The 143,683-nt window shown below is 43.5% G+C and overlaps 5 protein-coding genes across 12 annotated transcripts; 2 read left to right on the top strand and 3 right to left on the bottom strand.

Annotated features, from left to right (window-relative positions):
- Positions 1-77,626: 77,626 nt before the first annotated feature.
- LOC137591128 (lysine-specific demethylase 6A-like) lies at positions 77,627-101,713 on the bottom strand. 2 transcript variants are annotated; one of them, XM_068308904.1, is made up of 30 exons: positions 101,304-101,713; positions 101,104-101,167; positions 93,003-93,111; positions 92,884-92,933; positions 92,555-92,613; positions 91,755-91,875; positions 91,565-91,619; positions 90,420-90,454; positions 89,637-89,730; positions 89,362-89,488; positions 88,652-88,750; positions 88,339-88,558; positions 86,913-87,050; positions 84,928-85,059; positions 84,762-84,833; positions 84,552-84,659; positions 83,933-84,319; positions 82,738-83,666; positions 82,228-82,357; positions 81,992-82,097; positions 81,697-81,902; positions 80,987-81,048; positions 80,823-80,897; positions 80,579-80,727; positions 80,359-80,473; positions 80,086-80,273; positions 79,594-79,735; positions 79,378-79,504; positions 78,997-79,167; positions 77,627-78,351 (listed from the first exon to the last, which is right to left on the bottom strand). In XM_068308904.1, the coding sequence occupies exons 1-30, from the start codon at positions 101,480-101,482 to the stop codon at positions 78,322-78,324; spliced, it is 4,479 nt and encodes a 1,492-aa protein (XP_068165005.1). In that variant the 5' UTR covers positions 101,483-101,713; the 3' UTR covers positions 77,627-78,321. The 2 variants fall into 2 exon arrangements, with proteins under 2 accessions (XP_068165005.1, XP_068165006.1); XM_068308905.1 differs by lacking the exon at positions 86,913-87,050.
- A 526-nt stretch (positions 101,714-102,239) lies between these two features.
- Positions 102,240-105,155, top strand: LOC137591130 (FUN14 domain-containing protein 1). 3 transcript variants are annotated; one of them, XM_068308908.1, is made up of 5 exons: positions 102,240-102,392; positions 103,240-103,405; positions 103,541-103,616; positions 103,984-104,118; positions 104,498-105,155. In XM_068308908.1, exons 1-5 carry the CDS (start codon positions 102,368-102,370, stop codon positions 104,573-104,575), a joined length of 480 nt encoding a protein of 159 aa, XP_068165009.1. In that variant the 5' UTR covers positions 102,240-102,367; the 3' UTR covers positions 104,576-105,155. The 3 variants fall into 3 exon arrangements, with proteins under 3 accessions (XP_068165009.1, XP_068165008.1, XP_068165010.1); XM_068308907.1 differs by having other exon boundaries at positions 102,288-102,392; positions 103,237-103,405; XM_068308909.1 differs by having other exon boundaries at positions 102,289-102,392; positions 103,237-103,405; positions 103,984-104,112.
- Positions 105,156-105,806: 651 nt separating this feature from the next.
- Positions 105,807-108,466, bottom strand: cenpl (centromere protein L). Its single transcript, XM_068308906.1, has 5 exons — positions 108,428-108,466; positions 107,612-107,786; positions 107,262-107,516; positions 106,246-106,806; positions 105,807-106,166 (listed from the first exon to the last, which is right to left on the bottom strand). Exons 1-5 carry the CDS (start codon positions 108,445-108,447, stop codon positions 106,092-106,094), a joined length of 1,086 nt encoding a protein of 361 aa, XP_068165007.1. The 5' UTR covers positions 108,448-108,466; the 3' UTR covers positions 105,807-106,091.
- Positions 108,467-113,683: 5,217 nt separating this feature from the next.
- Positions 113,684-142,845, top strand: LOC137591134 (peripheral plasma membrane protein CASK). Of its 5 annotated transcripts, none has more exons than XM_068308914.1 (27): positions 113,684-114,137; positions 114,412-114,549; positions 122,355-122,467; positions 126,073-126,178; positions 126,649-126,726; positions 126,843-126,915; positions 129,753-129,855; positions 130,005-130,180; positions 130,547-130,669; positions 131,006-131,089; positions 131,178-131,277; positions 134,269-134,390; positions 134,511-134,783; positions 136,097-136,285; positions 136,387-136,465; positions 136,537-136,622; positions 136,735-136,803; positions 137,117-137,185; positions 137,277-137,312; positions 137,719-137,757; positions 138,267-138,463; positions 138,549-138,664; positions 139,598-139,678; positions 139,848-139,928; positions 140,015-140,217; positions 140,320-140,403; positions 140,990-142,845. In XM_068308914.1, the coding sequence occupies exons 2-27, from the start codon at positions 114,485-114,487 to the stop codon at positions 141,164-141,166; spliced, it is 2,922 nt and encodes a 973-aa protein (XP_068165015.1). In that variant the 5' UTR covers positions 113,684-114,137; positions 114,412-114,484; the 3' UTR covers positions 141,167-142,845. The 5 variants fall into 5 exon arrangements, with proteins under 5 accessions (XP_068165015.1, XP_068165014.1, XP_068165016.1 ...); XM_068308913.1 differs by having other exon boundaries at positions 113,684-114,253; XM_068308915.1 differs by having other exon boundaries at positions 113,684-114,549; positions 134,511-134,588; positions 134,703-134,783; positions 140,990-142,844.
- On the bottom strand, positions 127,186-129,279 carry LOC137591135 (probable G-protein coupled receptor 34). The gene is made up of 2 exons (XM_068308918.1): positions 129,155-129,279; positions 127,186-128,975 (listed from the first exon to the last, which is right to left on the bottom strand). The coding sequence occupies exons 1-2, from the start codon at positions 129,172-129,174 to the stop codon at positions 127,745-127,747; spliced, it is 1,251 nt and encodes a 416-aa protein (XP_068165019.1). The 5' UTR covers positions 129,175-129,279; the 3' UTR covers positions 127,186-127,744.
- Positions 142,846-143,683: the final 838 nt, after the last annotated feature.

The raw sequence follows: 143,683 nt of genomic DNA, 5'->3' as shown, positions 1-143,683 counted from the left end.
AGTGTGTTTTGGACTGGATGGCTGAAGCTGCAGCCAAGATCGAGCCAAGATAAACACGGATGGGAACGGCCGCATTTCAAGAAAAGGGAGACGAAGAACTAGAAGCCCCTGACCTCATTTCTGTTGCTGTTTGGGTTTGGATATAGGCCAGACTTTAAAAACCACTGCTTTTCACTATCACTCTTCAGGACAAGAACAAACTCTGAGATTTCATCTTGACCTAAAATCCCAACAACTGCATATTCCAGTTTTTGAATCTACTCTATCTGCTGTGTCTAAAGTTGTTGCCAAAGCAAGAGATAATGTGAACTTCATGCAAAGTTAAAAGCATGGGTGAAGATGTGATGCATTCACGATGTAAAATTTTTTTTAGCTTTCTTTGGTTTGTAGTTGCTTTGCAGAAGCTTGAGTTGCTCCTGAATATCAGGAAAATAACAGTTTTTCCCAGTAATTTTAATTTAATTTTTACTTACTCACCTTCTACCAAGTGGAAAACTGGCAAACTTTTCATTTTCAAGAGTTTATTGTGACAGCAAACCACATTTCAGCATTCTGCCAATAAACAAGGGGCAGAAAAGTCTCCTGAACTTCCTGCGCACATCTCATACGGGACATTCCTGATTTTTTTAGAGGAAAAACTGGAAAAAAAACTTTGCATTTGAGTTGAAATCCTCTAACTCAGCTGCATGTTCTACTAGCTATCAATGAAAACCTGCAACTGGCTGCACAAAAATGGTTGAAATTCTAGAGTGTGTATTCCAGGCCAGTAGTTGGTGATTTAACCTTTCAAAATAAGATTACAGTTGCACTGCAGTAAATGTACCTTGAACAGTAAAGCATGCATGATGTGGGGGCTTCATCGTCATCATTTGTATGTCCAAAAAAAAAAACAACCTGTGGAACATTGTTGTCTCTGAAAACAAATGCAACAAAGACGAAAAGCTTATGTGCAACATCTCTGAGGGAAACCTAACAACATATTTATTTCCACCATTACCCTTGTGGACTTTTAAATAAATGAATCATCACAGGGAATATCCAGGACCCACAATGCAACTTTAGATAAAAGCTAACGATCATCTGCTGTGCATTTGTACATCTTCTCTTTGATGAATGAGTGACCATCTACTTTTAAACACATGGACACAATGTCATGCCTCCAGAGCACCAGCCTCCAGATTGGGGGGGGGATTTGTTTGCCACGGGGGTAAACAAGGAGTTCCTGGGTGGCTCCTGGACTCAATCTGCCCTTTTCCTCTAGGTCTTCACATTTTTTTTCAGGAAGTGGTGAAGCCACAGACTTCATAGCCTTTATTTCTCTCTGTAGGCAAAAAAAAAAAAAAAAAAACCTGATCACAACACACACAATTTGCAACAACAGCCTGGAGTAACTGGAAAGAAATTTCAACAAGCATTCACGCTCAGATGGTCCCAGCTGGTGGAGGCATTCACAAAGCCTGGCTCTTCTCCTCCAGGGAACCATTTCTCCTTGTGTGATTTATTCCATAACATAAAACAGCATGTTATTAAATACATCAATTCCATTTATTACATCAATTCTTTTTCACTTGTTTACAGTGATCTGCACTCGTGATCTGCTGGGCCTTCGCGTGGAATCAGGAGGGTGTTTAAATGGGACTGGAGCAAAACAGTTTATGTTGGCTGGACTTTTCTTCATCTACTTACTTCCTCCGCGTGCAGTCTTATTTTTGTTCCTGTCAGCTCTCGTATTCATACATCCACCTCACATTTCCTGGGTCATTGCCCCAACATTTTGTCCCCATCAGACCCCCCATTTTTTTCTTTTTCTTTTTTTCTCCTTCCGCTCATCCGTTCCTTAACATCTTAAGCTTTTCCTGCACTATGTAAACGTGACAGAAATGGTTTGTCACCTTTGCCCACTGAGCCATGTCTCTTTTTTTTGACCACCCAAGTCTGAGCAAGTCAGCGTCCCCATCAACAAAACGCAGCTGGGAGGAAGTCCTCGCCGACGTGACTCCTCTTCCTCACTGTTAACATTGTCTGAGTATTAAAACACACTTTGAAGAGTCAGATGTAGAACTAGAAAAGCCTGTGACGTGAAGAATCTTGTTATTAACCTTCAGCGATAGAAGATCCACTGGATGCAAATAATTGTCAAGACAGAATGAGGAACCAAGAATTTAAAAAGACTAAGGATAGAGAGTTCATGTGTGTGTGTGTGTGTGTGTGTGTGTGTGCATTACCTTCTAAGCATAGGTTCCCTCACGGGCAAGCACTCGCTCATTGTGCGCTGGACTATGTGCTGAGTGTGTTCTTTCGCCCCTCTTCCGCTCCCCCGTGTCCATTATAGTGATAAGACCTACACTGATGTGCTGCCAGCGCACAGATAAAGAGCCTCAGAGAAACTTTCTGTGAACATGCCGCTCCTGTAGACCCCCACCACCATGTCGGTGCCAGGATCCCATCATCATCTCTACAGTAAACCTCGCCTCCGGCCTGTCCTGTATCCTCAGTTCTCGTCTACTCTTATCTCCGTTTTTCCTTTATTCTTCTACTGTCCATGAAAGCTAAAAGGGACTTTTCAAGGCTGGGCATTTCTGAGGAACTCAAAAATCTCATCAAGTATCAGCAACTTTTTTTTTTAATCATCAAAGTACAAAATGAGTGAAATTTCCACCCAGATTGTGTTTAGGTACCTCAGGTATAATGTCTGCCGGTAGCTAGAAGGGGAGTTGGAGCACAGAGCAAGGTCAGCAAAGGAAGAGAAGTCGGAAACTGAAGTTGTAAATACACAATATGGGTTGGTTGAAGAGATTTGTCCTCATATTCTTTTTCTAGCTTGATTCACCCATGTCCTTCCCCTCCATCAAAGGTATTTCTATAGTTTTTGCATTTTTGGATGAAATATTCAAACAAATTCTCTGAATGTTTCTGACTGTTAAGTTCTTGTGTATCAACACTGAGTGGGTTCCTTTATTCGACGAAGTTTGATCGGAAACGTGAAGACTTTCTGCCCACCGACCAGTTCCATAGTTTTTGCACGACTAAACTATCACTACCATGTTAACATGAGCAGTTCTGCTGTCTTGTGCACACACATGTTCACGCGCACCCATGGTGATGCTACATCTATCACACAGACACACACAAAAGCATCCACACACCCCACACCTTCTGTCTCTTGAACTATCTGGGTCTGATGCATGTGTGTAAGTGACTGGAAGTTTCTTTCAAGTCTTGCCAGGTGGGTTGGAGAACACATTTTGTGCACACGGCACAGTCTCCGGTGTGCCAGGCTGGCCCTCCTCCATGCCTGTTTCCCAACAGGACCCTTGAGACTCAGTGTGGCCTCTGGTGCTGTTTATCAAGGCCTGCAAACAATAAGGCATTAAAACATTTAAGCAGGCAAAGATGCTCACATATACATCAGGAGAACATGATGTACCAGCCAAGACTGAAACAATACATACCAAAATGTGTTTGGAAACCACAAACTCCAGGGATTCTATAAAGAGGAATTAGAAACACTTCCTGATAGACATGCATTGCAGATACCATTAGCCTAAATTTCAGTGAAAATATTTTTATAGATTATTTTTTACGCTTCTACAAAATGTGCCGGTCTACTTCATGGATGCTCTGATTCCTATCATTCTTGATTCTTTGTTTTTACTCCTTAATAAACCCCCTGAACTCAACTGTAATCTCCATATTTCTTTTGCAAACATTAATCAATTTGTAAATTTATAACTTTAAATCTGGCTTCTGCTTTCTTAATTCTGCGACTGTCTTTGCTACGAAAAGTCTAATTTATGAGTGAATGACAGCCATTCCTAGAAAGGATTTTCTTCTTAATGTTTATTGATTACACTAAAGCTGCAGAGACACAACGTGTTGCAGGACAATATCTCACCTCGTTGGGTAAAATAATGGTTAATATATATATATATATATATATATATATATATATATATATATATATATATATATATATATATATATATATATATATATATATACTGTTTATATATATAAAATTATATATAATATAGAATAAAAATATAATATAATATAAAACATATAATACAAAATAAAATTTTATATATGTATATATATATATATATATATATATATATATATATATATATGTGTGTATATATATATATATATATATGTATATATATATATAAGCAAAAATCCTAGTTGAAGTTGAATCATCCAAGAAATTATTTGGCTATCCTGACAGATTTATAGCATTGTGACATTATATGCATCATCCCCATCTTGGCCTAAAGAGAGAACTCAGTGGAGAGGGGGCGGGGGGGGGGTAGTGTCTGAGAGGCAAGAAGGAGTAGATGTTGTGGCTCTGTCAAAACAGAGAATTTATGGTTTACTTCAGTTTTATTTGTGTGGGATCCTCCCAACCGATGGAGACAAGGAGCAGACAGAGAGGAAGATTCATTCGGGGGGGGGGGGGCTGGAAGAAATGAGGATCACCATGCTCTGTTTGTCAATAAAGTTTCCCTTCCAGCTGTGTATCCAGCGTCCTACTCTGGTTGGATTTTTCCACCGTGGTGGACTGCAGCGGTAGAAAAACCCAGCATGTGAATTGCAGCTTGTTTCTCGCTGTGCATCTATTACACCTGAGCGTCAAAGCGGTGCTTTTTCTCTAAATAGTGTAGAAAAACATCAGATATTTATCTCATAAACATAAAATTAACACCCATATTGATTCAGCACCAAGTTGCACGTAGTCAGATTTATATCCAGGGAGATCAGGGTGGTCGGCAGCCATGTAATAAATTCATTATTATCTTTTAAACCACATTTTAGCTTCCAAAGTCCAACCTCACAAAGATCATATTTTATTTCTCACTCTAACCTTTAACCAGATTTTTGGCGTTGAGAGTTTTAAACGCAAGTAATGAGCATAATCCAGGGTTTTGCAGAATCCTGATGATCTTGTCTGGTTTTAGAGATGAATAAGTTATTTTTTTACGGCTTATTATTATTTACACATCCATTTCAATCAAGCTTCTTCTTTTGGGCTTGACTTGAAGTTCGTCATCTTGCTCTGGTGGAACAGCGCTAAAGTCTGAACCATCATTCCCTTGTTACTGTGGACATCTACACACAATTGGGAAGATTTGGTCTGGAGAACACGTTTTTCTCATGACGATTGGGAAAAAAGTGGGTCCACCACAAAAAACCCACCACTTCAATATAAAATCCTGGAATGTGTTGGAAATAATGGATTGATGTGTTTGTGGGTGTGTTTTTTTCCGTGTTAAAATTATCTTGGTTGAAAAATACTGGAAGGGTAACATGAAGAATTTACACTTCAAAATGCGGTTTGTCTTTTTTGTGGTGTGATGCACTCAGTGTTATTTCTTTTCTTCTTAGAGGTCTTCCTGGAAACCATAAATCTCAGCCATGTCCAAGACTAGAAAGCACAGCATCTATTTTATGCCTTGAAGCTGGTGACAGGCTACTGATGAAACTAAAATCAATCATTATCTTTCAAAAATGACATTTATTGATGTCCTTTTTAGGGGCTACCAAGCTTAAAATACACTTCTCCTCCGTGTGCCAGCAGTGGAATGGATTGGATGGAAAAATCCTCAAAATTCTTCCATTTAATCAAATTAGACAAATACAAATAACCTCCTCTTTTATTTAGATTAACTAAGTACAGTAAAGCCACAGTGATTGCAGGAAATTGCTTTTTTTTTCTTTTGAAAGTAGCCATATTTTCCATGATCGCTGTGTGTCTTCTCTCCAAAAGGTGGACGGCATTGAGACCTGAGCTCAGCAGCTCCAAAAGCTGAAATCTCCATGTAAATTACCTCTGATACTTGTGCGTTCTGCAACCGTGAAAGGAGCTGAGCGTGGCTGCCTGTCTTAATATGTCCTTGGAAAAGATCAGCGTCAGATAATTTTAGTCTTGGAATTTTTTTTTAACCTGCATGGAGCTCGGGAATGACGGAATTTGCTGTGTTCAAATGAATCAAAGAGTGTCCAGTGGCCAGAAAAACTTATTTTTATTTTCTTAACATGGCTGTCAAGCCCTCCTCGACCTTAATAAAAATCATTTGGCTGCTTAGTGTGCACCCCCAAATGTGTGTGTGTGTGTGTACGTGTGAGCGTAGAGAGAGGTTTCTAATGGACTCTCCTTGACTCCACAAATACACAATTAATAAAAACTACAAAACATATTATAAATACACTAGTTAATATAATCTTATGATTTTGAATCAAAACAAAATATGATTTTGTGTCCAAATAGTGCGCAATAAACACATTAGCATGCACTAGCTAGCCACAGACAGACTTTCATTGAGTATCAAACCAACAATAATTTGAATTAATCCAAAATGATGCTGCCAATGTCTTTCAGTATTCAGTATCAGATTAACATTATCATTATCAACTTTCAATGATGCATATGCAAAGGCGGAGTGCACGCAAGTGTGCTGCAGCAGAGCCAATCAAAACCATTTAATGACCTCTAGAGAGCTTTGTTGAGTTGTAGTTTCAGGCTATGTACATATCTTTCTGAATCAAAGCGTAATTAACATCGACAAAACTCAAACGCTAAAGTTTAAACACGAAAAATATTTAGTCATGGATGGATGGATGGATGGATACTTTTAGGGTTTGCAGCCCCAGTTTTTGTGCCCCACTCTCTTAGGATTAAAAGGCCCTTATTGGCCCTCGCTGGCAGCTTTCCAACCAATTGACCGCAGAGTTTGTTGGTGAGAGTCCAATTGGTTGTTTAGCTAAAAGAAGTACCAGGAGAAGAAAAATGGATGTCAGAAAAGCATGCAAAAGACAGCCCAGAGGGCACACACAGAAGGCTCTACTCTTGTTTCATCGATCATTCCAATACACAAATATTTTTACAACCACAATGCCATCTGGAGAAATGCAACTAAAGATGAACTGAAAATGTCTAAATGATGAGAAAGAGTAGGCAAACACATTTTTAAAAAAAATCATAACAGCAGTTTGTGTATCTGTAGTAAGTGAGCGTCATATAAAGACTACTGCCCCCTGCTGGTATGGAGTTATTTCCTGTCACACAAGAACACAACTTTTGCATTAATTAGCTGTTGGATGCAAGTCACGGCATGTTGACACGACAACATGTTGCCGGTACTTCTCCTAAATGAGGCTGTTTGAAAAAGCTTGGCAACGTTTTGCTCAAATCTCCTGAGAACCTCCACTCCAACCCTCCTGAGACTTCCTGTCTGAGCTGAGCTAAATTAGGAGCGGGTGCGTTCTCACAGAGATGAAGTTTACATTCTGCATCACATGGTGGAACGTAGATGTGAGCATGTACCTCCCTGACCTGGTACCCTGTCTTTCCTTGAGTGTTTTGGGTGAGTATACACGCTGAATATAAAAAAAAAATACATCTGACACTGTTCAACCTAGTTTCTAGTTTGTTGCATATGGCAGCTATCTCGTTTAATTGCAAGGGATTTCCATTGCTTCTTAGCAGTTTAATCATCTCTCACCCATTCTTGTGGACCATCTGGAAATGATATGCTCTCAATTAGCTCACTTCTTCCCAGTTCAAGGTTTTAAGACTTCGTCCCACTTTGAAGTTTGCTTCCAGACCCACATCGGGATGAGCTTCACCTGGGCTGTGACTCTGGATCTCGCAGCCACAATTGAAAATCACTTATCTGTTGGCCGAATTTTTCTTTCCCCGTTTCTCTCGATCACACTTTGTCTTGTGAAACTCATCCTTAGTATCCTTGGAAGTGGAATGATTGAATAATTTGAAGGTTGCTAGGAGAGGCTGTTTATCGCACACAAGCATACAGGTGGAGGCTTCATGGCCTGTTTCTGTTTGGGGCTCCTATTATTCTGGAAAATTTCTTCTGTTTTTGTTTGTGTGTTGACTTCAACAGCTTGCAACACATTTTGGGATAACCTTTATATCATTATTGTTGCAGCGTGTACAATTCTGCCTGTTATTTCAGTTTCACACTTTTTAAATTGTAGCATTTGGATGAAGCTAATACACTTCATGTGTAAACATAGATGAAAAATGAGCGTACTCCGATCCACCACGCTTGAATTAAAAAATGAATGCAAACAGAAAAACTCATAAAAATTAATTAACTTCTTGAGGATGGAAAAAGTGATGGATGCTTCACTTACTTGGGTTAAAGTCTGCAGATCTTCGCCAGACTATAATTTGCATCCTTGCAGCGATGTTTATTTAGGAGCAGATGTTTTCTTCAAATTCGAAGTAATACAAATCTTTAATCCGTGCAACGTTCTTAACACTTCAAATCTATCTTCTATTTCCCTTTTAAATATTAAGAGGCTGCATATGATGACTTTGTTTTTCTCCGTGCGCCCATGTGTGCACATTTGAAACACATGTGTGAATGGTGGGAGTGGGGAAAATAAGACTTTTGGGTATGAAGTCACATGGCAAGTAGCGTTTAATGGCAGAGGGCCACCTTATGATGAGAACCATGTATCTGGTGCAACACGTGCGGAGGAATGTCTAGAATACCAGTGGTGCTGCATCATCCTGAACACCTCAGCTGTCCCTAACCTCCTTTTTTCCATTATCTCTGACTCCTTCACTTCACCTTTTTCCTCCTTCCTTCTCCTCTGCACTTGCTATGCATCTTCTTGTGGCCTCCTTTGCATGTGCATCGACTTGTGTAGCCGAAATCAGGTCACCAGGATTCTGGGTAGGCTTTGTTTTCACATAGAGGTGAGCATGTCACAACAGGATTGAATACTTCCGTGGTCCTTGACACTCTGGAGGGCCCCGTTTCCCCTCAGCTTTCTGTTTAGATAAGGGGCCTCGCGCCCTCCTTTCCAAAGGGCCCCCAAGCACTTACAGCTGAGGCGCAGGCTGGAGTAATTATTTAGACGGGGGAGACAAGCACGTGTGCAGCCCTCCCCTCCGATCCCACCCCAAAGTTCTAGGCCCGCAAACTCACCAGCTCAGCATCGTGAGTCTCAGGTCCTCTTACTACAACCTCAGGGCCCTTTTCCACTTACTGTTTATTTACCACAGAGTTAATTACAATGTAGAGTACTAATGAATATGTCTGTCAACTTGTTAATGTCTGGTGGGATTGCCTGAATGAGTTATAAATGTAAAATAAAAGGAGTGGGCTGAAGATCTAGAAGCCCAATTCTCCGCCTTTTTTTGTGTGATATTAGCAGATAAGATAAGGTAACCGTCAGAAATCACTCAAAAAAATCATTTATTGGTAACATACAATAACTGTTTGGCCTTGACTCAAAGATTCTACATGCAACGTATTTTACTGATCTAAAGCGTTTTGGGCACAGCTGGATTTAGCACACGCTGGGTCCATAAATAAAACCATTGCAAATGTTTGTGCTTAAATCTGTGAACTCTGTTGTGAGTTATCAGTTAGTATAGTACGAAGTAGCAGAGCATGGCAAATTATAAGTATATTAAAATAAGTATTAAATGCACACTAGTGTCTGGAATGTTATCACGTAGTGTGTTGTTTTGCTACAAATGATGTAGCCCTTAATATACAGTAGCTCTCAGAAACTCCTGAGATCAATTTGAACTATTATGGGAAGCACTAGAGGATTTTATCCAGAGTTTCAATACCAAGGGGAAATCTTTCACATACAAAAACCGTCTCAAACCTGTCTGGAACTTCAGTGAGAATATAAGGCTGGTCTGATCCAAGGTAAACCTGCATAAACCACCCAGATTTGGAGGCTGTGAATTGGGAAGATGTGCGAGAAAGCCCACAGGTCTCGCTGATAACTCATCCACATCAAATCCTTGAAAATGCATGTACTGCTAGAATTTAAGGGGAGTTGGATGACAAAGTTGATGCCGTGCTAATGTCTGTAAACCAAATACGGAGCTGAAGAAGAAGACAGTAAGCTTGGCTTAGCACACTAGACTAGAAGGAGGTAACAGCTATTCTAACTCTGTCGATATAAATATCGAAGCTCATGAAAACAGTTTAATTAGTGCCTTTTAGAGGTGTTGATATGTGCATTCATTATTTTCAGAGAGAACCCAACTTCCTCCTTTGTCCCGTTTTATGCTAAGCTAAACTCTCCTGACTAGAGCTCTGTCCAAGACAACTTTGGATTTAGATTAGTCTCTCAGTCTGAAGAGCAGCTGCTCTCAGCTTTCCCTGTTTCTTTTCGGAAAATAGTATTTACATAATAAAGATGCGGGGGGGGGGTTTCTTTGTTCATTTTGTTATTTCAGATTTATGTGCGTAGACATATTCTCACCAAACTTGAGCTTTTGTTGTGGGGAAGCACAAGATTCGATCCCACGCCACAAATAGTAAACATTGGCTTAAAAAGTCCTACCACAGCAGTATCACACATCCTGGACTGATCCAGGACTTTCAATCAAACGGAGGAGCCTGATACACACTTAAATGAGGAATGGCTCCATAACCAGCCTGATATGGACTTAAATGACTAATGGCTCCATTACTACCCACATTCACCTGTTTTTTCCCCAATCGAAACCAGTTCCAAAACTCTGATTCCACCTCACAATGAACATCTACAGATTCCAACACTAACTGCCTGTTTACTGCTGGTATGCCAATGACAGTGATCCCACAACTTCATACAAATATTTGCTATATTTTGTATACAGCTTGCATATTTTTAGTACATTTTTCCTTGAAGTAAGCATGTGGCCTGTTTTGATCCCAACCTTCAATGAACTGGGGTTCAAGACTTATGAGTTGGACCTAAAAAGGCTAATTGGAGTATGAATCATAATTGTTAAAATATAAATGATGGGTGTCAGTGATTCTGAATACAACTGGGTTAAACAGACAAATATTAATTTGTCCATAATGGTTAACACATTTTCAAAACTGCGCCATGTCAGACTAGACAAAAACATTCTTTCTGTCTCATCATTACGTCTCTGTCAAACATTATGTGGGGGAAGAAATGCTCCATTACAAGCTGTAGAAAAAGTTTTTTCAGCTCACCATCTGGCTTCAATGAAGCAGTTGTGTTGTGAGGGGCTAATAGTCCAACTTGCAAAGCTTACAGCCTGTTTACTGACTGCAGAGAAGTCAGCCAGTCAGCAGAAATGTCTAGATCACATCGTCATGTCTCATTTGTGCACAATTCCTCAGGGATACTCACGGTTAAATAACCATAAAACACTGGCCCAACAATGGATGACTTTATTTACCGGTCGGCAGCGATGCGGATCATTCTTGCAATTTCAAACACATAAAAATCAAGCCGAAAATAGATGAAAAATCTGGTGGTACTCATTGATATTTTATTGTTAGATCAAACAAAGTTTAGCTCAATCACAGACATCACATTCATAAAGTCACGGAAAGTACAACATCATTTATTCTGACATTAAAAAATATTATTCAAGGCCTTCAACATTTATCTGGGATTGACCTCAATATTTCCAAGACTAACTGCTGTACAAAATCCCATTCTCATCTTTGTTGCGTCATTGTATGTCTGCATGGCGTCTGTGGCAGACGTGCAATGCCTTCATGTCCTCAGCTTGAAACAACTCTGAATAGTTTAGGCACTGTGTGGTTAGGACCATGAAAAAAATATCGGTGATGTGTGTTTGCTTTCACACGAGATTCAAACTACAATCTCCTGGGTGAGTCACTTATTGACCTACCAGTCAACCCAAGCATCCACCCTTATTGGGACTGTTTTGCTTTGTAAATGATGTCACGTTGTGTAGTTGGTCCGATCGTTTCGTATTTGACGTGGCTGTGGTTCTGTTGGAGGTCCATAAAATCCTGCTGCATCTAATCCAAACAGATGGTTTTGCCAAAAGAGCAGATTTGTTGCCCTGGGAAAGAAATCAGACTTCATTTTCTGATATTGAGAAATCTCGTATCTCTGGCTTGGTGGTAAGAAGCAAAAATAAATCCATGTCCAATCAGTGCATGGGTGTCCAAGCGCTAACATGATCCCACTTGGGGGATCCCAAGGTATTCCAAGCAAATTCTACTCAAGAAGTCTTCTCCAGGTTGAACAAAACACCTTTGCATCCGAAAAAGATGTCGACTTCTATGGTTGAGTATGTAATAGGGTGCATTTATCCTAATTCTAAAATTAAACACAAACAACTAATCTTAGGCTTAAGTATGTGCGCCTCCTGTCCATGCATGACTTAGTGCACTTAAATTCAGGTCCTCATACATGTACATTTGGAAATATAGACAGAGATGTCAACAATGAATGTGAAAATAGACATGACAAGCACAAAAAAACAGTATCTGGGCGTTGTTGAAGTTTTAAGCTTTTCAGTGTTGCGGGTGACACACACAGAAAGAGGACTTGACAAAAACAACTGCGCCTCCTTAGTCCTGGATGCAGCTTTTTGGGTACTTAGAGTCGAAAGCCTCCACAGAGCTACGAGAGAGAAGCTTTAATCAAAACACTTCAGTCGGTCTCTGGTGCTGATTAGCAGTTAGGGGTCCCTCGACTCTACCGTTTGACAGCACAATGCAAACAGAGACACTTTTTGTTGTGTCCCTTGATTGATTGGTGCTTATTGTCTGTCAGTTGGGATGTGGAGTGTCTTATGTGATAAAGCTCTTTTTAGAGCTTCAAACTGCATTAATGCATTCTGTCTTTCACTCAGAGAAACAATTGTGGGGTAAAAATCTTTGGCATGTTGTTGTGTCTAGGGCTTCTGACCAGAACCCAACATTGAACCACTGTTTAAAGGCAGTTACCTGCCTGTGACCCGTTGACCTTTTCTCAAAAACAGCTGTTAAGTTCAGTCAATTCCTGTCAAGCCACTTAATCTACACCAGGCTACAACCTTGACTCTAAAGTAGATGGAGTAGTGAGAAAATACAGGGCTGCTTTCTCACTTTATCCCATTTACAAGGAGCCAGGAAAGGTATCTGCCTGTCAGTCTTGTTTAACCCCCACCCATCGGGGCTTCTATTTTGCCCATGTCCTTAACGCTGTATCCGGACTGTCTTCTTTCATCTCGCCCATCTCTTTCTGTCTTTCTCCATCCTCTTAACGGTGGAGGATGAGTTTTTGTTTGCCTGTCACATCCGTCATCCCTGTCTGAATCTCCGGATGGAGCTTGTCAAGTTTCTGTCACTCCTCTTGTTTTTTTTTTTCCATCCCTTGTTTCCCTGAGGGAAATCTTTTTGTGTTATTTTCCTCACAAACATATTATTCCAGGGAGTTGTTAAAAGTTTAGTAAATATTTTCTGCTCTATAAAAAGAAATTTTGCCAGGATCTGCAGTTTAAGTAGTTTGAGGCAAGGGAAGGAAACACAGGAAAATTGGTACAAATGGCCAGACACATAGAGGCCAAGATAATACTTTACTAGTGAGTGCCTCCTTCTCATTTGATGTTTGGCTGGAGACAGAGGTACCTGCCATGAATGAATGGGCTACACAGAGCTGTCCTTGTTCCTGTAAGTCTGTGCATCAGCCCCCACCTTTAAACTCATATTCCTGTCAGGGGCCTCCCATATGAGCTGTGCAATGTGTGCTTTGTCAAGGAGGAAAGAGACTGAAAGAAGGACGTATCTTTGGGGAAGGTGCAAACTCCGTCTTTTCACTGTCCTGCCTCTCTGGATGCTGAGTCTGCATATTCTCCCTGCTTTGGATTGTAATGGAAAGTTCTGGAGAGAATAATGGAAGAATAAATCCAGCCACTAATTGGGGGAATGCAGTCAAAGCTGTGGAGCTGCATTGTTTTTGACACTGAGAGTGGCTACTGTTACATTTGCAATTAAGACGCTATAAAACTTGCCAGTAAGAGTCAGTAATGTGATTAATCCAAACTACTAGATGTTCCTCACCGTTCAAAGGTCTTGCAGTGTATTACTGTCTTCTGCATCATACCTGCTGGCTTCGTGTTAAATGGTCTGCTGGAGTATGGGAGATATTTTTCTGCCAACCGTCTTTCTCAGTCCAGAAGTTCTGCATTCCACTGACTCTGCAACCCTGCTGATCATCCAGGTTCCTCCGCTCAGGGCAAAAGAAGCCATTTCTATTGGTTTGGAAAATTATTTCCTTTCCCAGCATCCCCCTCGTGTCAAGACATGGGCTCTCAGGTGACCGTCCAACAGTACAAGTCAATTTGTCTGCTAGTCAAGATAATAATAACTGCAAGGTTAATATTGCTATGTATATGGAATGATTCAAGGCTGTGTTATACATCCTCCCCGTTTTCTGGAAATGAGACATTTGCAGTGATTTCAGGAAGCTCTCGACTTACTAACTATGTGACAATAAGTTGTTGAGGTTTCAAATGAGGCCTCATTTTGGATTGAAAATACTCTCAAGTGGTGGTTTATAAGTTTTACAGTAGCACTATCAATGCATAGTGTTGAGGGGAGCAGTCTAAGAACTGGAAGGCTTCCAGTTCCAACAACACCTCCTGATTGTGGATCATTGTCTAACCTCTTACCTCGGCTTTACGTGAAATTAAAGGCTCCGGTCGCCTCTTGATACAAGTGGTGAAGTGTCCAAAGGATTAGATATAATATCAGCATCAAGGTTCACAGACCTGGGGGGAGAGTAGCCACTTAAAACGGAACCATCACATATTATCGGTTGGAAGATTTTAAGATTTATCACCGTGACTCATTTTCTTAATTTTATTGTAATAAGGCTTACACTTTAATATATATACTTATATTAAGGAAAATGAGATATAATGGATATCTGCAGCTAACCAAACAAGTGGCAAGAAACAGGCACAACCATATGACTCCAGTTTTCTCTGATTCTTGGTTCTTGAAAGGAAAACTTTAGTCTCACATTCTTGAACATGATCAGTTTATTTCAACCGGCACTCAAAGAAAATACACAAAGGGAAGTGTGTTTCGGACTAAATACCGTCCTCTATTGCAAAGCACATGTTGGTCAAGCTCCTGGTTTGAAGGCATGTACGTACATGTAGGCTGGTACACGTGTGTGTGTGTGTGTGTGTGTGTGTGTGTGTGTGTGTGTGTGTGTGTGTGTGTGTGTGTGTGTGTGTGTGTGTGTGTGTGTGTGTGTGTGTGTGTGTGTGTGTGTGTGAGCTTGCACGTCATTTCAGTGTAACTTGTGCAAGATTGAATATTGAAATAAATCAGGACCACAAAAAAAAGAAGATTGCTTTTACGCTCCATTTAAGTTCACCAATCATTGACTAGCTTCTAATTACAGAACACCAGTGTTTCTCTTGTGCAAACAGTTCCTCACAATGATTCTTTGATACGCCCTGACAAATAAGCACCCCTATACCAACGTGCATTTACGTTTTTTTCAATGATTACAATGAGTGCAGAGTAAGGGGAGGCATGGAATTTCTGTTCCACAGCAACCTGGCAAAGAGAGGAACCCCGGCCATGGCCACAGACTCAACATGTGGCAATAAGTTGATTTTATTGTCACCAAAGGGTCAAAGATGCCCCCAAGGGAAATGTCCCCTCCCGCTCAGTCGTATCTTGCAAGTTTTATCAGTTACATAGATATTTGTCTCCCAAACTTTCACGTTATCATGATGAAAAGGTTTGTCTGCATTTGGAATCCTGGGAGCTGTGTAGTTCCTGAAAAGGTATCCCAAACTGAAGAAAACACTTCTGCTTAACTGGACATAACGTGGTCACCAAGGATGTTCTTAGCACATTCACTCCCGAGGGTGTGAAGCGATGATGACACTACTTTCAATACTTTACCAGAAAGTTGAATCACCATGTGGCTTGACATTAGTCATCCCACTCATTGTTTCTCTTTTTGTTTCCTGATGAACCTCAGTGTCACTAACACTGCCATCAGAAACCCCCTTTCCTCTTCCCCAATGTATTTTCCATCCTCCACCAAATCTCCACCGTGGAAACTGAGTTTGTTGTGCAAGTGTGATGCCCTTCAGACGTCAGTAATGATATCAGAGGGAAGTTGTGGTTGGGTGGTCATGGCATTTTGGGCAGAGGGCTTCCTTAATTTTGTTGGTGCCAAGTTTGGAGATGATTCTGACCTTTACAAAAACCAATGCCAAAGAGGAACTTGCGCGACGTGTCATTATGAACAGGATTCCCCTCTTGTCTCTTTATGTGGATACTGGATTTGGCTTGACCATGTGAATGTGACATAAGAAAAGATAAAAATAGAATCAAAATCACTTATTTAATTTAACTCTGAATCTGACAGTAGTCGTGCTTCTGAATAGCTTCGATAAATCTTTGAACATCTGCTGTAAGTCTTTCACACTCTTTGTCTCTAATGGGTACAGTGGTTAGGTGGCTCCACAACTATTCTGACTTTCTCTGGGAAATGGTCTCATAAACAGCTGAGAGGCCCAGCAGGCACCAGGCAAATGATGCACAATGTGCGTATGGAGCTGTGACCTCATACTGGTCCATTACGCACCAGTCTCCAAAGGTGAGCACCACATATATCCCAACTCATCCATATTAATGCGGGAAGTGGTCGCGCATGAATGCTCGAGTTAACGTTGTTAGTCTTTTAACTATGACACACCCAAGGGTGCACAACAGTGCAATTTGCACCACCTAGCACAATGGATAACATCGTCAGGGCGCAATGCATGCAAGACTAGGCTTGAGTCACCAACAAAGAAGGTAATAAAAGCAAAAGGGACATTTGTTTGGCTAAATTCTCGTCATTAAAGTAATGATCTACGAGAACAACCGTTGGGTGCCTCCATAACCACATACGTTTTTCAGTGACTGGGCGAGGGCATTGCGCAAAACCCTAACGAACAAAGGATGTGATTTGTTTAACCTATTAAAGACAGTTGTTTCGATGGATGTTTCATTCTAGTTGATGAATTAGTGATGACCTTCAGTGGTGACATCAGTTGCTCAACACCGTGACTCAACTCCAGATTTACATCCTTTGTCGATTTCCGGTCCAAATGAATGACACATGTTCAAAAGGGGAAGTGAAGGATGTCGAGAGCTTTTATCACAAATCTACCATTGTTTTGTTTTTTGGGTTTTGTTTTTTTTTGGGGGGGGGGGTGTTGTTTTTTTGTTTAACTTTAACAAAAATCAAATGTTGAAAGGAATATTCCACAAAATTGGTGTATACTAACCCAGGTCTGACACTGCAGACAACCTTTGCCTCCATGTCTACTGGTCAGACTCATTGTTGTCCAGTATTCAAGGTATCTACAGCCAAGGTTCTTCTCTTTGCTGCAATTATGATGTCAGATCATGCTTGAAATATCCTTCAAAGTGGTTTATTTGCAACAATCAGCTGTCTTTTCAGATAAAACTCCTTTGGACACTTGGTCGTAATTTAATCAAGGATTTACGAACAACTGTGAATCACAATCAGGGTTCGAAAACAACAAACCCAACTCAAAAATCCTCATTGAGGACACAAGGAGAAAACTGCTGGAACAACTAACGGGACATCAACAATGAACTGGCCTAAAAGACAAAGACACACAGATTTACATACGTTAACAAGACAATGAGATACAGATGGAGAGTGAAGAAACACAAACAAAATTTACAATCGGACTAGAGTCATGACACAAGGAATTGTTACGTTCAACATTCTGGTTCTTTGTGTATTTAAGGGAGAACATTGAGATTTAAAGAGGAAAGAAGCTCTGATTCATCTGAGTGAACTGAGAATTTAAACATTTATAAACATTTTGACCATCATAATTTACAACTTGCTAATTATAAAGGCCTAAATTTGAAAACTCTCTAGACAGGTCAGCATGAGGAAGACTACATCTGGGATTAAATTGACATTTAAGATTTATTTAAGCATTCAATCAAAAACAGATAAAGTGGGTCCGGGTGGTGATGGCTTCCCCTTTGACCTGGCATCATAATGATGGATGTTTTTTATGTTTTTTAGGGGTCAAAGGAAAACTGTTCTGGGTCATTTGAGACATTCTTATATAACGAGTGTCTTTCAGGAAGTTATTTATAATTGGCCACATGTCTTGAAGACAAATGATCCTCCAAACAATTTAAACTTAAAAAAATTCCCCATAAAATATAATTTCATGTATAAGATAAATGTTGCGTAGTGGGAGGTTGGTTCCTTGGAGTCCGCTGACATCAAATAGACAGGAAAAGGTGGCAAGAAACGTAGATTTCACTGTCCACAGAAAGTTGATATTATGTTAGTTGCTTGGTTTATCTTCCGAAATATGAAGTTCCAGCGTGCTTTTCCTAACTGTCTGACGGTTTCGTTTGCATGCTTCGCATTCCTCTCCCCACCCTCGGTTCCCAAATGGCCATTGCCTTAAGCCTGAGCCACAAACGTGCTTACATAACCAGTGCTAAATCTGTATATCTCTGCAGCATATTTACCTGAAAGAGCTTGACCCCTACCTGAGCCTGGGGAGCAATAGCCACGACCAACGCCTGGTTTTTATGACAAAATACGACCAGTCCCTCAAACAAACATGAACCTACAGTTCCTGGTGCAGCTCCGCACTAAAATATATTTCATTTCATTAATAAAACCATTATGTTTGCATCCATGCACTATGCAGAGGGGTTGTTTATTCAGCTTTTCAGCCCTTGAGGAGACCCAAGCCTGCAGAGGTTTTTAACCCAACACCAGTTTAGTTCATCAGGGGCCAGTGGCCTCCACTGACAGTTACACTCAATTTGGGTTTATTACCTTCACACATACCATGACGAGAGAAGTGATTTCTCATAGTCTGGTGGCAACCATAACAATGAATTTCTGCCTCATTGTTCACACATTAGCCTTAAATTTAACAACAGGCTGAGTCTATTCTCCTTTAAAAGGTGTGTTAGTTGCTAGAAGTGGCAGGAAGCTCCTTTAATGTAGTAAAAATGAAGCCTGTTTATGTTTTTTAGTTGTATTTTTTTAAAAAGAAGGATGATTGTAACCTTGATTTGGTTACTCGGTGTGATAAATTTATTTTCACAGCCCGTTATAGCACTGGGCAGAACTCCCTGCTCTCCCTCGTACCTTAAATTATGTGAGGTATTTGGAAAAAGCAAGTAAAATGGATCCCCAGTGGATCCAGAGTGTGCAATAGTAGAAACTCTCGCTTAGGAAAAACACTGAGGATATGTCATTAAAAACTGGTGAGGAAGAGCAACACATGAGAGCGACAGCCTCACAAGTTATTGCCATGAGGCAGAGACGGAGCTGACTAACTCAAACGACTTCTGACGTTTCGACGGTCGTCTCCTTCTGAGTGGCGTCAATGATCCTCCCCTTCGACGTGGGCCCACACGTTAGCCATCAAAGCACAGCAAGTCCCAGGGAGCTCCTGCTTAGATAATTGCTGTGTAAATCATGCCAATCAATTATCCAAGTAAGGGAGGTAAGGAAAATAGTCGAAGAATGTCTGACGAGGCCCTTGGTGGAAAACAAGCCTGATGGTAAGCACACGTACCCATGAATTTCACATTCACAAAAATACATCCCCTATTATCTGGGCACATGCGTAGCTCACGTCGAAGTCCACGTGCAGACACGAGCCATCATCAGTCCTCCCCCAGGGTGTCAAAACAGGCCTACCTGCTCATCAAGAGGTCTCGTCTTGATGGGGTTATGAATTGGGGTCGACCTCAAAGACTGAAGGTTAAGTGAGTCACCCGGTTCAAACAAAGTGCAGCAAACTTTGTGTACTTGTCAGTGTCTTCAAGAGCACGTGTGATGTTTACGGATGTGCAAGCACCTTTGGGTGTATAGTATGTGTGTATTTCAGTGTAGGACTATGCGTGTAGGTACTCAAGCAACCATGGATGCGGAATCTGTACACATGCATTCATCGGATTCGTTGGGTTTCTTCGATTAGCTGCTTGTCAACGGTACCGGCGTTGGAACGCTCCACCTTCACATTGTGTACACAGCGTTATGTAATTGTCCTGCTTCAGATAATAAACAGGCAGAAGTAGGGATGGGAATCTCACGGCCGCCTACGTCAGTGCAAAGTGAGAAACCCCAGCAGCAGACCTCTCCGTCTAAATCATTTTGAGTGTGTGACAGCCACAAAGTGAGGAATGAAAACAGGAATGAGAGACGGAGCAGCTGTTTGAGGCCAAGGAGGACAACAAGACATAACCAGACTTTTAGATAAGGGCAGAATGAACGGGACAGCGAGTCCAAAGTCTGACGTGTGCTTCACTGTGAAAGTTCGAAAGCAATCGACGTCAGCGAAGGAGCAATCGTGTTAGGCGAAGACTTTTCCACATTTCCCATCTTTTTGACTCGCTCCATCACTCCTCCTCCCAGTTCTTTGCGGAGTACCTTTTTTTTTTTTGTCTGTACGTTTTGCAAGCGTCACACAATCTTAGTTTCTCAGAGAAGTAACAGATAGTTGGCTCACGATCAGGGACATATTCTGCACATCTCCTCCCTTCTGTCGAAGCCACATATTTTATCCTTGGCTAAGCGAAGTATTTCCAAGAAGGTGAATGATGACCTGAGTTATTGCTCCTTCAGGATTCAGAGAGCGACCTTTATAGCTCTGCTTTTCAGCAATCGATAAATTAAAAATACCAAGAAAAGGTAGTGAGGATTTCATGCTGTACCTTAGATGTCTGAATCTGCAGACGACAGATGAAATGAGAGTCTTCTGTATCTTATTAAGATCTTACTTTCACATGCAATGCATATACAGGCATGTATGAAAGGTCTTTGTAAAATGCAAATGACTTCTATAGGCATGCAAGTTGGAACAAATCTGCAGATGATGCTGCAGATGATGATGCTGTCTTACACAAGAGTAATGGATTTAAAGGCGTTACTCTTGAATTTGAGACAATTCGTCAACATCCCCTATATTAGAACTTTGGCTGCCAACAGTACTTTCATAACAGATTCAAAAAAGAACATCCTTCCTCTCTGAATAACACTCCAACAGATTCCGTCGACAGTCACTCCTGAGGGTGAGATCGCCATCTTGGAAGTGACACCCAGCCCAAGAATGCAAGGTGCAGGAGCAGCAGTTTCCCTCTTAGCTGGCTGTCTTAACAAGCCACACATGGAGGCCATCATTATGAAAGCAGGCCTTGGTCCAGGTAGAGCTACAGAATTCAGGAATAGAGATGGAATGAAGTCAAGAACATGATGGATTTTATGCTGATTTGGAACAAAATTGTCCTTCTCTCCAATGGAAGACTGTGTGGCTGGAGAGAATATGGACAGATTTACAAGCAATAAAAGCACACTATAATGTATATCCTATGGTAATATTGTTGTGTTAGGTGCTGCAGTCATCTACGGGGCTTTAGGGGGCGTTGAAGGGGTTTATGGGGGGTCTGATTTCTATGATAACACCAAAACACAATTAGCCTCCTGTGACACTTGAGAAGCTCTTCCTGAGATTCAGCCCTACCAGCAGTTTCCCCTGCCAGCCGGCACTCATGAGGGGTTCTATTGTAAAAAGGTGTGTTTACTTTGGCCTGTGTTCACCTTTTTGCTATTACCTAACCCCCTCCCCCACTGCACACACACATACACACTCACAGACGCACACGACACACACATATTTTGAAGACATTTAGATTGACGTTGTAATCCAACTCAAAAATTACCTTTGTCACTGCAATAACTCTCTCCCTTGACCCTCCCGTTTCCTCAAAGAGGCAAAATGTGTTTTTGCTGAATTGCGATGGCAATTTTTTTTTTTTTTTCTTGATGCGTGCCACCCGCACATTCCTGGCAAAGTGATCTAAAATAAACACCGAGCCACCACGCTTCAACATCCTGATATGGACCGGGCAATAGAGAAAACAAGCACACGCCAATGTGCAAATGGGCAACCGGTAGAACACCAGGGCTCTGCTATTTGTTGTTACAGATGGCGACGGTCTTTGTGGGCCTCAGTTGATTTTTATTGTGAATTAAAGAATCAATTCTGAAACACGGAAGGTAGAATGAGGGATTTGTGCTGAAAAGACTGCAAGTTTTATTTCATTAGAAGCTCTACATGCCATCTGATTCGTGCCAAAAAGCGGTTATATATTGATATTCTTGAGATTCAATATGAGATTCTCTCTCAACTCTGCATTTTAGCTCCTTAGAGCTAATTGTTTTGGTTTCCCAGCTTGATATGTCAGTGTCTTTCTCTATTAGTGAGGCCTTGATGCATAAGTCATGAGGGAATGTTGAGTAATTACAGATCCCATAAACTATTCTCTAGCTGTGAAATGCCAAATGGCAGATAGTCAAGGTTCAAAGGAGATGAAAACAAAACAAAAAAGAAAAAAGAAAAAAGTATCACATCTATCTGACGTTCAAACGTGGAGGGATAATGTTTCTTCAATTCTACATAGTGTGCCAATGAGCAAGCTTTTTGCTGCCATGAAATCTTTATCAACCAGGTTGTGTTCACAACTGTCCCTAGATCCAGAGAGAAAGATCCACTGGAAGAAGAAGAAGAAATAAATGAATAAAACAATAATTTTTACTACAGTTACAAACTAAATCATTATGAAGCATCACACTTTATTTACCCATAAGCCCATAAACTTTCCTGAGCAGTGAGGGATTATTACTAATATTTCTTTTTGCTCAGTGTCCAAATAAAGCAGTTTGGATAATCAGGCTAAACTATTTGGTTTGTCTCATTGTCTCAGCAATCACACTTTGCCCTGTCAGCGTTTGTGACCATTTTCCCATATTCCATCAGATCCAAGCTGTACTCTGGTAGGACTTTTATCTGGTGAACTAGATCATTTTTCTTCCTCAGGCCCCTCAGAAGTAATCAAGTAAGTCACATTTCTTAAAAACCACAGCTATGAATCAGGCAAGTCTTTATCCCAAAGCTGCATCACACACTGACAAACTGTTTCAAGCTCTTTCTTTTTGAACCTCAGTGTTTTATGACCGGTACACTTCAAGGAATCAGTGTTGAAAGCAGGGAACTACGGGTTTACAGTGAAGAAAGTGATGATCCATACCAGCTTTGGACCATTATTATATACGTTTGAACCTCATCGTTTACTCAGGACTGCAATTTAAACACCATATTCTGCAGTCCATCCTACACACAAGGGCCTCTATTTGTTGCCGTCTCCGCTGTGTAATCTGTAATCAAAGATTTGTCCTGCGGAAGTCTTAAAATTGCACAAACACATGTGCATATGTATCAATCAGAGCGCATAGCTGGATGTTAGCATGCACATGTGCATTTTTTATTTTTTTTTGGAAAAATGCTCATGGGGGTACAGGGGGGTAAGAGGGAAACAGCTGGTCATGGCTTCACAATCTCCAACATCTTAAGTTCTTTGGATTCAACGCTGCCACATCTCGACAGATACAGCTGGAGCTGGAGATGTCACCACTCAGATTGGCCACCTTCAGCTAGCAGCCACCTGGCGGGAAGCGAGTGGGAGACGAGTGCGACTGAGCCAAGTTAAATGAGTGGAATTGAATTTATGTCAAGAAATGAAATGAAAAAAAAAAAAAAAGCTGAAGCGAGGTGAAAAGTTGATAAGCTTAACCTCCCGGAGGACAAAGAGTAAGAAACACAGTCGGAGCTGTAGGAAAAGACACTTCGGATGATTCTTTATGTTGATACAGCAATGAGCTCCGATGGGATGGAGATGGAGCGAAACAGAGAAAGGCTTCCAGAAGTTCACGCTCCTCACCCTTTAGCTCTGTGGTTGCAATTTCCCCTTCTGTACTGTAACTCTAAACCAGGCAGTTCATATGAAAACACAATCTGTGGGCTTGGAACGCGCGTTGACGTCAAAAGGCTTTTCCCAAGAGGCCGCGGGGACCCTTCTCGACAGCGCCTGCCCACGTCAGCAAAGGTGAGAGCGCCAAATCTCTCTAGTTATATTGCCAAATTACTCTCACACTCCGGATGTCCTCTGAGTGTATTGTGATGCATTCGGATGATGTATTGAGGCACCAATTCACCAATGCAGGCCTATGCGACTGCTTGAAATCCAACTCTACCTTTGATGAGCTGTAAGTTCTTGTTGAGATAAGATTCATTTACAGTGAAGTCATTTTAATGGTAGAAGTTAATGACCTCATGTTAGATGTTGAAAACTCCAACAGAAATTCATCAAATAGAGGAGCTTTGGTGCGAAAAAAATGTATACATATAATGTTGATTCAAACTAAAGATATGTGGAATTTGAAGACGGGTGCGTTTGGTCATACACCTGTTGCTAAGACTTGTGGGTAATTGTGAAGCAGCTCCTGAGGAAAATAACATTGGATTTGCTTGAAGTGGACAGTGACAAACAAATAAAGAGAAATAAAAGTAGGAAGATGTCAAATGGAAAGCAAAATACTTCCATAGCAACGACAAACACCGGACTTCTAGTGTCTGCTAGACGGCAAAAGTCTCACTTCTCTCTTTCCTAGATACCAACAACAACCTCGGTGTCTCAGTTATCTCCATTAAGTTGAAAACACCCAAAAACTGAATAAAACTTTAAAAACACGCACACAAAAAAAAAGCAAACTGAAGAAACCAATTATGAGATACACATCCTTAGGATCGTCCAATGAGAACTGCATTTTTATGATCATAGTTTTGACACTCGTGTGTCAAAAACTGACTTTGAAAGACTCAAGAGAACCCAGAGGGAGACGATGAAACATGGACACACAAACCTCCATAAAGGTCGCTCAAGCCTCTCAGGTAACATCTGTTTAAACGCTGGCAAGCTCCTGTATAAAACCCAACAGATTCAGCAAAACAACAAACACAACAACTGCGACCTGTCCGACCCGGCCCTCTCATCTTGTGGTCGTCTTGAAAAGCGTGTTGGTCCATGCTAGCGAGTTGAGAGGACCTGCTCCGCTCTGTAATCATATATTCTTCGTCCCAGCAGACAGCTGTGGAACCAGGTGAGTCGCGGAGCTTTCATCCTAATGACAACCCCTGGCTGCTCTCAGCGGAGCTAAAGGGGCTTAAAGGCTAACTCCAGGGAGGATAAGGAACAGGACTTGGAACAGCAATTGGTTTTCCATGCAGCCCTTGTCTTTGTTACGTAATGAACCTTGCCTTTTGGACAGCAGGCGGCCACTGGCGGGATAATACGCCACTTCTGCTTCTGTTGGCGGCATGTTTAATCAAACGTACAGAGCGTATCGCGATACAATCGGCGGCGTAGGGTTGTTTTCCAACCAGATGGACACTGAACCAGGTGCACATTATGAAAACACAGCGGCGGAGGTGACTGACATCGAAAAACACACACTCTCGAATGTCAATACACAACTAAACCCAGCCACATGTGCCGTGATCGCTGCCTGACATGTCCGCGCACTTCCAGAATTCGCATGTGGATCCCTCGCGGAGAAAAGATTAATAAACACATGTGAGTGGGTGCACAAGCGTGAAAATGTTCACATTGACAGAGCTGACAGCTGTAGTGCAACCAGTTCTGGCAGCCAATAAAGTAATGAATCCCCTCAGGAGGACTAAATGTTCTCCAATTGATTTAAGCAGCACCACACAACATAATGACTCTCAATAGATTAAATTACACCCCTACATGTATCGTGCATTGTGCAGCAGATTGTTGATTTTTTAACAAGAATTCAGTTTAGTTTCAGACATATGATTACAGACCTTACAGTCTATGTGATTTAAGTCTGACTATTAGATCGTCTCAGTCAGATAAGCCAGATGTAAGATCTGGATCTTCTTAAGATAAAACATATTTGAGTATATTCAGAGAAAAAAAAGACTTTTTCCACCTTATTTGTTCCACACAAAAAAAAGGTAATGTTATATCACATGGAGAAATGTGAGAACAGCCTTCAGAATCAGAACAGTATTGACTTGCTGTCAAAGAAGAACAAAGACATATATCATTCTTTTCTTGCGCTGGATCTTTGTTGCACGCGCTGTCAGGGGTTTACAGATTGTATATCTTGATATTGTCCATGTGTCGGCTTAATCCGCCTCCTCCACACACACACACGTGCACAAACGCACACACACACACACACACACACACACACACACACACAAACACACACACACAGGAACACATCTTTCTTATCTGTTTCTCAGAAGAGGCACCAGGGCACTGTGGACAGAGCACAGGCCGGTTTTTCTCCATTGACCCCCACCCTAACACCCCATCACATACACACCACCCTACAACCAACCTCCCACCACCCCAGTACCCCACCACCAACACACCACCACCATCTCCACCTGCTCTACACAACCTTTCTCTCTCTCTACTTACTTATGAAGCTATTCTGATGCAACGAAATAGTCACTTCTTCAAGACGTCCACTAATTCTGTTTTTGTGATTCCCTTTATTACCCAGGTTGCATTTCACCAACCCTAAGAGAGAGAATGTTGTGTCTCAAACCAAATACCCATCTACATTTGAAAGCATGTAAAAACAAATGTATTATATAAAGCTGGATGAAGTAAATGTGGAATGCCAGATGCTTACCACTCCCGATGGTCGCCATCGTGGCCAGAAGGGGAGGGGCTTATAAGACATGGCATTTATTGACACATGTTGGGGGTCACCATCCAAAGCAGTTCAAACAATCTGCTGGACTTTAAGAAAGTTTCTTGAATACGTTTTTCCTCTCATCCAAGAGGCTTCTTCAGTTCCAGCGGTGGTTGGTCTTGTAGTAGAATGTAGATTAAACTTTATTTTTCTGATGTGCACGCAAGGTCTTTGCCACCAAAACATAACTGCCAAATGAGTTGTGATGGGGAAAAACATGGGAAATTTATTCTTCGCTAACAAATATGAGATGAAGAACATCCAAATGTGACCAAGATGGTCACAGTTCCACGTCAAACACATCAAATAAACAGTGTCAGTGTCTGTGTTAGCCAGCCACTCCATTAAACCTGTTTAGTTTAACTGAGGAAAAATCTTTATGGATATTTCAAAATATACGAGCAGCAGTTGCTTGTATATTGCAGTTGCAGTTAGTTGCTCAAATATGTTATATTGGCATAAAGAGCAGGGTCTTGATCCATCTGCTTCAAGGTCAAAAGCTTGGTGTTGAAGTCTAAGAGTAGCTACAGGCCTCTGAAGATACCTGTCGACTTCAACAGCAGGGATGCAACCACACTGCCCCCTAGAGGCAGAGTAAAGAACTCTTGAACCGAGAACAGTGAAGCATTTTTAGGAAGTTTTATTACATCTAGGATTTTTTTTTATTTGTCTTGAGTCGCACACATGAAGACATAAAGTTCACCTATCGATGCTTAGCACTTATTTTACATGAAAGGAGAGACATTTTGAGACAATTCATTTGCACTTTTTTAATGATACTTCCATTGGACTTCAAAGGTAATTTATTCTGCCACATATTTTATTTTACTCAATGTAGAATTTCTTTAAGTGCGCCTCAGCTGATGTTTGAAGGTATAGCATCTGTCATTGCTGAACTGCATATAAGTGAAGGATGTGGCGGTTTCCACAACATAGCATCCCCCAGACTGAGGTGTAAAATTACACACAGCCAGTCCCCTTGTTTCCAATTCTAATGCTAAGCTAACCTGTTGCTTGCTATATGGTGTCATATTTCTTGCAGAAATATGAGTTTGGTATCAATCTTCTCATCCAATTCCCCATGAACTATAAACTGCATTCATATAAGTCAATCTTTTTAACTAAAAGAATTCATAAATATACAACATCGTAACTGCAGCACAAGCTGTTTACCAGTCAACATACCACTATACCCACTATCAACAGGCCTGTGTACTCAAAACATGTTTTATACGTCCCATAAATGGTTCTAAATGACATCTACAAAAGATGTGAGTCCCTGCAAAAGTCTATTGTTTAATTTCATTTTCATTTAAATGCCGACAGGCAGTATAAAGCATGCATAAAATGTTTTATAGCTGGCCATTAGCTGGAAATGTGCTGCATGGGATGTTTCATTTTATTGCAAATTGATGGAATGCTCCATTGCCATTTTAGGCGCATTTGATTTTGGACTGAAATGAACTGCAAGCATTTGTTTAAAAGCTGTTGCTGATGGGAGGACGTAAAGCGAGTGGCGGCATCACTAAGCCCAGGATGACAGCGAAACCGCAGAGGCTCTCATTGCAGAAAGATGCAATTGAGCGAAGCAGTGACCTCTCAGCGCAGTCGCATTCATTTGTCAGGGAGAGGAAAATCGGACTTCATGATCATTTTTCTGCAAAGTCAGAAATCTAAATGATGTGGATCAGTTTTGGGTTGGGACATCACCCAAAAATTGCAAAGATAAAATGAGCTCAGAGTTTGAAAATGACACGTCAGGGACAGAAGTCAGTCACAATCACGCCAGACCTCTTTTTTATCACCATCTCATATTTTTATTCATTCCCCTTTCTTAGTATCTACATCTCTCTTTCTGCTTTTTTTCTCCCCCTGTACTTGCTTTGTCCTTCCCATGGGGTGAGTGGGTAGGATGTGACTGTTAGAGTCATAACTAGCCGGTGGAAATAAGTCAGACATGGGAGCCAGCAGAGGAGTCCTGCTGCCTCGCCCACCTTCTAATGACTTTACAGTGTGACAAAAACCACTCATCCTTGTTTTACAGGAGAGGATGTGTGTGCCAACATGCAGACGTCAAGAGAAAATGAAAAAAAAAAACCCCAAAACATTTAATTTGGCAGGAAGTTGAAAAAGACAATTGAGTAGTGGAGATTGTGCGTCCAAATTTTGTCCATAGATGTGATGTTCCCAAACCAGCCCACTGATGAGCTCAGCAGGACCCTCATATACACAGACACAGTAGATATATAAAAAATAGAGAAATAATGTTGAAAAATGACCAAGTGCAGTCCCAAAGAAGTGTGGTAATTTTTGTCAAACTTTTGGTTGCCTGTAGCAACCAGTAAAGAGTCACCAACTTTCCAAATTTCACCACAAGTACAAGTAAATTGAACTTTCTTTTTTTACTCATGAATACATTTATCTGCTTCAGTCCCACCCATACAATGTTGGCAAAGAAAGGAAGAGGTAACCCGTCCAGTTTTATATTTTATTCTGTATTTGTTGATGTGTGGGTGCACAAAGGTGTGTGGCCAAAAAAAACCAAAAAAAAGGAAGATCCTGTCTTCACTGCTGGAAATTAAACAAGAAGAAAAAACAGTTTTCCACCTCAGCAAACATGATTACATGCTGGCAATTTAACTTCCCTGCAAGATATTCAAAATAGGCACGAGCACGGCTAGGTGAAAATGTACTCAAAGTAATGCTATTAAACTCCTAAATAAATACAGTGAAACCGGAGCCCCTCCAATGAGAGGCGGCTCACACACAGCCCACTGTAGGGGTCCCGCTGTGGTCAAGCCAACAGCAAGAATGCAGACTGATATCCCAAGGGCAGTGGGTTAAGAATCTCTCTGTCTGCGTCTCTTTTTTTTTTTTTCTGTTCTACCCAAAACAGTCCAAGGTCTTGGAACGCGTTAAAACAACAGAGCTCTCTTAAATTAGTCCAGCGCAAAAGCTCAATTCAGCGTTTCCTTCACAGTTCAACATCGGCCTTCCTCCTTTCTTACCGAGCCAGCCAGGTGATGGAGGTGTAGGCTTGGATTATCTTGAATTACCCACTTTCAATCGACCTGCTTGTTTCTTCTTGAGCTCGGTCGACAAAGCGGCAAACATAATGCAAGAAGTATGTGTTAATGAAATAAATTTTTCAAGCTGTTGCCACATCAGCAGCTTTCCCTTCAGTTAGGAAGTCTGTTGTTGGTTGTATTTATCATTTTGTGAACTCGATGCCCCATCCCCGCAGCAACAATAAGCATATTGTCAACTCATTATCTCTTCTTGCAAATCTCCTGCTGTCTTGTACAACCAAACATCAGTTTATCACGACTTAAACAGGACACTGATTCATCTGATTTACTTTACATCCAAAGGTGCATCTGTGCATGTTTTCCCTGCTGTTTTTTCTGTGTTTCTCACACAGCTGGACTTGGACTTCACCTTTTTTCCCTTTGGGTTTCTTCAGGTGTCTATCCTGCTGACCATCAGAATCTCTCTTTCATTCATTCCAAGGACAGTTTAATGTTGTGACCTTGACATCTAGTTCCATACTTGAGCATTTCCCTTGATTCCTTCAAGGTTCCTTTTCTATTCCCAAAGTCTTTACGCTTCCAGACTGAATTTTGTTGAGACTCAAGATTCCTGACGCACACAAGAAGATAGCGTGAGTGAGATCATGAATTGTTCTCCGTAACACAACCTCATCTCACATCCTGAAACAGAAGTCTTATATTTCCAAGGCTCATTATGGGCTAAAGTAGACACAGTAGATCAAGGGAGCTCTCCAGCAGGTTAATTTCCTCAACTAACCAAATCTCCTACATCAAATGGATCATCTTTCATTCCACCTAAGCTCAGGAGCTCTGAAGTCTGAGATCGAAACTCGGAAGACCTCCAACTTTTACTTTGAAGTCACTGAAATCAAAGTAGATGTCATTCGAGTTACAATACCTAAAAAAAAGGGCATTTATAAGAAAGATAAGCTTATCAAATGGACTGCAGTTTCCTTATGAAAAATAGACACCACTTTAATCCTGAAAGGGTACGAATTTAAAATGACCCCCACTATCCCATTCAAAATTACTTTCTCAAACACTGGAGAGCAAATTTTCCTGAGTCATAAAGCAGTGTCCATATTTCCTGCAAGCCATTCTAGTTCGCTATTGTGATGGACTTCCTGACGTCCCGCCCAAAACTCCATGAAGTTTTACCTCCCGTTTGCTGGCACACACACACGTACGCCCTAACAGAAACTGGTCACACCAGTGCCGGGAATAATCAAGGTCGGGTCGGCCTCCACCTGATGGCTCACATCTGCAAAGCTTTTCACGGCCCTCGCCGTCCCGCCTGGGTGTCTCCGAACAACAACCTTCCTGCATAGCAAGCGGAGGCAGAGGTAGGTCATTCACATCCGGGATATCAGAGGAAGTCAGGGTGTGTTTAAGGGGAAGTATAACGTACAAGTTGGGAAACATGTTCCCGATATGACAATCTCAGGTTTTCCTGCCTCATTCTCAGCAAACAAATGATAAGACTTGTTCATTCATCATAGGGCAGAAATAGAAAAGACAGGAGTAAGATTAGAACCATAATGAATAGAATTAATCTCTTGATCCTGTAACCTTTAGAAAAGCATGAAATATGACCAAACCACAGACAAGCTCAGAGAGCCATCACCAGATGCAAACCGCTAGGGCCTTCATCCGTAACTTTTCTAATACTAATGCCGCTAATTGGTAGCATAGTTTGGCATTTAAGTCCAGACTCAAGGACTGCCAAAGTTGTGGGATACTTTTATATCCTCCTCAGACATTTAATGAAGATGTTCTGCAAGGTTTTCATTATTGGTAATTATCATTAAGGGTAAAACAGTGATCACAAAATGATGTCAGCATGGAGACAGTTTTATAAAAATGCATTAAAACCCATAGGTTTCCTGAAAAACATCGACCATGTGCTTACTAGGGGTGTTTTTATTGACAGGCTACGTACTTAATAGCAGATGTTTCACAGAACATGCATTTCTCCGACAATGTTTGGACTCTTGCACAGTAATGAAAGTGAACAACAACCCGCTGTGCAATCTAGATACAGGAACAAAGCTTATACAAGGAGATGGCCTGAAAACGCTTCCATGTGTGGCTTATCTACAAACCCAACAACATAGCCAATGAAAACTCCTCGAGATTAGAATCTTGGTGACAATAACAAAAGCGCAGTGGGTAACTCGGCTAATAACGCCAGCCTAACTTCCAACTGCTGTGATTGGGCAAAATTATCGATGCTTGAAGAGATAAATCACCAATCACCTAATCACCCCTTGAGTGGCACCTTAAGATAACCTTCCCAGAAAACATTTGGGTTCTCTGACTGCACGTCTGCTGTGCACAGGCTCCTGAGAGAGCTCAAAGCAGGCAAGGTGTTGACAGTCCTCCACCTCTCTGGTGTGCACTTCTTGGCAGGAGCCAATAAAAGGCCTCTGTGCCCAGCTCTTAACATTGGCCTACTGGAACCATAAAGTCCAGTAAATGATGTCAGAGAAAGTGGCACCACCGGAAAACAACGACTCCGTAACAACCGGGAAACTGACTAAAAGTAACCTGTCACCTAATGTCACTGAACTGATTAATATTCAAGGCTGAGACCAGGAGTGACGGTAGTGTAGTATTGTTGAGTCTGCAGCCTCAGCATCTCCTGGGATTGAAGTCAAATCCCAAGTGTTTCTGCTCTGGGAGAAATTTTTATTTTATGAGAATTCATTATAAAGTGCCAGGGAGTGAAGGAAAAGGAATCATACATTCACTAATTGAGCTTAGATTTACCCAAAGAGTGTTACTGAGTGTCACACAATGCAAAGCAGGTGAATTTCAGTGCTTTAAAGGATCATCAGGTCTCCAGGAAATGAACGGTGCCAGAATTACCCATGATGCAGCTCTGGGAGTCTCATCGTCAGGGGAAGTGCTTACATCAGATACAAATGATGCACCAGCACAAATACACTTCCTGAAAATACGCCCACTACACACACACACACAAACACACGCATGCCGGACATCCTTTTTGTGACTGAATGGCAGGTCAAGGATCTCAGGTTTGATCCGCTGTGACGATACGGCGACCGACGAAATGAGAAAATAAAGACGGGGAGAGAAACACAGAGAAAGGAAAGCGGGAAGTTGCTTCCCCTTGTCAAATCGAGGCGATGAGAGGAACAGCTGTTGGGAGCTTCCGTTTTGGCTCTGGAAATTCACACACCCCACACACACACACATCTTTATTCAATTGTTCAGTCAAAAGACCTGAGTCCTCCTGGGTGGAGCGATGATGGAGGTTGATTACGGTGACACCTCGCTGGTACCCCGCTGCTCGCCTTCCAATCTGGATCTGCCCTAGTGTTCCTGCTTTGTCCATCTACCCATAACCACCCAGCTCTCCAGCGTAGCTACTGCGGGGTAGCCCGACCGCCCAATGGCTTCCTGACCCATCTGACTGTAGTTGAGGGTGGGGGCGCTGCATGAGGAGGATGCACTGGGTGTGTGGACAGTGGAGGCATGGGGAGAGAGGGAGGGGAGTGGTTGTACTTTGGCATCGGGCCCTTTTGGTTTTCCCCCTCCTTCCTGTGGTTTTATGGCCTACTTACCGGTAGCAGACTTTCATCTGGCTATGAGAGGGGATTGCTGGCAGATCTGTTGCAGATATTTTGACAGAGGCTCCAGGAGAACTCGGATCTCCAGCAGGGCTCCTGTGCTGGACCGGATGACCCAAGGGGCTTTGCAAGTTTTGGAATGGTTTAACTATCATGGATAGCCCATTAATATATGGGTGTTGTGCACAAGAAAGTCCTGGACAAACTAGTTTGAGAGCCAAGATGAGTCTGAAAATATTTAACTGTTGGTATATTTTCCTAATTTTTGATTATTTCTTTCAGCTCTGGGTCTGACAAATGCTAAATGTGCTTGACTCTTGATTCTAGATCTCAAATACTGTTTGGTTCTTGGTCATACATTTCTTGGCCTGCAAAGATCTCCAATTTGCTGCCGGAGCCTGGTCCTGCTTAGCTTTACCCTCAAGGCTAAAACTAAAAACAGGGAAAAACCACAACGCCAACTCTGTCCAAATCGGAATCCACCAATCAGCAACTCTAAAACTAACTAATTACCATTTTTTGAAGTGTGCATGTCCTGGCTCCAGCTTCATATTGACCAAACCCAAAAAGATGTTGAGGACACAAAAACAAGGAGTGCATCTTGAAAGCTTTATGACTCACATACCTATTGATGTAACCCTGTTGAGGTCCAATCTGTAGCATATATCATAAAGTTAGTTTGAAAGCTCTGACAATACCAATTTAGAAGCCAAAGAGATTGATATTGAGATAATTTTAATTTCGTTTTCATCCTTTTTTCTTCAACTTTGCTCTGAGACTCAACAAAGTCCGAGAGCAGAATATTACAATCCACATCTAGTCTCCTGTAATCTTTTGTTTGAGTATTTATAAAGTTTGAGAAAGACCTTGCACAAAGTAAGGGCACCAGTGACACCATTGAATGCACTCATGTTAAACTATGGAACAGTTTGTGATAAACCAATTACTTAGTGAAAAAATACAGACACTGATTGATGAGATCCACCCACGAGGGGAGGAAAATACTGGACTCCGCAAGCGAGACCCGTTTTGTGCAGATGGAACACGTTAGAGCCACGCCGAATTAGATGTGACATGGAAAATTCAAATACGTTTAAGTGTTCTGCAAATTTAATTCTCGCTAATGGTGTCTATTACGGAGCTGTTTGTATAAACCAGCTGCAAAAATGATTCCTATTGTTGTTAGTCATCAGTAAAGGATGGGTTTCATTACTGAGGCATTGAAGCTCCACACTGGACTGTACACGCTAACTATAGGCTGACTGATCTGGTATTTTCCTAAACCAACTAACAAAGGGGAAGGATAAGGGTGTTTTGCGTAGTTAAGTGAGTCGGGTGCTGGTCAAAAGAGCAGAAGGGGATGTTCGAGCTTATGTTTTTAATTTTGTCAAGCAAAAAAGTAAAAGGTCAAAAGGTTGTGTGGGTAAAACCTGCAGCCCTCTCTGTAGTCTCGAAGCCTCAGGCGAAAGTCAAGCGAGACACATTAAGCACTGTGATCCGGATCACCTGAGACAGAGAGCAAAAACAACAAGAGCTGGGACAGAAAGTGAGAAAGGAAGAGGCCAAAGGTCAGATCCATGCTGAACGTTCACTTCACATCTGTCTGTCTGTACGGGGAAGAGAGTGAATACTGTTGGCATACATGTGCTTGTAGGTCAGTGTGTGGGTGGGCACAGATCTCCCAGACAACCCCAATGTTGTGTTTTCTTTGTGTCATCTTCCTTTCAGTAAATGTGCCGTTCTGCTGGAACTGTTCTCCTTATAGGCTTTGATTTAGCCGCAGCATCTGGGCTGAATAAGGTCACATGCATTGATCCACCTTGACTTTTTTCATACTACATACGAAGACAAAAATGATATATGGCTGCAGGGAAAGGGATTCACAAGTCAAGTCACAAGTATTTTTTTAACTGTTCAAGTCTTCGTTCCCTCATTACGCCACCTCCAATCAAATCGTCCCATCAGAAGCTCCTTTCATGAAGTCATCCGAACATCAAGCTTCTCATCCTCACCGCCACCATCATCTGAGCTCCAGGGGGAAGTATCCTTCACACCAGGATTACCTAATTCTTTGGACAGCGTCCCTTGGTGAGCTACTTCCTGCCGATGTCTAAACCCCAAGAACCACACTTCTGTTCACTAGAAATGTCAAATTTCTAATTCTCTCAATCTGTTGGGTGTCTCTGTAGTCTCTCCAGACTGAAATGAGAATCAGTCTTGAATACTAGGACTATTTTGCTCAATTTTCTTTCTTGCTGCTTCTTCACAGCCAGTCCACTGAAGGTTCTTGACTTAAACCTCTTTAGGTCTCGGATGTCTTTTCAAAGTCGCTGCCATGCTCACCTCTATTCATCCTTCTGCAGGGTGGTGTGAATGGTTGTCTTGTCTACGATAGACTGGTGATCCAGGTGAACCAATTATCAGATAAAAAGCATTGCTGTGGTTGCAGTGGTGTGAGAAAATGAAAATCAAAGCAATATTACCCAGAAAGTATCTCTGGCATCTCAACGCCTCAATCTTCCAGAGTCTTGTCTTAGCTATACAAGGAGCTCAAGAAAAGACTATTTTTTTGAAAATAGATGATGGGGGTTTTTTTTGTTTCGGCAGGTGTTTGTCTGGGACATCGTCTGCAGCCATGCGGGTTTTGGTGAGCCTCTCTACCAAGCACTTCAGCATTTCCCCTCATGGTGCATAAATATTTAGTTTTCATTGGGTAATTTTCCTGTCAGAGAGAGATTATAAGCGTCTGCTGCTCGGTTCCCTCTGGTCTGCTTAGAGAAGTGTGTCACCAAAAAACGGGATTCAAACAGAGATCAAATCGCTTTTGTTTTTTTCAGCAGTGCAAATATTTTGGGAGCGGGTAGATTAAGTTTCACTTTATTTTTTTACTTTTATGTTTTGTTTTTTAAACTGCCAATCGCTCCAAATTCTCGTATTGGAAAAAATGCTCCACATGGAGTCTGAGCCAGGAAAGTTTTCCTAGCCCTGTCTGTTTTTATGGTGCGCTGAGAGGCTAATTGGCTTTGCAGACGGCCTTTCCTTACAATGACCCACGGTGCTAACGGCCTCAGTGCTCATCCAGGCAGTGACAGCTTCACTTTCGCTAACTGACTGGACCGGGAAAATGAGCGGGGTCAAACTAACTTAGCTTAAAGTCTCTACTGTGTGATTTCATGTGTGTGTGTTTGAGTGGGCAGTCAGGTAATGACTCACCGCGGGACACTTTATCCAGAAATCTGCCTCAGCAGCTTCTGGAAAACATCGGCTCACGTTTCAACCCGATGCGCCCTCAAATAAAAGACGGAGTGGGATGAGAGTGATGTGTTGTTAAACCCACTTGTCTTCCGCTTGTCATTTTTGCTTGTCTTTGCTTCGCTGCACTGATAGAAATGGATTAGCCTGTTTCATATCCCTGACAGATTTCAAGGAAAATTTCCAAGCCTCCTACGTGCAACTGAATCACTCCTCAAGAGAGACCTTTGCAGCCTTTATTATTTTATTTGTTATAACTTCCAGACTCCCACATAGATGGCAGTGTACTGACACAGTGGCATTCTCCTTTAATCCTGTGTGGGAAGCGAACCTTGGACAAATAATGTTCATCAGCAATTCTTAGCTTTGATGCATTGGAATTCAATTTATTAATGGTAACTACAAGGGATGCATCCAAATCCAGATTTTATTCAAGAAAGCACAAAGAATTAGAAGGAAAGGGATGTTCCTTTATTATCTGGAGAACCACATTCATTTTATTGCACTACTCATGCGAGCCCACTAAACACACCTGTAATGTTGCATGGTCAAAGTGCATCAAGGGTCTTCTAATGCTAAATCCGGAAAAAATCACAGCGGATTACTCCAGCATTAATATTTACAGTCTTCATTAAGGTGTGCGAGGACTCCAGGCCAAACTGGTCATATTGGGACAAGAACAAAGAGGCAAATTGAAGTTTAATCAAGAGCAGATTGCACGACTTCAGACAGGTAAGTAGATACTGGGCAGAACTAGATACCCTATTAATCCCACAGGGGGAAATTGTTTCTCTGAGTTTGACCCATCCGAGAGGAGTAGCGGGATGCTATTACAGGGAGAATACTGGGTTCCGAATCTTGCTCAATGTTGGTTATGATTGGTTCAAAAAAAAAACAGTTGCAGAAAAGAACTCGGAAGTGTTGGTCACTAATATCATAATAAAAAAAAAGTCATATGATATTAAAGTATGCAGAAAAGCAGGCAGTAAGATGGATGAACTTATATTGGGCACGGGGAATCAAAGGAACTCGGAGAATTTGAAAATACTCCAAGTTACGAGACATTGACAGACAAATGATGAAGAGAGGAGCGAAGGAACACTCAACGGGGAAACGGAAATGATGTAAACACAGGAAATGGAGACCAAAAGAAGTGACACAAAGACTATTCTACAAAATAAAACTGGAAATAATCAAACAAATCCCAGCACTGTGACAAGGATGGGTGAAAATCAGACTTCTGATTATAGAATTTAGCATCACGACAATTGATCTATTTACAGAACACAGAATGGTGAATCAGAGGAAGACAGAGATGTTGCGGCAGCTCACGATGCAACAAAAACTTTCGCATGAGTGAAGCATCTTATCATCGATCAAGAACAGAAAGAAAACACCCATGAAAACACCCATGAATGTCCAGAGCGTCAGAGATAGTCCGCCGAAGGAGATCAATTGTGAGAAAGTGCTATCAGCCAATGGGTTAACCAACTTTTAATGGGTTCCTTCCCAAATTATTCCCCATTCTTCTGCCAAGTTTCGTAGAAATTTGTCCATTAGTTTTTATGCAATCCAGTAAACAGTCAGACAGATGAGAACCTAACTTCTTAGTTAAGGTAAGAGTGAAGTCCATTTCATGTACCTCTATGACTAATTTACAAGCCCCAACATGAATTATCATATACAGTGTGAGTGTAATGTTGTGTGTGTGTGTGTGTATGTGTGTGTGGGGGGTGACTGGGCCAGCTCCAAAAAAAAAACAAAGCAAGGGTAGAAAGTGGGAAACACAGATGGCCTCTGCAAATGAGCTGAGACCTGAGGCCGTGGAGAGGTGGGAGTCCCGTGGGGCCGTGCGGGATGTGAGCCAAACAAGGGCAGGGGAAGAGAATTCGAGACGTGAAAGTTTGAGGATGCATCATCCTGTAGACGACAAGGTTTGGATGGCGAACCGGCTCAGGGGAAGAAAAGAGAAAAACGTATGTTTTTTTGTGTTGATCCTCAAAGACACCCCGTCTGGGCTTGGGCCCTCTTGTTTCTGGCTGCCATCGTGTAAAAGTAGGTCACGTTTTTATTGCATTTAATTGTGTTTTGTCAAAGCTGGAGGGTTTAGGTTACTGAGGAGGCTTATGGGCTGGATGATGAGGAGTCCCTGAGCACAGGACTGCAAAGTGTACATAAACAGAACAAATGGTGCACGTTAGGTCAAGCTGAACACAGAAAGGCTGCCTCTACTTGAACAGATGTACTTAAACGCACAGTTTCCATGGGAATTGTTCAAGGTTCGTGATATTTTGCTGAATGTGTTGAATTTATTACAAATTCAACACATCATCTGCTGAACACAACCACAAATTCGGCCTCATTACTTCCACTAAAGAGGTCAAGTGATTGTTCAGTTTGTTTGCCTGCCTGTTAACAGGATTGTACAAATAACCACTTGACAGATTTTCATAGCACTTGCTGGAAGCGTTGAGTGGCCCCTAAACTACTTAGCATAAATCAGGGTAGAAGAGTTGGCATTTTTCCAAGGCAGAAATCATTGACTCTTTGGATAGAACTCTGAGGGTGGCCCTCTATCTGTCCATATGTCCCTTTTCTTCCACTTAGCCGGGGTCGATTCATAGTGGTAACGGATGAAAAGGGTATTCCAAACATCCTGATCAGTGGCAATGTTTTCCAGTCGTCAATGGAGTGTCCTAAGGCATGGAACTGTGGATCTCCTACCTCCAGAAAACCTAGAGGTCTCCTAAACAGATGCGTTTCAGCTGACTCTTTTTGATTCAGAGGAATGGCAACAGGCAAACAATATTTTCTCTTCATCGTATGTAATAGATGAATCCAAGGTCTAGTTGGGAACGACTGTAAATAGAGTTGTTGCATATAAAAAGGGATTAGGAGTGGAATTCGGTGGAGAAGTCACCCTTTGGCTCACTGTAGAGGTTTGTAATCTCAGTCCGCTCTTGTTTCATAGAGACTTAAAGTCAACTGACTTTAAGTCTCTATGAAACAGTCATAAAGGTACGACAACAGACTATTATTGCCAGATCAAGTACAGATTTTGAAAATATCGTGATTTTTATGTTCTCACTCTCATTAAGAACCTGAACATTAACTTCTCAAGTGAACAAAACGTTGTAGGAAAGAATGTAAGCTTGCTCTGCACTTGGAAACCACATCAGGCGAAGCAACACCCCTGACAGTCTGTTGGTTTGAAATTACACGGAACATTTTCATTTAATCAACGCGACCCGAGTGTTTACATGAGTATTAAATAAAATAATCAGATAAGTTGTTCTGGTTGCACCCTACACCACATCCAAATATTTGAAATAGAACTTGAGACATTGCTTGCAAAGTTGTAGGACAGGTTGCCGGAGGACGACGCACCACTTGAGGAAAAATGAAGAAGTGAAATACTTGGATTTCCTCAACGACATTTCAGTACAGATGTAGTCCACATCTTTCATGACACACAACCATTTCCTCTCCATTCCAAAATACAGAATATATGAACCTTGGTACCAAAAATGATTAGGTAAAGAATGACTTTACCTCCATCTGGAGCAATCCAGAGGGAACCCACACAGACAGGGAGAACAGAAATGTCCGAGGTCCATCTTTCAACCCACTACATGTCCATTTTACTATTAAGGTGTTATTACTTTTGGACATGCTGTTCACCTGCAACCACACACGTACTCCCAAAACCAAGCCTAACCTTACCAGAACCCTCCAACAAACCGCCAACTGTAAAACATCCTCTTGTCAAAGTGACCACAGCCACTTCAAAATCCACAAAATATCACTGGTTTGTCCACTTTGGATGATCCACGCCACTTGGACTGATCCAGTTCGCCGATCCAGATGTCATCTCTTCTAAATGATTCATTCTGAATAAACTTGTCAATAAATGAGCTCCATTTCGTGTCATTATGATCCTCTAGATCTTTCCCATGTGTTACAATCTGAAGACGTGTTTTTTCCAAACATCTCACTTGTTTATTTTATCCTCAGATGTGTTTCATAACCTTGCATCCTTTCTCTAATGAATACGTCAAGACTTATAACTCAGTGTTTACCTGATTGCAAGAGGAGAAATTGGTTCCTTTTGTGGTCCGTACGGAGCAGTCGGTCGGCATCACGTTACAACTAACGTCAAACCCCCGTCAAACGGAGAGAGCTGGAATTTCAGTAACACGGTGCACCATTTTGAGGCTAAATTGAATTAACTGTCAACAGTAGATTTCTGCACCGTACTGCACGTTGTGTTCAGAAACAAATCAGCCTCAGCTGTCTTCCCATGTGTGTGATGATATGTAAAAGTGGTCTGCTGTGGCTGATTTGGCACATGTGTGTTTGCAGTAGTCAAGGCCCTCGGATATAAGGTGTTTATGAGCTGAACTCATCACCTGTGACTGCACAAACACACACATCTGCATGAAAATACTATGATTAATGTCACTCTATCAAGAACTGGGGTCACCAATTAATGGACCACAGCAAGGAAGGAGGATTGTCTTACCGGGCCTCTTGCAATTTTAATTGAATACCCCTGCTCCCACGTATCCGATAACCAGAAGCTGGCTGCAGACCAGTGCTGACTCGGCACACTTGTTCATCACAGCGTTACTGAACTGGTCTGGCAGCTGAAATGACTAACTCTGGTGTGAATTATCATATAGCATAAATAACTTAAAGCAGGTGTGGCATATGGATGCCTTGATGAAGCTGAAAATGCAGAAATTGACGTGTTTGAATTCATGATGGCACAAAAGAGAAAGATGGGGCATAAATATATCCATAGCATTCATACAATTGTGTTTTTGGTTCCATTATTTTCTAAAAATGACATTTTCTATTGTTTTCTAAAGAAATCTATGGAGTATCTGTGGTTTTTGTGAAGTTTTTATGGACTATTTGATTCACTTTTGCTGACATTCGAGGTCTCTGCTGGAACAGCCTGCGACTGCTTCGAGAATGAGCTGACTAAAGCTGCAGGCTTTTGAGCTACAAACGTTTCAGAGCCATGTTTCAGCCTCCAGATGGTGAGGTACTCAAAAAGTGAAGTATTTCTTCAAGAGGACATGTGTGGCATTAGCGACATCACAACCAGTGGATGTCAGCATCTGGACAACTTCCTGAGGCCTTTTTCCCTTTTTTTCACAGATTATATTTTGCCTGTAATGGTTTTTTAGATATCAATGATGAGTCATACCAAACCACAAGTGATTCATTCTGGAAAAACATGCTCTGCTGTAACAGCTATGGTTTTATTATTCATACGAAACAGATCGGTTTGTGTTGCCTGTTCTGATGCTATCCGAATGTCTCACATTTGACGACCGTGGACCCGATTCACACTAAATCAATCAGCGTCAAATGTCATTACCAGAGACGGAGCGTCCTAACCCCTGCAGTTTGTTCAAGTAGCAATGAGTTGGTGTAAAAAAAAACAACCAAAAAAAAACATTATTCAAAGCAGGAATTTGTGAAAAAGTCTGTAAACACTCAACAATCAGAATTTTTGCTTCCGTTGCTGTTATTGTTGCTGTTTCTGGAAAGGATCCATGATTTCCATTCATTTCGTTTCGCTGCTGATTCGTACCGGCCACATGGCTGAAAGATGATGAGGTGCAAATGTATTTACACATTCCTCGCAATATTTGCGGCAAGGCGACTTGTTTCACCGCAAAATAGTAAGTCCTGCAGCAGCCAGAGCTAAAGTTAAGATTCCTGCGACCATCGTCTGTATTTACAGGTTATTAAATAGCTAATAGGATAAGTTGTAGTTGGAAAAGAGGAGATTTTTACTAGCGTTAGCCAACACTTAGCTGCTACTGGTGGTATGGAGGTCATCAGGATTGGACTCAACGCCATCGTCTAATACTTCACCCGTCCAATCAAACCAAGCACCTAATCGGATGTCGAACATTGTTCGCTGTTTGACCAGATAAACTCAAACAATGCTTGTTATTACAACCCCCTCCATTTGATATTTCTTTTTATTGCAGCTGATTCTGTAGAGCTCAATAATTGGGGCATGTTCATTTATCAGATTATCATTTTTTTCTCAAATCTGTTGACATTTTTAGGCCGAAACCCCAACTGGCTGCCAATTTGTTCTGTAATATGAGCGGTTTTAACGTGCCGAATCAAACACACTCTAAACACAATGAAAGTATAGCCTTTTGAATGTGTTCTTTTTGCCTTATATATGTGTAGCTCATGTCCGATCACATCCGTTTAAGCAGGCTTGAGAATATGAAGCGGTTTTTGTTTGTGCAGACGTGGCCCTGACCACCTCTGAAGCCCCAGACACTGTCCAGCTGCTTCGCACCGATTCACATCTGGGACGAGTCTGGTTGTGGTTAGCATGTGAGCACGTGCACACACAGATTCCCACAGACACACAGTAAATCCCCTTACACATCCACGCATACAGGAGGTATTTTCAGCTCGCTAAAATACCTCAGCGATGTACAATTGTTTTTGTACCGCAGCCTTGTTGTGGCCCGTGACCCCCTTTTCAATTCTGTAAAAGAAATGGGGGGGGGGAGGCATTCCCAGTAGGATGGAGGGGAAGGGGGGTGAATAAATACATCCATCAGTCTTTCCTTTCCTCTCTTCTTCTCTTTTTTTTTTTTCCTTCTACCTATATAACTCCATCAATGTTTGTCTGCTTCGCTGAGACTGACCCACTTGGCAGAGCATCAGCAGTGTGGTCGGAGGAGGATTAACACACACACACACACACACACACACACACACACACACACACACACACACACACACACACACACACACACACACACACACACACAGTACATACATATACACACATGCAGACCCTTCACACACTGCCTTTAGGTATGTAGGATAGCTGTGGCGTTGCAGATTCTTAATTTTTTCAGGATTTATTTCATCGCATTTCTTCTGAAGCGACACTTACCCTGAAGTACTAAACACAGATTTCAAAGTCTTACAAATTTCATTGCTTTTGCAAGCAATTACATCAACATTGGGCTCATTTTTAGAATTCTGTATAGTAAGTCTCAGTAAGTCTACCCAAGATTCCAGACTTTATTCAAGTGTGGTGATCACAGAGACCTGAACCCAAGCATACACACTCTCTCTCTCACACACCTTTTAACCTCATCTAGTCGCACAAACGTGGATGCACTTGTGGCGTTAACAGACGCACAACTAAACCCAAAATCTTACGTTCTCGCCCCCCCCCCCCCCCCCGTCTGAAGCACAGGGTCGCCTGTCAGCCTGAGGAATTAGCTGGAAAAGAGCAAAAAAATCAGGAAGAGAAGAAGTGCTAAAGCGTCATTTATCAAACTGTCAAGTCACAAAATCGCTGCTAAATCAATCCAAGACATTTTTCATCAGTCTTACCTTGCAGGATAAAGATGCACCTGAAAATGATCAACGCAGATACGTGAGGGAGAACTTGTCCTCTTGGTGACTGATTCACTGTTTTTCCCTCAGGCGGTGCACGAGGGCTCTGAGTGGGATGTTGGCCTGATCGCAGTGACTCGCCATATGCTTTTAGAAAGGAGAATGATGCATCATTATTGGGCATATGAACACAAACGCCCATATCTGAAAGGCAGTGCCAAACAGTGACGAATCTACATCTGAGAGATGAGACACGTATAGAAGGAGACGGGTTTCTCGCCTGTCACCTCAAATCCATCTTGGGAGATCTGGTCTGGGGTTTTTATCCGGTCTGTGCGTCTGGGGGCGAGGGGGGGTGTTACAGGTTTGCTTTTATTCCACTCATCTGCCAGATAAATGAACTTTCGCTCCCTGCGTAACAAATGGTGCGCCAGAGAAAGAAGCGACAATGAGAAAAGATATTTGCAAGTCACTTCAGGAAGCGTTTCTGCAAAGGGAACGCCACAAATCTGGTGGAAACAGGTCAAAGCGGCGTTAAGGCTTGAGTGGGAGTGAATGAATGAAGCCATTATACTTCTGCTGCTCTATTCTGAGCGTTGTGTGGTCAAACAGGAGCTGCAGTGGTCCGCCGCCCGGCCCCCTCGTTCCTCCTTTAGTTACACTCGAGCCGTGGACCTTGTTGACTTTGGTTGGACTGGTGTCGTAGCGCGGCGGGGGCACGAACGCTCATTTCGGGGGTGGAAAGTCACCCTCTCCGGAGGGAAGCCAAACCAAAATAGGTGACCCCTGCTGCCAGGGACCCAGACCAGGGTTTTTCTTTCACTGAGGACACTCCTGCAAGTCAGTGAGTGTATTCCAATTATGGTAATTGTCTAATATTGTGCAGGAGAGATTATGTAGAGAATGGAGAAGGGATGCTGGCATGAACATCGTAATCTGCTTCCAATTAGCGACACATATCTGTAGCAAACAATGAAGAGATAAAGCATAGATTTGTAAAGAAAATGTGGACATAGATGTGAAACATGTGTAAAGAATTGGTCTTTAGTCGTAGCATTTGTGTCTCTATCAAAACTGAGCTGCCCATACAACCTGTCATAGGATATTAAATTACTATAATCTAGAGTAGTGTGTCCTTTATGAGGAGGCTAAATGTGGAAAGGCGCATATTTCCATCTGTTACAGTAGGTCAAAGTCTTAGTATACGTAAATTTCACACACATTTGTAGGTCAGATATGTGGGCACGACTGCGAAAAAGAGCAAAAAATGAAACCACATGAGGCGGCAGCACGCCAAGCTTGTAGTCGAGCAACTCGGCCCCCAACTGGAAACTCCCAACGTGAACTTTCCATGAAGGGGTGTACGGTGAGGCAAACGGGGTCAGGGCTGCCAGCAACACTGGACCCCCAATTCAAGTTAAAAGTGCAACATAGCATTTTTAAACAGCAATATATCATTGTCAAATTAACTGTAATACCTTGGTGAAATTTCCACTAACATGTGTGCAGCCTGTCAGCGGTATTGATAGTGCTAGAGTTTCTCGAAAACACGACCGAATTTCCCATAATCCATCCATTCTGGTCATGCTGCGTGTTTTTTCTGAACTTTAAGAGGATTTGCACCTGTTTTGTGCCATAAAGCAGCTTCTCTTCGCAATCATTCCTCACAGTTTTCACATTTTAACTTTTGTCTCTGCAGCTTTTCAGTCTCAAATAAAAGCCAAGGCCGTGAAGTCCAAATAGAACGCCTGGCTCAATGAAAGGAACCGTAAACCTAAGTGATCCCAAACTTTTGTCTTAATGAAGCGGATGAATGGGAGGTGAGGTCATAGCAGCGTGGTACAAGGCTGAGTTTTTATAGCAAAGCTGATTAAATTCAAAAGATCCAAGGAATTATTGATATAAAAGTTTAAAGGACATGCATCCTTTGTTTTACTGCCTCTAGCCAATTGACGATTTAATTGTTTTATTCCTGCGATAAAACAAACCAGATATTTGTTTTAAATTGGAAAGAGTTAGGCGTTGAACTTTAAGCAAAATGTTAAGGTTTGTCTAGCGCAACGGCTAACAAATAGTTAGGTTGGAATGTTAGTATGCTAATATACTGCAGACTGTAATACTATGGGATAGAAATTAGACAAAATATCACTCCTTAAAGTAATTTAAAGTAGCCAAATTCAACCAACAAAAAGTGGTACGTCCGCCTTGGAAAAACTGAAATGTCAGATGTTGTGAAGGAGTCAACCTCATGGTGGCGCTAAAGTTTAAAAGATTAATACAACCTGTTTTTCCTTTTGGGGGGGCATCAGTTTCTACACTTAACTGTAGTTCAGAAGCAACTCTCAGACAGACTGATATTTTTGGGAAGCCATGCCGGTGCTTGGTTTCCCATTCTGTTCGTCAAACTAAATGCTGTAACCGCAAATTTGTATTTTTTGAATTTTCTCAGAATCCGTGGAACTCAATTACATCTAATTTCACGGCTGTTTTACTTTCAAATTGTAGGTCCGACTAACAAAGAACCAGTGGGAACAAAAAGGAAATCATTGGTCCCGATCAGGTTGATCTGTTTCTGTATCAGGAGTAGAAAATGAAAGCGGGACACAAAGATCCGACTGTGTTCTGTGAGGAACAGAACATCAGCTCCTCTCTGTTTCTGACCTCGAGCAAACACCTGGTGGTCTCCTCATCCGAAAAAAACCTGACCCTTACTTTTGTTTCAAACCGGTTGGAGCATCTTAAAAATATGTTTGTTTTTTCTTTTTCTTGTGACACATGTAACAAAACCCAGAGATACAATCAGATTTATGTCTGCTAAATCTTCACAGCGCGTCCCCACCCCGTCTGGCTGAGCTATATCTGCTCCTATAAAAGATTAGAAACTAGCTGCATGAGATTAACCATACCCCAGCAATTAGACACAGCCCACGACGGTCACAAAAACAACGATGCACCGATGTGTTGGATGAACGCTACGAGGATGCAGCTATTGTTTTTATCGTTGAATGTAGGCCGAGATGCTGGGTTTACAAGACCCCCACTAACACACACACACACACGCACACACACACACACACACACACACACACACACACGCACACGCACACGCACACGCACCGCCCCTTGTCTGACCCATTCTCTCCTCCCTGTTATAAACCAAGCCTGAGTCTTAACAGTCTACAGCTGTTTGAGACCGTGAGCTCGCCTGACCACCTGACAGTGCACACACACACACACACACACACACACACACACACACACACACACACACAGACATGCACGTGCATGCATGCACACATAGCTGTGCAGAAATATTCTCAAATGGTTACAGTGTCAGGTTGAATTATAAATCTGACTGCATGTTGTGGGTCAGGAGGGAGCAACCAGCTGACGGATGACACGTGAGTCAGCTGGTGCCAACGTGAACACACACAACTTTTACTCCACCATGTTTCAATCAAAGTTCCAATTCCTTTTTTATTCTGAGGTCAAATTTTTAATCCAAATGAATTTTCTCTGTTGTTTTTGTCTTTGTCAAATCGATGGACGCGAAAGATCTCTCCCTGGGCGCATCCCATATTTCTCATGCTGGATCTGCTGATGCTGGATTCAATGTTCTGAAATTCAAACTGCACCCACTTCTGGTTTAACTCAACAGTAGTGGAGTTTAGTTCTTCTCAACTTCTGTTTCTTCTGCAATTAAAGACAAAACACTCCGTCTCCGGAGCCACAAAAACTTGTTTTGTGTTGTTCTCATTCACATTTGGACCATCACGTCCCTCGAAGAAGCTCGACTTTTACGATTGTGGGTTTGTTTCCCTCTACGGCGCTCAAGTTGAGGTCGGCGGCGCTGCGGCACTCGTCTTAAACGTCCTGTTTTATAGGAAGTTCAAAAAGATTGTTCTGAGACTCCAACTGGCCACAAACTCACATCATGGCTGAGCCGTGTGGCCGGAATGAAACCTTAAATGCACAGAATGCTTTGTGTGTTAGATTTAGTCTTCTTCAAGTAGCAGACGGGTGGGGTGTGACACGTTTTGTCTTGTTATATGAGGCAAAAACATCATACGGGGATGTTTTTTCATTGCGTTTTAGTTGTGCAAACTAATTTCCAGGTTTTGACACCTAAATCCATCAAACCGCAAAAGTCTCCAAAGACTCCTATTAATAGCTTTGAAAGCTCCTCCTTGCAAAGTTGGGTCAAAGCTTTCCTGTTGAGTCTCTACCCTCGTGAAAAGATTACAGGCTGTTTTAAAAGTTAAAGATGTTTCCGAAGGTTGGGTCACGTTTTTGAGAGTATTTCCTCTCACGTGCGAAAAAAAAAGAACTCCTGCAGTAACTCCTTATCACCAGAAGTTGGACACAACTCTTTCTAAATTCACATCCATCGGTCGTCTGTGACTCGATAATCGCGAGTCAGGTTGCCACCAAGCCAGATAACTAGAGCGCTATCTAGGATTTAGCTGCTAGCCTTGGCTTCCACCAATCCGGCATGGGCTAATGATGGTTCTGTTATTCATGGTTTTGCACCCCTAGTGGCTGAGTTTGGTATTAGTTAACTATCCAGAATAATTTCTAAAATGGAATTAAAAGTGAAAATAAAGAGAATTTGTCAATTGTATTATATTTTTGGACCAATGCTAGTTTCAATCCTACAAGTTGGAAAAATAGTGAAACTTTGTGTGGTCCTTTAGTGGTATATTGTGTGACACTGAGTGGGTTTTCACTCTGGAGGGATTCAGAGAGGAGGTTGTGTGTTGGGGGAGCAGCAGTAGCCTTGTGGTCACAAAGGTGGACTTCCTCAAACACTCGGGTGAGGAGCGAAAATAAAAGAATCCCCAATGGGACCTACGGCAACCCCTTCAGTGGAGCTGTTCACTCAGTGTGTGTGTGTGTGTGTGTGTGTGACTCTCCCCTTCTCTGGCTGTTCTTGTGAATAATGTTCTCTCTGGGAACCTATCCAGATTAATAAAACATAACCACACACACACACACACACACAGCTAAATAAATATCTTAAATATTCAATCGCTGCTCGCAGGCATCGACAGCTCGACGGCGACAAACTTTAACCCGTGAAACCGAAGCGTGGCACAAGTCGACAAGAATCTTGCGGACCAGAACACCCCGTCTCGGCAACACGAGTAAATTCAATGTACTGTACCGAAACCAGGATTAGCTTTGGGCTTTGGGTCTTTGGTTGTGCACGCAGCGATAAAATCTGATGCTAACGTGCCAGTTGCGCAAGCCTCGACAGTCGCTACTCATAAACATGCCACTCTGACATTTGAGAAAGGCAATTAAAGGGAAGACGAGGAGCTTAACATCCCAGCACCATCAGTCCGCATTAGCATCAACGTTGGAGAGCGAAGCATTGGCAGATCCTCCTGGGTCGGTTCTCTGCACGCCTGGTGTGAATTAAAAAGACTGAGGTGCATCTTATGGCTTGTAAAAAAAAAAAAAAGAAAGAGAGAGAACACAAAGTTAACAGTAACAAAACATGAAGTTTTAACCTTGTTCACAATAAAAAGCTGGACTTACATCATCGGTGTGAATGAAGAGGCCCAATATGCTAAGTAAGGCCCAAGTGTGTGTGTGTGTGTGTGTGTGTGTGTGTGTGTGTGTGTGTGTGTGTGTGTGTGTGTGTGTGTGTGTGTGTGTGTGTGTGTGTGTGTGTGTGTAAGGGTATGACAGAAGAGTGAGAAGGAGGAGAGGAAGGATGGGGTTGGAAAGATGTACAGTGCCCCCCAGTGGTGGCAAAATATAAATTCAACACACAGACACACACAAACACACACACAGACAGACAGACAGACACACACACACACACCGTTAGAATAGAGATGGACTTATTAAAGCGATATCTAGAGGCACCATTTGAAGGGCTCTGTAACTGCAGTTGCTTTCAAACAGGAAATAGTTTTTTTTTTAAATCATGATTAAAAAGTAACATAATCCCTTATTAATCCTACAGGATTACAACAGCAAATAAGAAAACTGTCGATAATAAATGAGAATAATCAGACAAAAGACAGCAGAAGTTCCCATAATTGCACATAGGGAGGACTGATCTTACATTATATTGTATAGAAGTAGTGTTTACTCGTGTTAAATAATAAATGCATTAAATCCAAACTATCAGTATATCTAAATCACATCCAAAGGCTTTTTATCAAACGATGGATGACTAAGTGTCCAGACTCGCCAGGAGGCTTTTAAAGAACAACATCCCTGTGAGAATCACACACATCTCTTCATGTCTACTAAGTGTAGATTTTTCTGACTTGCTTGACTTAAAATGACCAATTTGTTTGTTTGTTTTTTTTTTAAAAAAAGCAGCTTCCTCTGCTTGTTCTTTTGACACTAGAGGGTGGTGTTAAATTCAATTCACAGTTTCAGAAATGACTTCATCCACATTCATCAGGTCTGCATCAGGATTTTTTTTTTAACTTATTTTACCTAATAAAATACACTGAATAGCTGATATGTACTGCTTCTTATCTTCAGGTAAATAAAGACAACTGTAACAGTGTCACAGGCCGGCTTTGCTCTGATTCCCTTAATTCTCCGGCTCAGATTCAGTTTTGCTCCGTCTGTCAAACTCCTCCCAACTGGTGGCACCAGCTCAGAAGAACAAACACTCCTAATTATTTGCACACAGTGTTTGCTCTGCGTCTGAGTGCTGCGGGTTTCAAACTGCACAGAAACAACCTTGGGAAAGGCACAAAAAAAAAAAAAAAAAAAAAAAAAAAAAAGCGGATGTAATTACCTAACAACTCCACTAGGGGGCAGAAGAGAACAGAGGGAAGTGAGGGCCTGTTGATCACATTTGTGTTTAATGTGTGTGTCTATTAATCGCATTTATCTCGGAGTGTGTGTATGTGTGTTTGTGTGTTCAAAATCTTTCTGGTAACTTTCCACCGCAAGTTCTAAACACAAACAACATTAACATATTGCAAAAGAGTCCAGACTGGGCGACAGATGTATAAGTTGCATTACTTTAAGAGTGTGTGTGGAAGAGTTTTGTACTTGGCATGGAGTGTAGATCTGTGTTTTCATGCACACACACACACACACACACACTCATGTCATGTCTGAATTCCCTACATGTACCAACTCCCTGCCAATCGGGTCATCCTATGTCGTCACATGCAACATGTGGGAACTAGGAAGTGACTGAAGCTCCTTCCAGCAGGGTACTTTACTCCTAGATGCCAGTTTAGGTTGCTTTGCATGGAATTGTGGGCAATTTTAATGTTTAGTTGGCACAATAATCCCAATTTAATGAGTTAAAAATCAAAATGAAACCTTTCCACCAAATATCGGATGACAAATCCAATAAATGTATTGATCGATGTTTCGTCCAGGTTAAAAGTCTTGTGGGTATAACCCTGCTTTAAAGCAGTAATCTTTCAGTTCATCTTTTTTTTTCTTCTTCTTCTTCCTTGCCGTGTTTGTTCCGTCTGGCACTCATAGCTTGTCCATTTCTAGATGTTTGCATTGCACTTCCCACTGATCACCTGTCAATCAAACACCGTGGGCAGCGATGTGTTTCTCCTTGGATTTTGTGCTGTTGAAGTTTCATCTGGTCGGACTGGGCAGCCACGTTCCTGGTCGATGTGTTGACACTAGTGGGGGGGGGTTGTTGGTGGGGTTGTGGTGACGTCATTCCCCTCTGACCAAAGGAGCCGATGCGGTGCAGGGTGAGTATCCGTGACATCAAACCTGAGACGTGGGTGACATGGTGACATGTGACCGGGTGGCTGTTTGCATGTTGCCGTCCTCCACCTGTGTGTGCATGTCACCACAGGTCATAACTGGCTTTGCTTAAATAGGAAACTTACAACTATGAATAATCATTTCTTGGCTGCACTACTCTGTATTATGTAATCACTTGGACACGTTTGGATAAAAGTATCCACGTTTATGCAGAAATATTTGAATTTTCTTCTGTAAAAATCTGCCAAATATTGTAACAATCAAAAATTAAAGGCTGTTCGGTTCAGCATTTGGCCCATTAGTGTTTTGTGGAATCCAGTTTCGTGGTTTCTTTACTTTTAACAACCTTAAAGAAAGCTGCAGGTGTGTTTTTTTGTGATCATCATTTCTTGGGTCACGTCTACTATAAATTTTTTGAAAATCCGGAAGGTGTATTTTTTTTCTCACACACGAAACGGCCTGTGGACCATTGTATTTCTTTTCCCTCAAAAACCGGTCGAGGCAGATGGCCACCCTCCAGAGTCTGGGTCCTGTCTGGAGTTTCTCCCTCAATGAGGGAGTTTTTTCCCCTGCCGCTGCCTCTGTTGGATTTCTCTATCTGTTAAAGCGCTTTAAAATGTCTTTTAAACATTTGTGTAGTGATTAAGCACTACACAAATAAAGGTTGATTGATTTGATTGATTTATTAAGCCATTATTTTGTTTTGAAAAAGCTTTTGACAGGAATAGTGGAAAAGTCCAAACTTGAATCAATGCTGACTTAAAACGATTTTAAAAATACATTTTTTTAATGTTAAAGAAAATGCGTGGAAGCAAAAAAAAAAGTCTTGGAGCCGCCCTTTTATCCACATGTGTGCCAAAATCTACTGGTTTTATTGTGGCCTTAAATCTCACCACCACATTCCACAGAAATCCAGCTGGTAGTTTTTATTCCCCTCGACAAACCGACCAATCAACAAACAAACAAACAAACGCTGGGTGAAATTTAACCTTCTTGGCAGAGGTAATAAAAGCTGGAAAGAATTTGGAAACTTTTACCAGCTGGAACCGACTCGTCGCCCGTTTGGCTGGTGGAGGGGTTTTTTGTTTTTTTGTTTTGCACCGAGCGTCTGTGACTATTTCATTTTCAACTTTTTTTTTTTTTTTTTTTTTTGAAGCTTTCTGACCACCCACACGTCAACTGATTTTCCGTGGTCACTCACCTCTACCAGACAGGAATGGGACTCCTGATGATTTTTTATGACGTTGCCTGCGGTGAGCTTGCTGGGGTCACGGTTAGAAGTGATTGAGTTATGGTGAGGCGTTTCGCTCTGGGACGGTTTGAAGTTGCGCTCATCATCGGAACAAATCAATAGTGTCTCCTGCCGACTGAACCATCCGTCCATATGTGACAGTGGAACTATTTCCAGAACTCTTGTCTAACCCCACAGCTTCCCTATCAATTAAACTGCCGTTCACATGATAATAGAACGCTTGCTGTTTATAACCCTCTTAAGGAAAATCCCCTCCTCAACTGCTGTGAGTGAATTAAAGGGAATCGACCCCAGCCCAGCGTGGTACCACCCTTATCTTATGATAAGCCCTGATACCGAGGCTGTGTTTCCCTTCCCCGGCCTGTGAGGAGGTGTGAGAGGGGGGCCGTTAAACCCCTCTCTATTTGCTTTCCCCTCAAAGGGACTATGCCAGGAATGCCGGGAATTTAACTGATCCCAGAGTGTCCCGGTATGGCTCCCAGCGATCCTGCCCGCTCACGTTCTGGGAACAGCCAAAGCTACCTGAAACAGGACACCAGTCGACCACCCCGCCGTGGGAAACCAGGCAGAACGAAAATACATTGAGGCAAATGTCTCCCAGCCCTTTTTTTTCCCGTGCGGCGCTTGAGATCAGCGAGCGCTTATAGGGGAGCACAAATATCACTCGGCTCATCCAGGAATTCACCCGAGATATTCAATAAAGCATAACTCGGATTTTATTTCCTGGTGTATTCACCTGAGAAACACAACATGTAGGCTCTAGAATAAGCACAATAAGCTAAAGCATGTCTCTCAGCCATACACTTTGCCTGTGGCATGAAATAACATCCATCCACAGACCTACAGCAAAATTACTTTGGGGAAGGTGGACTCAGTTGCACTCCTGGATACAGAAACAGAAAAAGAGCTGGGGGGAAAAAAATAAAAAAAATCTCAAGCCTGCACACTGGTTGGAAAGATATGATGAATTTTCCTTGATTAGCCTACGAAGCAGCCTGCAAAAAATAGTTTGAAGATGTGGCAGCAATCACCATAAATTACAGCGGTAACAGCTGAGCTAAAGCCGCGTCATGAGATTCTATGGGATGGTTTCTCTTTATAATCACCTGCTTTTATATTTCTACTGAGAGGAGGAATAACGGTATTGAATCTCAGGCATTGTGTGATTGTGTACAGCTTTTGAAAATACATTATATATATATATATATATATATATATATATATATATATATATATATATATATATATATATATATATATATATATATATATATATATAGGCTACAAGGACTGGGTGATGAGACTCCCACCCCCGACCACCAGAAGCATCTCAGCGCTAACTCCTTAAAAGGCTGTCAGAACATCTCGTCAGTCTTCGAGTCGCATGGTGTCAGCACTTAGTACCGATCTGGCGCTGAAGACAGACACCGGAGACCGCCCTCCGGAGCCCGAGACATCCGAGCAAACTCCATCTGATAAGAAACGGCGAGAGACGACTCTTGTCAATGCAGGGTTTCGCAAAGTAAAACTGTGTTTTAGGTTCAGGTTCCACTTCCACGTTCCACGACATGTTTCGATGTAGGCGGCGTTGACTTCACCTTGGGAAACTTTTCTTGGTCTCGAGAAGTTTCGCCATCTATTAGCAGACATATGCTAAGCTAAAGACTAGAGGCCAAAGCAGCTTGACCAATCAGAGGTCTGCAGGTTCTATGTCGGCTCTACCCGATGACCAGCAAAACAGGATTCATCGTCTGGGGACCCTGATTGTAATGTTTTGGGTCAAACCATGTTGATGGGAGAAATCATTGGGTTCCAACTTGTGTAAGGGAATCTCATAATGTGGTATGAATTAAAAAGATTTCTACCGCCCTTTTTGAGTTTTTGTTTGATTTTTTAGCAAAAACAACAAATATAAGTCCATTGCTTTTCTTCTTATTCTTCCTCTTCAATTTACGCCACTTTACTGCAGAATTAAAAGTCAGTAAAACAACCAGGAAATATGTCTTAAACCCAGAACTGACAAATCGGCATTCATAATCTATTATCAATGCTATGCTTGTACAGATTAGCGAGGCGGATGGATGGATGGATGGATGGATGGATGGATGGATGGATGGATGGATGGAGAAAAAATGACAGTATATAGGCTACTTACACACAACACAGTACATTATATATTAAACAATATATATCTTACTACATGTACTACTGTAACCACATAAAGATCTGGGTTTTAAAGTACGTTTCTCCAGCACATAGAAATCAAACCCTACCATGATCATGTGTTTGACGACCAGATCACGCCATAACACGCATGAGTTCCGATGCCTGAAATTCTTTTTCTCTGGAAACACAATTCTTTTGGTTTGACTCACGTTGTTAAAATTTGCTTCTGTCCGCCTGCCTCACATGCCTCCATAATTATCCCAACAGCAGGTCTATTTTCTGAACGCTGTCTTTCTCTTCCAGTCCAAAAGATCGATTATTTCTTCATGCAAATTTAGATTATGACATATTCCTGCATATAAATTTAATAATAAAAAAAACCCCAACACATTAATTTCATATTCTTCACACACACACACACACACACACACGGCCCCCACCTTCTTTTTGACCTTACCAACCTCCACATTGGGTCACATTCAGAGAGGGATCGATGCTGGAGCAGCACTGCAGCAAAGCATTATGGGAAATCATGGAGGGTCCAATGAGAGCCCTCCAGACGGACTGCTGCCGGGCATCGCCACCCACCTATGACTGCTCTCCAGCCGTTGCTGTGGCAACAGCAGCGCTTGATGGGAGAAGATCCTACTTTCTAAAAGAGAAGTGTGTTCTTGAGAGTGTGTATTTATGTGTGTTTATTTAAATCTTCTAAAACAGTTGACCTTGATACTCAACAAAGAGGAAGAAGCGCACAACATGGCCCTTAATTTAGAAAAAAGAATTCAATTTCAGCCTGAACTCCACTGACTTCTGTCTTCGCTTCTATTTTACCATAACCTTCTAGACAGGAATGAAATTGTTTTCATGGGTGTGACGACAGAGAAGATGCAGCCGGAGAGGACAGATCGGCGTGAACTGATCCACACGTGTGTCCACAGCGGTCCTGATCTTTACACGTTTGTTTTCATCCTCCCTTCCATCCCTCGCCGTCTATTTCTATGTCTCTTTTTTATGATCATCACATCCTTTTTATTTCTTTCTCTTGCTAATTCAAAACCGACTCTTTTCACTCTCTCACATTCGCACACATACAGGTGTGGGTAGTTCAATAGGAGGGAGAGTTTTACAGAGCCTACACACATGTAAATCGAAGTCGTGACTAGTGTCGAGTTGACTTTGCGAGGCGGCTGAAAGTGCTCATAAATAATCAGCGTTTTTGTAAAAAAAAAAAGATTTCTACGGCAAAAATTTAGGAACGATTAAAGATGATTCAATAAAACAAAATTCAATAAGTACTGACTCGAAGAAGACTGACAGCCAGGATGACATTCATGTCTTCTTTTCTAGGTCAGATTCAGAGTTTTTCTTCAGTTTTTCCTCTCTTTTAAAAAAACACCAAAAAAAACCCCCCAAACTAACACAACCTTGTTTCCAGCTCAAAGGATAAAGACGATATTTTATTTTTGGCCAAAATTTAACTAATTCTGTCCAGTATTCCAGTTCCATCTTTAGATAAGCAAATGTTTTAATCCCTGTCAAAAAATAAATAAATAAATAAATAAAAGAGTCGGGAGAGGTCATGTGACCACCCTTGTGTGCTTAAAAGGAAAACATCTCAAAAACAAAAAAAAAATTCCGGATCACTTTTTAATTTGTTATTTCTAACTGATTAAGAAAGAGAATCGAGTTCATCGATATAATGGGTTGCGATTAATCGCGATCTAATCGTGAGGTCAGGATGGAAGCCCGACTGGGGCTGGAATGAAACCTCTGATAGAGATCAGAGTGACTTTAAAGCCATTGAAGATGATTTTTTTTTTTTAACAAAAATTTGCACTAAAGCCCCCACATTTTTACCCCATTTACACAATAAATTCGACCTTTCGTTGTTCGATGCTGCAGCCGCTCTCTGGCTGTCAGGTAATGCGCCACAGCTAAACTCTCCAGCCTTCACATTGCTCCGAAACAGCCGAGCAGCCGTTCGTCTTCATCACCTGCCTCCTTCTCCTCATCCTTTTTCGCCCTCTTCATCACTTCCACCCACGCGCAGCTTTTGTTGACTCTTGAACTGAGTGTGCACTGCGTGTGTTTGTGTGCCTTTTTATTCTACACCCCCCCCTGCCCCATCCCCACCCCCGCCCACCCACCCACCCACTCCCCCATCCTGTATGTCGTCTTTTAACTTTTTTTTTTTCCAGGAAGGTGCTGCCATGTGAGGATCCAGGTTTTTTTTTCCCCTCCTGAGGCTATGGGAGCTGCCATCTTACGTTTCAGCAGCAGGAAATAATCCGAATATGTTTGTTATCAAAGTTAAAGTTAAAGCTGCTTCGATTTGGTTTTAAATAGGTACGAATTCAATGCTAACACACAATCGAAGTGGGAGTATCGTTTCTGGCCTCATCTGAGGTCACCAGAGGTTACTGTCGGGTTTTGAAACTTTAAACTAATCCTTTACGTTTTTCCCGATTGTCATATCAACACGGAGGACACAAACGATCGTATTTGTTCATATTTGTCCTCAAAAATCCCCAGATTTTTTTTCTCTTTGTGAATTTGATGTACGCCAACAATGGAATCGCTATTTTATTGGAATTTAATTTCTTTATCTGCAGTGCGTTGGCAGCTTTTTTTTTTTTTTTTCTCAGCGATCGTAGCCGAGCCCTTTCAGGAATTAAACAACCAATTTCTGTGAAGCATAAACACATTCTTCTCATCAGTTGGATTCACACTTGACTGTTGCCATGGCTCTACGAATCTGCCGATGTCTATCCGTCAAGGCCGGTGTTTGACAAAGATATTGTCTGGAACGATGATTCACTTTGCACTCAATAGCCAGGGTGTGTGTGAGTGTATGTGTGTGTATCTGAGTGTTGACTGTTTGAATTTGTCCATAGTCTCAAGAGACACAAGCATATGAAAGTTCAACACAATGTCGCAAAGCTTGAGCTCCAATAAAAGAGGATTAGCCGAGCTCGAAAAGTTGCGACTATTCAACTGGTTACCACTCAGAAGAGTAATCAGAGGTAACGGACTCGATAACTTCACGCCGCAATGTAATCGAGTACTTCTACGAGGCGTTTAGAGTCTCCGCAAGCAAACGCTTTTCAGATTCTGTTGTTCTGAAGAACCCCCCCACCACCACCACCACCATAAGGGAAGGTGCCGCTCGTTATTTTTTTCGCCAACAGTTCCACCTGATGACTTAGTGACTCCTGATTCCTGACTCTCTGGGCTTTATGTGCTGAATATTACTGGCAGATATGAAATGCAGTTCTTCTTCTCTTTGTTGTAAAGAAGGCAATGTGGCTAGTCTTTGCCAGAAGACGCCCACACACCCCATGTGTTCTCCTTCGCTTCGCTCGTACACAAGATGCACGCCGAACACACACACACACACACACACACACACACACATGCACACACGCACATACACACACTTGCACAGACAGAGAGAGAAATGTTTTGAAATAAAATTTATATTCTGCATAGAGATTCATCTGTCTCTGCGGTATTTATCTATCTATCTATCTATCTATCTATCTATCTATCTATCTATCTATCTATCTATCTATCTATCTATCTATCTATCTATCTATCTATCTATCTATCTATCTATCTATCTATCTATCTATCTATCTATCTATCTATCTATCTATCTATATGTCTGTCAGTCCATCCATCTGTCCATCCTCGTGAAATCTGGAATTCCTTCAAAAAAAAAAAAACGTAAAATTTTGGTCCAGGAAAGCGAGGAATTCTTTCATTTTCGCTTTTTAAAAAAAACAAAAACAAACAATTTCTGTAATTAGGCAAAAAAAACAACTGCTGAAGTTATTTCCGTGAAACTTTGCAAAGGGGCGGGTCACGGGGTCAGGTTAAACAGTCGGGTAAGATTGTTCCGCCTCGGCAAAAGTCTGAGATCTCTCGGGGGTCACTTTTGTTTTCGCTGTAATCACAATTCCTCCCAACTTTAAACTCACCTGACTTTTGTGGATTTTATATAATCTTTCATTTTTTAATAAGTAAAACTAAAACACCCCCTGATAACGCTTAGCGACGCTAGCAGCCCCAGCTAGCTTTAACTTCCCTGCACCAGAGCCGTTCTATCAGATCAGACTGATCACTAAATGTCTCATCACCTCAGATTTAAATCAATTAACTACTTTATGCCCTCCAGCATTTTTATTCTTATCTCAGATGCTTTAATTTAAATAAATGTGGGATCTATCTGAGCTCAGTTTATTCTGAGAAGCTTATTTCCCTAACGTGGATGGAAAATTCCAATAAATCTGTGCACAGACTGAATATGTTCTATTCTAATTTTATTAAACAATCCACCTTTGCAACTGCAAAAGATGAAATATTTAGTTCAGGTTCATGAATGCTTTTGCTTCTTTTATTTCATCTCTCGCTCGGCTCGTCTTTCTCTCTTCACCAAGGTTCGGTTTTTATGTACAGAAGCTCCTCATTCTGGGTTGACGACCCGCAGGGCAGGAAAATGAAAAACACCACATCCTGTGCTTTGGGAATTTTTTTGCTTTGTCTTTATCTATGAATACCTCTTGTGAAGGTTACGTGATTCATACAAACATTATCGTGATGCTGCTACATGAGTTTGTATATTATAAAGAGCATGCAGTGTGCAGACATAAAACACATTTACTTAAAAGCATATGAAAGCTTTTTTTTTTTTAAAAAGAGCATATAAAGGATTGTTTTATGAAAATACGCGTAGAAATCTTTTGTAAAACTGTGCGTGCATTTATTTGCATGAACAACAGCTCTAAATATGAGACATCACTTCTTATGGTAACGCACAGATCCGACCCATCATGAGGGTTTGCACCAGATTTCACACGATGTAGCACAGCTAGGGAGGCGGAGCTTCCAGTGTGAGCCACGCCTCTTCCGATCAAGCGAAGAAAAAAAAAATCCCAAATGGGCGGAGCAATCTGTGTCCATCCTCTGGGAACCACGATGAAGGTATTCAGGTGGACGTGAGAATCGTACGGCACCTCCTGGATACCGACGATGCTCACGTGAATTTTCTCTTCTCGAACATTTTTCTGGCGAGATCTTCATCTTCCATTCCCGGCGCCGCCTCTCTGTGTGCATCTACGCTCCAGCTGTCCTCTTCCTCGGGCCTTCGCTTTTCTAAATCCGCCCCATTCACACGCCCGGCGTGAAACATAACAGCTTCACCTGCTTCGTCTTTGCGTGACAAACCCCATGTAAAAATCCGTCATTCCAACGAATCAAGGAAAACACAGGTAACGGTGGAAAAGTTGGAGGTGGATGGAAAGATCTCAGATCCTCAAAGTCCTTATTTTTCTGCACAGAACAAACATTTAATGGATTGATTGTATTTATTTACCCCAGAGCACATGTTTGAATCTGCTTCCTCCGAGGTCACCAGTCATTTATTCGGCATGACTCATTTGCCTAAAGCACAAATTCCTTGAAAAGTATGAACTCATGTCAGAATGAATGTTACTGCTCGCACCCCCACAATCCTGCTGCCGGTTAGCCCACACACACATAGACACGCCAGGCATGCATGCACGTGCAAATGCATACACTCCCTGAACAAGCAAGCTCACACACCTACACAAACACACACATGCGAACTGTGTGTGGAAGTTGTTCATGCATGTCTAGTAGCGTTGAGCTATGTGAAGAGGATCTTTGATCTCAGCCAGGCAGCCAACCGGCTTCTCCTCTATTTGCATGTAGTCTCCTGGGTCTGTTGGCTTCTTGGCCCCTCACCAGCTTCAGATGCAGGTTACAGAGGTAGCCAGAGGGAGATTCCCACACATTCCTGTTTGTGAGAGTGTGTTAAAAGTTATGTTTGTGTAGGCTTTTGTGCATGCACAAGCCTGTGTTGTTGCAGGTTATGCGTTGTGTGTGAACGTAGGAGAGAAAAGAGGAGGAAGAAAGAGGCCAAAGCAGGAGTACCTGGGCCAGCGCCGCACCACAAAACGGCAGCTTGACGGAAGGAAAGAGCGAGGAGTTAAAAACAAGCTCGAATACAGAGAGAGAGAGAAGATGGAGAATAAGAGAGGAACAGAAGGAGAGAGTGGACAAATGGTGTGAGAGGAGAGGATAGGGGAGAGAAAGAAAGAGAGTGAGGCCTCTCCAGGAGGTCACTGAGTTTCTGGATCTCCGCTCCTTTTGTCCCACAGCACATTCCATAGCAACAATCTGGCCAGTCAGCCAGGGAGCCGCAAAAATGAAAAGAAATATAGTGGGGGGGTTGGATGGGTGGATGTATGTGTGTGTGTGTGGGGGGGGGGGGCTCACAACCCACCTCGCACTGGTATAGAGGAGTTATTTTGCAGGACGGGTTTGGGGTTTGTTTGGGGGTTTTTTTTACACAAAACAAATCAAAAATTCCGCTTCAGTTTCCGGTTTATTTGAGCTCTTTGTGTCTTAAATATATGAAAAATTGCTGTCCAGACAAATTCTAAATCAAAAGCATTTAGAATTTACAAGTGTCTGGCATATAAAAGGTTAAATCAGCCTTCATCTGACCGGCTCTGATTAGTCGGATTTAGTGGTTAAGAGCTTAACCGAACACTTTGATTCGCCGCCGATGAGCTTTTACTTTTAAATGAATTGAACAACAGCTCATCTTCGTCTGATTAACACGATCGATCAGTCGTTCAATACATCCATCGACACCACTAAAGCTCATGATTTTTCCTGGCTCCCATTGTGCCGACGCCTTCAAGGCTAACGGAACTGCGGTAACGGAAACCTCTAATGAGTCCACAAACGTTCACGTTCCCTTCAGGTTCAACGGGTTAAGCTCACCGGCGCCACCGTCAGGTCAAAATTTCTGCACGTTGGTGCAGCTGATGCCTGCGAAACTGCAAGCAGGTTAAAATAACACATGTGATCACAATAACGTTAGCACGTCAGCGCCGTGATCACGAGCACAATCTCTTAGCTGATAGTAAAAGATTGTAAAAGTGAACATCTAGCATGATGATGCTCTCCTTTTTGCAAGCCCCTCCCCCTCATTAGGTTGCAAAGATATTTAATGTATAATATAATATATTTATATGCTCAAACTGGCATGTATGTAAGGTATGTGAGGAAGTATGTGCGCTTGTCTGTACACATTTCGATGTGGAAAGAACTGCAGATTACAGGGTTTATAAAGGTCACCTGAATACACCACGAAGTTCCTGTCTTTCCCCACATTTGGACTTTGGCGGGTTTATTCTGAACCTGGAAATTGAAAGCTGTGAGTCTTCCTCCAGTCCAGATCACGTGACTCCAGACCACTACCGGTATGCTGTATCACATCCTTTGCGAGACCATTGATTGGCTTCAGCATGCTTGACAATCGGTTTTACACGTTTCTGCAGGAAGACAATCAATCGCTCAAATCAAAGCTGCGCCGGAAAACCTCCAACCAGATCAGGACGGAAACCAATTCTTTGTATTTCAATGAGAAATACTGCTGCGTCTTCATTTAAAAAAAAAAAAAAATCATTTTGCATTTCAGATACTTTGGAATTAATCTCCGTCCTGTGGGTTTTATCACCAGAGGACCAGCCCACAAAATCCTGAAAATAACTCAGAGGGTCCAAATGAAAATTGTGTAACGCGGGTTAGGAAAAAGTCTGAATTGAGATGCAAAATAAATCTAATTTGTTGTTCAGTGAAGTGGCCCTTTAAACTGGTATTTTCAGCTATGCAAATCAGGACTGCCCAAACACAGCAATTCTAGAAATTACCTATTGCTCGCTGATTTCAGTGCTCTTAATGCATTTCCCTGTGCACCAAAGTCAGGGAGTTCGCTCTTGTTCCCATCGGTAATTTGAAATGTAATTACCCATCATTTTAGAGTGCTTCAGGAGCCTGACACCTACGTCTCCCTCTCTGCCTTTCTTTCTTTCTTCCCTCGCTCTCCCTCTCTCTCTCTCTCGCTGTTTTTGTATGCTAGTGGAGGATTGTATATTTTCCACCCCCACACATTTTTGAGCACTACCCCTGCCATTACCTATGTAAATGACTCGGGCTCAGACAGGCGGTTTACAGAGCCACCTCTGCAAACGCCATGACTAAATGAGTGCTTTTACATGCACGGATCAGATCAGAGCTCTGCTCAGGTTATGCTTAGGAAAACATGTCCGTGTGCATCATCGCACCATCTACATGGATGCACGAGCGAGCGTGTGGCAGATATATTTAATTTAGCTCAAAATAAATTGGCAACGCAAGTGCTCGTGTGTTAACACATTAGCATTTAGCAAGCGTCATTTTGGAGCCATTAATAATGTGTGTACGAGCATTTTTTACTATAAATACTGCAGTGGATGCGATGCTTTCACTCTTGAGTAAAAACATTAAAGTGATTTCTGATGCAAAATCCTTCAGATACAGTTAGTCACGCTGATAAGCCTGACGTGCTACAGTTAGATTTTGTCGACTCTGCACAGGAAGTTGTGTTGGATTTGTGTTGTTTTACAGAAAGACCGCCAAAAAGAATTCAATAAAACTAGAGATAATCACACTTTTTTTTCACTAATGACATCTTTTTAACTACAGCTGTACCTCTACTTTCGAATGTCTCTACATACGAAATTTTCCACTTTTCCTCAATGGGAAAATATTACCTTTAGTTACGAAACAAATTTCGAGTTACGAAAGGTAAAAATACAGTATGGGCTGATTCTCGCAGCTCCCACAGGTTCCTGAACGCAACATTCTTATAGATGCTCTGCCATTGGCTATTACCTAGCATCCTGGCATCCTATTGGCTAAGAGGGACCTCCATGTGTAGCTAGATAGGTGTCTATGCAGCGTCCTCGTCATTTGGCCCTCGATCCATGACGTGTTCTGATAGTTATACGTAAATATATTAACTTTTAGAGTATTGACTATGGACCCCAAGAAAGTGACGCAGAAAAGAGGAACAGAAAAGACGAAGAAAAGAGTTTTTTTGTCCTTACAAACAAAGCATGTGATCATAGATTTGGTTGATCTCGACAAAGAATATGGCCGTAATGCATCTACAATCGTCACGTTACTAAAACAAAAGGAAGTTTAAGGAGTTGAAGGCATCTTATGGGTGGTTGGAGAAGTTCAAAAGGAGGACTGGAGTTCACTCTGTTGTTCAGCATCGTGAGATAGGAGCGCATGAACCAAAGAGGGCAAAAAACAATGAGGACTGCAGTTAAATGGTAAATGACCATCATTTTTATTCTTTACTCTATTCTTTGTTTTTTACGTTATGCACAACTCTCATTTATTGTGTAATAATCTAATCGTAACATGTATTTGTTAAATCTTTTGATGCATTTTTATGCTTTATAAAACATTTATGTCTGAATTTTGGGGGGCTTGGAACAGATTAGGGCATTAGCATGGAAAACGCGTCTCTACTTACGAAATGTTCTACTTAGGAAATTTCTTCCAGAACCAATTAATTTCGTAAGTAGAGGTACCACTGCAATTATGCAAAAACTGCCCTTCTGATTTCACGGAGGGGTGGAGCAAAGGTCAGGAAAGCCAATCAAACACCATCCATGCATTGTTGGATCCGCCTCTTTATCTGGATTCCTCCTTTTTATGCTTCATCTTTTCATGGAAATCATGATCTGCTAATAAACTAACAAACATGATAAAATAATATATGATATAATATGTTCAACTCCTTGTTAACCATTAATAAAACTACTGGTTGGAGCATTTTATCAGGAGGCAGCAAATGAATCAGGCTCAGAATCAAGTCCATTCCCTCAAATTTTCAGTAAATGGGACATCGCTATGGTTACAACAACAAAAGTCTGTAATTCTGCCTCTCACTTCATGCAAACTTTCTCCAACAATCAGGAGCTGGGTAGCTCTTACATCGGAGGAGGCGTTTGGTTTTTTTTTTTTGCTCGTCCAACCTGTCCACATTTCAGCCGCACCGCATTTTACTATGCATTGGTTCCCAGCCTGCTTTGCAAAATGAAATATCAAGATGGTGCATGGATGTTTGGAAAGCTTCTGGGGAGAGTTTTGGGAGTCTGCTGGTTTATTAATGAAGTGGGTTCGAGGGGTCCGGCCCTCAGAGACAGAGCAGGTAGAGCCGAGGCCAATATTATTACAAGTGTCAGACAGCAGCCACACGACAAATGAATTCTTTCCCCATCACTTCTGCGTCAGGGCAGGAGATGTAATATTCTTTTCCTGCGGCGAAAGCTCCCACCTATCAAGGAAATTACAGTTTATTTTGTCTCGTCAGCTTTGAGTCGTATCAGAAAGGCTGAAACTCTAGAATTACAGTCTGAAATTTTTTTTTTATTTTTTTTTTTGCGGTGTGTTTAAAAGCCGTCACGTTGGTAGATGTCTGCAGATGCGGTCGAGTAATGCATCGACTATTTTAAAGCACTGTTTTCTGATCATATCTCCTCTCTTATCTCGGCGCTGACATGTGAACATCTTCTTTCGGTTTCATCCAGTTCATCCGACTGACACCTGATGACACAACGGCACAATATACAACAGCAGTGGGGTGGTTTTTTTTTTTTTCATCCTTGAGCTACAGCGATTTGAAATTGTTTTCAGGCTGAAAAGCCGCCCACGCAGCAACAGCTACCTGCGGACTATGGACTTTTCAGAATGTCCTTGCTTTTATTTACACTTGTTTACATTCAGCTGCCGTGTGCTCAAAGAGAAAATGTGGTGAAATGCACGCTTTTTCAGTCTGCTGCTTGCAAAGTCTCTCTTTGTCTGTCTCATGGTCATTTGTTCTGATTAGCATTACTGAACAAATGCGCTCTAATTGAACAAAGATGAAATCAGAGCTGAGTGTACAATTAATCACATATTCCTTTAAAATACATCAAATTATCTGCTTCTGGTTCAGGTAAATGTAGCCAACTCACTCATAACCTGCCGCCGTACCCGAGATTTGAATTTTTTGGGAGCTTCTGTTGCTATGCAGAGACCAGGATGCAGCTGTCCTGATCATCCCAACAAATAACTCTGCAATCCTCACACTAGTGGTATTTATTGGCTCCGGCGCCGTTCGGCAGCGATGGAAACATGAAACCCGGAAGCTAACTTTTTTTTTTTTTTTTTTTTGCCCCTTTCCGGCGCCAAGCATCATCCGGTTTTGATGAAGACAGAATGCTAACCTTAGCCTACAGTGTCAGAATCCTCCTCTTTATTTGATGGGGACTTTAAAAAAATGTTGCCAGGTCAATTAATCCAGGCTTTGTCTTTGCTGAAGCACATTATTCCAAACTTCTGCAGCCCTTTTTGGACGGGTTGACACTGAAATGGAAAGAAAAAAAAAAAAAAAGCAGCTCGCAGTTCATATTTAAATCATGACAAGATGACGGAGATGAAGATTGAATAGAATTAAAACCTTTTATAACTGCTGTCTCCTGTCCATCAGACCTCTTTGCCTGCCCGGCCAATCAGAGCTCACTTCTTTCGCTTTCTGCAGCTGTATGAATAACATTTCTGATTCTGCAATTGTTTGAATCGTGACCGACTTTTTGCATCTTTTAAACCATTTTAAACCTGAAACAAACATCTTATACCTTCTTGACGTTCACCCGGAGCCCGGGCCCTCAGCAGGGCCTCAAATCCACCCAATTCTTCGCCGTCGTTGGATCGAAATCTTGCGTGATGTCGACGCTGAATCGCCCTTGCACTTATTCCGATCTGATGGCTTCTCCGCCTCGCACAGCAGGAAGGCACAGGGTGAATTTAGATCACTATTTATAACCCTGTTGCAATGCAGGTTGCTCCCAGTCTCTTAATTCAAAATTAGCTTGAGCTGCTAAAGGCGTGACTACGTCGAACCCGCTTTCCGCTTCGTCATCTCTGTTGTGATTTCAGCGGATAAACTTACCGAGAAGTGGGGAGGGGAGGGGGGGGGTAGTTGTTGCAAATCTAAAGGAAAGAAACAAAAAAAAATTTGCATTACTGTCATGCTCTTTTGTCAGGATGAGCTGTAACCGGATGACCTGTGGATGCTTCCGAGCCACCAGGGGTATAAAATACAGCCATCATGTGAGAATTGAGATAAATCAGAAATGTTCAAGATCTCTGAGGATGCGTTTGCTGCTCTTCTTAAGACGTGCTATAAAAAAAAATAACTTCAAGTGACACTGAAATGTGGGCTTTTTTGCTTTTAATGGCCCTACTGTGTGTGTAGGTGTGCGCACACATGCACACAATTGATGCGTAGGGGTGTGGAGTGGTCAACTGATGAGGCACTGTGGAGGCTGAGAGCTCTGGAGAGTGGTGTGTGGGTTGGAAGCCTCATCTCCTCGCACTGAAACACACACACACAAAGCTGGGGGAGGTGGAGGCAGCGGCGTTCGCTTTCGCCCGGCTGTCCATTGATCAGTGGAGAGGTTGGTAGACTTAAAAGATCAGTGTAGATGCTGATGGAGAGCAGAGAGAGGGATGGAGAGGAGGATGGAGACAGCTCAGGAAGGGGGACGCGTAAGGAAGATGGGGAGAGAAAAAAAAGGTAGACAGACAGACACAAAGTGTTTGAAGAGCTAGAGAAGAAAGGAGGGCGAGTGGGGAGAAATAAAGAGGCAGATCACGACGCATGGGGTTGCCCTGGGGTTTTAATAGTCTGGAGGAAAACCTGCTGGTAAGCACTTGATGTTTCTGTGTCTCTTGCGTGCCCATGTATGTGCGCTGTGCGTTGCCCTATTTGTATGCCTGTCCTTGTCCTGTTCTGGCCATGCTTTCCAAAAAAAAAAAAAACCACTGCAAAGAGAGAGAGGAGGAGAAGAGAGAGAGAGACATGCCAGGCATTCGTCTCCACGGTGCAGCAGGCAGCGGCGGCAGGAGAAACACGTTTTCTCCCCACTGCAGACAAAACCATTCAGTCTGTTATCTGTTCAATTAAAATCAGCAGTGCGCGCCGCGCCGCCGCTTCTGCTGCTGCTGCTGCTGCTGCTGCTGCAGGCTCTGTCCAGCATGCGTTATTAGAGTGTGTTCCAAAAGGTGTCAAGGTGTGTGCGTATGTGTGTGTGTGTGGGGGGGTTGGGGGGTGGAGGGGGGGGTGATCGGACGCGGACCCCTGCTTGCATTTTCAAGTTGTTCACCTGTGAGGACAAAAGAGTGATGTCGCTCAGATTTCTTTATGCGTATGTGTGTGCGCGCACTTGTATGCGTGCGTGCGTGTGTGTGTGTGTGTGTGTGTGTGTGTGTGTGTGTGCGTGTGTGCGTGTGTGCATGGATTCTAAGTGTTTTCTATGAAGTGTCTGATCAGCAGGAGGGATTGTCAAGGCTGACTGGCGCTTTGCATTGTTCCATCTTGTCCACACATCCCTAATAAATCACCATACGGGACATTATACTTGTTGCTTGTGCTGCAAGGAAATGTTTTAGAAAACATCCTTCACACTGTAAAGAGAACCCCCCCCCAAAAAAAAAAAAAAAATCCTTGGTGATCTTGAAATTTAATCGCAAGACATACTTTGTGGTATTTCTTTTACCTCCTGTGGTATAAAAGAAAAAGAAAATCTGTCTGTTTTTCATGAGAGCAGCCTTGAATGTTGGATGAATCACGGCTGACGGTGATGCAGTCTGTCAGAATTAGACAAGTACTGAACCATCAGGTGAACCTCACTCAAATCCGGGTTTTTTAAATTCTAGAGAAATTAATAATAATATAAAAAAAATCTGCATATGCAACGCGTAGAAATAGGATGCCTTTTTTATGTTTGGCTGTCTAGATTTACTAAAAAAAATGCATTAAAATCTGATCTGAACCAATCAGATTAAGTTCAATTCACCGAGAGAGGTGTGATTAATGACAGAAATGTATTGATACTTCGTTTAGAATTAAATCCTCATGATGGCATGAGTTCGTTTTTTGTTTTTTTTTTTAAAAAAAGAAAAGAAATATGAACTATATTTACAGAAAGAAATAGATGATTATTTCTGATCTTTCCGATTTATTGATATATTTTAGATTTAAATACCATCACATTGAGAGGCGGGGATTAGAACCTCTCATCTGAATTAATTGACATCGATTTCATCCTCCTCCACATCACTTTAAACCACATTCACTTGTGGTTTGTTACTCCTTTTTTTTTTTTTTTTTTTTAACCATGCCGGGCCCCCCCCCCTTACATATACACCCCCCCACCCACCCCAACCCGGAGGTCCTCGGACACCAGTCTGTGCGCCACTGAGCCAGGCAGCAGCTGAAGAATCCCCGTTATGATATGAAGGCAACGCGCGTTGACGTGTCGCGCTGCGTGTCCGACCTGTAGTATCGGTATGCGTCCCCTGCGCGCACACACACGCACGACACTCCCGTGGGGACGTGCGGCCAGCAGACGCAGCCACGGTAAGTGCAGCCAGTTTTCATTTCGGCACTTTATCTCCAGATTAGAACAACTTTATCCCAGCCTTTATTAAACTCGTTGTTGTCCGTGTCGGAGGAAGAGAAGTTTAACAGTTTTGTTGTTGTTGTTGTTTTTTGGGGTTTTTTTTTTGTTTTTTTGTTTTTTTTTGGGTCGTTCTTCGGCACCGTTCCGCCGATCCGTGCGGATTGCGCAACGCGGTGTGTGATCGGGCAGGGAAACACACAAAACGTGAAAACAATTCGTTGTTGTTGCTTTTATTCAACACTTGTGTTATTACCGAACGCTTCACTTTGACCAAAGTCCACTTCATCCTCTCAGTTATGTTTTGCTTTGACCATGCGGGGCTTCTCCAGGGGGGGGGGTGAGAGGCACATTTCTGGTTCTCCTCATGGCTCAGAGGCGGATTTTCGCGAACCAAACGCTCCTTTTTGAACCAAAAACACGCTTGAACAGTGGTGTAGAACAACAAATCGTGTTTTTATTCCCCATCAACTTCATGATTTCGCTACTTTCTTGGCCAAGCTGAGCCTCTCGGTCCCGTATATGTGTGTTACAGGAGGGCAATGCGCAAAGTGTGTGGTCTCCCCAAAGCTCTCCACCCCCGCAGAGACGCACGGTTTTGCGCGCCCTCACACACATTGTAGACACGCACACAAAAGCTGCGTCTGTCACGGTCGGACTCGGATGTCTCTGGGTCTCAGGAATGCGTTTTCTCTGTATTTTTTTACATTAGGAGCAGTTTGGGAACCGCTCTCAGAGCCGCGCTGTGAACCGCGGCAAGTTAGCGGCGATGTAAAGAAGGCTTCCGGTTAGGCGTTTCAAAATAAGAGTCGACAGCCGCGTAATAGTGATGCAAACAAAGGAAATATCCCCCCTATTTGTTGCAAACACTGTAAATTTAGCTTTTTTTTTTGCAAATTAGTATTTGTTAAAGGGAATTAGTTGTTATTAATCCATTGGGGTTATTTTTATATGTAACTTGCAGATTGAGAAATGTAAAATAAAAACGTTTACGATTTCTTAAAACTCAGATATTATCGATTTAAAGTCTCATCTCACTTGAAAAGCTGTGATGAATATATGAAAATGAGCTGAAGTGTCACAGTCGATGCGCAACAGATTTCTGTCCTCCATCCAGCTTGTCGATCGCTTGAACTGTAAATTATGCAAAAAAAAACCAAAATACAGTAGAATAAATATTCTGTAGGTCATTGAAAAGATCTGCGATCTCTCAGCCATTCCCTGTAATCATTTATTTTTCTGTTTGAAGTGCAGTTGATTTGATTCTTCCACCCCTGAAAAGTGGCTTTTAGTTTTAAAGTGCTTTCCTGTCTTGTTCCTGGTGAACTTTGGGCAGCTTGATGCTGCAGAGGGAGGGGGGGGCGGTGATGGGAGGGGGTGGGGGGGGTAGTCCCTGCTTGGAGAGGAGAGAGGGGGAAATTCTTGTGTTTTTGGTATGCCATTACCCAGTGGAGAACCCATGACTGAAGGGGAGGAGGTGGAGGAGGACTAGGGGTGAGTTTAGGATACATTCCTCGCCATCCTCTTTAAGTTAACCACATTATTGGAGCTGCTGACATGTGGCCTCCTCACATGACGCCCATGTTCCCAGCTGATGCATTACAACTGGACTAGGTGGTCAGTTGACCTCAGCGCAGAAAAGTGTGGGATACAGATACCACAGGAAAACTTCAAGTCCCTGCTTTCACACGCTTTTCAAATTAGTTAGGGACTGACGGAAAATTATTTGTCCGGTGGGGGAGGTAGGGTGACTCCCATCCACAGCTAATGTTTCACAAAAGTGACAGATTGAGATAAAGCCCTGGTTACAGAGAAATGATTGTTTCCCCAAAGGTTAAGAAAAAGGTTCTTTTATTTATATAGATATAAATCTAGACTTTTGTTTCCTTTAAAACAAATTTAAAAAAATAAAAAAAATCTGTCGACTCTCCATTCAGGAAAAAAAAAAAAAAACCACGCATAACCCTCTCACTTTTTTAGGCCCCGCCTCCACTGAATCACTCCTGTACCCACACCTGCCTTTAAACCCTCAGGTGGTCTCACACACACACACACACACACACACACACACACACACACACACACACACACACACACACACTCCCCTGTGTGGTGTTAGCTTCAGAAATACAGCGACATTACATCTGACATATTAAATGGGGCTTGCCAGATTTGCATAAAGCCAGTGGAGCTGTGCCTGTTCTTCAGTGTCTCTGTCGAATCCGTAATCACCCACTCACAAATGACAATTACTGTAATGGACTGGTGGTGGGATTATACCACCAAAGTGGTTTTAGCGCACATCTGCATAATTGTTCTTAACATCTACGCGCCTGTGGGCTCCTGGCTGCCATTAGCTGTTGCAGAGAAGAGAGTGATTGAGGAGCTTGAAGAACAGCAGCAAACTGTGTGGGTGTTTGGAGTGTCTGTAATGTGTGAAAATGCACTAAGCATTGTCGAATTAAAGATTTTTGTGTTCGATTATTATTATTATTTTTTTATCCGTGAATGCAGGGGACAGCGGCAGCCGTGTGAAGGGACAAATCCACGGGTAAAGTTTGATTTCGGAGTGGCCCTTTAGCAAGGCACTGAACTTGGAATCATCAGCCCGGTGCTGGTAACCACACGGTTCCAAATGTAATGAAGATTAAATCGTTCGATAACGGTCGTCAATCGGAGATGACATGCGTCATTGCGGTTTCACCAAAATTTTACCCGTGAGTTTGCAACCTTACTGTAAGTTTAATAAGTTGATTTTTTTTTTTTTTTGCACACAAAATGTAAAAAAAACAAAACACTCCTCTCTTTTTTGAAGATATTTAGTAAAGAGAAAATTTCCCCACCTCATAGTTTTACATTGTTTTCGATAATTTGTGTAAAAACAGATTTAAAAAACAAAAAAAAAATTTTGGAATGCAGACTTTGTAGCGACATCATCAAATATCAGCTCCCCAGTGTCCGCATGTTGTCTAAATGTTTGCAAAGAATGCAAAGAAACTTTAAAGGACCAACTCATAAAAAACAAAAAAAATTCTCATCCTGATGCCGATGGGGGGGCAGGGTGAAGTTTCTTCATCTAAAAAACATTTCTGGAGTTTTACAAAAAAAATAAGACCTGAAAACTCATTTAAAATTAATTAATTAATTAATCCGTCAAGCATCTCGAGTCCAAGATTGTTTTCTACTTTTTAATAATGAGATCTTTAATGTAGCATCTGAGCTAAAAGTGTTAGCATGCCCCCCCCCCCTTCCCCAGGTGAGTATACAAGCTTGAATGTGGTATCTGGTGTTTGCACGCTGATGTGTTCAACTTATCTGCGATTTTAGCTTAAAAATTACACTAATAGCGTCTTTGTGGACTCAGAAACTTCACCAAACTGATGTTTCATGTTGGGGGGTGGGGGGGGGGTGAAGAGGCGATGATCTAATTTTCATTTTTGTGTCTAATGTTCTGTTTTAATTCTAGCTTTTGTTCGGATGCTGGAACAAAAAATGTGAAAATATCATCCATGTCCAGCTTCCGTCAAAAATCAAATCAGTGAAGCTAACGTCACGTGAACGACAGATGGATGGACACATGCGTGGTATTGGGGGGGGTGGAGTGGGTGTGGGTGGGTGGGTGAGGGGGGGGGGCTATGGCGGAGTGAGCCAGCTTAGCAGCTGAACCCAGCTTTCCAGTTACAGTCGCCGTTTAAACATGCAGCGAAGCTTCGGGCGAGGAGGGGGGCACTCGAGTTTGTTTTTTTTCCGCCATTAAATGTGCTAATTTCCTCCAAACTTTTATTCAAATCGGAGAGTGGAATCTGAGTCAGCATGGAGGGCATGGCTGCCTCTGCCTGCGCGAAGCGATACCTGGATTCTGCACAGAGGCCACTGCAGCTTCATCTCCTCCTCTTCCTCCTCTCATTGCTCATCTCTTGAAATCTGGCCAACATCCCACACACAAAATCATGTTCCCTCTCACTCTCTTTTTCTCAGAACAGCATGATGTGCTAATTACTCTCCGTTGCCATGGCGATGGGTAGCACCTCTCTTTTTGTTATCTTGGATGGCCCGTCACAAACATGCCTCGGATTGGCTGAGGCGACGGTACATTGTTGAGCGGATGGATTTTTTTTTTTTGTCTCGAAGCGATTAATATTCAACACCAAATTTCTCCAAAGAATTTTTTTCTTTTTTGTGAGTCTTAAATGGGAGAAAAACAAACATGTTTTTTGAGTATTTCCTACATTTCCCAGCATACACTCTTGACAAGAGGTGAAACGATGAATACCAGAATTCCCTTTCACCAACTCCTGCTTTTGCATTCAGATGATTCCACCTTAGGTTATTAAAATTCATACTTACACAAATTTTTACAGCGTTAAAATATCTGAAAATTTATTTATGAGCTTCTCGTGTGAGAGATTTCACGTTTTTTTTTTAGGAACAAATCACGATTTTTCCAACAGATTTTATTCCAATCTGACTTTCAGGATTTGAACCTTTTTGCTCTGCTTGTTTTTTTCCTTTTAAAGACATAAGGTGGCTTATTTATTACTCAGAATGAGTGAATGAAGGAGACCACCTTCCCAGATTTCCCCTTCTGCTCTGGATGTCACACATAAGTGAGTCACTTTGACACAGTCACATGTTTCTATATATAAATGTGTAACTCAGCAGGTCAGAAACCTAGGAGCCGTGGTAATTACAGTGGAAAGAAACGACACTGGGGTGGATGTGTTAGTGCCTCCGAGTCGATGGAGGGGCATTAATAAAGCGATAGCCTGACAAAACAAGCAAAGGGGAGATTATCACAGCCGGAGTGGCTCTCGCTTCATTACTCATTAAACACACAGGAATGTTGTGTCTGAGTGGAGCGAGATTCGCTTAAAATCCATTTAATGACACTAATTTAGCAGAAATAACAGTAGTAAACCGTTAAACCATCAGTTTCCTGGCGTAGGAGGAGTTACTGCGTTAAAAAAAAAAAAAAAGTAGTTCGTTTAAAAAAAGAAAAGGGTTTAGCCCTCCTGTTTCTTTTATATTTTATTCCCACTGACCCCCAAGTTTTATGAATGGGCAGCAGGAAGCTCTCCCATTGGCTGAGAATGACAGCCAATCAGGGAGGATCATTTGTAACAGAGGCAGGAGATGAATGGAGGAGTCAGACATTTTTAGAGGTCAGGGCCTGGTGTGTGTGTGTGCATGTGTGTGTGTGTGTGTGTGTGTGTGTGTGTGTGTGTGTGTGTGTGTGTGTGTGTGTGTGTGTGTGAGCCTCACACACTGACCTACTTACTTTATTGCAGGCATCTATACATAGCTGTGGGAAACGCAGGCGGACAATCATCCCGGTTAAAATTAGCAGTCGTGACCACCTGTCCTGCTCTCATGAAGGCGGAAACGCCGGAGCAGAGATGGAGCGAAACAGGAAGGAAGGAGAGGGGGAAAAAAGGGGATGAAGAGGAGGAGGAGGAGGAGGAGGAGGGACGGGAGGGCATTGATCACTGCTGGTTTAACTCCCGTCACTCTTTCTCCCCGTTTTTTTTTTTTTCTTCACGCTGCAACACAGGGAGACATTGTTAGGCGGTCTGGATTGGAGGAGGTGGGTTGGAGAAGTTGGGGGGTGGTAGTGGTGGTGGTGGTGGTGGGGGGGTTGGTTGGTGGTCCAGGCCAAGCAAAGTTCACATACCTCTCTGGCTGGATCACTGCCAGATTGCACAGAGGATATAGGTGGAAAGATATAGGGTGAGGAGTTAAAGGGCCATTCCAGCTTTCTGGATGTTCCACTGACGGTTCGGAGCAGAAAGGCGATCCCGTACTTCCACTGTTTTTTGGGGGTTTTTTTGGGGTTTTTTTTGCAAAAGTTGCATCCCCTACCTTGTCTTTCATTGCATGTAACGCCATTGTCACAAAGTCTTCCTGCCTTTGTTATCTCAGACAGCCAACAGGAAGTCTTCATCGTCTTAACTGATCAAGGCTTCCTGTTCTAAAACCAGCTTCATGTTTCCTCGAATCACAATTTTTTCAGCCCACTCTTGGTTTTTTTGTTTTTGTTTGTTTTGTTTTTTTCTTGCGTGCCTCCGCCGAAGTAGGAGTTAGTGGGTTGAGAGTCAAAATGTTACAGAGAGGCAGCAAAATATATATATATATATTTTCAGTTCATATCATCACTGCTGCATGACCACCAGAGAATTTGCAGTACTTTGCATTCAAATGTTGAATCTATAAAGTATGGATTGTGATTTCCCGCGGGGGGGGTAAACGGGAGCAGTCTCGTTGTTCTCGATCGCAGCTTCGCGCTCATCTCTCGTGATTAAAACGAATCTTACGGCCACATTTGTCTTTTTCCAGGACTCCTGTCAGGCTTGGGGAACAGCAGATGGACGCTCCAGGAGAGGCGGAGGAGAGTCCTCCAAGCATCCATCTGTGGCAGTCAAAATGGACGGCGCGACAGACCGCCATCTTCATCTCAGCGCAAGAAACAGAGGGACAGTTCTGCAAAAAAAACAAAAAAAAAGGGGGGAGATTAGGAGGGAAATGGCAGTTTGCCTCCTTTTCCACGTGCACCTCCAGCTTTTTTCTTATACATCTGTTTGCAAAAAAAAAAGAAAAGAAAATGTTCTGCCAATGTTCCCACATGGCTCTGGTGAGAAAATACAGGAAAAATCGTGATGATTTAAGATTTTGAAGCTTATATAAAGTAGATTTATGTAGTGTTTCCAGCTAAATGCTAACATCTGCATGCGAACATTTCCTTCATTTCGCTCTAAAAATAAAATACAGCACAAATGAATAGGAATATTGTTAGCTTTGCTCATTATAACATAATCGAATAACATAAAAGTGGATTTATGGTGGCAATAAAAAAATCAAAAGGTCACCGGATCAGGTAGCCACAAGCTAACTTGAAGAATTTTAATATACAAAATATGCAATAAGAAAGATAAAAAGTATGAATCATTTTGGGAAGCCTTTCCCCGTGAACGATTCTGCAGACGTGAAAATCATTTTGAACACGTCCTGATTTTGCATTAGCTGTTAGCGTAGCATTGAAAGATGATGGTGCACGTGAGAAAAATGGCTCCTGTCCGTTTTGGGGTTTGTTTGTTTTTTTTAAATTTTTGCGTTATATGTTGTACCACGAGTCACATCTACCGCTGACAACACATCCGATTCCTCCGGAAACCCAGCGGGAAGTCGTTTCCCTCCATCACACCTGAAACACGGCAGCCATTTTGGCTCCGATTGGGGGCTCCGGAGCCGCAGCGGCCCCCTGCGGTTGCTCAGTAGTCAGTGTAGATCCTGTGGGGCTGGCAGCAGCTACATCTGGCTACTGGGTCTCCGCCGGCGGCCATGCTATTCATCCATCGTCATGACGACACAAAGGCCAATTGTATGGTTGAATTAAGCAAAGGGGAGGGGGGTGCGGGTTTGTTAGAATATTTTCAGACATAATTGGAATTCTTCTCTAACAGGATTAGTGTATTATTTTCTGGATTTCTGTATGTAGCCTTGTGATTTTCACCGTTTCTATGAAACGCCCACCATGAGGAGAAAAGCTCTCAGCTGATCCATGTGGAGGGGGGGTGGGTTCTGGACCTGGCATATAGTGTAGGATCCTGTGTGTCGGTCTACAGCTACATTGTCTGCTGGGTTTCAGGGCTGCACCCGAACGCATCTCCAAGTCTGACTGTTAATCCTTTTATCCAATGTGAGATTACTGTGGTGTGTTTAAGGAGCCCAAAGGCCTGGGTAATTTGACAACTTTGTGTTTATTGACTCATCATAAAACATTCTTCAAACAATAAAACAATTTTAAATGTCCGTTTCTGTACAATGCTTGCTAAGCAATTTTATTTATATATAGAAAATGTAAGAGGAGTTGTGTTAAAATGACAAAACTCCTTCAAATTTTAATGGCAGGTACTCTGGAAAAAATAACAGCATTCCATCAACAAATATTTTCAAGCAATAAATATGTATTTATAAATAGTGTAAATTTACATCAAGATTAGAAACATAACGAAACAGGAGAAAAAAAAATCACAAATTAAACTTTATTCCATTAAGTCTATGTGCAACCCATTCTCTTTGTGACTTGGCTAGTAAGATTTTTTTTTTTTAATTAATTTTTTTCTTTTTTTTTTTCTTTTTCTTTTTTTACCTAAGAAACAAACAAAAACGTAGTTATGAAAAAAGAACAACACAAAGATAAAACAAAACAAAGCTGTAAGAAATAAAAGAATCACCTAAACTCTTCACATTACAAATAGTTTTTTATTTTTTTTGGTGGTGTTTTTTTTTTTTTTTTTTTTAAGATTTTGCTGTCAAAAAAAAAAAAAAAAAAGTCTTAAAATTACCATCTACTATAGAAAAAGACCAGTTAGGCTAGTGCTCCTTGGGGGAGTGTGGGGGGGCGGGGGCAGAAGATAAGTTGAGGGAAAATCTAGAAATCAACATTTCACCTTATTACTGGAAAAGAAAAAAAAAATAGGGGGGTGGGGGGGCAGAGGTTGTCAAGTCAGTAGTCTTTACGGGTGGTGTTGCCAGTTGTGACAGTTAACAAGTATCTACAAAACATTTTTATCACGCATTAAGAACCCCCCCACCCCCACCCCTCCTCGTGCCCCTGTTGCCCAAATGTTTTTGATTAAGTCCTCCATTAAAACAGGGCGGGACCACTGTCACCAAAGGGGAAAAGGGTGGGTGGGTGGGGGGGCGGAGAGAGGAAAAAGAAGTCCTGTTAGCGAGCTCGGTGCCCCCCACCACCCCACCAATCACCACCACCCCTGGAAGGGCAAGACTCCAGCACTTTTTTTAACAGGTTGCATAGACAGACATGCTCGGCCGCCTCAGCCTCCAGCTGTCACGATGGGAGACCAGCCATGTGGGTGGGTGTGGGTATGGGTATGGGCGGGGGGACGGGGGACGGCCTCGGCTTTCCTGAATATCAGAAATGGTCCGCATATGTGGGTGGTTGTTCTTTTATTCATTTTTTTTTTTTTTTGTGGGGATTTTTTTCCTTTTAAATCTTAATACAAGCTCCTGTAAAAGGGGCTTCATGGCTCCACAGCAGAAGAAGAAAACGCCGTCGCCTAATGTCAAGATGAAGAAGAATGAAGAGGAGGGGCCTGAGGAGGAAGATGACACACAAAGGTTAGATGCACAGCAGGTATAAACATATAAATATGTATGTTTACCTATGTTAAGATGGTAAAACCTTTATTTACTGCGTGAAAATGTGATTGGTGGATGACATTCAGCCACTCCCCCTTTCAAGATGGCGTCTCTTTTGTCACAAAACTACTTCCTGATCCTTAAAGGAATGTAACCCAGGAATTCTTTTGTTGGGACTATCGATGCGCTCCTCCCCCTTTTTTTTTTTTTTTTTTGTATCGTTTATTTGCTCAAGATGTCAGACGCACACAAACAGCAACACGTTTGAGGTTTTTTTTAAAATAAATCTGTGCTGATGTTGAGGACACACCCATATTTGGTCTTTTTTTTTTTTAAAAAAAGAGTTTATTACACAACATGCTTCCTCCTTCGTCAAATGATTTAAAAATAACATGGATTTATTTCTCTTTGAAAGAAAAAAAAAAAAAAAAAAGGTAAACTGCTTCATAAAATATTTTATTTACAACTCCAGATGAATCCATGTTTGTTCTGATTCACGCCGACGACGAGTTAATTTTCGCTTTCGACTGCGGGGCGGAGCTTCTGGAGGCCGCCTCCTCCTCCTCCTCCTCCTTCTCCTTCACGGTCCGGTGACTTACTAATGTGAACTGGTCGTAGACCTGCATCAGGTCCTCCATCCTGTGCTGCTCTAGCACCACGAAATCGTCCAGCGTGGCGCTGCCTTTCCGGGCGCAGTCCTGGCAGTGGACCACCGACTGCTTCTTGGGCAGGAGTTCGCGGCGGACAAACAGCAGGTTGAACACCTCCACCTGCGCGCACACACAAAAAAAACAAAACAAGATCGACTTCAGTCTCTGAGGCGCTTATTTTATATTATTAGACATAAACACGTTTTTTTTTTTTGGATTCTTATCCAGTATCCGTGGCGAAATAAGTGTGAGCTGCGGAAACCCAGAAAAGTGAAATCCTGTTAAATTTCACACTCCTGGTTCCGAGATGTTCCCGCCGCGGTTACTGACCTCGCAGATGGTGCAGTAGTGCGCCGGCTCGTCCCTGGTCCGCGGCCTCAGCACCGTCTCCTTGCCGGCTGACGCCAAGGCCTCCTTCACCCACTGGCACTGCTTCAACGTCCGCAGCAGGCAATACCTGAGGAGGAGGAGGTGGAGGAGGAGAAGCAGGCGTCACCTTCTGGTGGAACGACCGCCGGGTCAAAACATCAGCCGACGGGGACTCACTTGATCATCTCGAACAGTTTGTGGTCTGACACTTTGATATTGCGCGCCATATTCCAGGAAAGGTGCACCATGGGAACCATGGACTTGACGCTCTGGAGCTTGTTCCACTCGTAGCGTTCCACGGCTAGCTTGTACTGGTGGGCTGAGAGAGGGAGGGGGAAAAAACAAAACAAAAAAATAAATCAGAACTTTCCAGTCGCGGTTCTGTCGTACAGACAGGAAAACGTGTCTGAAATGCATCAGCCGCAAAACGAGGCTGCTGTAATCAGCCTGGTTATCAGCTAAAAAGGTCACTAATCAGCTTAAAAGCTTTCCAAACATCACAGCAAAAGGTCGCCGTATCAGACGGAATTAGCGGAGGACTAATGAGCGAATTCTGGCAGACTCATGCTGGGAAAAATCTACATATTCATTTCTTCTTTTTCGTTAACGGATTGGTTTTTTTTTTTTGGAGGATATCGGACCCCCCCCCCCAACGAGGCCTCGGCGTACCGGTTAAGGGTCCGACGTTCCAGGCGATGTTGTTGCACCAGCCAATGGCCTGAACCCAGTGGACGGTTCCCGTGTTGAGCCACACCAGGTCGCCGGGGCGCTGGATGAACCGGTAGACGGGCACGTCGGCCTCGTACAGGTCCTCCAGGTTGGGCCACCAAGAGCCCATCAGGAAGTTGATGTTGTTCCTGGAAGGGTGGGGGGGGGAAGGGAGGTTGATTCGGAGGCGTTGCTATTTAATTTATGTTTTTTAGATCTTCATTCGATCCTTACTTTTCACAGAAGTTGCTCATCACTCCCCAGTAAGGCTCCGGTACCGCGAACCATTCACAGTCTCCGGGTCCGATGTTGATGTTGACGGCGCAGAAGTTATTGTGTTCTTGGTGGCCTGGAGTCACAAACACACACAAAAAAAACGCATTTTAAAAGTGACGCCCTTCTTGCCTGCTATGATCACACCCCCATTCCTCAAATAAAGCCTTGCGTGGATCACCTGGTATCCGGCTGCCGGGGACCTTCATGTAGAGCTGAACGGTGTTCATCCCCAGGATGGTGTGGCCCACGTGGCTCAGCAGGTTGCCGGCCGAGACGACTCGAGCGAAGGCCGGCAGTTTGCTGAGCTCCTGGAGTTGCTGTTTCCACCTGGTCGCGCGTGGGCGAGAAACCCGGATGAGTCACAATTTTATTTTTTTTAAAACCTCGGCAGTTTGGATGCCAAGATGAGACCCGCCACTTACTTCCTTTCGTCCGACACGTCGATGTTGGTTCCGAACTTGATGTGCTTTAAGGGCCCCCTTCGTTTACGAGCGACACTGAAGATGCAAAGAGTTTTTTTACGTGTCAGAACTTTCGATTGGAGCAAATATAATCAAATCAAGGTGAAAAAACTTCCATTAAATACCTCTCTGCAGACGCCGGCTCTGTGTCTGAGGGCTCCTTCAATGCCTTCTTCTCATTTTCCTCCTGTGAAATAAAACAGGAAGTACATTGAACCACCAGGAAGCTGCATGTACAGCACATTCAAACACCGTAAATCCATCAACCAGTCACCTCCACAACCAGCTGGGTTGAAAGTTTTGCCAGTCTGATCTAGTGACGCGTGGGCGGAGGGAGCTAGCAGCAGCATGCAGCTATGTTGGCGGGAGCCCCAGGATAGCCAATTAGCTAAGCGCCACAGGGCGGGGCCTACCGCGTGCTTTGTCGCGGCGGAATCCGACTCGAGTCGAGAGCAAGACCATAAAACTCTGATAGACGTCCACAAGAGAGAAACTCTCAAGTTATGCAATACAGTTTCTGAGGTCGATACTTCCTGTGTTTCAAATTAAATGTCCTGTTTTATTCTAATGGTTTATTCAACAGTTGGTGCGACAAATTTAAAAAAAAACGTGTCATGATGAACCGCGTCGCACGCTAGCACTCCCATTCATGGGCTCGGTTTAGACGCCACCCAGGATTTGCTGCATCATGAGCGACACCTACTGGTGAAAATCAGCATTGCTGCTCCTGAATATTTTCTCTGATCTTTTTTTTTTTTTGGTGTCGATCCAAAATGAGAAAAAAAAACTTTTTGAGTTTTGTCAAAGCGGAATCGTTCGATGAGTCGTGACTCACCCGTAGGGACTCTTGGAAGGACGCGGCCTGGTACTGGGCGTATTTGGCGATGGTGGTGTGGGCCCGGGCGCTTTCGCAGCGCCACATTTTTTTGATGCCCGTCGGGTCCCAGTTTTCATCGGCGGGCTGCGAGAGCTGCGTCCACACCTCCACCAGGTGCTCCGGGTTGGCTTCGACCAACGTCTTGGTGGAGAAGAGACCCAAATCTGCAGCGGAGAAGGAAGCAAAGGATTTGAGTGTGCGACAAGTAAGGACGGATGCAGTAACGCACCAGCGGGGGGATAAAATGCTCTACCCAGTTTGAGCGCTCCGGCCAGGCCTCTGATGACTGTGACGGGGTTGGAGGGGTTTGTGCAGAACTGGTGCAGCGGAGGGAAGAACGCGTCCCTCTTATTCTCCAGCTGATCCGAACAGGAAACAGGAAATTAAAATCAGGCGGGCGACAGATCACGACGTCTTCTCGGGAAGTTTCCGAACAAAAAAGAAAAAAAAAACAAACAACAGAAAAACTTTCACGAAGGAAGTACTCACGTAGATGCTGGGCGTGGGAGGGTTGAGCTTGTCTTTGGGCAGGGCTGGCGAAGGCGGCGGGGGCAGCCGGGGCGGGGGGCACTTATCGAGGAGGATGCTGCTGTTGGAGAGGCCGTTCCTCCCCAGGTTTCTGCACGTAGGAAAAAAAGATAGAAATCAATACGCGGGTGAATATGAGGCTTTTTTTTTTTTCTTTTCCTGTATCTGTTATTGATTTATTTCATTAAAAAAAATAAAATAAAAATTCTCTGCAGTCGTGTGGAGGAATCCACTCGGCTGAAAAAATGATCTGGATGGCAACAAGGCTGCCCAGTGGCCGTCGGCGTTGTTGCACGTTACATAATCATTGGCTTCCGCTGCTGCAGTTACACCACGATACCACCGGGGGGAGACACGCTCCCGACAAATCGTGCTGGGGTTTTTTTTTTTCTCGGCAGAGAGGTGATTACATAACAGCGGTGACAACCGGAGGAGCGGGGTGTGTGGGGGGGGTGGGGGCTGACGCCTCACCTGCAGGCCTTCAGCACGTCCGTGGAGCTGGGGTAGATGGATATCGAAGATGACGAGGAGGAGGAAGAGGAGGAGGAAGAGCCGGGGCCGTGCGGAGGCGTGGCTTTCAGACCGGCGACGGCGGGCGGCTCGGCCTTCAGCGGGCTCTGAGAGTCTTCGGACATCGCTCCTTTGCTGTTGCCGTTGACGACGGCCGGGGGCGGGGCGGATACGGCGGCGGCGTTGCTGTTGTTGTTGGCGGGGCTGTGGGCGCCCGTCTGGGTGTGTTCTGAGGATTTGGGCGAGGGGGTGGCGGTGGACATGGCGGAGATGGGCGAGGAGGCCGCGGAGCTGCCCTGTGCGTGGGGGGTGGAAGGCAGGACGGCCGGGTGGATGTTGTTGATTTTCTTGTGGGGCTCGGGCGCGGCGGCGGACGACGTGGACGACGACGCCGTCGCCTCCTCGCCCTCCCCCGCACCTTTACCCCCCGCTAGCAGGGCGGTGAGTCTGGGATTGTCTGCGCTAAGGCTCGGCTTCTCGCCGCCTTCCGCCGCTTTGCCGCCGGCGTCTTCCGAGTGCACGTGATTGGCCAGGCCTTCCGACTGGGCCGCTTTGCCATCGGCCGACGGCGACGACGGCGCCGCCGCCTTCGCCTCGGATCCCCCCCCGTTTCCGAGGGACGAGGCGGCCGTGGCGTTGCTATCTTTGGTAGCGGACGCACCAGGTGCTACTCCACCTGAGGTAGCGGCGTGGGGCAGGGGGGGCGGGGACGGGAGGTGGTTGTGAGCCTGTTGCTGCTGCTGCTGCGGCGGCGGCGAGGGGGCCTTAGTGGAATGTCCAACCTGATTGTTGGGGTGCTCGGGGGCGGCGGGGTTGGGGGTGTGGGGTTGAGAGAGGGTCCCCTCGCTAGCGGAGCACTTGGCTTGTGGAGCAGCCCCCTTCTGAAGCCCCTGGGTGGGGGGGGGGGAGAAAAGAGGAACGGAAACAGGAAGTTAGCGTCAAAAGCGAGATTAGAGATTATTGCTAGGAAAAGTTATCTGAACCTGCAGAATGAAAGGAAATCAAAGCGAGGTGCCCCCCCCCCACACACACACACACACCCCAGGAGGGATCGCTTCTCTGTGGCTTTTGACAGATTTAACAACAAGTAGGTCAGTAGACTAAACCTGAATTCTATCCGTTTCACGCTGAACAGAAGAAGCGCCAGAGAACTGACCTGAGAGTTTAGGTGCTGGGGGGGGGCCTGGCGCGACGTGGCGTCCTGTGTTTGCGGGCTTGTGCAGGTGTGAGGTAGCAGTGCTGCGTCGCCGCTGCCGGCAGGTTGCAGGTAAGGCACGTCTCCGTTGGGTCCTGTGTCGGCGGGCCCCGACTGATTATTACTACTGTTACCGCCCGCGGGGAGGGGGTCCGAGTGTCCGTGCGTCCCGGGGCCCAGGGGTCCGTTGGCGAGCGGCGGCTGAGGCGGGCACAGAGGTCGGTGGAGTCCCCCCGGGTGCGGGGGACGGGTGGGTTGCAGGGCGGGGTTGGGGGAGGGGAGGGAGTTGCTGGTGGGGCCGTTGGGGAGGGAGGGGCGCGCTGGACCTCCTGAGGCGTTCTGTCTCATCTGGAAACGGGGAAAACAGACGAGACGTTTGTTGGTCGGTGTTTGTTTTAAACGCACGCGTGCACACACACACACACACACACACACACGAACACACACACACACACACACACACACACACGAACACACACACACACACACACACACACACACACACACGAACACACACACACACACACACACACGAACACACACACACACACACACGTATGATTTCTTTTTTTTTTTTTACCTGGTGCTGGTTCTGCTGCATCATGGCGAGCTGAGCCTCCAGTTGCCCCAACATCTGCAGCTGCGGGGGCTTCAGGCTCGCCCGGTTACTCCGCAACTGCTCCAGCAACTGGAGTTGGACGGGGGGGGGGGGGGGAGAGAAGTCACGTAAAAAAGCAAAGATCAAGATTTTATTTTTATTTTTTTTCCGGGGGATGAGATGATTACCGACCTGTAACTTCTGCGGGGAGAGGTACCAGTTGGGAACTGGCTGCTGTGCTGCGTTACTGGCCCACAAATCTCCCTAGAAATAAATTCACATGGTTGAAATTCAAATTTTATTGAATTTAAAAGAGGTTAAAGTGCTGGCAGCGGCGGGGGGGGGGGGTCGTATTCACCTTAGACGGGCTGGAGGCTCTCCTCCGCTTGGCTGGGCAGGACTGGTCGTCCGCCTGGGCCAGCGAGCCGGCGTGGGGGGGCAAGGACTGACCCGAGACCCCGCCTTCTGCGCTGTGATTGGGCTTGCAAGCCTGTAATGGGGAGGGGGGGAGGTTGGGGGGTGGGTGGGGTTGGCGGTGGAGCGCAAGGAGAAGGAGGAGGGGAGTGACGCGAAATAAGTAACCAGGGAAAGAACACAGGCGTAAAATGGGGAGGGATGGAGTGGGGAGGGAGTGGGGAGGGGGGGCACGAAAGAAAAGGTCAAGGTGGAAAGTACGAGCGAAGCAAGGAAAATAACAGCAAATGTGAGGAGGGAGGGGGGGTAATCAGGCGAAGCGAGGGATGGAGAATAAGGAAGAGAGGGAAAGAGAGCAATACTGTGATTGTGCGTCGGCAGTCTAACACAACAAGCAGGACAAGTAGAGCAAATAAAATAAATAAAATAAAAATAAAATAAATAAAACCCTTCCTGTGTGTCTGAGGGTGTTACTTCATAGGTCAACAACAGCCCCCCCCCCGGGGGGGGGGGGGGGGGCAGCTCTCCTGCCGCGCCGACATTCCCTCCGAGGGAGCCAAGGAGGCGAGAGCGGCTGGCATGAAAAATGTTTTTTAATTGTTTTTATTTTATTAAATGTATTAATCCCCAAAGGGAAAATTAGAAGTCATTTAAGTCAGTCAACAGAATCTTACTGTTGGTTTTACCTTTGGTTTATTGGACCTACTTTAAAATAAAATTAAAAATAGATGAATCACAATTCTGCTAATCATCAATATTTCCCAATCATTAAAAAGAATAATAATTAGGATTTCAAGCAATTATTTATATTTATTTTCTCAGAGGATAAAATCTGGGCTAAAAAAAACAAAAAACAAACCAAAAAAAAACAACAAATTTTTTTTTTGTCTTCGTTTGTTTCGGTGGCGTTCTAAAATTACCCATCAGGCTCAGAGACGTGAATCACACTCATCTGAAACAAGTGAACAATATGAAGCCGCTCACACAACAGTGATCACACAAACATGGACAACGACTCGCATCTGCTGCATGATGGGCATGAATGAGTGAGACAGTGATGCGACACTAGGGGGCGCTGCCGGGACTTTAGTGAGCAGCTGCAGGACATCTAAGGTCAACTACTGAAAAGGTGGGGAGGAGGAGGAGGAGGAGGAGGAGGGGGGACGGGGAGGGGAAGGGAGGAAGACAGACAGAGCCAATAGGAGTGTGTGGGTGTGTGGGGTGTGTGTGTGTGTGTGTGTGTGTGTGTGAGTGTGTACGCTACGGCGGCACGACCTCACCGATCACACTGAGGCAACGTCAAGACATCGACGAGGGAGGTAACGGCTAAACGCGGCTACTTGAGTCTGAACAGACGCAGATCGAGAGCCGTGTGAAACCGGATTCAAAATCGATTTAAAATTCAATTTCAGGTTGTTTTTTTTGGGGGGGGGGGGTGGATTTAAAAAAAAAAAAAAAGGTTGCACGTGTTTTATTGGATGATAACTTAGGAACTGAGCGTGATGGGTGAAGCCGAGACGCGTAAGTGTGCTGTGGGGAAAAAGGGGAGTGAAGGGAGTGGGTATCACTCGGCTGGAGTGCTTCTCCTGCAGGGAAACCAGCCGCGTTACGTCTGATGCACGACAAATTTTAGTCGTGTGTGCGCATTCTTCTAGAAATGTCTCCAATCTCCAATTTGGATTCTACACACACACACACACACACACACAGGCGGTGTGTGTGTGGAAGGTGGCGCTCAGCTCAAGTGTTACCCATCCGGTGCATGCGCGTGTGAGTTGGCCTGTCCGTGTGTTCATTATGCTCGTGTGTCTGCACTCAAAAAAAAAAAAAAGTAGGGAGGGGAAGGAGGAGAAAAGGTTGGTGTGTAAAGTGGGGGTGGGGGTGGGGGTGGGGTAGGGGAGGCGGGAGGTGTTCTATCTGGTCTCTCACCTGCTGCGGTGCACTGCTCAGGCCTCCCTGCCTGGAGGTTAGCTCAGCTGGGATTGGTAGACTCCATGCCTCCTCAATAAGAGGGAGCATTTTACTTTTACCCTGAAGGCTACTGAGCGGGGGGTTACTCAACTGAGCCTAGGGGAATGGAAAACGACGTGAAAAAACAAAAAAAGTAATAAAACACAAGGCTTTTTTTTTTTTTTTTTGCTGCTGTTGTTGAAATAAACGATGACCTCAAAAAACATGGAAATGATCAGCAATGGTAAAATAGGTAGAGGTTTAAAAAAAACAAAAAAAAAAACACACAAGTGAAGCCAACTGATATGCAAAACTTGTGTCTTTGGCAGGGGCTAATGCCACCTTAAAATGTTCAGATACAGCATCAACCAACACAAGGAGGTATTACTACTTGACATTCGGTAATAGTAATCCCAAACACAGTCACAGTTCCATTAAAGCAAGCCGTCGGGGCTTGTCTTAATGCCGGGGTGGGGGGGGTTTATGCTAACAAAACTGGTGGAAATGTAACATTGCGTCATGCACATGTGAAGGAAAATGACATTAGCTTGGACAAAAAAAAAAAAAAGTTCTGTTGAGTAAAATCGGTGTTAAATTCTGTGGGTGGCGGGAACAACCGGATACCGGTTAGCGTTAGCCATCCGTTAAAGGTGATTGGTTTGCTTCTTTAGAATCACGCTAAACTGCAATAGTAACATTAAAAAAAAAATGAAACGTTGTGGTTTTGGCTTGAAGGTCCTCAGCGATTCAAAGTTCTTATTTGTGCCAAATATGACCCCAAAAGTCTGTAGAATTAAGAGTTTTAAGTTATGGCGACGCAGGGATGCTACCAAATAGACCCATCCTCTGCTCCGCATGACAGTTGGAAAGTGTTTCTATATCATGCATTTAAATGTATATGAGGATCTAAGAGGAGTTCCTACACTCAGATTGTCCTCCTGATGGGTTTCGATGCTAAAATGTGTTCCCTTAACATCCAACAAAAGCACTTTCTTTGCTTAAAAAAAAAAAAAAAAGTGGCTTGGATTCTTGTGATTTTCAAATGCACCAATAGGAGCAGCACAAGCAAGTTAACAATAGCAGGAGTTTAAAAAAAACACACAAAAAATAAAATTTTCAGCTGTATAAATTCTGTTGCAGTTCTGAACCATTTGGCGCAAATTTGTCCCGACTAATCTCTTGTAAAACGCTGCAAGTAGACAGTTTTGACTTATAAGTGCTTGAATTGTATTAATAGCATCCAGCAGCTTTCATTAATGAAGCGTTTCAAGCGGGGAATCGTTGGGAACCAGTGATGTTCGACACATTAACGCCAAATCTGACGGGAGACTAGAATAAAAAACTCTGGATTTTGTTATCTGCTTTCCTCGCAGCCTCGCTTCCTCGGATTCTCCCCTCCACCCACCTGCAGGCATTTGATGCGGTGGGCTAGCGCGGTGGTGTTGGTGCAGCCCTTGCTGCGCGTGGCGTTGATGTAGCACTTGATGGCGTCGTGCGGCTGGTTGCAGGACTCGTACAACGTGCCCAGATCCATCCAGGCCGCGGCGTGGCTGTGGTCCAGCTGCACCGCGCAGATGTACGCCTGCAGAGCGTCCATGGGCTGGTTCTGCTGTTGGTACAACACCCTGGGTGGAGGGGGCGGAGAGACGAGATTTACTTCCTACACTATTCCAGAAAGAGCGAACCCTGCGGCCCGTCCTGAGCGACCCGTCTCTTACCCTATAGAGCACCAGGTATCTGCACTGGCCTCTGATTTGTCTATGGATTGCCGATAGGAGATGAAGGCGTCCTGGACTTTCCCAATACTCGAGTAGCACCTGCAGGAAACACAACAGACACATGCGTGAGGATTCTTTCTGCACCGATGCCCCCAAATCTGAGTGATTTCACGTTCTGCCCCGTCATCTTGATTAGATCCCATTAGATCTGAGAGATTAAAGATGATTTTGACGAAGTTTTATGCAGATCAAACATCTTGAAGAATAACCAGCACTAGGCTTTTACTGTATTCTTAATTTCAGGTGAACCGCCCCTTTAAGAAAGCGAGCCGGCGTTCAAACACACACAGCTTGGCACGCTCAGAGGCAGCTTCTCCCGATCAATTAAAAGAGGCCTCAGCTGATCCTGACACCAGCAGGCTGGCTCAGGGCATCACTTTTTAATGGAGCATGAAACTGGTCTTTAAAAAGAAAAAAAGATGGAGAAAGAGAGAAACTGAAATAAAAACGTGAAGACATGAAAATCCCAACCGCTCTAACGCCTGTTAATAAAAATGTCCACACTCGTAAAACAACCCCTGGAAACCAAAGCAGAACCATGGCAACTAAATCTTGTCGAGAGTAGATTCCAGGAACAACAAATTTTCAAAACTGTAACCTTTGTGACCCCCCCCCCCCCCCCCCCCGCCGGATTATAGATTATAACGTACCTGCCAAGGAAGTACCAGGACTGTCCAGAGTTGGGGTCGGCCTCCAGAGATTTCTGCAGACACTGGATGGCATAGCTGTCCCTGCCGGCTCTGTCCCCGAGCTGTTCCACGGTGTGATGCATCCAGCCTGCGACACAAACACCCGCACCAATAAGAAACACTGACCTCCATCAGGTTCCGTTAGGACAAACAGGTCAAAGGGAGGATTGATCTTGATGCACGGGAAGTAAAGCGGGAGAGTAAATATTTGTTTTCCACTCGGAAAGCACGCTTACCTAGCTGCTGCAGGGTAGTGGCCTTCACCTGTGCAGGTAGATCCTCTGTCTGCAGGAGGCTCTCGTAGGCCTCCTTGGCAGCTCGGTATCTCTTCTGGGGAGGAGAAATAGTGTGTGTGTGTGGGGGGGGGGGTAGAGGCACGCAAAGAGAGGAAATGGGAAAGAAGGTGGAGTGGTTACGAAAGGTGGAGTGGTTTTCAACGTTCAGATCAAGCCCTTACTTTTTGCCTCGCGTCACAACCCTCTCTAAACGTAGTGACGCTTTAGCCGCCCTACGAACGCGCACAACGGGGGCCTACGACGGTGTTGCGTTCGGACACGGCGCGGCAAACAAAGTGCCCAAGCGCCGCTACTCCCCAGAGCTGCTGAGAAACTACTGTAATTCTCCGTTGAAACCAAGATAAAGAGAGAGAGACCACCAGCATACAAAAGAGGGGGGAAGACAGACTTTCTTGTTTCCGTGGCAACCCTGTCGATCTGCTCCTAGTAATCGCCTCCCGCATGCCACCCACTCACGCACCCTGTTCCCTCCTCAATTTTGTCAGCACCTGGTTCGAATTCTTTTAAAAATAAATAAATAATTAAAAACAGGACGACGCTCAGATGATTTCCACGTAGTATCCGGGTTACGAGCCCATCGCCTTTTACGCTTGCACGTTCAGCCGCCCGCCGGTTTTATTCTCACAATTGCAGAAATGACAGAAAAGCAAAGAAATGTTCTGTCCTTGACAGGAAAGAAAGAGCTGAAACACAAGTTAGGTCGAAAAAAAGGTGAGCACTTACCTGAATCTCATACAAATGAGCAATGTGGAACTGAACTGTAAAAGAAGAGAGAAGGAGAAGAAACACGTTAAGGAGAAGATATTTAACATTTATGAAAGGTGTCCCCCCCCCCCCCCCACCACACACACACACACACACACACACACTGCTGAGAGTTATTCCTTCTTATAGTCGTCTCAAGTCTTTCAAAAGTAGTGCTGCGTTGTCAATAAAAAGACGTGTCGGGAGCACAAGGTTGTGCGTCTGACTGCATTAAGTGTAACACACCAGATAGGTAGCTGTGCTCCTGGCGGCACCTTCCTTTGTCTGGAGCGCTGCAGTGTCTGATCTAAGCTGCCTGAGTGACTCTCAGCAAATGGAGGGAGGGAGGGAGAGAGAGAGGGAGGGTGGGGAGAGGGAGAGGGAGAAGGGAGGAAAAAAAAAATGGGGCTGCCCTTGTGTGTGTGTGTCTGCGAGAGTGTGTGTGTTGAGAGAGTGAGAACACAAATGAGGAGAGTGGGGCGGGGGGGGGGGTACAATGAAGCAAAGGCACAGCGAGGCCCTTGGCAAAAATGGATATTGCTGTCGCCAAGGTAACAGGTACCAGGGCGGGAAGAGATGAGATGACAGCGGCATATCAAATAAAGCTCTACCCAGACCGAACCCCCGGCAAGCGGAGCAAAAATTTAACACTCTGTAAAGGAGACGCCATGAGATGCTCGCCGATGCTGGATCCACCCCCCACCCCCACCCCGTTCCGGGCTGCGTCGGTTTGACTGATGCAGTCTGGGAATCCTGGTTTTGGAAATCTACATCCTTAAAAAGCAATTTACTATAAAGGTCTCCTAGTGTTCTAAGAAGATATTTGGTGCACACATAAATCACTACGCAGCACATTCTTTTAGCGTGTCCATCATTCACATAAACCTTTCATTTAATTGCTTTCATTCCAGCGGCAAATTGTCCTTCAATTCCTGCAAAGTCTGGTTAGAGTGCAGCTGAGAATGTAGATCAGGATCAGGAATTACATTTAGACTTGATTTTTTTTTTTGAGCTGGAAGCAGGAAAAAAAGAAAAGCTAAGCAGATTTTTAAGCTGTTTCTTTATAAATAACTATAGAGATGAACAAATGAATGAATGAATGAATGAACGAGACGGGTGCTTACTTTCAGCTTTGGACAAAGTGCAGGGGTTGGAGTCAATCAAAGCCAGCTGAAAATGCTGTGGAAGAACATCCAGAAGATCCGTGAAAGTGCAACAGTGACAACCCAACACTCCCCCCCCCCGCTATGATGGTAATGGTTCTTTATTTAGCAGCGGTCCGTGAAATCGCCCCACCAGAGCGGACCGACGTACCTTTAGGCTTGACTCATAGTCTGTGTTGACCTTGAACATGAGACCCAGGCGTAGGTGGATCTCCTTGGCCCGGGAGAACCCTGGGTCAATGTACAGCACCTCCTGGAATGCTTTGATCGCCCTGGGAGGGGGTGGGGTGCGGGGAGAGGATGTTGAAATATAAATTTAAATAAATGAAAAAAAAAAACTATATAAGCTCCTACATAGCACCGTTTCTTGAAAGTTCTGTGGAAAGAATACCCAATAATTTAATCTTTTTGGTGATGCAGCCAGAACAGAGTCTTCTCTGGCTGGGGTGTTACCATGGAAACAATAAAGGACAGACTTTCTTCCCCGCCCCAGCCGGTATAGATAAACATATTCAAATCCCAGTTTGGTAGACGGGAGCTGATTTTATGGATCATCCGTCCTGGCGTTCCTATTGGTCGGTTTTCGACGGGACGTGTTTGTCTTGTTTGAAATTCGTGCAGCTGTTTCACAAACAGGTTTGCTTCATCATCCGTTGCAATAAAAAAACCGCAGAACAAGCGAGTTGAAAATTAAATTACACGTTGAGATTTTTATAAGATTGTTTTTCTTTTCTTTTTTTACATTTACAGCCAGCGTGATTTCCAAGCAGGAACTCCAGGAAGGAAACTTAAGATGTTAGTATGTCAAGATTTCAACGCGTCACTGTTGAACTGTTGAGTCATGATGTGTCTCGTCTGTCTTTAAAGAGACATTTCCCAACCCCCACCCCACCCCCGGTGAGATGTAGTTCATGACTGTTTGCAGATGAAATAAAGATGGCCGGCACTCACCACTGAAAGGCATTATAGTGGAAGTAGACCATTCCCAGGCCATACAGAAAGGCAGCATTCTGGGGGGGGGGGGTGAAGATGAAGAGAGACACGTTCATTATGACAAGGTCAAGGTGGAAAAAACAACAACCCTTAAACATTTATTTAAAAAGTGTTAAACATTTTGTCCTTGCAAATGAAGTCCGTTCAAACTTCATTCAAAACTTTCACTGAATTAGAGAGTAGACGCGTGGGAGAGGAAGTGAAGGAATTGTCTGTGTGTGTGTGTGTGTGTGTGTGTGTGTGTGTGTGTGTGTGTGTGTTTGTCATTCAGATGCTGATGCTCTCACCTTCCAGTAGTCTGACTGTAAACTGTAGTACCTCTGGTATGCCGATAATGCTGTAATCACAAGCACACGGAGTTATTTTCTGTCGCTGCATCAGCATTTTAAGACACAACGTTTCTTACCTTTTGGGTAATCCTCCAAAAGGAGGTTGAAGTGACCAAGCTGGCAGAATAACTCCGGCTCCACTTTGCCTTCGGCCTTAAGGATGAGCGAATCATAGCAGCGAACAGCCTGGGTCAGAGATAAAACACAAAGTATAATATATATACATATATATGTATAGTTAAAAATTATACAAACGAAGGGAAGCGGGGAGAGGGATCTCTAAACTTTCTGAGTTGCAGCTCGGCTGACATCGGCTCCCTGATTCCTGCCAAACGCAGGGAGATTAATTTTGTCCCGAGACGAAGGGCGGGCTGATTGGAAAGAAAAGGAGCTACGCTGGAGGCTTTTTGTTCAATTAGCGATCCTACGCAGATAAAAAAAGAGACATAGAGATGGAATCGCCCTGCAACATTTTTAGTTAAAGGGGCTTTCACCAGTTTGACAGCGAGAGCAAATTTACTCGGCGCAGACGCGCAGCAACATTAATCACGAGAGTGGAGCGTGACTTCTAGCTACACCGTTAATCAACGTAATTTCTCCTACATATTCGACCAGTTGAAGCCACAAAGCAGCTGATAACGAAGCACACAGAGTGCAACACATTTACATTGACCATAATTCAACACTAAAATCGCTTCCCTTTACAGCACGAATGGCTGTTTATTCTCAAATGTACACAAAAAAACAACAGATTCTGGTGATTTACAGATGTAATCTTCGTTGCAAAAACTGACTTTGGATCATTTTCCACACCCAAGATTGAGCCGTTTTCTGGCGACACATTACGATTGCGTCCAAAACAGCTCAGCTGCTCTAACAAAATGCAGCTGGCTGCTATCCAAAGCCGAAGAGAGGAGAAACTGCACGACTTGGAAATTTATTCAGAAGTGCGGCGCTCGTTTTTCACTTTTTATGGAGATAGTTCTCATCTAATTTGCAATTTAGGCCTTTTAAAATCACCTTTAACCTGCAAAATGCGCCGAGGACCTGCTATTTGCCCTTGGTGGGTAGCGCTGCCGCTGCCAAGAAGAGCTTACATAATCAAATACATTCATTCTGTTATCAAGAGACTGAAAAAGTTACATTACTGCCAACACAACACGCAGCAGAAACTCACGCAATCACAAAAGCTGAGTAACTCAAGAGGCGATGGCTTGGCTGAGGAGAAATGCGCTGCAACGTTGCCGCAGGATGTTCTTTCGCTTCGGAAATATAGCTACATCTCGAGGAACTCCATCAAAAGATGGCAAATTCGTCCTCTTTAGACGTTATCGCATGTGGATTACTCTCACGAGCCAAACTCGTCTTGTGAACGCACGTGTTCGCTGAAGGCCAACACCTGTCTGACAGCATTGTCGAAGAATTTGTTTAAGGTTTAACGTATTTATTCTGTCATTTTAAACTAGAAGCATAAAGGATCCATCCAACCATCCCTCTTCAATGAAACCTACATGAAATGCACCTGCGCGAAGTCTTCCTTTGTTTGCATCACATGGACGGTATTTCTTGCAGAAAAGTTATTATCTATTTTTTTATTGTAAGTGGGAGAAAAGAGATAAAACAAAAATAAGAACCATGCAAAAAAAATAATAATTGTGAGAATACAGATATGTTTCCCTCCAAATGAGCAACCAAAACTAAACACTACTAGTAATTAACAACCTATAAAAAAGTACACCCTCTGATTTATCAGGGTGCCCCAGTGAGTTTCACCATTCAGCGCCCAACTGTTTGATGATGACAGCTGACAGTTACAATGAACAACAATTATTATCTCAATACAAATGCATCCATCAGTGGGAGTCGTAATTGAACCTTTGGTTCTTGAAATAGAGGTGTTGGAAGAAGGAGAAAAGTGGGCAGACAGAAGGATTGGAACAGTTCTGACGGATGAAGTCAAACAGCTTCTGTCCAACACTCAAAGTGGGCAATATGGGGCAGTAACGAAAGTGCCCTGGTTTGATGAGCCACATTTTCTTCAAGACAACGTGGAGACCGGGGGCACATGATTGACTTACCTGGGCAAAGACCAGGAAACACTTTGATAGGAATAAGTGACAGCCCAGACAGTGTTCTGCTGGCACACCGTGGGTCCTACCAGTCATTGGTCGTCTTGACGCTCAGTTCCATTTTTAGTAGCTTGATGTTCAATGACGAGCTCTGACAGTGCTTCCCCCACCCCCGTAGAACACAACTTACATCTACAGAGGTCAATGGCAGGCGGTGAGTTAATGGCAGTGGTTTTTATATCAACAGGATAATGAATATGCATCACTTCAATAGTCAAAGATGTCTGTGTAGGTTCTCAGTTATCCAACAGTTATGCCATAGTTAAGGAATGGTTTGAGGGACACAAATTCAGATTCTTGACTTGTTTTCCAAAGCTCCTAGATTTAATATCCCATCAAGCATCTGGGGTACGTGCTGGACAAACAAGTCCAAAGCATGGAGGCTCCGCTTTGTAACACGGTGGACTTAAAAAGGTCTTGGTGCCAGATGCCACAGGAAAGCTTGAGGAGTCCAGGGTTCAACAGAACTGCTTCACAATGTTAATGCTGATCAATGTCTTTCAATCTAAAGGTCCTTCTGATAAATGGTGATATATTCAGAAGACTTTCAGTTTTCTCATGTTTTCAAACTAAATTCATCCACTTTCGGTAACTTTCTCATTTGTAGGGTAGTGCCGAGGGGTAAAAGGACCCTAAAACAACTGACATTAGCCGAAATGCAGAGTTCGCAATGGACATGTCACCGACTCATTTCACGGCTATTCAGGGTCACCATTTTCATGTTTTTGGAATTTGGGAAACCGGAGAGGACCAAGCTCCACAAAGAAATGTCCCAGGTCCTCAGATGGAATTGAAACCAGAACATTTTGACTCCAAAACAACTGAATGCTACTGAGTGGTCCTCTAGCGACACCATTTCAATTTACTCTTGACACATCTGTCTTCTCTCGACAACAATTTTACTATTTTTCTACCAAGTAAAGCAACAATATACTTCACTGGTTGTCATTTTTAAATCAGAACAACAAACTCAAATCCTTCTGTGTCCAACTTCCTTGATAGATTCCATTCTTAGTTCACCAAGTCACTCCTGTCTATTACAGACAGAGTAACAAGACTTCTATATAATGATTTGAGGGGTTGGGTGAAGAATATTTTGTGAATATGAACCAAAGTGTGAATGTAATGCAAAAAACATGAGAGGGCCTTCAGTGGTCTTCAGTTGCAAAGTTGACCAGTTTAGTGTAAGAATGAAGGAATGAGAACAACAAGATGAACCAGAAGAGCAGCAACAAGAAGTAAAAATATAGTATGGGCTGGATCCCCACTAAACTACAGACTGCATGATGACCAATATGAACGGGTCCCTGAAAACTAGATGGCAGGAAGACTGCACAGCAACACAAGTGGGACGAATAAAGGCTTATCTTATCTAAAGTTCTGTTCACTTCTTCCGTTTAACAGCCACAAAGTGTTTCTAGTAGTGGTTATCGTTATTTTAAATGTACATTCCATCAAGTCTAGGTTTCAAGTCAAATGCCTAAAGAAAGTATTGTTTCTGTATGCAGCAGACAATTCATCATTGAATTAATCAACTGATTGCCCTCTCACTTTATTTAATTTACCCACGGCTCAAAGCGGAAGCTGGCAGTGAAAAAGACAATTGAGGATGGGAAGCCGAGGGACTTTGGGAATGAAAATCTGGCAAGGAAGATTCTGATGCTGATGTCAGTTCACAGGAGGCAGCACCCCGGTTTAGACCGGTTTCCAAAATATCTTACACTACACTGGGGTATAAGCTGTAATATCCTGTACAACAAAAGTCTTAAGTTTAGATATACTTGCAAACACAAGCATTATTTTCATGATTAATATTTCATTACGGGTGTGTGATTGAACAAACTGATAACCGTAAAGTGAATTGGAATCATCTTTTTTTGTATATTGTAACATAGTGTGATGACAATTACACAAAATTGTCAAAATCAATTTTCCTGCTCAGAACATCCAAGTCCTTTAAGAATTAATTAAATCGGCTCAGCTCACATCACACAGACTTAAAGCACAATGTCGTCTATTCAACTGAAAGACATCTGCGACTGTAGGCTAATCTACTTCATTACCTGATGCTCCTTGGTGGCAAACATCAAATGCAAAATATATGATAAGTTATTCATGCAGTAGGAGCTCACTTTATTTCACCCCTGTCTCGATCAGCGACTCTCATTACCGTTGTGGGTTCAACAGCGAAATGATTGACGCCAGATGTTCAACCATCTGTAACACACTGATAATAAAAGCTCATTTTATTTTACCATCTTAGATCTCAAATGCTAAGCTAAAACATATTAACATTACATATCTTCCCAATACTGGTGGATCCAAATAAACAGTAATTTCAGCTTTCTTAATTCCATCCCTACCCGTTTCCTTTTGCAAAGGAATTTAATGCTTTTTGTGGGATCAGTCAAAGCGAAGGAGTAATACTGAATTTGTGCTACTATAGAACGATTAATCAAGTGAAATTGACCTTACGAATTTGTCTATAATACCCGTTTCTATCCAGCACCAGGACTGGGCCCACTCTTCTTCTTCTGCTGTTTCTAGCAAGCCAGCTGCTGCTGCCTCGTGTGTCCAGATGGAATAACTTCATGTACATGGCTGAAGTTTGTTTGTTTTGCATAGTTTAACATGAGTTTAGAATAAGAATTCATATTTTATTAGTTTAGAATAAGAATTAGTTAAATTTTTAACACATTTTGCTAATACAGTAAAATAAACTTAACCTACTGATGAATAATTATATTGTTAAAAATAGCTGTTTCAGGAATGACATTTTAATAGTGGCAAGATCCTGTTGTGCTGCTCTTTCTATACTGTCTATGTTTACTCACAAACACTATGTTGGATGTCTGTATGTAACGAATATTCAACACTTCATTAATTCCTGTGGGAAACCGGTCTTCTGCAAATGACCTACATGAAGGATTTTGGAGCACAGAATACTCAGCCAATGAAAGACCACTTCTTACATTCAAAATGTATTGTTTTTGTATCCCCACTTTTTATATATACAACTATATTACTTAAATATAATATTTTTTATTTCTACCTATCCATCAATCTACGGGATTAATAAAGTATATATCTATCTGACAAAGCGAGCACAACGTTCCTTTTAGAGGTGTTAACGGTGAACGAGATTTCTTCACCTAAAGCAGTGCAACTCACACAACTCCTTGTTGTGTTTAGCAACAGAAATGTGTCTTTAAATTTAGAAAATTATGGTACAAACATAAATTCACGCTTGTGATACACAAGTTCTGCAAGGAGAGCACTTGTGACTCTATGAAAACTTCCATACAATGATGAAATGTTACTTCCGTGCTGAGGCAGATCAAGTGCAGCAATACTTGAAGGCCACTGTGCTCACAATACGTTGAGTGCGTGCTTTACATTACTGACTACCTCTAACCGCATAATGTGATAATACTTCTTGTAGAATTGTTATGAATAATTGTACATAAAATACATCCCCAATGTTGAGACTGGACATGCAAGTTCAAACCTTATCTACCATTGCCACCTAGTTACTGGTAGTGATACAGTGACCCAGTTGTGTCACAAAAGTGGAACCGGTGGTTATCTGTATGTAGAGAAAGCAAAAGTCCAGCGATGCGGTCCACACACAGGGCGAGACACGGAAATCACTCTTAACTGAAGATAAGATTCCTTGAGCAGAAAATGAGTCGTAAATAAACACGACTGAATTTGGAATTTTTGAATAAAAAATTAATATATAGAAGGCTAAAGCTACACTCTAATGTATTTGACCTAAGCTATAGATCTAGTAATCAGCATATTACATAATCTAGTGGCATTGTAGTTTTGTTGTTTTCCTGTCAGTGGCCGAAAGCGGATTGAAAATATCCGTCAATATTCTGAATTTTGGCAATCTTGAAACACTTTGATCTGCGTAACCAAGGTAAAAAGAACACAAATTCTTACTTGTGTCGTCCATTTTATCCGTGTGGACATTTAAAGCAGTAGAATACAGTAAATTGTGCAAATCTGTCATATTTTACTGTCACTTTTCTGCCTAATGTCTTTTAAGTATTGCATCATATCTGCATATTTCGATTTCACTCACTAGATATTCAGGATGGATTAAAAGTGTTGTTTACACTGCTGTAACAACAAGCAGATGAAAGAAACACACACATACATGTAGAAATATCAAGGTATTCTCATCGATCACCATTTCCACATGAAATGTTGCTTTCAGGCTGCGCTACTTTACAAGAAAAGATGGCTGAGGCTACGAGTTGGCCAGACTGAAACAGCTCGTACGACCTCTATGTGTTCTCAAACCGGGTCGTGCAAGTGTAAGGAAGTAACAGAAGAGTCTGGTAGCAAAAAGCAATACGCAGCAACATCAGAACGATGAGAATAGTGTTGCACATCAATCCTGAACCTTCTCAGAACACCAATCTTCAACACATCTATTGTGTAAGGCACAAAATTGCCAAAGCATACGCTAGGAGCAACATGACTGTTATTCTAATACCCCATTACATACCTCATTTGTAATTAACTTGGTCTACAGAGCAAATGAGGAAAAAAAGCAATTTATAGAGAACATATGAGGAAATGAATTAAGGTATGCAAACAATGAATAAGTAACATTGGAAAAAACACTGCTTTAGACCATAGCGTTAGCATTGATAGCACGTTTTTGATTAGCATTGCTGAACTTCCAGCATAAGCAGCGTGCAGTTGGATTCAAACTTAATTCATTAAATTGCACATTTTCCACGTTCACTTGTAAGCATATGGTTCTTTTTTGGCCACTTCAGTGCAGCTAATGCTAGAAGAGTAGCGCCACTTCCTTAGGTATCCCACACCACCTAGCGAGCAGATTCGTGGGTGAGCCCTCAAAACACGGGCTGTCAACAGCACCTTCTCTTATAGATCGTGTTTAAGATTCGAGATAAATTCGCGATCGGGCGCTTTTTGCTCCACGGCTGGCCCGGCGATGCGTTCCCAGGTAGACTGGGTCCGTTACACACACATGGCTCACCAGTCCGTGAGCACATGCAGAGCCAAACGGGGTCATTGAAAACTGTAAACAAAGGATCCTGACACCACCTAAGTCGGCAATATGAACACAGCTTTACAAGGAGTTAAGATCCGATTAGAGACTGGCGACACACTTTAACCACACACAAACGAAATTCATATCAAACTGGTTATATATCAGTGTCACTCCGCCATGTCCCGCCATCTTGGACAGACAGCCAGCCATTAACGTTACTTATAACATTTGTCAACTCATTCACTCTGATTCCAACCTGAACGCGATCACAATACTTCCCGAAGTCCGTATCGTGGAACCACGCAAGGCCACAGATTAAACAACACATCGTGGTAAAAAAAACAACCCCCCACCAATGTTAGGCCAATGCAAAATGCTAAGGGCCCTAGCTAACCTTACCAAATAACGTAATCGGGGAAGCTGTGTGTGTGGTGCACCCTGAAGGCTACAAGCTACTTCCACATATTGGTTGTGGCCAGATGGTGGAGATGCTTTTCAGCTCAGATGTGCACGAATCACGCGTGGAAATAAAACAATCGCACGGCCACAAAACTTTTTTTTCTCGTTAAAGTGGAATAAATCCAATGCAACACAAAAACCATGACGACGTTTGGTTTGTCGGTGGAGCAACTAACGAGTAATACAATGATACGGCGTGAGGAATAACGTTAGCCGTGCAGCTAACAAGGAAGGGCGGTTGCCTATCGAACATGGACATACATTAGGGTTAGCTAGCTAGTTAATACACCCGTAGCTAGCAATTATCACGGCTAGGCAGGTGCAGGGTCGCTGTTCATCGGATGAGAGGTGCTAACTAGCAAGCTAGCCGACTAGCTAAGAGTAGGGCAGTGGCTATCTGGCCTTGGTCACCAGCTAGTGGGCCGTTTCGCGTTCTGGTTGACTTTGTACTTTGGGAGCAAATTCGCCATCATGCATGGTCGAAAATGGGCTTGAATACATCCAGTGGATATAAGTACAGCTTGATTGTAAAATACATCCAGTTCCATTAGCTACCTTCATCAACAGGGCCTTCGTTCTGGCGCCATCTTCATGAAGCTTCTGAAATCCAAACAGTGAGCTGCAAGCAAGAATACAACATAGGCGGTTCAGAATCACTTGCAGAGCGGTTCGGAAACATTTCGATATGCAAGGAAAGAATACAAATTATTTTCAAACAGTGCGTTTATATGAGTGCATGGGTCGTCTAATCCGACCTGTCGATTCCGACCAAACTGTCCCTCTCCTGGGCTGTCAGTGTCGGAAAGTCCTCCTCTGTTTCACTCGCTTTTCCCGCCGCCATTTTCTTTCCCTCATCACCACCAGAAGAAGCCGAGCCGAGACTCCGAGCAGCAGCGCAGGCAGCAACGGCGACAGACACACCGCACGATTGCATGGAAATCGCGACACGGGGACAAACGGTTTGATCCGCCGAATCAAAAAAGAAAAACTGAAGTAAACAAAATGGTCAAAAACTTTTTTTCCCGGATGAAAAGATGCGATTCGATGTAGTAAATCCTTTCGGGAGGACAGAAGTGTTTTCCGCGTAGCTCCTCAGAGGTCACATTTTCCATCAAAAGTGATATTGTGCCGCTATTTAAATGTGAATAACTGAAGACAATATCTAAGATGTGAGTATTTGACAATAAAATGCGTTTCGGCCGCGAAGATAAAGTTGTTATAATTGTGTCACCCAAGCGAACCCACGCGCCGATCTAACCACGCCCTCTCTTATCCCTCTAACCAATAAGAACGCCAGCATCCTACCATATGACTTCCCTCCTATATCATTCTTTATCTCAAATTCTCATATTCTTCCTGCAAAACGCTCATATGTGAAATAAAGAGCGTGTTGGGAGCATTTCCTGAAAAATATGTTTTCCAAATGCCCATGTACACCAGAGTGAAAAATATTTGTTTTTCTGGTAAATGCAGCAGTTTCCACATTATAAAATACAGTCCAATTCTGCAACGTTATTACACTTGGTTGCCAATTATCCATTTTCCCTACAGATTGGGTGAAGAAAACTGCATTGCATCATTTGCTCCGAGCCTTTCACGTCATGCAGCGTCTTGCTACATTTTTAGAATTCGTGAACTCACCTATTCGATATTTCCCCCACATGAAGATAATTATTGCAGAGTTTTAGTCATTATATTGCCAAATTGCAGGCTAATCAAATCATTTTTCACTGACGTGGCAAAGCATCACAATATGGGCGTGGCTTAGTATTGTCAACATCCATGTCAACATCCTGGTGACATAACCAGTTTCTTCAAAATGGCGACGGCGGACCACAGAGAAGGTTAGGAATTTTGTTCTTTAGGAAACGGCGTCACGTCGTCTGTTAATTTGGACGTTTAGAGCATTTTTCTCCCGCTATAGTGATGATGAGATGCGGTTTTTTATATCAGTTCTCCTTAAATGTTTCAAAAAGTCCGTATTGTGCTTTAAAATGAACTGGAGTCCATTTGACGCTGGCTAGCTAATATTAGCTTCCCACTCTTTTCCATTGAATAAGCTAGCAGCCTCCAGAGTATGTGCTAGAACTGTCCTTATAGTCACCGCAATAGTTATTTTTTTATGCTGTGTCAATGGAAACAGACAGATTATGAGAGTTTTTTTTTATTTTTCAATGTTTGAAATGGCGACAATCGTTGAAGTGAGAAATTATTCAATTCCAAAAAACTTTATTTATCCTCAAGGAGCAATTGAAGGGAATTGAATGGTTGTGCACACAAACCCATTACCTTCCCTTATTTTCATTAAAAAAAAGGAGACACTAAATCCTCACAGTATAACATCATTATCCTTTAAATACATGACGTTATACCGTGAAGGTTTCGTGCAGCAAAACCAGTCCTTTGTTCTGATTTCATCTCTCATCACACCTGCCTTTATCACATGTAGTTTGTCACTCCTGATTGATTCTTGTCTCGATTTTCTTGTAGCATGAAGCGTCAATGACGTTACACTGGTAATCCAGCTTCTGATGTTTGATCTTTGTAATTTTTCCCCCCAACATTTTATAAAATGCACCCCATTTATCGAGATCCGATGAGTGATTTAAGTGTTCCCTTAATTTTTAAGAGTGGCATGCATCTATAATATTCGATCATCTTATGTTCTCATTCGTCCTTGTCTCATAGCAGGTCAGGATGACCCAGAGAGTGAGGATGAGGTTTACGAGGTGGTGGACCTGACAGAATATGCTCGGAGGCACCAGTGGTGGAGCAGGGTGTTTGGGAGCAACTCCGGCCCGATCGCGGAGAAGTATTCTGTGACCACTCAGCTCATGATGGGAGGGGTGACTGGATGGTAAGACATCAGAACCAATCTGCTCACATTTGTCAGGTGTCTGCATCTTTGACTAGCCTGACAAGCAATTTTTGTTAATGACGATTCATTAAAAAAGCATTTCGTTGTCTCATCAACAATCGCCTAAACACACAGGTGTGCTGGTTACCTCTTCCAGAGAGTTGGGAAGATTGCTGCCACGGCTGTAGGTGGAGGCTTCCTCCTGTTACAGGCAAGTATGTTTATATACCACTGCCAGTAAACATTCAGTGCATCTCGTATGAGAGTCACATGATGCCTGATGAAGTTCTTAATCTGACAAATAATTTTTGTTTTTTTTCTACTGCATAATGAGGATCATTTTTTTCAAAAGGGTCTAGATGGTCAATAAATCAACTGTAATACAATCATGCACAGATTAAATAAGATCAGGAAAGAAGCCAGTATACCATAAGTGAGCTGCAAAAGGTCACATATTCCTGCAAACATATTTTCATGCCAGGAGGTGACATTCAACAGAATATTTCCCAGGAAGCTTGGACATGCAGAAAAAAATATCTACACAGTATGGGTTGTGAATGTATCCCTCTACAACACAGATCGCCAATCATAGTGGATACGTGCAAGTTAACTGGAAGAAGGTGGAGAAGGACGTGAACAAGGCAAAAAAACACCTGAAGAAGAGAGCAAACAAAGCTGCCCCCGAAATTAACACATTCATTGAGGAGGTAAAGGTACCTGTAACAGCGCTCCCTGCTGCTTCTTCTTTTTATCCTTTTCTAAAATTAAAATGTTTCTTAAAATAAATCTTAAAAAATTGTGCATACTTTCTGTAGACTAGGAAAAACCATTAATTTTACATTTTGCATATAAATTAAAGGGGAAGTGTGCAAGTCAGTAGTGCCCCCTAGTGTACGACTAGCAATACTGCACCTACAGGCAGCGACACACCTCAGAAGTGTTTCAGAAAGGTGTTTTGTAACCAGTATGTTCTTTTTTTGTGACAGTTTGTAATAATCTGTGTTGTTAACGTTTTATAACCCAAAAATATGCTTCATTATTAGTGATTCTAAGCAGTCATCGTCTCATCCAGCTCTTCCCTCCCTTCTACAGGCCACAGACTTCATCAAGAGAAACATCGTCCTGTCCAGCGGCTTCGTCGGGGGCTTCTTCCTGGGTCTGGCCTCCTGATGCTGCTGCATAATGCCTCCACTTCCTGTGGACATCACATCGGTCATTCTGCCACTCCATCCTTTATCTCTGGGTCCCATGCGTGCATTGATTTATGTTTTTAACAATCAAACAAACATGAGGAGTTTGTGGTGAGCATTAGAGCATGATCTGTCGTGACAGTGACGTTAGCTGTGTAACCAACCCCTCTGTTGAAATCAATGTTAGCTAATTTGCCCCTATAGAAAGACTGACTGCACATCCTGACAAGTTACACTGTGAAGATTTCCTGCTGTTGGAAGAATGAGTCTTTCAAATATGTTGAGTGTCTTGAAGATTTCTTCATCATTGTGCATTTAGTTGTGACATTAATGCAGCGGCGACGTTGTGGAGTTGCGACTGACGTTAGATAGAAAAGACCAAAACACAAAGGAGTTCTGTTGCTGCTTTAGTTCTTTTATTTTTGCCTAGAGATAGAGAATTGTTTCAGATATTCTTGTTTTTGAGAAGTTTGTTATGTCTTCATCTGCCATTTGGGCAGATTTGTTTTTAAAGAAAGCTGTTGTTTCTGTTTTCAATACAATAAAAATGTGTTAATTTATTTGCTTCAACCAGATCGTATTTGCACCCTGGTGAAAATCCAAACCGATTTCAGCTAAAAGCTTGCCAAACCTGCTGTTAGTTTCAAGAAAGGAGTTATTTTCACTATTGCGATTAGAATGTCTGTGACTTCATCAGGGGTTTCATAAAATTCCGTAACACTTGTGTGGGTTTGGTTTCAGGGTGGCTGACATGTCCAAATTCGGGAGCAAATGTACAAACTGAAGGAATATTAACCAGTTCTAATGGTACAGTTATTCAGTGGCTCACTATCCTGGTGTAAAAGGATCACAATCGCTACGGGTTTGTGGTGGCTCACTATTTTTTTAAACATTTCCAGAGATATATATATATAAAGAATATATTCAAACCACAGTCTGAAATGATTAAAAAAATAACAAGCAGTGTGTGAAAATTATCTTCAGATGCTAAGTAGCTAGCTGGTTATGGTTTTAAGAGCAGCACTAAGTTGCTTGATTGCAAAATTGTCGAAACTTGAGACTCCCTTCTATCAGATGTTGACGATTTGCTTGTTTTTCCTCAAACATTTCATCTTTTATTGATTTTTGTTTCCAAAACATTTTTAATATGCGACCGGCTGCTACCTTCGCCAGGGGACGTCCTGGTTAAATAAAGACAGACTAAATACATTTGTTTCCTGTGTTTATTTAAAACTTAAAAACAAAACTATAAACAAAATAGATAATATATACTGTATAGAATATTTACATAAAGGAGTGGAACCTGTGAATGTTGCCTGCACAGAAAAAACAACGCTTGCATGATAGTCACCTATAATTATGGCCACAAGACTTCCAAATGAGAGGGAGAGAAGCCTGACGAAAACTTTCCATTTCATAAGAGTAAAAAATAGTTTGACTTTATTCCACTTATAAAAACAAACTGTAATAAAAGGCTGCATGTCCGATCCTTCCAGTCAGATGGGCATTTTAAGGAGGGCGCATTCCGTCAGCAGCGTCAGGGTGGTGATCATGTATCTGCTGTTGGAGATCTAAAACAGAAAAGGAATGTTAGTACATCTTTATTTCCTCACATGCATAAGACAAGTAGCCCTTTCTGTCTGACTGTACCTTGATCCTGCCGTTGTACTTGGCTGATCCCAACCCTGTAGAAACCTGGTTCAGGTTTCCCGCTGACAGATCCAGCCTGAAATGTCTGTAGAAGTGACCTTTAAGTCCCTGAATAAACCTCATCACCTCCTCAAGATCGATAGTTTCCCTTGCTTCCTCCTCCTGCTGATCCTTTCTGACAGTACTCCACAGCTCCCAGGCATCTTGAGGGTCGACTGCGTAAGCGACCTGCAGTGGTGGCGCCGCTGGAATAGTCCAAATCATTTTGAGGTGCTGGATGCTGGTTTCGGCGTGGCAGTTTGTCCATAAAGCCAGCAGCCACTGAAGGCTGGTATGGCTGACCTCCAGCTGCCCGAAGCAGCAGTCGAAGGTCTGCTGGAACCAGGATTTGACCACTGTGGTGAGCGACTCAGGCCCGTGGCACCCGAAGAGAGGCAGGCAGACAAAGTCCTTTGGAAGTGAGAGCAGGTAGTCGGGGTTACCATTGATGCAGGTCAGCCAGCCACTCCATAACGACTTCTGAGGTTCATCCTGCCTGGCAAACAAAGGCTTTGAATGGATCTGTGGTGGGAAAGGGAAAACTTAGGGCATCACCAAGAAAATCAAGACAATAAACACACAAAAACCAGGTCTATTTCTGACAGAGAGGAGAGGATTTCTACGATTTTACTTTAGCCATGCTATATTCAATTTGTGATTCTTTTCAATAATTGATGTAATAATTTTACATAATTATTACTCTTCATCACCAGTTTAAAACAGATTACATTTAGCGTTTTCGAGGAATATTTGGCATATGTTTTATTCATGTTCACGCAGATGGAAAGTAACATTTTTGTGGCGTCAAAGAGCCAAAATCAAACTGATTTTAATTTGATCGTGTGTTCACTTGGATCTCGTCTAGCGGCTCCCCTTCCTCACATAGGGTACAAGCTTTTAGCTTTGAGGATATATGGTAGTTTCCAGACCTTTTTTTACACTTTAAACGTCTCTCCATCTACAAATCCTCTGCTTACTTGTATGAGGACAGTCTCAGCATCGCTGTCAGCCTCCACCATCCCCTCCACCACAGACAGGGAGACTCTGAAGCTGCTCTGTCCTCCATCCACCTCCACCGCCAATCCTTGCTGCCTCTCTGCAGCAATGAATGCAGATAGCTGCCTGGAGTAGCTCTTCAGCTGGGTGTGTCTGAACAGATAGAGTGGAGTGACGTATGACAGCTGCCACTCTTTTTTCACCAGTAAGGTCAGCTGCTCCACTTTCACCTTTTCCTTCAGTGGGTAAAGAAGAGGAGATGAGTGCTTTGTTTCCCTGAATTCTTTACTGGAATAAAAAAGGAGGCCTGCAAAGGCCTGGATTGACTCACATTGATGTTGTGTGACTTTGGAGCCCTTCTGCTTGTGTTTAACCTTCGTGCTGTCAATGCAGGAGTTAAACAGAGTCGCGAAGCCGCACCGAGGCAGCTGCGGTACGACAGTCGGTAGCTCTTGCTTTTGCTCCTCCTTTGAACCACAATGCTGTTGACAGGAGTCCGTGCGACGCTGAAGAAGTAGATCACACATCAGAGCATCAGTTACTAATACAAATGATCACTGCATTGTTGTTTATAACACTATATTATCTTATAGAGAACAAGCGTGTTGATCCGCCTAAGTGACAATATTGAGACCATCACAAGCTTTTAAAGCTACCAATAAATCCCATAACAGTCTGGCATAAGATGTCAGTGGTTTATTACTTAGACATTAGCTGCACAAATTCATGCATTGGCTATAAATGCATAAATCAAAGCGATTAAGCTCTACTAAAGCTTTTAGAGTTAAGACAATGTGACATTACAAAACATTAGCTGGACTTAATTGGCAGAAGTTAATATAATAAGCATGAATTCGTTACTTTTTCCTCTTTACTTCGGAGTAAATACTGTAATCTTCACTCGATTGAGGCTGAATCTTAAAAATATCACCTGTCGTTGTAGTAAGTAGGAATATTTCATTAACATCATGGCAAAAGTAAAGCACTCGACTCAAGAAGCTATGCAGCTCGGCAGCTAAACGCGAATAAACATATTAATTTTTCTTTTTAGAGAAGCCAAAAAACACAAAACAGTACTTTTAAAGTTGTCAAGAGCAGAAATACAGTGTATATAACGTTGTTTCTTACGGAATGACTACAAATATACCTGCTGTGTTGTATCTCCATATCGAGACTTGGTTACCCGGGGAAGCAGAACGAAACCGGAAATGAATTTGAATATCGCGCTTACCCATGAGTCTGCGCGTTCAGGATCAGCCAATCAGAGTAATCCAGTCAGGAAGTTAAAAATATTTAAAAATACGTTGCAAAGTCAAATAAAGGAAAATGTAAAATAAATAATTCAGGAAGTAAGTAAATACATACATTCATACATACATACATACATACATACATACATACATACTGCATATACAATGTGCAGTAAAAATCTACATATTATAGAAATCAAATACAGCAGAAAAAGAAATAAAATTTTACAAAATTAGTTATATATATATACATATATATATATATATATATATATATATATATATATATATATATATGTATATATATATATATATATATATATATATATATATATATATATATATATATATATATATATATATATATATATATATATATATATATATATATATATATATACTAAAGACTATATGCAAAATATACTTATGGTTAATAGAATGTTCATTAAAACATTAATTATCGCAAATTCCAACACTGAACCAAACACATAATTGTATTTTATAGCTATATTATACATAAATACCTTTTGGGTAAAAATTGCGAGAATTTGTTGCTATTTCCTCTAAGTGCATGGATGGACAGATGTTCAGCGCAGCGCAGTTTTAAGAAAATAAACACTGTTTTGACTGTAAAAAAAAAAACCTGTATAAAAATAAGTTGTTGTTGTATAAGTTACAGTACAACATACTGTAATAAACCTTTTTCTGCATTTTTAGCTTCTTTGGATGTTGAAATATAGGTGTCAAAACAAAACTTGTTTGATGTTATAGTCATAATGAACGATTCCCCTTAGTGTCATTTTACACAACACAATTTATCGCTTTAGTCAAATCAGACCTCATTGTAATAAAATATGGAATGACTGAAATTTTAGTATAGTAAAAAACACATTATCCACACTGGACATATAGTTGACATATTGTTGTCTTATTATTGTCCTCAAAGGTTAAAGTTCAGGAGGCACTACATTGCAGTCCAGTGCTCACGGTGGTGGTGAGGGTCACTACAGGGAATGAATATAAATCATTTCAGCATCCTCTTGTGATAAAAACAAGTGTGCGCCTTTGTAGTGGTATGAAGCTGCTAGTTTCACAAGCAATCACCAAAACCATTCCCCTCCCTGTTACCATGGAAACTGTGCCCTTTCCCTTTTTTCTCCCTGTATATGCTTCACACCGTGTTCTCTCTGCCTGTATTCTATTTTCCTCCTATTTAACACATAGTTTGTTCTCTTACATCTAATGTCTAGGGCCTTTATACCTTGATCATACGATCACATCCTTGTACACATTTATATGCATTTTTGCAAGCACCTGTACATTGAATAGACGACTGTTCAATAGCATCTACCCTGCCATACACACAGTATGATGACCACATCAACAGCCAATCAAATTATTACTAGCTGTCGGTGGGTTTCGACCAATGGGGTCGCTCACAGTCGGGATGCAGCGCTGTGGAAACTGCATAAGGTGACCGAGGATAACAGCGCCCTCTAGTGGTGCCATTTTTATTCATCTGTGCGTTGAGTTCTTGGTCCTGCCCTCCGGGTAACAACTTTCTTCTTCCCAGTGCTGGAGAAAGTTGTAGCTGTTCTAAATCTTATTCTTATTCTCAGCCACGAAATACTTGCCATTTCTTTAAATTATAAGCTATTTATAAATTGTAATATTTTAAATATAGCAAGGCAATCTAAACAAATCAATCACTTGTTCAACCTCTGCAAAAGATGAATGGAAGTGGAAATAATACTCATAACTGACCAATCAGAAGGTGGAATGAATCTAAAACGTCAGTCCACCTTCTTTTGTTTCATTCAGATTGAAATTATAATAAATATCATTAATTTCCACTGAAATTATTTATATTAAAACCTTTGGTTGACCTTCACTTGGTGAAAGGGATGTGAGCTGAGAAAGAAGAGGTTTCCATATTCTCTATTTCTGAAGAGCTGTGAGCTGAAACATAAAATATCAAGATCTGGAAATGTTTCTGTTGATGCCCTGATGAAAACCATGATCCTATAATTGGTGGGTGAGTGACAGACCCTTTTCTGTCATCACCTTTGATGCAGAGTTCTGTTCTGCAGCCATACTTCAATAAAAGACAGAAACCACACATCAATCCTAAGTTTTAACACAACTAAAACCAAACACTGAAGGAGGAATCAAGCTTGTGGGGCAAGATAGAGAGGTGTGGCATCAGCACAGGTTGTCATGACAACTGGCCAGAGGTGGGGTCACTGCAGTCATATCATTGGGAAAAATTATGCTAGTGACAAAAACATCAATAACTCATTATAATTAAGCTAAAAATTCATTATGCAGTAAAAAAATAGTCAAATAAGAAAAGATTTTCCAATTACATGTGATTATATAGACACATGACTTGATCATTTTTCAATTACAAGCCTTTAAACAGTTATATTTTTTCCATATATATTTATATATAATATCCCACATGCAGTACATCAAACTCTAACAGCATCAGTGTCCTGAGGGCAGCCGGTAGACCTGGAGCTCACCTATGGACTGAGGAGGGCTGCAGGTCTGAGGTTGACCTTCTCCTGGTGACATATGGATCTGAACTCAGAAAGAAGAGACCTCCATACTACTTGCAGTGCTCTGAGTTGAAATCTCACAAATAATTAAAGTTCCTCCTGTTTTGTTTTTTTTTTGGCACCAACTCCACTGGAGAGAAGCAAGATAATCATGTATAGTAATCAAATTCTTACTGTATGATGAAGAAAATCAGGAAATTTTGAGCTGAAGCTACAGGAGAACTCATTGTAAAGTGACCTATCTGTGGAGCTTCAAGCACAGTTGTGGTCAAAAATTTCAAGATTTCCTTCAATGTCAGACAAAGAACTGTCAATATATGATGATCAGTGAAAATAAATAAATAAATAAATAAATAAATAAATAAATAAATAAATAAATAAATAAATAAATAAATAAATAAATAAATAAATAAATAAATAAATAAATAAATAAATATACTGTATATAAAACCCTCTACCTCCACACTGGTTCAATCATTGTTGATCACTGTCTCCACAGATAAGGCCAGGTTTCTTTTAGCTAACTGATGCAAGCTACATTCAAATGATTGGTTGATTGATTGATTGATTGATTGATTGATTGATTGATTGATTGAAATACAATGACAAAATGTTTTCTAGGTTGAGTGAAGCAAATTAGATCATCTACAAAGAATTTTTAAAAAATCCATTTGTTAATCTGAGGTACCAAAGGCAAAAGAACACCAAGTATTGTAATTTCTTACTAGATGAAATGAAAATAATTTAGTGTATTGTTTGTTCTGCTTGTAACAAGCTTAAAAACTCATCAAGTCTCCTTCCAAATTGGAATATCAGACGTCATCTATCATCGGTCAATGGTTGGTTAATGGTTGGTTTATGGTTAGTTAATGTGGTTGGTGAATGGTTGGTTGAAAGTTGGTGAATGGGCGTTGGTTGTCAACCAGTGACTTGCTGTCTTTTGTCTGGTGGATAAATGCAGACCTTTAAGTCACAAAGACGCTAAAGCTCGAGAAAACATATAAAAGTTGGAATTGGTCTTAAAATAAAAGCTTCTGATTGGCTGATTGTATTTTTGTCTATTTGAGATTGATAATATTTCATTGCCGAAACCTGAAAATGTTGAAAAACTCATGAATTTGTTGAAAAAACAAACAAAACAAAAAAACACTGCAAAAAACCCCCCCTCAAAAATAATAATTTAAGAAGTTCATTTTTTAAAGTGGAACCACATTTATCTATTCAGTCTAACAAAACGCACAAACCTTTATTTATATAGACATGAGTATGGAGTTTTAGCTTTAACAGAATTCACTCTTCTGGGGAGACGTTCTACAAGATTTTTTCTGACACTTCATCTGGAAGAGCATTGGTGAGGTCAGGCACTGACGCCGGGAGAGAAGGCCTGGCTTCCAATCTTTCCCTGGAACTAAGGGCCCAGGCCAATCTTTGAAAAACAACATCATACCACGAGGACAGCGAACTCTGTGGTTATTCAGTCAACAGTTAGTGATTTTTTATGCACTATGTGCCTCAGCGGTCAGTGATTCCACTTTGTGATTTTACGTGGTCTGACACTTTGTGGCTGAGATGCCGTTCTTCCTAAACACTTTCGTTTCCCAATAAAGCCACTAATGTTTAACTGTGGAGTCAAACAGAAAGGAAACTTCACCAGCTGATGCACAAATACCGCCTGCCTGGCTGACTGGGTGATTTTTATACCAGAATTCGGTAATGAAAAGGTTTTTCCTCATGTTTTTGCTCATCATGTGTATGATTCAAAGCAATAATTCAGACCACTGGTGATGTCTTGGCTTCTACAGATGATTAGATGGTGTCTAAAATGGGGGCAGTGGGAGGTTTGTGGTTCTTTCATCACCTTCAGGGGGGCATCACCAACACATCTCTTATCTTCCCACAAATGAGAAATTTCCACATGTGGCTCCTGCACCCGCAGATTACATGAAAGCACAGACTTAATCCTAACATTATTACACACTAATTGCCTCTGAAAAAGGGCTCCAGAGCCTTTAGCCAATAATACCCATGTAAGAGAAATGAGTAAAGATTTGCTGAATAATCATGCAAATCTGAGTGCGATGAAGATCATAATACCATAATCACTCCAGTCACTGTAACACCGACAGTGGGTTTTATAGGCTATATGTTGATATAAATCATTTTTTTTATGTAGAACCTCCCTAAGGACCCAAGGGATGTGGGGATCACTGGAAATTAAATCCTGCTTTTTTTATACTCTATGAGACAAATTAAATCGGTTTAATTTACAACAGATAGCCAAGCATGTGAGAAATATGCCATTAATATCAGAGGGGATGGTTTAGGGGGTAATACTGCATGTTGAAAGGAGAGGAAAGGCTGACGTAAGGTGATGGGGTTTTGATAGTCGACGCTTGCGCGGGATAGACTGGATGCAACCGTTGGAGGAGATTAGGAAACTGCGCCTAATTCCTCCTCCTGGATGCGCCATTTTGGCTCTAGCGCCGTCGAATTCCATATCGGGTACGCCACGTCCGGCGCCATTTTGGCTCCGGCGAGTCCAGTTTCCTGGACGATGGAGGGAGGAGCCTGGCATTTCTGGAAGTCGGAGGAACAGCCAGTCAAAGCCAGCCAGCATCTAAACCCAGCCGAGGAACTGGATCAGCGGCGGACGAAGGATTGGCTGAGCTGGAATCGTTTGGAATACGATAGAAATTTCAATATTCAGAAACACAGGCGGTTTATGCAACAGAGTAGTCGTCGACATGCACGTAAAGGGCTTGTATTTAGGCTCGGGAAGCTGAACCGTATTGTAGCCGTTCGTATTACGTGTTCGGTGGGATAGGCGGTCCGGGATACGCTGGGTGTGCACACAGCGCAATAACGGCGCGAGCCAACCGGTTATTCCATCGACGGCTACGAGCTAGCCAACCATTTTAGAGCCTCGTTAGCCTGCGGTGAAGACAGCATCTTGGCCGTTGCGGGGAAGTGTCCGTTGATGTCGCTGTTGGAGCCCCGTATCTGGCACTACCTAACAGAAAAATTCAAAGTCGAGACATGTAAAGAGGTGTGTTTTTCCACCAACGAGCGAGGAAATCTCCACGCCCTGCGCTCTGGTCTGTGGTTACTATTTAGCTAGCTCGCTGGCTAAGCTAGCCTACCAGAAGCGTAGCACCAGTGAAGGTGGGGCCGCGGAGTGACAGCCAGCTAATGTGGCTAACCGGCTAGCTTGGACTATTGACTAGCTTCTGGTTTTACTGTCACTGACATTTGGAGCTTTTGAACACCAGGAGCTTGCAGTCTGACAGAAGAGCAACCGTATTTTTTTTGTGTGTGAAAAGAGTTCATCGTTGACACCTTCAAAACCCGTGCTGGTACGATCTCTTGAAGAGGAGAGCATCCTCGTTTACCTAAATGACCATGGCGGACGACGACGTGCTTTTTGAGGATGTCTACGAGCTGTGTGAGGTTATTGGCAAGTAAGTACTTTTATTAGCTATTATGGATTGTGATTATTTGGGTATCTGTCACACAAAGCTGCTGCAAAAGACCATGCTTAATTGCTTTGGTCCTCCCATGTGTAGGCCTGCAGGTTTTTCAAGGGGAAAGTTCACAGTAGGTGAGAGGAGGACTCATCAACGTGCACAAACATTTAATTGCATGTAGGTTTTAACATCGTGCACAAACTAGACACACTGAGCCTGACCTGCACTCCACAGTGACTCTGCATGCCTGTGTTGGAGTGTTGTAGACATTAACTTCCTTGATTGCACATGGTTTTCATTTACTTGTTTACTGAATAGGTTGGAACGCTTCAAAATGCAGCCATATGTCTGCACAAATATGATTTATCGCTGTCGTTGTGGAAAAGGCTCATTCATGTTTTCGCTGATGGTGGCAGTTTGAGAGGCAGGATGTGGAGAAATCATCTGGCTGTACATGAAGGCAGGTTTTGCCTTTTTATTATCCCCGCAGTTTGACAATGCCTACATACAGTTACAGGCTGGCAAGCCATCTTTTTTTTTTGCTACAACGAATAATCTGTGAGAATGGCGGATGCGTGTTCAAGTCATGTGTTATAAAAGGTGTCCTGGAAATTGAAAATTGCCCCAGCATGCATATTTCTTGTGTTGGGTCATCGAAGCTTCTCAAGTGAGGCTGGAAGGCTGACAGGCCCATCACAAGCCTGGGCTGCCAGGCACTCCCCTCCCCCTTGAAAGCTTTCCTCACTGGAGATCTGAGGGTCCATTAAGTTTGTTCTAGGGGAAGAGAGACAGACCCTCAGGCACTGTCCTCTATCCAGAGACTCTGTTGTCCTGGATACTAATTGATGGTTTGTCCTGAACCTTTACCTTGGAGTCCCATTAACCAATATGAGGAACTGCTGGTGAGAGTTGGTGTGGCGGCAGTGCAAATTAACTTTATGGTTTAATTTGACCTTCCAAATTGGTGCAGTAAACACAGAGGAGTGGAAAAATTGTGTGAAACAAGGAAAAATGTGTTTTACTCTGCTTAGGTCTGGTTCAGTGTTGAATTTTTGTTGTTTGTTAGTAGTTGAACCAACCGGAAACTGTATAGCATGTAGAGACATGAACCAGATGTGTGTTGCCTGCAGCATTAAACATCAAAATACATTACTTGCTAATACCTCATGTGTGTAGCGCTTGTGCATGGTATGATCACACAGTTGGTTTATATGTGAAAGCACACAAGGACAACTCACCACTTGTTGTTTGCACAGTGGCAAGTGTACAAATGAACACACACTCCAGCTAGGTCAGTAAAAGAGTAGTGCACGAGTGGCGATAATCTGGAGTCCATCTTAAACCCCAGTAAAGAAGCCAGATGCCACATTTATGTCACGGTAAAGACCAGCGAATGCCTCTTAGCCTGTCAGGCCTTTTGTGAAACTGCAGTTGATGTATTAAGTGTGTCCTGGCGTGCCGGGATGTGTTGCAGGAAGATGGGGAGTATCATTTTTCCTCAGCATCAAGATGGGAGGGGAAGGGAGGCAGAGGCAGATCAATGGAGACGAGTGGAGTAGGGGAGAAGGGATTGGGTTGGCCCTGAGGCTGTGGATATAAATAATGCCAGCAGACATTGACTGCAGCACTCTGCGTCTCCCGCTTTAACCTCACGTTTTACTGTCCGCACCACTGGAGGTAGTAGACAACATGGCAGAAGGCAGATTCCTCCAGTCCTTAATTACACTGACAGAAACATAAAATTTCATAGAATATATTCTGGCGTGAGAATGTAAATGATTTGTAAGGTTTAACAAATTGGTACCTCTGACTTACTGAAGACGTCAGGTTAAGATTTTGAGTTCCTCCTGCTGACAGGATTGTCAGTTCTAACAGAATATACTACAATGCTGCTTAGTACTGAGTTGTCGTGGCGATTGCTTTTCTTTATTACAGACTTGCTGCTGTTTTATGTCTTTGTGTTTCTTCTTGACCTTTGACCGCAGCTCATTTCAAGCTTGTCCATAAACCCTATTATCCAGTCCCTCCCTGCTTCCGACCTCTATTGTTGCTCGCAGAAGTAGTCTATTATTGTCCCTGATCGGCTTGTGTCGGAGAGGAGCAGCCTGCCTGGGTGGGATTGGGAGTGCTGGGGAAGCCACTGTGTTCCAGTGATCATTTCCTTTAAACTGGCATTGTAAAGAAAGCCACGCTCGGAGTGAATTTCTGCGGAAATATCCACAGTAATTTCCCAAAATATTCCAATGCTTTGATTTGACATGAATGAAATCCATCCAGTCTTTATCAAAAGACCCCACCTAAGACAATTGCTTGAGATTGTGTGAATGGTACTGTAAACGGAAACCCTGCTGCAAGTTCTTGTTTAATGTGTTTGAAAGGTCATCTGATAGAAGACAATATTAGACAATATTATTATTTCTTCCTGTAAATTATTGCCTTTAGTGACAAATAGAGCATCTTTAAATGTCACGCCTGTTTGGCAGCATTATCAGATTTCTTTCTTTAGCTGAAGTTTGTCCACCAGTTTGAAGTCATTTTATATGGGCATCTCGTCGATCATCTGTGTGTGAAACCACTCATGAGTTCTGCTCACAACCAGGGCTCCTTGTCCTCAGTGAGATACAGTATGAGTGTTGCGTTCAGGAGCCGCATGGACATTTCCCTTCTTTACACACCTGCCTGAAACAATCTAGATCCTCAAAATAATCCGTTCATATCAGTCAGGTGGTTAGCTTGACCAGGACTGCTCTGGATCAGAAAAGATTTCCAAAGAGTTTTAAATAATTATGGTCTGTGCTGTGAGGCCTTTTTTGTAACCTTATGTGAAGCCACTTCGTAATTCCCATTGGTTCCGAGGGCTTTGTGAACCTCGGCAGGAGGATGATGACTCGCTGCTGAGCAAAGCTTGAGAATTAGAAACTGTGGTGTAGAAGAGATGTGTTATATCTACTCAGGCATTGTTGAGTCTAAGTTCTAGACACACGTTCAAGGTTTAATGATGATATTTGTCCAGACAGTTTTTTTAATGCATTTCTCTAAATACTGCAACTGTAATCCCTTAAAGGTGACGATATTGCTCACAAACTAGCTCTTGCTGTGTTTATTTCTGCTTTTAAATCTAACCATATCAAGGAAACGTTTCCAAATATAGATTCATCTAAAGACCCTTCCATCATGCAGCCCCATGTTGAGTTATGCATGGTAACGTCATGTGCTAAGATGATTACATCAGTATTAATGCGCAAAGAAAAAATCAAGATTCATTGTCTCCTTTCATTGCTTTCTACCACTTATTTTCCCTGAAGCATGTACTTCTGCAACGCTGTTATTGAGAGCTCAGCAAGGTTTCTGAATTGAATGCAAGCATTCATTAATACCTGAACTTTTTGAAAATAGGTTCCACCTTTTGATTCTTGAGGCCTTTGAGTCGCATGGCAACAGCTGAAGCTGCGCACAACTACGTGGTGTTGCTCCGAAGGGGGTCTGATTTTTCTCGGGAATGTAAACGCTCTTTAAACTCTCAAGCGATTATGCTACTCTCATTTGAGCAGAGGGAGATGAATCCGATCGGATGTCGATCGGATTGTTAGACCGGATCAACCTGGGTGAAAGACGACACAAGTGATTGAATGGGTGTGAGCAGAGCAGCCGCTCTTCATTAGGTGTATGGTTAGTCAATGTGCTGATGGTGGGGTGTAAATAAAAGGCACTAACTAGTCCCATAAGCCTCTTTCAGATATCTTAGCTCTCAATTTAGTTAATTTGTGTGTGAGCTTCTCAGTTATAATAGAACTGAGTTTGCTGAAGCTCTGATTGGGTCGCAAATCTCTTCACATCATCCCTGAGGCGTTCGTTAGAGTCACGAATATTGGAATGTGCAGCCTTCTCCGAACCAATGAAGTAATCAGTCCTCCGGCTTATTCCAGTTTGGGTAATTAAATCACTGGGACATTTGAATCAGCGATTGTTTTAAATCTCAGTTTTCCATTGATTTGTTTTCTAGTTCCTCCCCAAACAGATATAATCACCAGCAAATCTCACACAGAAAACTTCATTGCAGGAGAAAGACTTCTTCTTTTTAACAATTCCATCGTCACATATGTTCTAATCACTCATTTCAAATCTGGTTTCATTTGAATTTGATCATAACCTTGAAGGGTTAATACTCATATTAATCATAATTTTGTTAAATAGTCATCAGGGTAGTGTGCTAGTTTGCTGTGTCGCTCTCTGAACTCCTGCTGGGATCCATCGAGTGTGACATCGCTGAACGTGCCACCTTCTTTGAGGGATGTCTGCTTCTTTAGAATATATTGTTGCGTGTTTGCTGTGATATCTGTGCCAGATTGTGTTTTGTTTTTTATTTTTAAAAAAAAAATCCCTTTCCTATTTTGTCTTCTTGTCCTGAACATGCTCCTTTGAGCTCCTTGCACTCAGCATATCAATAGTTGTGAATGGTTGATGTATAAGCAGAGGCCAGACTCGACCGGGTGTTTAAACAAACCTGGATCCTCTTTTAGAATCGGAGGAGAGGATTTTCTTCCAAAGAACCTCCGCAGGGTATCTTACGCTCTCAATTTCAGTTTGTGAGCGGAATACTAATTTCCTGCGCTCATAGTCACGGTGTTGTTTCTCTCATTTGCATTGGAAGCACTTCAGATTATTGTTGCTTTGAGATCCACAGACTACATTTGAACTGTGGTGAACTTTTTTCCAACCCAGAAATGAGATCAGCAGCTTTGCATTTGAGCTTCGTTTGGGCAGCGGGACAAACGGCTCTTATGTTGGGGTTTCAATCACCCTTTTCACTCTATTTCTCTTCTGTCTGGACCGCTTTGTATTCAGACACCACCGACTCCCTGAACTCCTACTCTAACTTGCTAATCAATTCAAAAATTGAACCATCACAAACTTGCGTTCCCTTATTTTGGCTTTTTTTGCCACTAGCATGACTTTGTTGGTCATCAAGTTACATGTTGCTGCAGGCAAAATACAATTACTTGAAGGTTTTAGATAAGATCCAGGAACGACCCCAGATGACGTTCCTGTTTTTTCAGCTGTACAAACACCCCACCCCTCCTATTTTTTGGGGGGAACCAGCTCACTGGGTGAATTATGCTAGCTGTTTGCCACAGCTAAAGAGCAAAATGCTGCATCAAGCTAAGATTTTCTTTCTCGGGGGATCGGTCATAGTGATGTTGAGTCTGCAGCTGTAGATGAGTCTTGTCCTTGTTAGGAATATGGGGTAGGCTTTGGCACTTGGCCAGCATGGATGGGTAAAAATGGAGCTGACACCCATCCAGTAGTCATTTTAGATCGGACCAAGAGCTGAAATGAGCTGAGGAGCATCCTGTAAAGATCGCCACTTCAGGCTAATGTTTGATGGCTGCTGCTGTCGGATGTGAGCCACGTGTGGGCGTTTTGTATGAACCACTCAGCACAGCTGCGGTGATGTCAGTGTGGCGTGGGGCCACACCGCTTCCTCTAACACGCACACACATGTGCACAGACGCACACATGCACACTTTCTCTCCCTCTTAGTCTCTTTCTCTCTTACACTTACTTGCTCTCCCATAATGCCTCTATAATAGCTACTGTACATGGCTGAATGGCCATTTAATTTTTATTCCAGATGATGAGATGAATTGCATTCAAATTTATTAAATTAAATGGCGGCCCCTGCCCCCCCCTCTTGTGCAATACACTACTGTATTGTAGAACATCCTTGACTCCGCACTATTCCCTCGACCTGATAGCCAAGATTACAAATGGGGTTGATGCATAAAATGTGGCAGGTTCACCCGACCCCACCTCATTGCTTAATGGAGGTAATGAGTTTTATTGACACACATTAGATCGCTGCCAAGACGGCTTCGCCATCACTGCATCATCCGTTTCCTGATGGTTGCACTTTCTGTATGAACAATCCCAATGCGCCGCCGCCGCCGCCGCCGCTCGCATGTGGATTTGGAGCTGTTGTAAGGCTGGATCATGTGTGTCAGAAGTCCCATCATACACCCAAGAAGCACCCTAATCCTTTGAGGCCCTCATTTTAATGGGACAGGGCAGCACAGCTGCCGCAGTGCATCAACCCAGGAGGTCATAGGTCAGTGTGGCTGTCAGATCATCTGCGGGATTCCTGCAAACTCGGAGGGGAACACTGTTGTTTTTTCCTGCCCTCCCGACGTGGAGCGCGCACACGCTGCTTCCATTTGTTTGTGTTGGTTAATCATTGCAGCAGATGTGAGGCCCAAATGTGAAAGTGAATCAGCTGCAGCTCCCAGACTCCCAATCTGCGCTGACGCTCGAGGTGCTGCTTCGTCACAAGCTCTTCTGCTAATTCTGTGCAACAAACTTTAACAGCGACCACGTCTTTTTTTTTTTTAACTAAGTGGTGGGTTGTTTTGTGTGTGTCTGTATTTGTGTGTGTGCGCATGCAGTTGTCGTCTGTGCTTGTGTATAAGTGTGTGCTTCGAATAGCTTTGGTTCCGCCTCTGAAGATTGTAGAGCTGAGAGATGTAGAGACAGCTGTGACACGGCAGGGGAGTGTGTGTGTGTGTTTATGTGTATATATGTGTGTATGTGTGCACGTGTGTGTGTGCAAATGAGCGAGCGAGCAACTTTCAGTGGGTCAGGAGATGTAAAACATCCAAATGTCTCTGCCTTCAGTGTCTGCACACACACTATGTTCCTGATTTAATCTTGTGCGTGCGTGTGTTTGTGTAAATGTATGTGTGTTTGTGCTTTACAAGACAGTTCAGAATAAGGTGTTAGTTGGCATTCACTTAACCTTTGTGTTCATATGTAAATATTTGTGAAAGTCCAAGGTTGTAGACAACAAATGTGTTCGGTTATAACTAGTAGTCGAGCAATCTGACTTCTTTACTTACAGATGAAATAACCACATCAATGAATTGACTAATTATTTATTCATTTTATATTAAGTTCTCTGTCGATTTTTCACTTAATTCAGAAAGTCAAAATATTGTGGGAAAAATTCTCATCAGTTCTGAACATGAACTGATGAGTTTTTAATCACCTCATAAATTTACCAACACAAGGCTGGCAGTTATAAAAAATAAGAAAATAGCTAAGAAATCAAATAAGAAATATAGGAAATGGCTAAATTCTAATAAAATACAAATCACAGTTTCCTTCAGTTTACTGGTGTATCAGATCAAGCAGACAAACTAATGTATGGAATGTGTGAACTGAACTAAATCTTCCAATTCAGCTCATTTCACGACCTGTGATCGGGTAATTGAGTTGTGCGATCAACACGCCCTAGGCGGTGTTTCACTTCCCCTATTAATCCTGATTGGTTCAGCCTTGAGGTTTTGTTTAGCCCGGACTGCGTTCACCTTTTTAAAACGACACAAATTCTTAAAAAACTGCACCCATCCTGTGAGGCTGGACAGGAAAACTTGCTTTATAACTTCCATATGCGACGTAACCTTCGAATATCTGCCAGCTCATTTTTCTAGAAATAACCGTGGTGGTGTAGGCCACCCTCGCTCAGGTCTCTATAATAAAGCTTTTATTTTAGCCTTTACAGCTGTGCAGCACACCGCTACTCTGTAATTCCCACTGGCACGAACAGAGACGCTCCATACTCTCAAAAATGGCTCCACGGCTGCCCGTCAGCTGTGGCCGCTGTAGACATGTGTTTCTGCTCAGTGCCATCTCCGTCTGAAACTGAGCAACCATGTTTCAGATTTGTGTCTGCGATGTTTTTTTTCCATCTTCTTCTTTATGTCTGCGGCTATTTAACTATGTGTGTGTCTGTTCTTGTGTTGCAGGGGTCCCTTCAGCGTGGTGCGGCGCTGCATCAACAGGGACACGGGCCAGCAGTTCGCCGTAAAGATTGTCGATGTGGCCAGCTTCACCTCCAGCCCCGGCCTCAGCACGGAAGGTGAGCAGCAGACCCGCTTTAGACTGGAGATGCGGTTACCCTGTTTGTCCTAGTGGCATCCTCTTATCCCGATGCCCATCTGGGAGTCAGAGGATTTACTCTCTAAAACTGATTTGCATCTTTAATCGAGACTCCAGGTAGTATATCTTACATTTTGAATACCGCGTAAAAATAATAGCGCCGTTCCACAACGTGAAAAACAGATTTCCAATCTAAACCCTTGTTTTAATTGGGGGTTAAAATAAATGCTTAGAATCATCTGCAGACGTTGGTGTCGGATGTGACGTGCACACACACACACACACACACACACACACACACACACACACACACACACACACACACACACACACTATATATATATATATGACATTCTGTCACACATATGTGTGGCGCAACATATCACATGCTGCCCTCAGATGAATCATATGCTGTTTGGTGTGTGTGTGTGTGTGTGTGTGTGTGTGTGTGTGTGTGTGTATTGAAGCATGGCATGTCTCACCATGTGGTTTTGTGCCTCATCATGCTGGGGTCCATGTTAGAGAGAGGGGTTGTGTGTGTGTGTGTGTTTGTGTTGGCGTTCGCTGCGTGCCATCTGCGATGCACCAGTCAGAGATTAGCCCGGTAGCCAATAACAACAAGACAAGGAAATAACCCAAGGATGGAGGAAGCAGATTTACACCAGCGATCCCCAGACAGAGGCAATGGAGATTTCATCACGTCATTGTCATGAGAATGAATTTATTTTCCTACAAAGCCTAAATAAACCTGGAACAGTTTGGAGTAAAGTCGTTGATCTCCTGTGTAGCCCATGCCGCCGCAGGGCTGGCTAATATTTGCTGAAACACACTTTGCTTATCTATTCCCAGTTTCTGGGTCAGTCTGGTTGTAAGAAGGGTTTGTTTAGATTTAAATATAATCCTTATTTCTTTTTGAGTTTACGTTTGATGTTTTTCTTTAATTAAATTAAATCATTGAATCGTGGGTATTAGCTCTTTGAGAAGCACAGCGGATAGCAAATTAGCAATGGTAAAATTTGCAGCTGCAGCTCAGAAGGAGCGGTTGTTAAAATGCAGGAAGGTTAACGGTTGTCTTTAGTATGCTAAATGCAACAAACCTGCAAAGCCCATCCTGAGACGTTTTTGTCGTCTGTCAGAAATTGGACGTCTAAACCGAGCGGCATAGAGATTTTACCTATTCCACACATAATTTCAGCGGCAGAGAGCAGAATTCTGAACACAAAATGTTGATTTTTATTTGACATGAGCGATGTGAAAGCACAACTGTAATAGAAATAAATGAAATTATTGGGTGATGAGGTAATCAAGGCTCCTGCTAATTAGCCTTACACTTCTACCTGTGTCTACCGACATGCTGCGTCCATCAGTTTGCACAAAATTAGAAGAAGAAGAAGAATTAGCTAAATTAGCTAAATTCCACAGATAAGAGGGAGAAGAGTCAAAGAAGTTTTCAGATTAGCACTAAACGTTCAGGCTTACAGTTTTTCTGTAAATCAATGATCATTCTTATCGACACAAAGGCCTCGTGTCGTTTGCCAGCTGATGGAAAGATGGAAGATCGCTCAAGTTGAAGCAGGAATAGACTTGGCCTGAGATGAAAAGAAACATCCTGGTCCTCGACAGCCTGGAAGTTGGGCAGGAAAGGCCGGCAGCTGATTGGTTCTAGTAATTTATGGCGTGTGTCTGCCCGAGAGGGGGAGCACAGAGGAAGTATGTTCTAACAATTCAGTTGTTTTAACGTTTATTTTAGTATGGAGTCTGTTTAACTTCTCATACTGACGGGGACCAAACCTTCGTTTGTAGTTAGAAATTAGAAGATAGTGTGTTTCCCCACTTTGCCGCTCGGGGTGTCCGGGTGGAGAACTGGACTGAACCAGGTTGAGAGCTTTTGTCTTCTGGAACCAACAAACTCGAGCTTGTTAAAGAATCTGTCGGCGTAAACACTGGTGAAAAGAAAGGAACTGCCACAAGCCAAGAAACAAACGTTCGCCGTTGCGTATGGACGTATCCGTGTGCAAGCGAGCGAGAGAGCAAATGATTAATGGCGTAATTAAGAGTTTGGGAGTATCGAACCCTTTCGGCCTGTTTTGTAGGATTTAATAGAGATTAATGTGGAGGCTGGACTGGTGAGCACTTTCAGTCGACATTAAAGGTTTATGGATGTTGAATTTCAGGGACAGGGATGGCGCGGCTTGTTTTAATGTTGGTTGGATAAGTACGACTAAACGAACACCAGCCTCTTTGACTCTGTCAGCTGCAAACGCTCTTTCCTCCAACGACCAGCAGTGAAATGAGTTAACGTGACATCACACAACCTGGATTGAAGGAATTGATTCCAGTCTCTCCCCCTCAGTCTGATGGCTCATTGCTGCGTGGACACTGGGTAGTATTGTTAATTTAAAGAAAAGATCCGAGGCGAGATGGACCGAGGGCGGCCGTACAGAGGAGAGAGGAAGAATGACCGCAAAGAACAGTAGAATGGGGGGCTCTGTAGTGGGCACACAGCGTCATCTCTCTCTCTGTTGCATAATGAGGTTGGTCTGTCACGACGCGACCAGCGCGCACACACACAAAAATCAACTTTCAGATGGGGAGTGGAGTGTGTAAATGAGCTTTTAATGGAGTGAGGAGATCAACAGCAGCACATTGTGTTAGTCAGCCGTCCGCAGCAGGTGTGTGTGTGTGTGTCTACTCGCTTGTCTCTCCAGCGGTTGGTCTTTCTGTTTCCTGTAAAGGCCGGACGCGTTCCCTTTCTCCTTGTCGTTTAAATTGAGTGTGTGTTTGCGGTGTAGATGTGCGCCAGTCACGTTGGGAATTAGAAATGGTTTTCACATGTGAAACGTGGACAGTTCTTCATGGTTTGCTCAGCATCTGGTAATGAATGTAGATGCTGCGCTCAGCAGCTCCCTCTGGTGGCGGAAACGAGCCGGCCACATGCGCGGGCGTCGTCACAGAGGGCCATAATGTGATTTGACGAAGCGCCGACCAAGCACAAATGAGCTTCTCAGCCGAGCAGATTCTCGTTTTCTCACCCAGAGGTTGTCTGATGTTTTCATAAATTATGATTGGTTCATATTTGTTTGGTGCAATCTCATCCCGGCGCTCTGTGGGGATATGACACAAAGCCGACTTCTGACCCTCAGCGCTGACATTAAATAGTTTGAAAATGAAGAATGGGAGGTGGTTCAGTACGAAAGACTGGAAGCACTGATGCCTCATTATTTCAGAAAGGCCAGTAAGACACACAAAAAGGATTTCACCATGCAGCTAACACATGATTACTCACAGTGTGTATATTTGTGCAGCTACTTATCTGTAAAGAAATCAGCTATTGAGCTCTTGTTCAGTTTCATTCCTGCCTCAAAAGGTTTCAGTGTAGATCGCATGTACCCATCTGTCGTAAATTTAAATTCCCGTTTCACTGACAGTCAGCGGTGCTTCTTCTGAACCCTGACCACGAAAATACAGGAAGTAACCTTTATCACTGCTACATGCAGATTAACATCTGCCCTCAGCGCATGAAGCTGTGCTATTAAAGGGATGTGAACGTCTCCTGATCCGCTGTCGTTAATGTCTGCCTGCCAGATCTGAAGCGAGAGGCCAGTATCTGCCACATGCTGAAACACCCCCACATCGTGGAGCTGCTGGAGACCTACAGCTCTGACGGGATGCTCTACATGGTGTTTGAATTGTAAGTGCGCTGCAACCGCCCAGCATCACACCATCACACATGTCAAACCACTGTGAGGTTTGCTTTAGAGCAGGAAATGTCGGTCTTATCATCCTTCGCTGCTGCTGATCAACCACAAGTACGCAGGTTTTCAAGAATATTTTTAAAAAAATTTTTTAAGTGCTCTGAAATAAAACAAACCTAACAGACAGACTAAAATAACTCAGTTGGCGGATGGTTGCTGTTGGTGATTTCACACTTTACTGGTAACACCGCCAGCGCCTTCATTTCACGGCTGGAGACTTGGTAGGTGGGGACAGTGATGGAAACCAAATATTTGTAATGAATAAGGTGTTAAGGTTTCATACATACATTTTATTTTATAAATGCATGTAACAGATTTAAGAAAAATTGCATTTATTGGCATATGCTGAGATATTGCAATAAATATGACAGAATCTCATGTCCCCATTCCCTGTCTCTCTTCTCAGTATGGATGGAGCTGACCTTTGCTTCGAAATCGTGAAGAGGGCGGACGCTGGGTTTGTGTACAGCGAAGCGGTGGCAAGGTAGGACGCCGACTGGGAGCATTTTAAACATTGAAGAAAAAAACAAAAAGAACAAATCAAGGACATTTCGGATGAATCGTTGAACCAACGTCTGTCTTGGCTTTCTGTCCATCCAGCCACTACATGAGGCAGATTTTGGAAGCCCTTCGATATTGCCACGACAACAACGTGATTCATCGCGACGTAAAGGTGAGCTCGCTGCTGAAAGCACCGAATGTGTCCCTCGCTGTAACTGACAGACGTGAAGCCTTTTCTTTGCCGTCATTAAACGAAGGCTTCACACGCGGCTCTTTTCAAATGATCTTACTGCAGGGAGATAAAGGTCAGCACCTCTGTGGCGTTTCACTCATCACACGGGTCACAAACCAGTGTGTGACACCAGCATGTGCCACATGTCAAACGGTCAGTCCTGCTCTAGTTCTTAGTCAGATTAGCGCCAACCAGGGACTCCAATAGGATTAGCCACCTAACACAGGCGACAAGCACCACCCGACCAGATGGAGCCACCCAGAACCAGACCGTAGATCCTCACACCAGCCATTTGTCAACATTCCCCCAGGGATTAACACAACCCTGTTTACAGAGTAACACTAGGAGCTGTGTGTGTGTGCTGGTGCGCACGGCTTTTCATTCCCACAGGAAGTGTTTAGACCCATTAAAGTTTAGAGGAAACATTTAAAGTGTGATTTTTTTTTTGTGTTGATGTGCGTCTTTTTTCCCCCTCAAAAACTAGACTAGATCACATCAGTACCAGAAAAGTAGGACACCCCTTTTGTCATGCTGTTATTCATAGTGTGCTCCCAACACATTATTACCAGTAGAAACATGAACAGTGTCTCTGAAGGGGGAACGGAGAAGGCATGTATTCATTGAATAGCTGTCATCGCAGAGTCCATCTTCTCAGTCAAAAAACAGGGACTCAAGCAGCAGTTCGTGCAAAGTTCAGATTTACAGACGCAGACACACACGATAAAAACCATTTAGGACAAACTGGTCGGTCCGCGTCGTGTTTGTGTGATCAATGTTGACAGTTGTTGGTCAGTCCTGTTCGGCGGAGGGTGGAGTTGAGGATGCAGATGCTTGTTCTAGGCGTGTCCATGGGCGTGCCGGATAAAGGAATGGGTACAGAGTGCTGTCTGAACTCGGTCGTCGAGCTGTTCGACGTGGCTTCGTAAAGGAAGCCCAACCGGTTGCCGAGTCGTCGTCCGAGCGCTTTGAGCGCCGTTTTGCGCACCGACCCGGATAAGAGAAAGTACATGACGGGATCCAAACAGCTGTTTAAGGCAGAAAATAACAGCATCACCTCATTGGTTCGGTCCACCAGTTGCAGATAGTCACATGACGCTACGTCGTTGAGCTGGGAGAGGATGTAGATGGGACGGAAGGCGTGATAGGGCCCGAAGCACAGCGTGAACAGGAAGAGCACGAAGAAGGACTTCTTGGCCGTTTGTTTGAATTTCTGCGCATTGGGAAGGTCCGGCTTGTCCCGGGACACCCGCAGCAGCTGTGAGGCGATCTTGGCGTAGGACACCACCAGCATGACGAAGACGAGCCAGAACAGCGCCACCAGCAGGGCGTTGAAGTAGGCTTTGCCTTTAGCTTTGCTGCTGCGCCGCTTGTACTGGAAACACGTGTCGCCGTCTTCTCGATCCTCCGCCGTGACGATCATGGGGACCAACGCCACCACCGACAGACCCCACAAGGCGCCGCAGACCACCCAGCTCCACGGCCGGCTCTTCCCCCGCAGCGTCATCCTCACGCCCTTCGGCACTCTGCCGTTCCCCGTCAACCTGAGGCACCGGTCCAAGCTGATGAGGCCCAGCAGAGTGATGCTGACGTACATGTTCATGTAGAACAGGTTCCCCACCACCTTGCAGGCGACTGAACCCAGCACCCACTTGTTCCCGCTGAGGTGGTAGAAGATCCTGAAGGGTAGACACGTCAGGAGGACCAGGTCAGCCACGGCGCAGTTGATGAGGAAGACTCGCACAGAGTTGCGGCTCGAGTGCAGAAAGAGGAAGACCCAGAGGGCAAAGAGATTACCCACAAGACCGAAGAGGAAGAACAGGGAGTAGAGGACCGCCAGCGGCAGACGGAACACCGGGTCATCAAACGAACACACATCAGTCTGGTTGGGTGGCGGGGGAGAGGTGGCGGAGAGGAGGGATGAAGAAGATGTGGAGAGGGTGGAGTTGGACAATGAAAGAAAGAAGGGGAAAGAGGAGGAGGAGGTCATGATCTCTGAAGCGCTGAGGAGGAAGAAAAGAGTTCGGTCAGTTCATTGATTCTCACGCAGGACCGACACACACTCTCAGCTGCACTTTCAATCTGTAAGAATGAATGGATATGACAAACCGGCCGTTCTGTGTGTGTTTAATCTATTATGTTTGAAATGAAACGAGCACATTTCTTCTTTTGGCGTCGTTACCTTTCTCCGGTCTGAGTCATGAATCCTGTCGGCTCTTCTCTCACATCGTTTGTGGAGTGCCTGTCCTTTTAGTCCTTCTTCTTTCTTTGCGCTCACAGACCGTCCACTTGTTTTCTCGTCTCCTTCTTTCCTCTCTGTTCTTCTGAGTTTCCGCCGCTGCTAATATCTCACCCCACCTCAGTCCCCCACCCCTCACTCAGCCCCTGTTACGAGAAGTGCAGAAGTAGCACACAGGAAGTTGCTCAGCTCCACGTACTTCAGTCCTCCCAGGGAGGCCGGCGCTTTTTATAAAGCATCCACAGAAGGGCGAATCTGAATGTGTTTGCAGTGAATGTTACAGTATCCCCAGAATATCAAAAGATCAACTTAAGTGACATTTTTTAAAGTTTAAATTGTATTTTAAATTCTGCTGTTAAATCCTGAGAAAGGGGCCGTTTCCTGGTTTTATTTTAAGGTTGACAAAACTGTGGTTAGAGAGCAAACACATGCTCTGCAGTCGCTCTTGTTTGTATTATTTCCCATCACTAAAAATACAGTTGATCATGACTGGACCGTGTGCTCATCATCTTTTTTTTTTTTGTCTCTCCTGCCTCTGTAGCCTCACTGTGTGCTGTTGGCATCAAAAGAAAACTCCGCTCCGGTCAAACTGGGCGGGTTTGGCGTGGCGATCCAGCTGGGAGAGTCCGGTTTAGTCGCTGGAGGTACCAACCGACTTACTCCTTCCTAAAGACCAATATGATGAGATGCGGCCCAGACTGTCTCCTCCCCCAGGGGGCCCATGATGCACCCTGCTTCCATTTTTCACTACTTGTCTCAATCCCTGAGACGCCCCTCTGCCCGCTCTCTCCAGGTCGAGTGGGGACTCCCCACTTCATGGCCCCGGAGGTGGTGAAGAGGGAGCCATACGGTAAACCGGTGGACGTGTGGGGCTGCGGAGTCATCCTCTTCATCCTCCTGTCTGGCTGCCTTCCTTTCTACGGGACCAAGGAGCGCTTGTTTGAGGCCATCATTAAGGGGAAATACAAGGTAGGCGCCAATCTCCCTGAGATCATTGCTGCCCGTCATGGCAGAGGCCGAACGCGTCCGACACTGCAGCAGAGAAGCTGCCTTTAGCTAGAGCCGAGCGCAGCAGTGAGCTCGCTGTGCTGCAGTGTGTGTGCGTCAAGGTTGAGCGCCATGGTTACGGAGAAACTATGAATAAACTGGAAGTGTCAGCAGAAGATTCTGAGATGAAGGTCTGTTAAATATCGTGGTTTGACTGAGGGTGGACTTCCTGCTTGGCAAACAGTCTCAGCAGGAACGCCATCGACTTCTCTATCAGGGAACACTCCCAGTAGGGTTCTTCAGTAGCACAAAACCTGTGTGAGTGTGTGTGTGTGTCTGTCTCCCCAGATGAACCCCCGTCAGTGGGCTCACATCTCTGAGAGCGCCAAGGACCTGGTCAGACGCATGCTGATGCTGGATCCTGCAGAGAGAATCACCGTCTACGAGGCCCTCAACCACCCCTGGCTGAAGGCAAGTACACACACAAACAAACACACACACACGCACACACACACACACATAGTAATGACTGACTGCAGTCTTGGGAGCTCTTGCTGAGCATGTTGCTGGGTTATGTTGGATCTTCTTTCCTCATGTGACACATTTTAAACCAAATTGAACGTTTAGCTGAAACGTTTTCATGAAATAAACTCGACCCAGAGTCACCTTGAAAACGTCGTCTTTTTGATACCGACTCAGCAACACTTCCTTCTTGTCGAGAACACAGCTCTGCTTTCACATCCGTGTTGACCACTGTATTTGTGGAAGAGAGCGTGTTTCACTTATGGTTCTTGTGTGTGTGTGCAGGAGAGGGACAGGTACGCCTACAAGATCCACCTGCCTGAAACGGTGGAGCAGCTGAGGAAGTTCAACGCCAGGAGGAAGCTAAAGGTCAGCAACGTGTTGATGTCAAAGTAAATGTCTACAGCTGCGCCTATTGAAGCTATAATGGCCGTTCTGTCCCCGCTCTGTTTCCCAGGGTGCAGTGCTGGCTGCTGTGTCCAGCCACAAGTTTAACTCCTACTATGGTGACCCTCCAGAGGAGCTGCACGACTTTTCGGACGATCCCACCTCCTCAGGTACCTCACAGCAGACACGATCCCTCGTTCCTTTCTAAACCTTTCATCACAGATTCAGCTCAGTGTGCAGCCGCCTGAAGTTTATCACCAGGAACCGTCAGAATGTGGGTCACGTTCAGGTTGTGTCACGTCAGGTCCAAGACGAAACCGACATTTCGTCCTAGTATCTATTCTTGTGATGTGATCTCCAGCTGTCTGTAGAACTTCCTGCATTTCCAGGGAGACGTATGTTCGTTGCCCAACAGCCTCACTTCCCTGTCTCGGACACAAACTTTCATTTCCTTCCATGAACAGAGGTTAGAACGTACCTAACCCTGAGACGTTAGCGTCCCTAAACCTCTTCGTGTCGCTGTCAGAAAGGAACGAAATGAGAAACTCGTTACGTCATCGTGTTTAGATCCTTCAGGTTTTACAGTAAGCCGGCTCGATCCACCCACCACCGTGCATCCGTCATGTCGAGGCTGTTGGTCGACGGCAGCTGTGCTTCCTGGAGACTGGAGTTCTAGAGCGGCTGAAATAAACCTCACACGTAACCAGATCTGTGTCGTAAAAATGCTTCCAGCAGCTCTGCAGATTATTGCTGCTTTTGTTGGTTTTTTTCTCTCTCTCTGCAGCTCCATTTCTCCTCTGCCTCCTTTCATTCCCTACCTGCCATCATGCCCCCTCTTGCTAACTGTGAATCTTTACCATCAGCCTTTTCTTTTTAAATTTCCTACTGAGGTGTTTAACTCGACCTCCATAGCTGCTATAAATCTCTAATCTCAGCCTCTCTTTCTTTGGTGTCGTTTTTTTCCTCCGCTGTGCTGTCTCTAGGACTGCTAGCCGCCGAAAGTACGTATCCCCCTCCCCACGCCTAGAATCCCGATGTGATATCATCATGACATCATCATCATGTGCTTTTTTTTTCTTTCGTAGTATTGGATAATGTGGGTCCTGCTCCTTGAAAATGACTTCTTTCCTTTGTCTCTCTCCTCAAGTAAAACACTTGCTTTGACGAGCTATAGATACAATATTCTGTTTTCATGCATCCTCATTATTCCAATAGAGAACGCGAGCAGAGATTAAGGGAATATTCTCATCTATTCCAGTGAGCTGAATAAGATGCTTACATGCACCACCGTACCGACTAACAATGGGATTTTCTGTCATAATCCGGTTTCTGCTAAAGCTCTCCCTCTCCTGTTCTACACACAAAATATTGTGTCACTCTTGTGGTGATTCAGCCGTGGTCGATCTGCACAGGGCTGAGAATCAATGGAGGAAGTGTAACCCTCATTGGAGTAATCTGATGCATGTCGACACCGAGTGCTTCTGCTGTAGCATGTTTTCTCTGCTGCTGTCTTTCACGCCTCGGGACGAGTCAGAGTTAGCATCGTGTTGTTAGTAGCTAACAGCTAATCTGTTGGTCCTTTTGCGATAAAAGCACCTAATTTGGTACATTCCTGCTTCATGTATTCAGAAACACAATCTGGTCATCTGTTGCCATTGTGGTGACACTTTTGATGACCTGTGACCTCAGAGCTTCAACGACGAAATCGTCACATAGTCTGAGCTTCTAGAGCTGAGCTTCTGGTGGAGTCAGAAGCGACTCGCTTCACCAGCGTCTGCTGCAGGACCAGAGATCCCTGTTGGTCACTTTGCCAGCAGTACGTCCAAGTTGACCATGTTGCCGTCTGTCCACAAATGGCTGACGGTGCTGCAGCCTGTCGAGCACGGATCATCGGAAGGGACGCATGACATTTCTGGTCATTTGCATGTCAGCCAGGAAGCAAATGCATTGCCGGTTCTGAGCAAACACCCATCAGAGTGAATGAGCATCTGGTGGCGGCCGTTCTTTTTGGACAGGAACCTCAGCTTCCTACGGTTCGCTGGTACGACAGCCCATCTCAACCACACGGCTCTGCATCCTCTCCAAGTCGGAGTGGGGGGTTTGGGCCAGATTAGATTAAAGATTCCAGGGGCATCAGGTTCATAAGAACGAGGCAGTCTTGAAATCAGATCACTTAGATGAAGATAGCTGCATATTGGCCCAGTAGGATCGCAAACTCTGAGCAACTATTATCTTCTAGGCTCAGTTTTGTTCTTTATCTGCCAGATGTGGTGCTTTTATCGCAAAGCGATGACAGAACTTTTGTTGGCTTTTTCTATTCTAGACCATGTTCAAAAATGGAGTTAGTGAAGGACTAGAAAGTTTCAAGGATAGAATAATCTGTGGTCTCTACATTCAACACATAAAATATTAAGTTAGAGACTTGGAGGTCGTTCCCTGGTTAAGCAGCCGAGGCCTTAGATAACTCTCAGCATCCCGGCAACCGTTAGGAAATCGTGAGGTCATTTAAGGATCAGCCCGTGAGCCAAAATTCATCTCTGAGTGACTTTTAAATAAACGTTCCTGTCAGGGAAAGGAAATGGAATTTTACTACGCTGCTCTGCCGACTTTTCTGTGTCCGCCAGACAGTTTTTAACTCAACTCTGTGGAAGTTGAAGGATGCACTTCTTGTCAGAAATGGTTAATCCAGTTTGAAATCTTTCCCTTTGTTTTCCTCTGCATATATATATATTTTTTTCACCCCCATTTTTCCGGAGTGTACTGCTCCTAATCCATCATCCACACTCTGACTTTCTGAATGTGACTTTCTCCTGATGCTGTATTGATGCCATGTACCGCTGTTTCTCTGGTTTTGCTGCATGTGTGGGCGATGCAGCAGGTACTTGGGGTTAAATCGTTCTGAATGTTTGTGTCTGTTTCCTGTTGTGACTTCTGTTGTCTTCCTTTGGTGTTTTTGTTTACTTTTACCTTTACGTTTGCCTGTTTGTGTGTTTTATTTTCTTTAGTAAAACGTGGTTTATTTGTGTACGTCTGTATGCGTCTGTCACGTCCAGTGTTTTGCATTTTGTGACGCGTTGGGTGTTTGCAGGGACTGCTTGGTGTATTTGTGTTGTTGCAATTCTGTCTGTATGTGTGTGTCTAACTAATTTGTGTGTGTACAGGAGCAGTGTCACAGGTTCTGGACAGTCTAGAGGAGATTCACGCTCTGACAGACTGCAGCGAGAAAGACATGGACTTCCTTCACAGCGTCTTCCAGGATCAGCACCTCCACACCCTGTTAGATGTAAGTAACTGTAGTACCTCAGGTGTCCAGCAGGGGGCGCGACTAGTCCGGAGCAGCTGCATGATATCCTATTTGATTGTCAGATGATACTCTTACATTATTTACTTTTTGCACTTGCAGCTTTATGACAAAATCAACACTAGGTCATCCCCTCAGATCAGAAACCCTCCGAGTGATGGAGTGCAGCGAGCCAAAGAGGTGAGGAAGAACACGGAAAGAACGGAGGAACTGGAAAAAGTGACGTGTTATTTATTTATTCTGAACATCCATGATCTTCACACATCCTCATGCTCCTTTGCCTCCCTTCACCAGGTGCTGGAAACCATCTCGTGTTACCCTGAGAACATGGAGGCCAAGGAGCTCAGGAGGATCCTCACACAGCCACACTTCATGGTGGGATATTCCAAGAACACGATCTTCACTTCACATCCATACATGTAGAGCCTGGCCTGTTGGTATGTGACTGATTATAATTCAGTGTGTCAGAAGTAGAGTTCTTCTGACAATCCACTGTAACTCCCCTGAGCCTCAAAGCTTCTTAGCCCCTGAGCTCGGCGAGGCCTCGGCCAGATGAAGCTGAGCAGACGTTGAAGCGGCAGCGAGAGAACGCACACACGCCGAGGGGCTTCATGGTGGATAGAGAGGGACGTTTGCAGCGACCACTATGTATGTAGGGTCGAGTGGATGAAACAGCTTCTTTTTTTTGGAGGAGGAGGATATTATTTGCAGACGTTGAAAAGTGAGTCTGTGGTGGATGTTATCTGAAGTAGTCGAGCTGAAGGAGTCTGGCTTTGTGTGTTTAAAGCTTCTTTTCTGATGCTCTGGATTTATTGTCACACGGCAGCTGAAGCTAGGATAACTGGACCAATAGGCAGGAGACTGCGCTGATCAGTCCACTGAGCTCACCCCCCACCCCCCCCGAGTTGATTGAGCAGACAGTTTTAACACCTGATCTGCTGGCAGAATGGGTGTGAAGGATGTTAGCGTGATAGTACATGATTCACATCCTGACTGTGAGGCGTCAGCGGTGGACATGTTACTGCTCTCATGAGCAGATGTGGTCATGTTGCGCGCACACACACGCACGCACGCACACACACACACACACGTCGATGTGTCAGTAAAAACTGTGTGTGTCGGTAACATGATTAGTGACCAAAGAGGATTGGTGTAAGCCACACTTGTTCCAACACCAGGGCTGTTTGCTCACGCTCTATCTCACACACACACACATACACACACACACACACACACACACACAGTTACCATGTGAACAACCACGCCCCTTCCTCCTGACTGCTGCAGCGTTTTATGAAGACGCATCATGGCTGGTCTGTCTTTGCTGAGCCTGGATAGATTAAACCCAAAGCCAGGATTCCTGTTAGTGTGTGTTTCCATTTGGATCATCAGCTGCAATCATTGTGCTAAACTGGACGTAACACAACCCCTACATTTCTAGTACAGAACAGTCTGTACTAGAAAGCAAGAGGACACTGAACAGAACCTCAAGTGGACCAATGCTTGGTGTGCATCAGTTACCATGGTGATCCAAGAACGTGATGACATTGAGACTTCAACAGGCGTCGCTAGCTTCCATTGTGTTGTAATTACTCATTACATTAGTCATGGAAATCAATGATCGACTCTTCTGAACTCTGACACACACACACACACACACGCGTAACCAGTGTCTCTTGTCGCTCCAGGCTCTGCTGCAGACCCACGATGTTGTGGCCCATGAGGTTTATAGTGACGAAGCGCTGAGGGTGACCCCCCCACCCACCTCCCCCTACCTGAACGGAGACTCCCCCGACAGCACCAACGGAGACATGGACCTGGAGAACGTCACCAGGGTTCGCCTGGTCCAGTTCCAGAAGAACACCGACGAGCCCATGGTGCGTAGAACCGAGGAGGAACGGCTCCTCTGTTACTCACAATGTGTGTGTGTGTGTGTGTCCTGTGTGTGTCACCACTCATCACCTTAACCTCGTTTTAGGGCATCACACTGAAAATGAACGACCTCAACCACTGCATCGTGGCCCGAATCATGCACGGCGGGATGATTCATCGACAAGGTAAAGAGCGACTGGAGTGTTTTCTGCTGTGGCGTCTCAGCCTGTGTTCACCGACCGACTCTCTGCTGCAGGAACTCTGCACGTCGGAGACGAGATCAGAGAGATTAACGGCATCAGCGTCGCCAACCAGACGGTAGAACAACTCCAAAAGATGCTGGTGAGTCGAATGCAGAAGCACCCTCACAGAATTTCCTCAGACAGCCAGCAGCCGCCCCATGAGGAGGCCTGTGTTAGTGTTTACAATAAATCTTGTGTTGTTTTGTCCACAGAGGGAGATGAGGGGCAGCATCACCTTCAAGATTGTTCCCAGTTACCGGTCCCAGTCCATGTCTTGTGAGGTAGGGAGGGTCACTGACTTCTGAAAACGGACAGCAGTTCTGGACGTTGTTTGGTTAAGTCAGTCAGTGTTTATTAGTTTTAGTTCTGGACTACCTCCTGCAAAGTCGTCGTGTACCTCCAACCCCCTCTGGGTCACCATCCCACCTGTAGTGGGGAGATTCTGGTTGCTTGAGATGAGATGTTTGACTTCCTTGTAGAACATTCCAGTTATTTTTAGGGTGTTAAAAATTACAGGACAGTGATTTTCATTCCTGCGTCTTTACGTTGTTCATGAAGGATCAATCCTTGATATTTCTTATTTCCTTGTTGCAGAAGGAGTCGCCGGATTTGTCTCGACAGTCTCCTGCTAACGGTCACGCCAGCGTCACCAGCTCCATCCTGGTAGGTTTTTGCTACCGCTCCTCCTTTCAAAAGGATTTAGACGCTCTTGAAACGCTAAAGATTGAATGACGCCTCCTGTCATCTCTTCCAGGACCTGCCATCCACGATTCAGCCTAAAGGGCGTCTGGTGAGATTTCCTCCTCCTTTCCTCTGACCTCTGACCTCTTCCCGACGAACCAACACGACTGTCACCAATCCAGACCTTCATGTTTACACTCACATTCCTCACCCATCGCATCCGATCTGTTTCCGTGAAGCCTTTCTGGGTTGTTAGACAGCTAAAAGAAAATGACAGTTAGGAACCCTGACTCGTCCAGGTCTCATGACTCCCACCCCAACACGCCAGCCACATCTATTGGTTTCAGCCATTTTTGTGTGTTTCATAACGTCTTTATCACACTCCATGAGCAGCAGAAACACTGACTTAGCGTCCGACTGTGGGTCCCTCATCACACCTCCTTTGTTTATGTCTCCCAACGTTTTTCTACTGCATGATCTATGTGTAAGTGTGTGTGATGCTCTCAACCCCATAGATCTCCAGATCTGCTATCAAGGACAAATTGTCCATCAAGGTAAGACGTCTCTAAGTGGACCCTTTGTAGAAGTAGATCCCGACTCCTCCCACCCCACCCCCCCATGGCAAAGTTTCGGTTCCTCATCGTAGTGGTGTCCCGATCTCATGCTAGCAATCCAAGGCTTAGTCTCCATCCCTGGTCCCGGCAGTAGACGTAGACGGCAGAGAAAAGCTGGTGTGTGCGTTTAAGCGTCGATAAGCGGAGCAGCCTACAGGCAGACAATTGGTGAACTGCTTTGTTGGGACGTTTTTGGTGTTGCTCTTCATTTATTTAAACGTATGTGCCCTCCCTGCTTCTGCTTTCACGCTGTGTTCTTAATTTTCCCCTCTGCTGTCTCCTTTTTTAATCTTTTTATGACCGTCAGCGCTGTTTCTAAGTGGTTTAGCGGCCAGTTTCCTGGGCAGGTTGAACTTTCATTTTCTCCCCCCTTTTCCTCTCCTCTCTGATCACAAACGTTTTCCCGAAAGCCCCTAACATGTTTGGTTTGCCTGTTCCTGCCCTCACAGATTTATGTCCGTGCTCAGTTCGAGTACGACCCGGCGAAAGATGACCTCATCCCGTGTAAGGAAGCAGGGATACGCTTCCGGGTGGGCGACATCATCCAGATCATCTCCAAGGACGACCATAACTGGTGGCAGGGCAAGCTGGAGAACACTAAGAACGGCACCGCGGGCCTCATCCCCTCGCCCGAGCTTCAGGAGTGGTGGGTGGAGTCGGAACTGGGGCAGAAAAGCTTTGAGTCAATTCAAAATCGGACGTTTTCGCTGAACGCGTGTCCTGTCTTCCAGGCGTGTGGCGTGTATAGCGATGGAGAAGACCAAACAGGAACAGCAGGCCAGCTGCACCTGGTTTGGCAAGAAGAAGAAACAGTACAAAGACAAATACCTGGCCAAACACAACGCAGGTGAGAGGACACACACACACACACACTCCGCTGTCAGGATCAGGACGAACAAACGCTGACTCATCTTTTAGGGGATCGGGACGGTATTTGTTGGGGCTGGCTGTCGGTACCCTGGAGTGTTAAATCTCCCTCTAGTGGCCAGATTTCAGACTGTTCTGCTTTCAGACAGTCGTTGCAGACGTTCATGTTAAACCACATGATTGGCCTTGTGTTGCATATTTCCACGATGGCTACGGAGCGCGTTTGAACTACAGCCAGTCCGCTGACAACACCCGACAGCGTTGTCGTCAGTCTGAAGGACGTGTTGAACAATCGCTCAAACTGTTGCACCTTGTTGACGTCCAGCTTGTGTCGACGCTGCACGCCTGTCGCGTTCCCCTGTGACGGCCCTTAATCTGCCGACTTCTTCAGTAACTAACAGCGTTGTAATGAACAGCTTTTGATGTTGACAGCTTGTGTTGTTTTGTTTTTGGTTCAAGTTGTCTTTTTATTAACCCTTCCGCTCCCACCCTCTGTCCATCTTTCATGCTCTCTCTTACCCAATGACATGGCTGCATGTAAGTAACTCCAGACAGCTGGTGTCCAGCTTCTGTGTTTTTTTTCTTCCTCCTTCCTCTCTGCTTTTCCTCTTCCTGATGTTGCGTTGACTCTTGAATGGCGGCTGCTTTGTTTGGTCTGCTGTGCGTTTTTGTTCTCTCTCTAAGGTTAATGTCAGTAAGCAGACATGAGTAATTTGAAGTTTGATTCCGCTAGCATTAGCATTCTTTCCGTCCCCTAGTTCCTCTGTTAGCTTTGCGTTTTTGTTTGACAGTTTACTCTGGTAAACTATTACAGTTTGATGCAATAGATCACACCTTCATGCTGTCAATTCAATGAGTCTGAACACGTTTGTGAAACGACTCGGTTCTGACCTCATGTTGTTCTTTGTTCCAGTGTTCGACCAACTAGACCTGGTGACCTATGAGGAAGTGGTCAAGCTGCCGTCGTTCAACCGGAAAACTCTGGTGCTGCTGGGTAAGAAGTGAAGTCGTGAAGTTTAAAATGTGTAATATAACGTTTTTAAACACACACTGACATCAGAGCTGGTTTTAAATGAACATCAAGTCTGGACTCTGTTGACTGTGTCATGATACTGTTGTGTGTGTCTGTTACCGCGGCGACTCACCTGCTGTCTTTCTTCCAGGGGCTCATGGCGTTGGGAGGAGGCACATCAAGAACACACTCATCACCAAACATCCCGACCGCTTTGCCTACCCCATCCCCCGTAAGGACACACACACACACACACACATTTCTCCTCAGATCACACTGAGGAGCGTGTTTCATCTCCTCTCTCCTCCTCCCGTTCAGACACGACCCGGCCTCCAAAGAAGGACGAGGAGAACGGAAAGAACTACTACTTTGTGTCACATGACCAGATGATGCAGGACATCAGCAACAACGACTATCTGGAATACGGTAGCCATGAGGACGCCATGTACGGAACCAGGCTGGAGACCATCAGGCAGATCCACGCGCAGGGCATGATCTCCATCCTGGACGTGGAACCACAGGTGAGGAGAGGAAGGAAGGAGGAGCAAACAACCGGACAGAACCTGCGCACACACCTTCTGTTTCTTCTTTAGACCTAAAACATCTCCCTTTCTCTCCTGCAGGCTTTAAAGATTCTCAGGACAGCGGAGTTTGCCCCCTACGTCGTCTTCATCGCCGCCCCCACCATCACCCCGGGCATGACTGAGGTACGAAATCCTGCTAGTCATCCTGCACAGACTGACCATCGTCCAATCAGTCACAGCGTCATTTAGAGGCTCCGCCCATCTCAATCTCACTTCTGTCACGCCTTTCTAACGACACTAACCGCGTGTTTCTGAAGCATGTATTTTTCTTTTGCATGCACATTTTTATTTGCACTTAAGGTTCCAAAGTGGTGCAGGAAGCTGCCTGTGAGTACCAGTGAACGGTGTGCTGTAGTGTTCTAGAACCGCTAGTGTGTGTGTATGTGTGTAGCGCTGCTAGCTGTCCCATTTCTCTCCTCTAATAGCGTAGCCCCCACCCCCACCCCACTGGGCCCGACCCGTCATTGTCCTCTCCTGTATCCTGGGGAACAACCAATTAGATATGTTATGCTCAATACTGCTGTTAAGTTCATTTTTCTCTAGTCTCACCTGATTGGCTGCCTGCTCAGTGACGACAGCTCATACATTTAATATTAATTGTTCAAGGAATCAGACAAGCTGCCCCCCCCTCAAAAAAAATGACATCTAGAATCGATATGTATGACTGATCAACAAAAAACACTAAGCCGTCGTCCCTCCTCTTCTTCAGGACGACTCTCTCCAGCGGCTCCAGAAGGAATCGGAGATGCTCCAGCGGACCTACGCTCACTACTTCGACCAGACCATCATCAACAACGAGATCGACGACACCATCCGGCTGCTGGAGGAGGCCGTGGACCTGGTGTCCACCTCCCCCCAGTGGGTCCCCGTCTCCTGGGTGTACTGACAAACACAACGGCAATCGTCTCACCGCCGCCGGAACGCCGCCTCTGATCCGACACGGACGCGAAAGGTCATTCAGAACCTCCTGGAATCACTTCCCTCCATCGTCACAATCATCCATTTCTGTGCAGAGAAACTGTTGTTGGAAACGAGGGAAATGGAGAAACTAATGACTCGCTGCAGAGACTTCATCCCGCCCCCCACCCCTTTTTCTCAACGACCTCAAAGGCGTTATTGTGGTGTACATATATACATATATATATAAAAATGGTAAAAACTAAGTGAATCTGGTTCTGTCCTTATCTAGTTGAAGGGTGGCGTGGGAGTGGAGGGGGCAGTGTGGTAGATATTTTGTACTTTTTTTTTGTAACTGATGGACGGGTGGCGACGTCGGAAAGGCAATAGCGAGCATGACCATAAAACAGTCTTACGTGGGTGCCTGTGTGTGTGTGTGTTGAACTTTGAAGGCACTTGTTGTGGTACTCTGTGTCCTCCCCTCAAACAATCTCCAACCCCACTCTGCCCCCCCCCCCCTAACCCCCGGCCCCTGTGACAAACAAGCCGAACGTTGAAGCACATTAGAAGCTGCTACAGTGGCAACAAGTAACTCCCTCAGCTCCAGATGTAAGCGAGTGAAGCAAAAAGCACAGGAAACTTGGCAGTTTCTCCCCCCCCCCACCACCACTTCCCATACCCCCCCAGACTTTTATTTATGTCACCGCCCCTCTGTGCCTGTCGGTAACGTTGAAAGGAGCACACCTCTACGCCGTCTCTCCGTGTGTCGCTGTCGTACCACGTTTCCCTCCTCGACCCCTTGACGGTCTTTGTTTACATCTCAGTTTGCACAAATGGACGATGAAGACGCGTCCCGCGTCGCGTCGACGCCGTTTTCCTTCGGTCTGGCTGCCGTTTACCCCCCCCCCCCTCCGTACTACCAGTGGTCAGTGGACCTGGAGTATCATTCGTGGGCCGTGATCAGTAATGACAAAGCGCTGACATCAACACTAAGCGGACAGGAGAACGCTGGCCTGTGGGAGCCTCAGGGAGGTCGTCGGTTCCACCTATGCATGCCCCGGGTTTCTACAGGCGGACCGCCACAAACAACCATCTTCTCTCCTCACTCAGTCGTACGCCGCGCTTGTTTAAAAAAAATAAGTGTTCATAGGAATGTCTCTGTGGAAGGGGAGGGCCTCTTGTAGGTGGGATTAAAACCAACCCTGTTAACTGTTGTCTTTAAAAATATAAAAGGAGTATTCTTGTTTTGAGGGACTGAAAAATAACTAAATTTTGTGTGTAAATGTTTCAATGGTGCATACGTCATACGAGTGAATTACCAAGAGCCAGTGTATATTAATCCTTAAAAGAAGCTCAGTATGTGACATAACCTTTTTCATGCTTTACCAGAAGTGGCACAACACCGCTACACCCGCAGTCAGTCGGTCGGTCGGTTGCTATGGATATGCATCAGTCAGAGGACCATTAAGAAAAAAAAAAATACTGGTCAGCATTTTCTGTGGTTTTGGTGTCGCCGCTGTCGTTCCATTTCCAGTAAAGCCTTTTTCATTTCAAGTCCTGTGTAATTTACCTCTGCAAATGACAAAAGCAGCTCTTCTGTATGAAATGTTTTTTTTTTTTTTTGTTATTTCATTTTTAAAAAAAAATATATTTCCTTTTATGTGTTTAAAGTAAACGGCCTGGTCTTCTTTGTGGTGTGGGCGTACTCACTTGTTTCACATTTTTTCACAGGGATTCCGTTCTGATCGACGAACCAGACGTCACTGCACACGAAACAAACTCACTCCTGTCCACAAACAGACGGGCCTGAAACAGGTCTTCCATCAGGGGCCGGTTCTGTGAACAGACATGCTGAGTCATGAGTTAACGTCACCAGATCAAGTTGAGTTCTCAGAGTCAAACTTCCAACGATTCATCTGCTTCAGGACCTGGAAGCCGTTTATCTGACAGCAGGACGTTTGTCTCCTGTTAGACTCGCTTGTATTTTACCAAGTAAATCATCCTGACGTGAAAACAGGATGAGGTCACACATCTGTTCCTGAAGCTAAGAGACGATTTGTATTAATACCAATCAATAAAATACACTTTGATAGGCTAAAAAAAACCTCACATAATTAGACCTAAAAATATAGTTATTGATTTTAAAATTAATAAAATCTATCAATTTATCAGGTCTTCTATAAGTGAATTACTTAAAGGGACAGTAAAGTCAAAATCAACCAGGTCTGTATTTGAAATATATGATTAAACAAAAGGCATTTTTAGTTTTTATGAGCTATGGGGACTTAAAAAAACAAAATCTATCATAAGTAATGGAGCGCGTCATGACAGCGGAAGTGACGTAATTGTAGACCACGGTGAATCCATAAGAGCGCCGTTCTATAAATATACAGCAAACGACAACGTAACGAGCCGACAGTATGACATTTATCAGGATATCATCTAAAATCATATAATCGGATATTGAGGACGAGCTCCCTGTGAACCGACCTGAATCCGATTCTGA

This window comes from Antennarius striatus, chromosome 24, assembly GCF_040054535.1.
Source record: "Antennarius striatus isolate MH-2024 chromosome 24, ASM4005453v1, whole genome shotgun sequence".
Classification (NCBI taxonomy): Eukaryota; Metazoa; Chordata; class Actinopteri; order Lophiiformes; family Antennariidae; genus Antennarius; species Antennarius striatus.
Note: the sequence above shows the minus strand (reverse complement) of the source record. Positions and strands in the feature narration are given on the sequence as shown.

What these genes read in the sequence shown, in the direction of transcription:
- LOC137591130 (XM_068308907.1), top strand. Translation starts at nt 102,368, where the DNA reads ATGGCGACGGCGGACCACAGAGAAG. An exon ending in GACGGCGGACCACAGAGAAG is followed by an intron (nt 102,393 to 103,236) that starts GTTAGGAATTTT and finishes CTTGTCTCATAG; the next exon opens with CAGGTCAGGATGACCCAGAG. An exon ending in GAGGCTTCCTCCTGTTACAG is followed by an intron (nt 103,617 to 103,983) that starts GCAAGTATGTTT and finishes TCTACAACACAG; the next exon opens with ATCGCCAATCATAGTGGATA.
- LOC137591134 (XM_068308914.1), top strand. Translation starts at nt 114,485, where the DNA reads ATGACCATGGCGGACGACGACGTGCTTTTTGAGGATGTCTACGAGCTG. An exon ending in TCACACAGCCACACTTCATG is followed by an intron (nt 134,784 to 136,096) that starts GTGGGATATTCC and finishes TTGTCGCTCCAG; the next exon opens with GCTCTGCTGCAGACCCACGA. An exon ending in AGGACAAATTGTCCATCAAG is followed by an intron (nt 137,758 to 138,266) that starts GTAAGACGTCTC and finishes CTGCCCTCACAG; the next exon opens with ATTTATGTCCGTGCTCAGTT.
- LOC137591135 (XM_068308918.1), bottom strand. Translation starts at nt 129,174, where the DNA reads ATGACTCAGACCGGAGAAAG. An exon ending in ATGACTCAGACCGGAGAAAG is followed by an intron (nt 128,976 to 129,154) that starts GTAACGACGCCA and finishes CTTCCTCCTCAG; the next exon opens with CGCTTCAGAGATCATGACCT.
- LOC137591128 (XM_068308904.1), bottom strand. Translation starts at nt 101,482, where the DNA reads ATGCAATCGTGCGGTGTGTCTGTCGCCGTTGCTGCCTGCGCTGCTGCT. An exon ending in CACTTTGTCCAAAGCTGAAA is followed by an intron (nt 90,455 to 91,564) that starts GTAAGCACCCGT and finishes CTTCTTTTACAG; the next exon opens with TTCAGTTCCACATTGCTCAT. An exon ending in GACGTGCTGAAGGCCTGCAG is followed by an intron (nt 82,358 to 82,737) that starts GTGAGGCGTCAG and finishes TCCTACGTGCAG; the next exon opens with AAACCTGGGGAGGAACGGCC.
- cenpl (XM_068308906.1), bottom strand. Translation starts at nt 108,447, where the DNA reads ATGGAGATACAACACAGCAG. An exon ending in ATGGAGATACAACACAGCAG is followed by an intron (nt 107,787 to 108,427) that starts GTATATTTGTAG and finishes CTACTTCTTCAG; the next exon opens with CGTCGCACGGACTCCTGTCA. An exon ending in AGTACAACGGCAGGATCAAG is followed by an intron (nt 106,167 to 106,245) that starts GTACAGTCAGAC and finishes TTTCTGTTTTAG; the next exon opens with ATCTCCAACAGCAGATACAT.